Consider the following 144179-nt stretch of genomic DNA (forward strand, 5'->3'; position numbering starts at 1 on the left):
ATTAATTCATTTTTTGTGTCAGAACATTTGAGAAGTGTGAAAGCCAGTGGATAAATACATTTTGATTCATACATGAGTGTGGGAAGAGCAGATCAAGCAAATCTGTATCAAAATTCCCAAAGGTTGAATCCCCCAATATCCCTACTATGGAGACCAAATACAAATTCCTGGTCATGGTGAGTCATCTGTGTGACATTGGACCAGTCATACAGCGTTTTCTGATGGGGCAGATTTGCATTTCCCTACAGTCACTTTGACTCCTGCTTCTCTCCCATAATGAGCAGCTTTCTCTTTCTCCACATGGGGAAGAAAGAGGAAGCAAGTAGCGACCACATGGCCCATTGAGGGGGCATTTTTATAGTGCAGCTTCTCCTGCACACAGCAGGAAATGGCACCAATTATTGTCAGAGCCAAGAAGAAATGAATTTTCCGGGTCTTATTTTGGAGTGCGAAAAACAGAAGAAGAAGCAGGAGACGTACAAGAGGCTACAATGACCCACGAAGTCATTTATTGCAAGCGTGCAATAAAATGTTCATCTGAAGACACTCAGAATCTCTTGGCATAACCTATCTCACAAAGCTGTTGTGAGGATAAAATGAGGGGAGGGACATGTAAGATGACGAGAGCCCTTGGAGGAAGAGTAGCACGTAACAGCGATAAAGAGTAGGGGGGGGGGAATCCCTGTCCTGATATTGTTATGCTCATCTTTACAAATAATGTATGTCCATGAGACTATATGCCAATTTCACTATTGCTTTGTAAAGTTATTCTGAAAAATTTAATAGTCGACTGGAGGTAAAAAGGAAAAATAACAAAAACTTCCATGTCATTGTGAACAATTATGACAATGTACATGAGATGAGTATTTTATTTTATTTATTTATTTATTTATTACATTTTTATACCGCCCAATAGCCGAAGCTCTCTGGGCGGTTCACAAAAATTAAAACCACAGTAAAACACCCAACAGGTTAAAACACAGCATGCCTGCCAGCTTTTTATGGCTCATACTATTACCTATGATTTGTTCTTGCCACATTTATTTTTATTCAGTCTCTGATATAATTAATAGCATGTCATAGTAGAAAAGAACAGGCAGGGTGATCATAGTGAGCAATTGACTTCAGAAAATGGGTTAAGATTTACCTCAACTCACCTTCAGTGTTTATGATGATGTATCCTGCTCAACTCTTGCTTTTGCTTTAATAATAATAATACTTTTCAAGTGTTCAGTTAAACTCATATGCAAGACCTATCCTGTTGCTTTCTTGATGGGGGATACATATTTCTATATTTACATTCAAAACCTTCAGCAGCAATAGGCACTTGGGAGATACATGTCCCAGCAATAAACTGAGACTGCCTAGATTTGCTGCCTCGAGTTCTATAATAGAAGGAAGTCAGGATATATAATAAATAAATAAGTATAGTAATTCAATCACACCATATGTGTCTTCACCATATATTATGCTCCACTCCCAGGCCCTTTCAAAAGTTTGGGAAGATATATGGGGAAAGGGGTCACAAATCTACCCAATGACAGGGGAAGTCATAGTATTTGGTGAACCACAGGCCTGAAATGAAGTTGAAGAAGCAATGTCATATCCTCCAGAGATGAGGGGCCTTCTGCATCTCAGTTCAGCCCTGAAGAATTGAACAGAAGATCTGGTTTAGAAACCGCCTGGGACTCAGTTGAACTTCCCAGTCTGCAATAGTGTCTTTTTGGGTTCCTTGCAATAGTGCTTGAAACTGCTCAGGGACTCTGAGCCAAGATGGGGTTACCACGAGCATCTAGGAAAGGCTGCCCCACAAACGGATGAGAGGATTGCCCAATATAGATCTTTAAATAAAATGGGAGATTTTCATCTACCCAATTTACCGTTGCCCTTGTCTTTCTTATTGGGTCTGGAGGCCATCCCACAGACCCAGTGCAAAAGCAGAAACCATGTGTTGCCTTTACCCCTTCATGAGGACATGATGTGTGAAGAGACTGAATCTATGAATGATTTGGGTCCCATAAATGATTTGAGTCCCATAAATTATGGAGATATCTTCTCTAGCTCCAAAGCAAGTCCCTCCCGGAAGACCACATTGCAATTTCTGTTGTCAAACCATGCCATTGCTAAATGGTAATCTACTGTATTTGCTTAAACACTTTCCATGGTGTTTATATTTTGCCCAACCTATTTTCCATGAATCCCTCACATTATCTATGCACTTCTGATACCTAAGGGCTCAATATCAAAAAACCCCAAAGCCTTTACAATCTTTATTCTCAAAACTTGTAGTCAAGATCTTTTAACCAGCACCACTATCCCTGTCTCAAAAAAGACAATAACACTGAGCTAGCTTTAGCTATTGTCCTTACAAACTTTTCCTTTTTTGGATTTAAGATTAAGATGAATTTCTATCGTGTAACGTACTCCTGTAAATCAAAAACATGCATTTCCACCCTATCAAGTTAACATACCAAAGTTAATCACTTTTCAGTTCCACTCAGATGTAAGTATGTCCTCATCAGGTTGAAAGTACAATGCTTTGGTTAGATTATGCCCTAAGAAATGCATTTGCCTATTCCCCTTGACCCCAATATTCAGACAGAAATATCCAGGTGTTTGGACAGACATTCTATGGATGATTTCATTTTTAAAAACCTATTAGCAGAGATGAAAAAACTGAAATTACAATTTTGTACAGAACTGGCATCATCAGCCCTTATTATTACTATTATAAAATTTTATATTAAGATCATGAGGCATGCATTCCATAACAGATTATGTTTCCACTGTTTGCGAGATTCTGAAAAGGTTTAATAACATCTTCATTTTATAGTTAGTTATTTTTTTAAAATCACTAATAAAATGAAGCACAAAGTCCTCTATACTCAGGCTATGGTATGTAAATAAAGAGAAAAAGCCCAGAGACAAAATGGATTATTGGATTAAAAAAAAACTCATCAGGGTTGGAATTAATAACATATACTTCATTATGATAAAATTAATTTCACTTCTCTGTTCAAAACTCCTGGGTTACAATTTTTCTCCTTAGACAAAGGAACACAATGTTTTGAATGTGTACAGGCACAGATCCAGACATCTCTCTTTCCGGAAGTTACGAATAAGATGAAAGACAAGGGGTTGAAGATACTAAGGCCATAGCTAGACCCAAAGTTTATCCCTGGATCGTCCAGGCGTCAAACTTGTTCATCTAGGTGACACACAGGGGATCCAGTGCTCTGGCAGGGGCGAACCCTGGATGATCCCAGGATAAACCTTAGGTCTAGCTGTGGCCTAAGTAATAAAGAGAAATGTAAGAACTTCTTGTAGTTGGATTAAGCATTAGCTGGGTACATTGCTGCACTGGTGCAGCTAGGGCTGGACCATGGGACCAAAGTCCAAGTCCCTGCAGCCCCAGCCCCCAAATAGATTGTAAGCCTATGCGGCAGAGTCTTGCTATTTACTGTTTTACTCTGTACAGCACCATGTACATTGATGGTGCTATATAAATAAATAATAATAATAATAATAATAACTACCCAGAGAGCAGCAGGTGATGAGGGCAGCAGAACAAACTCCATTTTATTATGATACTTATGGTGATGCTGTGCTTTAAGTGAATTTAAAATGCAAAACTACATATGCTCAGAGTATTATTATTATTTTAAAACAGGGTTGCCAGTGGTGTTGTTTTAACATATCAGGAATGTTAGTTGTAAGGCATGGAATAGTGATTGTGGGAAGGGAAGAGGGCTGTAGGATTTGGAAGAAGTTCCCCTATGCTGGTGAAGTACCAGATATGCCAGCACAGCACTCTGTTGGCAGAAGTGTTTAGCTGGTAGAGATATGCTGCTGGGATGGCTGGAACAGAGTGGAGTTATGGACAGATTGTGAGTGGCACAGGGGAGTAAAACACTATACCATACTTTGTCCTATGTCCCTTCAATTCATAGTCATGCCTCCACTGACAGTGCAACATAACACTAGGCCTGGAACAGAACATTTCTTTCTCATTGACTTCAATGAGAGGGAAAACAATTAAAGCCTAGTCACCTCTGAATCAATGACTGACCTTGCTTCATCACCATGACAGAACACAGGATGCGATTTAACCACCACTATATAAATTCTGAACAGGGTGACCACAGGAGTGGCGTTATGATATTGCTTGGTTCTCACAAAATCCCACAGCAATGCAGCTGTGGGGTGGGAACAATAAATCCTGATGGCAGGAGGGAGCACAGGCTATCTGGCCGTCAAAGCTGCAGCGTCTGCAGCCATTTGGCTCATTGGGTCTGCCCCATGGCCTCAGCCTTCCCTTCCCACACTTACCCGGGCCTTGATCTGCCCCAGGAATGTTCACTGGCTCAACCCGAAGAAAGGCTACCACTCCCAGATGGAGGAAAGAACATGGTGACCTTGGAGCAATTTTTAAAATCGTGAGAAATTGATACTGCAAAAAAAGCGCAGTTTCGAGGGGAGAAGTCGGATGTGGCTACAAGCTGGCAGCTCCGTCATATAAACAATGCAGTGCCATTGCACAGCCAGAATGGGCTAAACAGGGCATATAGACAAGCTCCATAATTCAGATGACAAAGCGTGCAACATGGGGCGCTCTCTCTCTGCTCCCATGTCATACACAGTTAGAGCACACAAAGCGATACTTTGGTGATGCAAAACTATGGAAAAAGAGCACTTTGCTAGATACGAGGTTGGAATCCAGAACCACCAAGATAGCTTTCTCTGAAATGCTTCCTGTTCTAGACAGCCAAAGCTGAGCAGTCTCAGTGCTCAATAGTCTCATAACTATTCTCAAGTTGAAATCTCTATTGTGTTTGATGTATGAAAAAGTTGCATTCTGAAAACAGACAAACCATGACAGTTGTTCTTGAAAGATTTTTCTTCTTTTTCTGTGAAGTGACACTTCCTGCATACAAGTATTCATAAGGAAAAAGAAAGACCCTTGGCCCTAAACAGTTTGTGAAGACTTAACAAAACTTGGCAGCATTTCTCCTGGCTGGTTTCTTTAAAGAAAGCTTTGTAAGAGAATGAACTCTGAAAATTTGCCTTTGTAATCTTACCTTTATGCAATTTATTTTAAGAAGCCTTAAATTACTTACTTTTCTCATGAAAGGCATTGTTTAGTCATCATAAAAATACTTGAACTAAGCATGATTAAAAACGGTGTGTCCCCACCCCACCCCAAACACCATTATTATGTCTATAGCACACAGGGAAAATTGATCTGTACTGTATGAGCTCTTACATTTCATCTAATTGAAAGGAAAAGCAAACAAAAAAACAAAATGGTCCAATATTACATATGGACCACCTCCATGTGTAATATTTTCAACAAACTATGTCCGTTTAGTACTGAGGACAGGCATGTGGGGAATATATCCCATATATGGAAAATATGGGGACAGGAATAAAAAGACAAATGATAAAATTAAGATAGTAAAAACAAAGTGTTTTTAAAGCAACGGACATGCACAAATTGATTATTTTTAGGGTCTGACCAAGAATACAATCAAACCAAAGTTAAACAGTTCATGTATTCATGCATTGAGGGTTCTATAGGTATAGGCCCTAATGGAAATGTGAGATGTGCAGATGTTGGAGAAATGAGGTTGGGGATAGGAAAGAATCAGCAAAAAATGCCTTTACATAAGGAAACTCTTTCCACTAGCAGAAATCCACCACCGGATATCACCCAATCTCCCACTGTGCCTGGGATCAAAAATATGCAAAGGAAACTAAAAGTACTTAATTTGGGCTGCATTGTATCCTTAGTTTATTAGAGAGATGAAATCCATGCAAATTGCTTGCAAAGTATCTAAATGAAGTGCTTCCCATGAGCAATGCAACAGTGTTGCATTGGTTTACTACACATAAATGATACATGTCTCATAGAATCATAGACTAGCAGAGTTGGAAGGGGCCTACAAGGCCATCAAGTCCAACCCCCTGCTCAATGCAGGAATCCACCCTAAAGCATCCCTGACAGATGGTTGTCCAGCTGTCTCTTGAATGCCTCTAGTGTGGGAGAGCCCACAACCTTCCCTAGGTAACTGATTCCATTGTTGTACTGCTCTAACAGTCAGGAAGTTTTTCCTGATGTCCAGCCGGAATCTGGCTTCGTTTAACTTGAACCCATTATTCCATGTCCTACACTCTGGGAGGATCGAGAAGAGATCCTGGCTCTCCTCTGTGTGACAACCTTTTAAGTATTTGAAGAGTGCTATCATGTCTCCCCTCAATCTTCTCTTCTCCAGGCTAAACATGCCCAGTTCTTTCAGTCTCTCTTCATAGGGCTTTGTTTCCAGACCCCTGATCATCCTGGTTGCCCTCCTCTGAACATGCTCCAGCTTGTCTGCGTCCTTCTTGAATTGTGGAGCCCAGAACTGGACGCAATACTCTAGATGAGGCCTAACCAGGGCCGAATAGAGAGGAACCAGTACCTCACGTGATTTGGAAGCTATACATCTATTAATGTAGCCCAAAATAGCATTTGCCTTTCTTGCAGCCATATCGCACTGTTGGCTCATATTCAGCTTGCGATCTACAACAATTCCAAGATCCTTCTCGTTTGTAGTATTGCTGAGCCAAGTATTCCCCATCTTGTAACTGTGCATTTGGTTTCTATTTCCTAGATGTAGAACTTGGCATTTATCCCTATTAAATTTCATTCTGTTGTTTTCAGCCCAGCACTCCAGCCTATCAAGATCAAGATCTCAGAAGTTGCATCTGTCCATTCTCTTCACAGACATTAGTCAGGATGGTTACCACAAAGTAACATCACTCATTAAAAATAAACAAACCATATTCTTATTTTCGTTGCTCCTGAAGATATTTGGTTAAGCAACTGAAGGCCAAACAAGTTGTAGATACACAAGTGCCCATGAAAATGGCTGCCACACATCTAGTTTGCCCTTTCCCCCCCCCCTTTGTAAAATCTAGGAGAGTTTACCTTATGCTAAGAGGTCACAACATTCTGTATCCCTAGTTCCCCTAACCTCTTTTAAAGAACTAATTGGCCTAGTTCCAATAAATTTTGGGTAGCAACTCTGCTTATACAAGCCCTTTCAGCCCTTTGGGATAAACAAAGAAGGCCCTGTTCAAGATGTCAGTTATGCGCTGCACATATGTTGATCCTATCAACTGGCCCTAAGGTTATATGCACACTTGCCAGGAGTAAGCCCCCTTGAATGCAGTGGAATTTACTTCTGAGTAGAAAGATTATGCTGTAAGTGTATCTTGGAATAGAAGGTAGAATGATACACCAAACCTCCATGATTCGCAATGGAGGTGAATCATCATCTCCCCCATGCTCCTGCAGTGGCAAGTGGTGGTTAGACAAATGAAAAAGCTTGCTAAACTTTATAAAATTATAGCATTTTCAATCATTTTCAGCTCTGATATTTTGTGCAGAAAACATTTTTTAAAAACAAACAAACAAAAAAACTAGGAAACCCGACATTTTCTCAAGGCTGAAGAGTTATCTGTAAGTAATAAAAAATAACTGATATTCATTATTTAATTTTTAATTTGGAAATTTGGGGTGTGTGTGTGTGTGTGTATTGAATTTTCTAAGTCTGCACATAAAAATTATTGAGCTTGTACTCAAATTCATAGATATTTCAACTCAGTAGTTAATTCAACTGCAGTAAATGTACTCATTTCCAATTAAATTCCTATTCTTTGATGTGTCCTTTAACTCCAGAAAAAATGGAGAGGGAAAGAAATGAAATGTCAGATGTAGTCTCGGTTCAGTTTGTACCTTGCCTATAGGGCACCCCAAACCTGACCATTTGGAATGTTTTCCAAACAAACTCTAATGCTAAAACAATTAGATGTTGACTACCTGAAGGTGAACAAATGACAAGGTGGTGTTTCTGCTTTTTTTTCCTGTTTTTTTTGGTGTTTCTGCTTTTTTTTTTTTTTTTGGTGTTTCTGCTTTTAACATCATTTCATGCCCTCTTTCATTTACACTAGAAGGCATTTTCAGGTATGAGGCTTAGAAGTTCATTCTACCAGGCTGGGGCTCTTCCTGCAGTTTGTGTGATCCTAGTGTGAATATAATTGGGTCTTGAGGCTGGTGTATGGAATAAGGCAAATGCCCCATGATATCTCTGTTGCTCTGGCTGAGTGGATAAGAGCAGTTTCTGGAGAGTGGGTTCAAGTCTTGGTTGCGCCTTCAATTTTGCTATGCTCCCAACAGTGTTGTTGGCCATACGTGCAAAAAGTAAGTTGGGCCATTTCCTCTCATTTCCCTTTGATGGGGCTTGAACTCACACCTTCTGCTTCCAAGTCTGCAGTGCCTTACTGGTGGCGCTGTCAGTATATGGCTATGGCTTCCCTTCTTGTCCATCTTGGTTCCTCCCTTTCCTTGCTTGGCAAAACTCTTTTCCTGTCTCAGAAGATCTTGAACTCATGTCCTCAGAAGGATTCTGTGTCCTCTCTGCAGGCCTCCTGACAAGGAAGCTATTTGGGCAGTACGTTCTGTGTCCTACCCTTCCTTCCCTTCTGTGGATTGGCTCCCTCTATGTCTGTGTGGCATGGAGGTGTCATCGCTGGAACAGCCTGTGACTGGCAGGCAGTGGCAATATTACTATGGATGCTGGGAGCGTAACCGCCATTGATTCTCCAGTCTGTTTTCCCACTCCTCTTCTGCACTGGGTGAGTATAGGATTTGCTGCCCATTGCAGTGGTGTACTGGCAGCATATCTCTTTCTCCAGCAGTAAGCTACTGAACATAACAGAGCAGATTTAAGAGCAAGCTCCAACTAGTACTAGCATAAGTTAAGAGATGTAAAAACCTGCAGCGACTGTAAATACAATCGGATTATAATGATGTAAATGCTCAGTTATCTTAAATTTGCGCTTTAAAAATATATCAATCATTGCTACTCACATCAATAATATTTCCCCAAGGCTTTGTTTTTCAGCTACTGAGGGAGAAAATCGATAGCTTAAAACAAAAGGGGAAAGTGCCAACCAATTCTCACAAGTTTGTATGGGCACCAGTGTCCTTCTGTTGCCATTAGTGTTCAAACAGGTATGACAGCTTTTTTCAAGTTTGGCAAGCTAATGAGCAGGACTATGACAAACAGTAATTACACTGGGAGCATGCATGGCGGACTGATGCTAGAATAAAAGGATGACCCATTTCCCTTGCAATATTGCTGTCTCAAAGATGATTTTTCTTGTCCACTTCAACTTATGCATTCCCTCCATGATCATAGTGAAAAAATATTGATTCCCCCCTCATTTACATAAAGCTTGTGTGCAAAATTGAATATGACAGCCCAGACATCTATGTAATGGCCTTCCAGTAAATATAAAAGCTACAAAGAATAATCCATCTTACAGAGAATACTAATGTCAGCTTTGATGCCTCCAGCGATGGTGTATTCTGGGAGGCCAACTTCAGTCTGCCTGGTGTGTATTTAATGACTGCTAAAATGGGGAAAAATATTCCTGCCTTTATTGCATACAGCTCCAGTCTCCCCTGCCAGTGACAATGAACTGATCTGTCAGAATTTTGCTTTCTCAGACACAGACCTTCATCTCCTAATACAGAAGTGCAAAAATGGCTTGTTTTTCTAAGTTTCCAATAGGAGGGAAGAGTGAGTGGGTGGAAATGGGAGACTGAAAGGATATTTACTGAGATATCTTTTACATGAAGCACTTCGGGCATTTATGTAATGATCTCATCCATCCACAGCCATGTTTCTCTGCTATATCACAGTGTTGCCCAAGAAATACTTCTTGTTGTTGTTGTTTTTTAAGATGAGAGAGAGAGAGAGAGAGAGAGAGAGAGAGAGAGAGAGAGAGAGAGAGAGCACCAACTGATGGCATTTAATCTGCTTTTTACCCTAAGGATGAGTTGATGTTTAGTTGAAGTGACAGCTGTTGTACGATGGACAAAATCTTCCTACATAGCTTATCAGTATCCAGCACAAGACGTTGCATGTTTCTTTCAGTTTCTCATTTTACCAATGTTTATTTGAACTTTGCATGGAAATTTGTATTTTTGTGTGCATTTTCCTAATATATACATTTTTGTAAGCAATGTTGCCTAATATACGCATTTTTACATATATATATATATATATATATATATATATATATATATATATTAAACCAACCCTGTTTATTTTCAATTTTATACCAAAACATTAACGTTAAGTATTTACATCTGGGTTGGAGAACATGTGGGCTATGTGGCCTCCACCAGCCCCACATTCCTGATTTTTTTGGGGGGGGCAGGGGGATGGCATCCATAGCACTATGGCTTACCAAACAGGTCAAATTTGGCTCTGATCTTTTTGGCACACTGTTGTCAGGATTGGGCCCAGGCTCCATGTGCTTTCAGATGATTCCATTTCTGATTCTAGGAGAACAGTTAGTCTAGAAAGCAGGAGTGGAAATTCCCTGAGAGTTTTTAGAGCCAGATCTACACCGATATAACACTATGAAAGCAGTTTGAAAACAGTATATGGAATGTGTCATAGGCTCCAACAGTTGTCAGTGCACTTCAATACCGTTATAAAGCAGTAGTGTAGATCCTGTCCAGGAATCAGGAAATTATCTTCCCAAGGCCTTGACAAACAGTTGTGCCAGTTTCAGGCAGCATCTCCCGCTCTCAGGAGAAACCAAGTTCCCTCAGGGATGGTAGGAGGAGCAGCACAAATTGGTTGTTACAAGACCGCATCCTTTGAAGAGGGCAGAGCTCAGGAGGGATTTGAGACACTCTGGCCACAGCTAGACCTAAGATTTATCCTGGGATCATCCAGGGTTTGCCCCTGCCTGAGCACTGGATCCCCTGTGTGTCACCTAGATGAACAGGTTTGACCCCTGGATGATCCAGGGATAAACCTTAGGTCTAGCCATGGCCTCTGCCACATTAGCCAACCACCAGGGCCAATGTGGAAGGAAGCCAGCCTGAGCAGCCTTTCGGGTCTTATAATAGGTACTTATTGTTAATTTGGTAGCAGTAACTTTATCCTGCTAAACGTTCCATATAAGAGAGCTCAGGATTAGCCATTTAGGCCCTGGAGCACTCTTTGAGCTATACTTAGTCTGTACTGTGGAAAGGCTTGCCATAGCTTAATAAAGCAATATTAGGCTTGAAGTTTGGGTCTCTGTTTGCTGATTGCTTAGAAGCGTGGGCTACAATTCCAACAGATGTAGTGCTATAGATGCACATTTTTCCTTTTTAATCATTCATTTCTGGGTTGGCTGGCAGACTGTGAGGATGGTGCTTTTTGGGGGGGGAGGGGGAGGAAAGGCAAAATTTACCCATGTCTGATATACATGAATACAAACATATTAGTTCAAATGCCTATTCCACTAATATGGTGTATTAGCATGCACACTATGTGATAGATAGTGGATAAAAGTAATGGAGATGTATAATGCATTTTTAACGTCATAGAATCGTAGAATAGTAGAGTTGGAAGGGGCCTACAAGGCCATTGAGTCCAACCCCCCCACTCGATTTCTTTAATGTATGCATTTTCATGTCCACTTTCCCTTAATATATTCATATTTGTATGTCTTTTTGGATTGGAGAAAATTGCAAGATTCAGAGAAGTACAAATTAAGGGTTTACTGACATTGGTTCAAAAGTGTGAAATTAGGTAAGGTCACATTAAAATGCCAACCCACCAAATTTCTCCTCCATCACTAAAATCATGTAGACAAAGAATGCTATGGGTAGAAAACAAGATTAGAGGAGGAGGATGCAAAGGAGGGACCAGAGTGCAGATGCAGAATCATAGTTTAAGGGTATCATGTTTGTTTGTTTATTTATTTATTTATTTTATTACATTTATATACCGCCCCACAGCCGAAGCTCTCTGGGCGGTTTACAACAATTAAAAATAGTAAACATTAAAAGTATACAAAAATTTAAAAAACATAAAAACAGTATAAAAACAACATATATATATATATATATATATATATATATATATATATTATATTTGCTGCCCAAGGGTTCTAAGGGTTATTGTAGCTCAAAGCAAGGGATAGTGATGGGATGGTGGCTCCATTCTGGCCCTCTTTCGCATTTGCAGTCTTTCTTTTTTCCTTTTTTGGTCTGGCAAGAGCTGTCATTGCTGAGATTGGGGAGTAGGGTGTGTCAGGTTGATTTTAACCTAAGTTCTAGAAAAACAAAACCCAGGTCTATAGGAATCTTGTGACAACAAAAGGGAGAATAGGAAAAGAAAGAATTTGGGGGGACTTTCTTAAACATTGAGCTCTTCAGATGCTAAGAATATTGATTTGTGTGACGCAATAGTGGTATTAAAATATCCTTGAGTTTTGACATTTGGCTGTATTGATTTTACAAAAGTGCATCTGTGGGATTCAGACAGATAATCTGAAACCGAATGAAATTCTTCAATTGCAGTTTTACCCTTAGAGGAAATGTGCTGTGGGTTGTATTCTCCTGGCAGAAAATAGAAATCAGCTTCAATCATCATCAATCTTCTGTCCATACAGGCAAATATAATATAATTGTTTGGACTGACAAAGAAAAGCAGAGCCTTTTTTGAAGGGTGAATCAGGAGCAGGAAAAGAAATTACTGCATGAAAGTTTTACTGATAATGTAGCCTGGCAGGAAATTCTGTGGAAAACACAGAACACATTAAGTAGTTTGATAAGCATCTGAGAGGCTCCCCATTTCTTGGGTTTCTTTGATTGGGAGGATAGTGCCTCGTGGTTGTCATTCATCATCATTCATTTTAGTAATTTTTTCGACAAATTACAATTGCCCATTTCCCATTTTAATCAATTGAATGTAATCATCTTAATGTAATTGGGCCTTTCTGGTTAAATATATAAAAGACTCAGAATGACTGAAGAAACCATTCCACGTACAGAGTTAGGCTACTTTTGTTTGAATTTATATGGATTTGGATTTTATTTCTGTTTTTATTGTATGTTTCTCTGAGAGTTATTAGTGATAGAGTAAATAATACTACACAAACACACATACACTTAGATTTGGGGAAACTGGGTTCAAGTATGCAATGACCTTCAGATTCAGGTCTAGAAATATTTTAAGTAAATAAATATAATGTGCAAGCTGGGCAAATTCTTATCCTTATTTACACACCTGTAAACTAATGATGTTTGTGCTGTGAGAGCAAACACAACAATCATAATGATCTAACTATCATTGATATAATTACGTATAACAATAACAATACTTGGAGCCTGTAAGGGACAAGAAATGACGTTTGCCCCTCCTCTTCCAAGCTCCCTCCGCTGCCTTCTGCTCCCGCACCATTCACTTCCTTTTTTTGGTCCTATGTTTCCCTTTCTCCTTCCTCCCCTTATATACGGATGCCTGGGATGACAAATAGAGAGATACTTAGCATTTATATTATAAATGCTATATATGATAAATATATCCCCAACCTGGTGCTCTCCAGATATTTTGGACTAGAATTCCAGCATTCCTGACCATTGGCCATGCTCACTGGAGCTGATTGGAGTTGAAGTCTAAAACATCAGGAGGGTACCAGGTTGGGGAAGGCTCCTTCATAGTGCTGCATGTACATTATCTCAAATATCTTTACAACAGCTGAATACTAATGTTGTTTCCCACATCAATCCAAAGGGGTAAGCGGGTAAGAAATAAAATTATTATTATTATTATTATTATTATTATTATTATTATTATTATTATTATTTCGCAGATCCCTCAGCTGGCTCGACTCGGTGCATGCTATATCAGGCAAGATCGTGCTTTTCTGCTTGCGGTTTAACACTTTTGTGTGTGTGCAAATATGGCTTTGCACAAGCTAGGAGTATTTATGGAAATCACAAATTGCGCAAAACCGTGGCCATAAGTAGTGCAATTTGCACAAAACAGCAACCTAAATGGTCCTTTATGCTGCATTTTAATGTAATTTCCATAAATATAGCTATTTCCATAAATATTCCCAGCTGTAAATTTACACAAATTGCAGCTTGTGCATAAAATAAATTTTAAAAAGACACAAGCTCTTGCTGTGTGCCTACGGACAGACCGGGGTCAGCAAGCAGAGCACAAAATCCCTATTGTGCTAGCAGAATGGACTTCTAGTGCAACTCTGTTAGTATTAGCTGGTGCAACAGGATTCCCCAGAAAACCCCTTCACCAGCTAGCATTATTGGGATAATTTATAACATAATTTACATTAGCACTAGTGTCCAATTGAATACTACTACAGGATTCCAGGGAATGCTGGCTTATCGTTTATGAGCACCATGCTTTACACGCTGTCCAATAGCTTCTGCTTCAATCCTCCTCATGCAAGCAGAAGCAGTTAAACAAACTGCAGCCCCCTCTGCCCATGGGTTGTTTATCATGATGCTGTACTGGGAGCTCCACCTTTTCTCTCCCGGAACAAGCTAGAGCCATAAGCCCACAATAAACCACGGCTTATTTGGGAAAAGATATCCCCAAATCTCCAGTTAAGATGGCCCAATAAACAAACCACAAATGGTGGGTCCATGGAATGACTAGGTGCCATGCGCCAGCACAGTTGCTCATAAACACTAAGGCAGAATTGCAGAAACACTAAGGCGGGATTTGTTTAAGAAGCCAGGATCCCAATTGCGGTAAATCAAACACACCCCGATTGTTGATTTTTTTGCTCCCCTGCCTCCTGGTTGTTCTACTACTGAAACATTTTGTGTTAGTCGAGGACTACCAATGTTCCCTTGCCATTGGCTAGGTGCAGAAACAGAGTAGGGAACATGAATGCTCTCTTCCTCAGAGATCCTTAGCTGTTCTCAGCAAGCTGCTTAGCAAAAAAACACAGCCAAAAGCTTGTCTTTGTTAACTCTCTCCTCCCAGCCCTTCTGAACAATCTCCCTTCTTACTGTAGCCTCTCTTGAAATAAATACACATTTTTTCCAGTGCGAAAACTTTACTGGTGAGCAAGTAGAAGAACATCTGTGACATTACCCTACTCCAAATTTCTCTCAGCAAAATACTGGAGAATCTTTGAAGCATTTGGTGTGTGTTTATGGTGCATTTTTGCATTGTACCCTTAGTGCTGAAGGAGATGCTTTCAGTCCTTCAGCATCCCCTTAATAATACCATATTCCACTGCAGCAGAGTTTCCCTTTTGGGTTATAATTACCTCATACCTGGCACCATAACTCCCTGTTTCAAACAGAAGGACAAAGTGAGAACATAAGTTATTTCTCATAGCAGCCCTTGCATGGCAAACAGTTTATGTCCTTATGCTTGGCCTGGACTGCAATATTAAAGCAAGACGCATTAGAAGATTTGTGCTATGTGGATGATTTATCTCTGCAACAAAAAGTAAGGGAAATTTTAGAAGCTGGAATATGAACGGAGATAATATTTGTATTTTTAGCCCATATCACCACAGGGCTGTTGGACATACAAACAAAATCATGGAGCCAAACTTCACATTATATGGAGAGATACATGACTGGAGCTCCCAACTCTAAATCACACACACACACACACACACCCCTGAAATGCCGTCCTGAAAGGGCTGTACATTTGATTATAGCACACAAAGTCAAATGTCAATAAGGTCAATGTAAAATACAATCTTCAAAAGGAAAATGTTATGATTCCATGCTTTTGACTTAAGCCTCCCAACCCCATATCTTTAAAGGAAGCATTTCTGAAAGTTTGGAGTCAGTTCTCTTTTCAATTTTTCATTACTTCTTCTACAGCCCTGAAAATAATATGGCCCCACACAATTTGTACAGAGACTTTTATTAAAGAAGAAGAAAGAGAAGAGGAACTAACTCCCCCCCCCAACAAAAATAAATATATCATAATTCTTTGCCCCTTACCCCCACAAAATAAGTATTACCAGGAGATTTACCACCATGTAGAATTTCTCTGTCCTAAACTTGTAGGCTCTTTTTAATATTCCTTAATCAGAACTAATAAGATTTGTCCAGTCTGGCTTCAAGGATGAGTCAGCAAACTGTCTCAATTTATCTGTATGTTCCAAAGCCACTTTATCATCACAGAAGCTAATTACAAGATTGCGGGGATGTGAGAACATCAGGTAAGGAGCAAAGCAAAACTGCCAAGCAAAACGAAGTTTCATTTACATATATCGGGAATGGGGGGAGGGAGATGTAGGACTAGACAGAGGCCAAACACATGTTGAGATTAATGCTTTACCACAAGAACTGCCCCTTCTTGGCGACCAGTACTGAGAAATAGATAGCTAAACAGGATTGACACCACACTAATGCTGCATCTACAGAGCCTCCCTATTCAAGAGTAGACTGCCTACATCAGTGCCATAGTTTGAGGGCTTCAGTTTCTTGTATATGCATAAGCAGAGGGGCAGGAGTGAGGGGACAGTATTAAGAAAACAATTCCACCTTTTAACACAATCTAATGCAACCTCCCTGTAGAATGTTTTATCTTTGAGAAGCAGTAGATAGCTGAGACTAGCATTTTTCTTGCCGGTCTCAGTTACTTTTTGCTTGATCTTAGGCTTGGCTGAGCAGAAAAACAAGAACGCAGAATTGGGTTGCTAGTCTCCTTTTCCTTGAGTTAAAATTCCTGGAATATATTGGGAAGAAAGGAATTGAGTGTTTTGCATCTTACAGACAAAGTCATTGAATAGTGGAATATCAGTGAAAATGGTGTGCTTTATATGGCAATTTTTGTGACAAGTAAGTCTTATACTTAATGGTCAGTCTGCTTCTCCACTGTCAAGAACTACAGCATGGACAAAGGGAAGAAACACTGCTTACTCAAAATGGCATTTAAAATATAGGCATAATTACATAGCTGAGAACAAGAAACAGTTGTCCTATCCAATGGCTATGGTGGAAAAGCAGGAGTTCTAATGCACACAAGGGATTCTGGGTGAACAAGCGTTACTCAAATTCTTTTCTATAATATTGGAGACATTATTGTAGCCCTTGTTTGGTGGAGCTTTATTGTGTGCATTGGAACCCCACAAATTGTGGCCATTATCTGTATTGTTGTTTCATTTAACTTGTCATTTTATGATCTACCCAAAACACCTAGTGTTACGCTTTCAGTATTCCAATTATTTCTAATGAAATGTCAAGGTATTTGAGCCATCAATTCTCTTGTAACCCAGTAATAAAGATGCAGACATTTTCAAGAGTAATGATGATGAATCTTGCTGCCTAAAGGTTAAAAGACGTTGGAAACATGACAGCATTTCAGAGCAGTTCAAATAGCATACTTGATTCCTGGGTTCTATATACTCAATATAGAATATACTCAAAAGATACATGTGCAAACAGTGCCATCCTGAACTTAATGGTTGGTTGTGTTTTAATGGTGTCTTTTGTGGGAACTCTTAAGAAAACCTTTAAAATCAAATTTGGCTTGCCATGTTCATTCTCATTCTAGGCCTAGATATATTCAAGAAAAAGGAAAGGAACAATACAACACAATATGTGAACAATGTATTAAACTACCCTCAAACATTCCACAAAATCAATATTTACCCAGATAAAATATACTCAGTGTACATTATAAAATTAGATAAATGAAACACCAGGATATGAAAATAGAAGTGAAGTCTGAATAGAATAAAGGTTTCAGTACAAGCACTGGATCAGTATATTATATAAAATTACATAGTACATTGTATTGATAAAACATATCCATTTTAGAAGCGGATAGAAAAGGGAGCATATACTTAAGCAAACGCTCCACGTTAGGTTAAAGCACTTTTCTTTAAGTATTTGTTCCCATTTCAAGTCAAGCCTGACTTCAAATGGGGCTCACCCTTCATCTTCACTGCTACTGCCTTCAAAGTTAGCATTCCCTTCCACCACAAACAACAAGAACTTTTTTACATGAGGCATTTATTGTGCGTTTGTTATTCTCCACTCACAGTTGTTCATAGGTTCTTTAAGCAACATCATGAAACTCCAGTTTTGTTTCTGTGTCTAAAGAACACTTTTGGTAAGATTTTTTGGAGCAGGGAAAATGCGGTATTTATTTGTAAAACCAAAGAAAATGCTTTTTTTTCTTGTGTATTTGTGCTATTCTACTATGCCACAGTGCCACCTAGAGGTTATGTAGTGGAAAATCAGAAAAGCAAATGCTCTTTGTGTAGTCCTCACATCTTAATTCTGTGATGAAACTGAAAGTAAATACAGCAGATGAATAGCCTCATTTACAAAAACCCCAAGAAGTTGAGAAAGGGCTTAGAGATGGTGGATGTCTTCCAGATATAAAAGTCTTCTGAGACCCCTCCTTAGTTGGAAATGCAGCACAGAGCATGATTTCCTGCTAGGGAGACAGAGTAGGGATGGGGGAGAATTATGTATGGTTGGCTTTTTTAAGCAAAGCAACCTAAGTTACATTTCCTGGACTACTGTGGACAGCAATACAGTTTTCCTTTGAACCGCATAGTTCTCTGAATGTTGCACTGCAGTTCTCAGCTAAAAAATTTCAAACAAAAATGCACGTATTAAGAAAAGTTGCGTATACATATGTTTATATTGGGGTAAGCTACAAAACAATACATGCAAATTTTCATGGGTTTTTAAAAAATGTGGAAATTGGATGGAACGAACTTATGAATTAAGAAATGTGAAACCATTACAGATGGGATACAGACTTATTCATCTATTCCTAGTCATGAGATCTACATGATAGTATGAGATACTTTCATTTACAGCTAAGGAGAGTTGCAGGGGCTTTCCTGTCTATAAGGAAGTCCTCTGCTACTTCCTTCTCTTCCCCCAAACATGGTATTTTTGCCTAGGGAAAAGTGTGTGTGTGTGGGGGGGGGAATAGCACAGGAAACACCTTTCATGCATTTGACTAGAACACTAAAATCTTAATTAATTTAAAGACTCATAGTTCCCTACCAGCAATTGCTCAGAGCTAATAGAGACTCATATTTCCCTACTAGCAATTGCTCAATCTGCCTAGGAAAGCTTGCTCCAGACTTGTGTTCCTGGATTATTACAATATCAGAATTATAGAATATAAGTTTATAGTCCCATATAAATGGAAAATACCAAAGATTTTCACAGAGATAAGCCACTGGATGACACTAAAAAATCTCTATGAATTATAAAGCTATTTATCTACACCATAGTCTTAAACCTAAATATTCTAATTTTAAAAATAATAGGCAAGGATATCTAGCAGTTTTCACTTAACCTTTGCTTCCAAGCAAATCCACAAAGGAAGCTTCAAAGGGATTTCCCCGTATATTTGACCTATTTCTTTTCAAAGATGGCCAGTCTCCCATCAGATGAAAGCTAAATAGGATAGGAATAGATTTAGAAAGTAACTCAGCTGTTACCATTTGATTTTAACACTATCATCTTCCTTTTTACCCTTTATCTTAAATAATCCCCCATTTCAACCCTTTGATTAGTATCTGTATAAAATTGGAGCCATCTTCTACGAGATTTGATTTGATTTTGGGAGGAAGGCATTCCGCAGTTTCTCAGAATGCTATAAAACTGTCCGGGTCCATGCAATGAGATTCTTAAAACCATGTCACAGCTTGAGATGTATTCCTCTTGCTTTAAACTCTTCTCCTTCAGTTAATTCCCCATTAAATCCCTGAGACTTTTGCCAGGTGCGAATACCTCCTATAGGAAAATTTCCTGATCCCACTTCAGTGAGTATAAAAGGTGTCGAGGACCAGAGCAGATTTGTCCATATTACCAAAGCTTTTTAGTGACAAATATGTTCAATATACAAGTGTGTAACTATATTTAAAAGCTTATACCTGATTTAACACTTGTTGTAGGAAGGGATTCTCAAAAATGGTTATGCTGTTGGCAACTGAGGTGAAAAATGAAACAAAAAAACATTACAATACGTTTCTTTTGCTTGCATCTCTCCTGGCTCACTCCACCCATCTCTCAACATCTTCATTTATCAAACAGATCTTATTTTAATGTGCACATATGTCTGTATATTTGTGCAGAGGAACAGTTTTCGGATTACTGCGATTTGCTCTACATATGCAGTTGGGGATAATCTAGTTCCCCAAACATACAGTTTATGCTCATTATTGCCCCCTAGATATTGGCTTGCATGGACAAATGTAATGGGCAAAACAGGCCGGCATGGCATGGATATGATCAGTAGCGGTTTTCATTATCGTAGCTGTTGCTGTTGTAAGAACTGCTCTGCACATAAAGAGCCTTGCATGCTGCTGTGCAAACGTGTTTCACTTGTGGTCTCAATGCATTATGTGTTTCAAAGCCTTAAAATAGATAAAATCAGCTGTCCCCAACTTCATGCCCCTCAGAAGTTTTGAACTTCAACTCCCATCAGCCCAAGAAGGATGGCCAATAGTCAAGAATATTGGGAGTTGTAATCAAAACATCTAGAGGGCACCAGTTTAGGGAAGGCTGGATGCAATGGAAATTCTTGGTGATGTGCAGGAATTTGCTTGCAATAACGAAAAATAGTGCAATGAGGGTTAAAATACGATAATATAGATAATCTGACATACGTGCCATTTGCTGATACAGACATAATGACACACAAAAGTGGAGATCTAATAAGAATGCAGATGTTGTGAGAGTTCATAATACAAATTCATGTGTGCATGTCACATCAACATATTCATGAAAAGCACAGTGTTTTTTTGGAATAGGCACCAGAATCTTCTGATGAGGATGGAGATGCAAATAACCTGAAACAAAAGTTTCTTTTGCATACTGGCAGTGTGCCTATCCATTGGAGAGTCAGCTGACCGGGACTGCTCATGCCAACAAAAATATGTATTGGCTGAACTGGAGCTATGAAGCACGTTGATCAAATAGCAATTCATTTTCACATATATATCACACACACACACTCACACATATCTACATATGTGCCCTTCTTTTCAAATTTTGTTCCACCTTGTGTCCAGCTCATTAAATGAAAAGCAGCCCATAATGGGCATTTTCCAAACATTTCACATAAGAACATATGGAATAGTTTTCATTTGAAAAGTCTTTTTTATATCATGTCAATTTCTCCAATTGTGTGAGAGTCTGGTGCTAATACAAATGGGGGATTAAAAGCTTTAGCTGAAGCCAAGTATAGTGCAAAAGGCACCATACAGATTTCCCCAAATAACTCAAGCCACACATCCACATCCTGACAATTTTACTGTTCAGTTCTGCTAATCCTTGGTTTTACTGAACACAGTGTTGCTGATTTGGAAATGCTTTTAAAGGGACACTAGGAATTAGGTCAGTAGTATGAGGTTATATTGCATAGATTATTTCATATTTTTCCTCTATAACTCTTTCACTGAACTGTTCTTTATAGACACAAGTTGTTCATTAAACTTCGATATTCCAAGCTGCAATCTTGTAAAGATGGAACAAGATGAATTATTATCAAGGTTGTAGAAAAGCAAGTTATGGGAAGAAAAACGTGAAAGGCCCAGGCAATGCTTAGCCTGGAAAATATTTGGGATATAAAAAAGGGAAATGTTGATATTTCTCAAATAACTAAAATGTCAGAAATAATCACGAGAGAAAAACTATGTAACCGATCTACTGAAGACAGAAGCAGCAGAAGTTGGTTTAAATAGCAGATTGATATCTGTGAAATATAAAAGGAATCTTCCTACTTTTGTACATAATTCTGATGAATACAGAAGACTGTTCTCAGCATTCAGTGTCCTGCAATGGTTATATTCTTGATCCGGATTCTAATAGAAAAATTGACAGCAGTGGCAACATACACAATCCAAGGCCTGTGACTTCTTTTTCTGAGACCCTGTCAAAATGATATAAAAGATCTAGAATAAAGGTTGTCTCAGTTGCTTAAAAAACAACAAAGAGTCTTGTAAAGCCTTAAAGATTAACAAATGCATTATAGTATAGATAATACATTTGTATTATTTTTATAGCTCTGGATGAATCCAACAAGGTTATTTGAGCGCTTGACAACTGGACAGGGTAGAACATCTGAACAGTCCTTAAAAGATCACTGTCCAACTTGCGTTCAAACTGTATTATATAGTAGATATTGCCACATGCCCTTAAACATTAACAGCTATTGATGCAGGTGATGCAGACCTCACTTTTGCCTAAAAGTGTGTAGGATAGGGACAGGGCTGCACACAAAAGCCACATGGACATTTGTATGGTTAGAATGAAGCTCTAAAAATAATATTCAACCGGACATGCTTAGTAGCTCTCTTCAGACCCTCATATTCAATGTGTAAAGGTCTCAAGAGTAACCCACCTGATCAGGGGCATTGAGGGTGTTTTTAGCCCTCACACATTCAATCAAATGCCTGGACAGGGTTTCCGCCTTACTGGTGTATCATCATATTGTATGCTTGAGCTGGGTGAGGTATCAATATCCTGGCACATAATACACACTAGTGAGAAGCAAAGAATGGGCATGGTGAAAAATGTAGAAAACATGCAATCACTGTGTGGAACATTTCTTTGTTAGTTTCCAGGAAAGAGTGAGATAAAAATAACTATATCTCTGTCTATCTACAGTATCTATCTGTCTATCTATCTATCTATCTATCTATCTATCTATATTACTGTACAATTGTGAGCAACAGTCACATATAAGCATTAGAGATATAAAATTGCTGGAAATTTTGAGGCTATTGGGGGGGGAAATGGGTTTTCTGGGGGGGGGTGTAAAGAAAATAAATTTGGGGCAAAATGGAAAAATACAGCCTTTCTGTTGCTAAAGTTATTTTATGTATAACTTAGTTTGTTCCTAAAATTATTGTTATATTTTAAAACGTATAGAAGTAAATGAAGTAAATGTGCAATTATTAGAAATATTATAAGAATAGATTAGAACTATATTAAAAGGCCACTACAGCATCAGAATCATGGGACTCTATAGAACAAAAACCAAAATTTCAAGAATGCACATTTGCTGTCAAGAATGTACAATAGAATATACAATAGAATGTACATGTTGGAAACAGAGCATAAATGTCTATCAGAAAAATATACTTTAGATCAATAATTTTAATAAGAAATGAAAGGAATAACTATGCTGGGAATCTTACGGAGAGGATTAAAAACAGTTTTTCCCCATGGCTTCATTATTTCCAGACATTTTTCATCTCTAGTCTTTCTATAAAAGTGTTATTACATAGTTTTTAGAAATCATTTTGGGGAGAGTAAAGTCTGGGTAACAATATGAAAATACTTTGTCTTAAATTCTAAAAGAAAATATTCCCATTTTTGGAGGGAACAAACAGACAAAAACAGTCTGGGGGGAGGAAAGGGAAAATCCATTCCCCCCACTGTTTTTTCCCAGCCCTTCACATCTCTAAGAACCATAAAAAAGAGAGAGCACATGTAAGCATATTTTTCAAGTGTAACCATACACTTGGAAAACATGGCTACAGAAAGAACTCTGCGTCACAAAAATGAGATGGACTTCACACTGCATTCTGAATAATTCACAACACCTTCAGTTAGTTGCACAATCAGTGGTGCAGGTTGTTGCCGCTGTTGTGGCACGTTGTACCTAGCAGAAGACCAGAGTAGGTTTGAAGTTGTGATTCTTCTTGAAGGGGTCCTAAATAGCTACATACTTATGTATAAGAGGAATGGCCGTGGTTCTTCTCTTCTAAAGGTTTAATAATGTATATGAAATCTTAAAAGGAAATCTTCATCCATTTAATATTCAAATACCAAGGGTTTTTTCCTAGTTGGCAAATAATCTTTTAATGACAAGGCAAATATATGCACTCAAATACTTCATCCCAAGATGGGTTGTACATAAGATACTATGACCCTGTTCAGACGACACACTAAACCACGGTAGTTAAACATTTTGAACTAAACGTTATGGCTTAGCGTGTTGTGTGAACCATGACTTAGGCCTGGTTCAGACAACACGCTAAACCATGCTGCTTAACCACAAAATGGTTAACGTGGTTAAGCAGCATGGTTTAGTATGTTGTCTGAACCAGGCCACAGTGTATCATGAGAGCCATTCCTCACCATGGTTGCTCGATAACCACAGTTTAAACACGCTCACTAACCATTTGCTCAAAAGGGTTAGCGGCCTAACCATAGCTTAGCATGTCGCCTGAACAAGCCCTACAGCAATATGCAGCTGACTATAGTAAAGATGCCTAGCATAAAACTGTCACCTTCCAGTTAAATACAGCAACTGATTTGAACATTTAACATCAATTTAGGAGAGTCTGAAAACATCTAAGGAAATCTCTGAGCTTTAATAATTATATTTAAAATGTTTTTAAAAATAATTTCAACCTTTTATAAGCATGTTTCAGATATTGTTCCATGCTCAAAATACTTATGTAAAGTCATTTATATTTACTATATATGTGCTTTTATAATCGTGTGTGTGTGTGTGTGTGTGTGTGCAGCTGCAACCTCTGAATTTCAGTTCATTAGAATTTTACTTATTTATTTTTAGGCTACCATTTAGGAAATAAAACCCTCTCAGGACAGCTCACAAGATAATAACAATACAACAATTAACAGAATTAATGAAAGGCAATTACAAACATAAAACAAACATCCCACCCACCCCCCAAATACTAAATATTACCATCACTCCCACCAGCAAATTCAATTTAAACCATCAGCACTTCTGTAAAAACAAAAACTGGGAGAAGGGCATAGAAATTAAATGAATCTTGAGACCTCTCCTGATGGCATGTAGTGATGAGGTTTGACAGACACCACCAGTCTGTCATACTAGAGATGTGGGGCCAATGCAGAAAAGGCCCTTTTGCTCATCATTTTGTCAGAGATGTAGGCATGCATGATGAATTCATGTTCATATTTGATCAGGATTTACTGATCAAATTACTGATTACTCATGTCTACTGTATATCATGTCTACTGATATACAGTAGACATGAGATGGAACAAGCTTTGAAGAAGGCTTTGGAGAATGACAGCTCAGGTTTTGCTTGTATGCACATCCCTAAGAGGCATTTTTAAAGGCATCCACACAGAGATTATATTACAACTTGAATGAATTGAGAGGTTGTGGTAGCAGTATGGAGAACTTTTGCAGGCTGGTCTTGTCTTCCAGGCAGCTAGGTGCTTCTCCACACCCCTTTCCCAAGAAGCCCCCATTCTTCCTGTTTGTTTCTTATGCTTACCCCTCTATGCACTCTATACCAGTGAAATATTAGCAAAGTATTGCTAATGGTTATGGAGCAATGCGCTCTTTGGACGATCTGGTCCATAAACATCAACACAATCAAATGCTGTCAGAGATTTAATCATCCCTCAGTGTTCCATCTGCTTTGGGGAGGCAATCCATAATCCTGGAGCTGTGCAATGCAAACTATCCATACCATCTCTTTTCCCAACAATTGGGTCATTCCTTCCTTCAATTCCTCCCATTCCGTTTGTAGTGGTAATGCAGTTCCAGGATTCAAGCCTGACAGGAAGCCATATGTTGTGACCAGGAAATTCTGGGCCTTCTCTTAGATGTTTGATGTGATATTCAGTAGTCAATTGTGTCCACTGGTGCTGTAGTCTAAGGCACTTTTCTGATATTCAGAGCAACTTTTCACTTACACATTTTACTTAACAAACTAAAAGCTAGGGCTAGTTACCTCCTGTTTCTGAAAGAACTAAAATCTTTGAATTGCCTTGTTTGAAGTCTTTCGAAGAAACTTGAAACTTGCTTCAAGTATCCTATTTATACTACCACTTACAATAATTCTTCTGAAATTGCTTTTCAGCTGTTCATATAAATTGCTCAAGTTTTACTCTCTGGTGGAGACAAAGATTCAGTGTTGATCCTACAGGATTTATAAATAAGCTCCTAATGCTTCCAGATCCTTGGTATGGGATAGCTATGCAGTAGAACAACATGAAAAGCAAACTCAGCGGTGTGTTGTCTATATATGCTTTTTCTTGACAGTGTGAAGGCTTTACTCATCCTGCATTTGACATTTCAAGATCACTTTGTAATTTCAAACTCAAATCAGCTGACATTGTGCTTCCAGCAATATTAAAACAGATGCTTTATATTACATCTCCCCCCCCATTAGGCTGTCAAGAGACATGTTTTAGATTCCCCCCCAAAAAAATCACCCCACCCCTAACATTAAGCATGTAGACTTGAAAAACCAAAGTATATATGTTCAGACTCATGAAATAGCTCGGTGAATTCCAATAAGTCCCCATTATGCCCCCAGAAAAGTCATAAGCAGTGTGGCAAGTTCCACTTTCTCCCCCACCAGTGAACCTTCAACCACTCCTGCCTCGCAATTTAACTTTATTGCTATTGCTCTGGAAGTGGGAGGAAGGAAGTTCACTTTCACTCTCCTCTAGCACCTAGTATGCAGCTACAGTTGTAAACCAGGAGCACTGAGAAATATAATTTTACCAGAAGTAGACAGTTATCTCTCCTCAGGGCTGGCTCACAGCCATAGGAACTTAATATGTTTCAGAGGAGTGTGTGTGTGAGAGAGAGAGATGGGGGGGGGGTCCATCACACCAGCATTATAGCCCACTGTCAACATAGGTTGTGTGCAAAGGACTCAGATGATGTTGTCCATGTCCTGCTCTGACCTTGCTTCCCCCCCTCTTAGTGCTGTTTTTTGGCATGGGGAAAGTCTGGTTCTTCAGGTAAATCAAAAGGACAATGCACATGTATTTTTAACATGTATTTTCATCCGAAGTTCTGTGGGCATGTTTTTAAGGGGCGGAGAGGGCCGTGCCTTTTCTCCAGTGGGCGTTTTCACCTTAAAAGAAATGTGGAAAATGCACCCTCCTTGCCAGCAGCACCCTCATTTTTAAAGATAAAGAGATCAAAATTGGCACAGTGATAGCTCTTAAGGAGGGCTTTCAGCATGCCAAATTTGAATCAGATTGGGTCATCCCTTGATTTTTTTAAATGATTTTTTAAATTCCCCCTTAAACCCTTTTCCTGGTAGTTCACTAATGCAAAGGATCGATCTTCCATTCCTTTGATCATGCAAAGCTGTGCATCTTCAAGTTCATAAACTACAGATCTGCTGGTTCCCTTACTCAAAAGTAAATCCCATTGATTTCAACTGCATTTACATCCCACTCAGACTAATGCATGTTTACTTTTGAATAAACCCCATTGAATAGAGACTTACTTCTGAGTAAACACATATAGACCTGATTTTTAATAGTGTGGTCACTCAGAAGCTTTCTTTTTTTAAGTCTGAAAACAGCAAACTGGAGAGAAGTGCTCTGCAACTCCATGCTTACTTCTAAGGTCTTACTTCTGTTTACTCAGAAGTAAGTCTCTGTTCAATGGTGTTTACTCAAAGGTAAGCCTCCATCTGATTTTACTATGTTCACACTCCAAAGCTTCTAGGCAGGGTGAGGGGAATAACCACATAGGGAGGGAGGGCGTGGTGTCCAACTACCACCAATGAATGAACTGTAGGGGGAGGTACAAAGGCAATCTGGGGATGGGGATGTGCATCTCAACGGAAGAACAGCAATACGCTGGTGTGCACGAGAGGAGAGGTGTAAAGATGAATGAAATGTAAAAGCGCAAAGATGTAAGTTGATCAGGCTTTCACAAGCTATGGAAATGAGGGTGGATAATTCGAAGGTAAACCAGGGCAAGCGTGCAGGTGTGATGGATCTCAGAGAGAGAAGAGACAAGAGGAGAGTTCCCTTCTTCCTGCTGCTATTAACAAGGAAGGTTAACAGGAGTGGGTGGGTAAGAAGAAGGCGTAAGGGATAGGAGATGGGTAAATATCTCAGCCAGAGAAGAACTCTCAGGATTGTAATGTTCATTTTAGATTGGGAGAAGCTTTATGAGTACCTGAAATTCCTATTTCTGAGCTGGGAGCTGCTAATTAATATTCATAGAATGCTGCTTTAACCATGGGCATGTCTACACCAGGGGAGGGAGTGGGGAGGATCTCGCAATATTCTGCTCGCGAGATCCTCCCCTTTGTCCACACGTACGCATAACATCCCGGGAGAAAGGAGGGATGTCGCTCCCGCCGTTTTCTTTCTTTTTTAACAGAAAAGAGTGTACTTGTGCTCCAACAGAACTGTAAGTAAAAACAAACACACACGCTCCTGCTTCCCCCCACCCCTGATGGGCATGGAGCACCTGAAGAGCTCCGTGCCCCATGCCCGGTTCCCGCCTCCTTGTGTTTACTTGTGAGAAGCTGGGATGGGCACCCACACACCTCCCACGGTCTCTGGATGATCCTGAAACCGTAGGAAGAATCGGGCTAAAAGTGTTCCCAGGTATCCCCGGGAAATGGAGGGATCACGTAGACGCACAGAGACGATCCTGGGACGATCCCCCAGGATAAACACTGGTGTAGACATGCCCCATGTTTCAGTTAGTTGCTTTCTGAGTCAGAATGAAGAAGGTATAAAATAAGTCTACAAATCCCAAAGAATGACAGTTATACCATGAAAATTATATTTAAAACAGCTTTCCCCAGAAGTATTTTTATTTATTTATTTATTTATTTATTTATTTATTACATTTTTATACCACCCAATAGCCCAAGCTCTCTGGGTGGTTCACAAAAATTAAAACCATGAAGAACATAATAAAACAACCAACAATCTAAAGTTGGTTCCTGCATTTTCTATGGACATTATAATAAGTCACAAATAGAATACCTCCTGTTGAATATGGAAATTTATTTACATCTGTCAAGGTTAGCCAATAATTCTCCATGGATAGGGAAAACCTCTGGAAGGTTTACAAGACCAAATTCTATCCCTTACGCAGTATTATTATTATTATTTATTTATATAGCACCATCAATGTACATGGTGCTGGGTACAGTTTCTGTGGGTCTAAGACCTTAAACAACAATATGGATACCTTTATAAAATGAGAAAATAAATCTCTGAAGTGACTAGACCCTTAATATTTTGACAGTGTTTTCTAAATAAAAGTGTATTTCCTCTATGAGTTTGAAACTACTCATACTACTACTACTATTCTTATCAGGCAGGAAATCTGAGGAAGAGGACTGTGTAACTTGAGACTGTGTAATATACAAAGAGTTGGTACAAGATACTCACACAAGATTTTAGGTAAAACACTGTTATAATGCAGCTTCCAAGATAACAACCACTTCATACAATAAAATGTATTCCTGAGATTCAGTTTCTACCCACTGTGTATAAAAATATGTCTTACTTCCTAAGTTAACACTAGTAATCAGATTCCCACATATCTGCCATTGTAGGATTTTTTTTTCTCATGATTTAGAGAAAAAACTACAGCAATACCATAAATAGCATGATGGAGCTCTTTATAAAATGTGAAAATAAACCTCTGAAGTGACATTAGACTCTATTATTTTGTAATTAAATTCACATTAAAAAGTTCACTTATGTTTGATGCAGCTTCTAAATTTAGGAATGGATTTATTTGTATTTTAACTGATCTGGAACTCTTAGGTAAGGTGACACTGGGTTTTAATTGTATGATTTTATCGGGTGGGGCACAGGAAAAGAGTGTTTATTTTAAAGCATCATAGATCATGACTCCCTTGCTCTCTTTTGTTCTCAAAGCATGGCCAAGAATAACAAATGATACAATCAGTAGGACTTTCAGAGTTGCTCTGGGGTTGACAAATACATAATTGCCAATTCAGCAAACAAACCAATGACATCTCTAAAGTGATGAAATGGAAATGTCAAATATTAGTTGTAGTCAAATAAGACGTTGTAGAATTAAGGTCCTTGAACCAAAAGAATATCCTAATCATGGCTGGTGGGAGGGTAGGATACTCAGTACCTACATTTTAGCTCACATTACCTTAGTCCAATATCAGATAGTAGTTTCATTTTCTACTGTATTAAACATACAACCCTAAGATATTTGTGTCATGAACCAATTCGAGAGCTCTTTTATATGTTTAAGACCTTATATGGTACTGACTAGTGTTTACAATGTGGTGGAAGACGAATTGGACAAACAAGACAAAAGTTAATAGCCACTGGCGTAACCTTTAATTGTGAATCTAAAGATGGAATTACAAGATCTTGTCCTCATTAAAGTACACAACATCCAAGTGGTTTGGGTTTTTTTTGGACTATTACCTATTGCTCATTGCACTCATCAAGAACATTGGCAGTATCAAACTGTCTTAGGGCAAAACTAGGACAATTCAACCCATTTGGTCCTTTCTGTCTCCATTAATGTGCGTGTTTCCCCAACCTGTAATATCCCACTTTTCTTTTTCACATTGCTGGCATCATTCACAACATGGTGATAGAAAATCACACAATGGGACTGTTTGAATGATCATGAAGGGGGAAATAAGCCACCGTGGCTTATTTCCCCTGCATAATAATGCAAATGTGGTCAGTAAGTAGTTCTGTACATTACAGTCAGGGCAGTTGTCACTTATTTATTTTATTTATTTTATTTATTACATTTCTATACCGCCCAATAGCCAAAGCTCTCTGGGTGGTTCACAAAAATTAAAATCATAGTAAGACAACCAACAGGTTAAAAGCACAAATACACAATACAATATAAAAAGCACAACCAGAATAAAAACCACTTGTTATGGGGAAGCCATTTCTGCAGCATCTCCCTGTGGGTGTAACACATATAACATGTTCTCTGGTGGCCTTATTCACTTGATAAGAGATAGGAATACCTGGCACCAAAGTTACACAAAGGAACGTTATGAGAACATTAAGTACAATTACTATATTGTCCAAAATCATTCACTGTGGTACAGATGTTACGTTACTGTTACTTTTGACAGCCATCACTATTTGAAGCCTAACCCCATTTAAAATGGGTAAAGCATTTTCTCTATTACTAGACTAAATGTTTCCCTTTGTACGTGGTGTGGCAGTGCCCTGTTCTCTGTGTATTTCAGATGCAGGAAATGATTGCTTAGGGAACACACAATGCAAGCCGAGGAAGAGGAAAAGGCTTATTGTGGAAAGTGAGTGCAGAAAAAACAAGATTAATGGGACACATATATCTACCAAAGTGGCTATCCTCCGAGCCCCTCCCTACAGAATGCAGGAGAAAATATTCAGAGAGCCAAGGTACTCCAGACACCTGGATCTGACATTTCTGCCACTACTGCAATCACTGCTTCCTTCAGTATGGATCAGCTACTTTGCCAGTCTTGTCAAATACTTTATCCTCTAGCATCGAAACTAGAAAATTAAATGAAAAGTGTTCCTCTTTGTTTTGAGAATTAGACTTAGGTTTATATTCAGCCAGCATCCTTCTAGTACAGCTTCTAAGAAAAGCTAACACTATTGTTTTCATACCATAACTGGAAGTATTGAGCTTCTATGATACTTAGAGCTCCGTCATGCCTCCTCTTTTTTCTGGTATGCACCTGCGATTTTGACCGCCTTTTCTTTAGCATGGCAAGTGCTGGTCCTTTTCACGATCGTAGCTATACCGAGGAACTCTCTTTTCACTTGTTTGCTCTCCTGTTATTCCACCTGCCTTGCCCCTTCTCCTTCCCCCTCCACTTCATTGGTTCTTGCCAGGTGACAGACGTGGGAATCTCCCCCCCCCCGCTCTGACTTTGTAGTTTAGCATTTTACCGATTCAGCACTTAATCCACTGAGCACCTTTTTCTGCAGACAAGGAGGGTGGGGTTGGAGCAGCAAAAGCCCGTTTGACTGGCTCAGTTTGTTGGAAATGGTGTGCTGGAGGAGAAGTGCCCCACCCTCCTCTTTTGTCAGCCAGACCACATTCAAAGCACTTGCCCCTAACAAAAGAAAAAAAAAAGTGAGGACAGCAATGCATAGGGGTGGAAGGGTGCTTTAATTCTGCATGGAGGAAATAGACCAGACTTTCCCTGCTCCAAAATAAGACAGAAAAGGGAGGGGAAGGGGCAAGCTAAGTGCAGGACAATGACTATGTTATGTGAGTACCGCGTTGCAAAACTACAAACCAGGCATGATGAGAGTGTGATAATATGCTAGTCTGATGGAGCTCTTACTAAGCATGACAACATTTTCACGTTTATTTTTTAAAAAATTCGAAGTGTAATTAACATCCCACAACTGAGTTACTAGCACAATAAATCATTCTTTAAATAATCAACAAATAAATATTTGATAGTAAAAAACGTAAGAGCTGTTTGCATGTAACTGTGGAATTTGGTGGCAAATCCTGGGTTAATTAACCCATCATTTTCATTCATGTGCAACACATGCAAGCTGCTTCTGGTTTGCAGCAACAACCTACAAACTTCACATTGTTAGCATGACATCCTAACATGGACATTTTAGGTTATTCATGGGTTAAACAATCCAAAGTGAAGCCATGGTTTGTTCTTAGATTAACTTTGTGTTGTTTAAGCCATAAATAACCTGAAGTGTCTGGGTTTGAACCTCAAATTAACAACCTATGAATGGGATGTTTATATAGGCTGCTGCTGCAAATGGAAGCGGTGTGTGTCCTTGCAAATAATGGGTTAAATTAGCCATGAATGCAGCCATTATATATCCATACTATTTAAGAGGTGATATCTTGCCAAAATACATTTTGTTTTGTGTTTTTCCATTTCATGTCTAATTGGGATGGAACTGATGCTTTAGCACAGAATTCAAGTGGAGTTGACTTTTTTCTCATAAAAATATATATACAGTATTTGTGTGGACCCTATTGGGAGGTTGGCATTTCAATCCATTTAACACCTCTAGCCATTGAATACTAGAGCAACAACTCCAAGTAACAATTTTCAGCTGGCTGTATGACTATGCCTTCTGCAACTGGATACACATAGGGCAAAAAAACTAATGAAGAAGGAAAAGATGAAAATACAGCCAATCTATACTATGAAATGTGCATTATATGTTAGCTGTTACAATCCAACAAGCAAAACTCCAAAACAACTCTCTTATTTGTACTCTATTATGTTCCCACTATATACATTAGTTTGTCACCACCTGTTCTTCCACCTTTTTACTTTTCCCTTTATGGCTACACCCTCACATTGTGGGTCCTTGTATTTAATTTCGTTGTATCAAGTTATCTAGCCCTCTGTCTATCCTATGCCCTGCTGGCAAGAGCCAGGCAGGGAGGGTGGAGGATGGAGGTGATTCCACCTCCCACTCCTCTGTAAAAATAGGAATTGCAGCTAGATGAGCCTCTGAACCATCGGACTGACCTACCTTGATGGGGATGGGAACGGAGAAACCATAGGGCCCTCCTTTGACCTCTCTATGCATGTCTCAGGATAAATATAACTGCAATCATGAGAGCATTCTTTCCCTGGCTATATGATGGCATTGTAGTGAGGGTATGTACATCTGCTATGAGTTCAAAGAGCATTTAACATGTTACATTTTACTCTTGTAAGTCAGGGCAGTCAGCACTGGAAGCAGAGATCAAATGATCCTAAATAAATATGTGACCATAAGAATCTTTGGAATGCAAGATACTCTGGATGCTGACTCTATAAGGGAGGAAAAGGCAAGAGGCTAATAAAAACACTGCAGTCATTGAAGTACATATATGAGGAAGCCCATGAATTTGGCTAAATGGCTAAATATTGTAGGCTGATATGCTCCATGTACTGGTATAGGAAAATACATTATCTTTTTTTTCTCTAACCATAAGCTCCAATAATAATGTTCATTTATTATTATTATTATTATTATTATTATTATTATTATCTCCTCGCGCATGGCTATTATTATTATTATTATTATTATTATTATTATTATTATTACATTTGTATACCGCCCCGTAGCCAAAGCTCTCTGGGTGGTTTACATAAAATTTAGACACTCAAAACAATATACAAAAACTAAAAACCACAAAAAATACAATATACACATACATTTAAAACCACTATAACAACTTTACAAAACTATGAACTATAATCAGATGCAAATAAGAGTAAAATGTGACAGTTATTTTTTTTTAATATAAGCAATCTTTTAAAAAGCTGATGAATTTTTAATTTAAGCTACTTAGAAGAGGTTTACTTTTCATGATAATTAATCAAGCACAGAAGCTCTTCAACAGTAACTACAGAAGCTACATAATTCAATGACAGCACCTGCTTCCTTTGGTGTACAATATAAGATGCAGGAAAGAAAACATTCAGTAGGAAAAAACAGGGAAAATCACTGCTTGAATACAAATTTCCATTGCATTTGGCCAAACAAATGATAAAATAAGTATATTGAAGCTTCCTTTCCATTCTTTGAATCCAGTTGTTAGTCAAAAGAAATATGTTAACTGTCAAGAAAGAGATTTCTTATGTAAACCAGTGGACAGAGTTTTGCCAATATACAGTAGTAGCTAAGGCCTACGTTACAAAACTATAATTAAGTAAAGAAGATTACTAAAAACAGATAAAATCTAGAAACCTATTAGAAAAAATCTTTCACTGTACACGTTTCATGGAATGAATAAGTACATTCTGTAAATCATCCAGCCCCATGCATGAGATTTATAAAAAGGACTCTAAAAATATCTTATTTTTAAATATCCATTGCTGGAATATGGAAAATTCTATGCTATTTTGTTAGAGTAAAGTAATTAGGAGATAATTTGTAGGGAAAGCAAAAAGACAACTGTCAGAATAAGGAAAAGAGCAGAATCCTAACATGTCCACTAAGAAATAGCATTGGTCAAGAATTTAGTTCAGTCCTAATTTTCACTTCCTGGACATCTTTTTGGTGTTTGCATTTCTCCTTATTTTGAAATACAGCTGTCTACTGAAAAAATACCAATTCATGTATAAAATGAATGCTTTAGGTTAAAGTATGTACAAAATTCCATATTTTAAGGCATACCAAGAGGAACGAAATAATATATTCAATAGTATTGCCAATTTCTATGTAGTTTTTTTAAAAAACTGCAGATAGGCAGTCATGAATGAGTTCATGTGAAACTGACATGGACTAGAAATAGACTGATTAATCTGTCATTACTCAGAAGTAAGTTCTATTGTGTTCAAAGGGGTTTACTCTCAAGTAAATGGGTATATGATTGCATGCTAATGCTACAGTTATAGTGCCGCAAGAATAAATACAAAACTAAGAAGAAAGGAATATTGACATAACAGAATTACAGTGATTCCATCAAGGTCCCGCTAGAGATTAGAAATTACTTTGGAGATTTGTAAGTCACAGCCACTGATGTAATTACAGTTATCGTTCACATGGTTTTATAAAAATATTGTCATATTCAGACACCAAATTTAATATTGTATTCCTTTAGTGACATCAATGACCAATTGTGAAATAAGAAGGGGGAGGGAAAATACCATGATACGCTTACTAAAGATAAAGTATGGGGACATGGGTAAATCAACAGAAGTGAGAATTTTACCTAACATGTCTACTTTATTTTTTTCATTTTCTCTTGAAGATGAGGCAGCTCTATGCCCCTGCCATATTTTGCTAGCATTCACTGGCCCTGTTCAGACAACACACTAAACCATGCTGCTTAACCACAAAATTGTTAACGGAATCATTAATGCATTCCATTAACTATTTTGTGGTTAAGCAGCATGGTTTAGCATGTTGTCTGAACGGGGCCACAGTAGCACTTTGGCCACCTCCGCTGCAGTTGTCTCTCCCAACATATTCACTATCTGTCTAATAACATCTACATTTTTTTTTAAAAAAAGCTAATTACCAATAAATTGAAGCTTATTGAGGACAGGGCTTATAGCAGGGATCCCCAACCTTTTTGGAGCTGTAGGCACATTTGTGAATTTGAGAAACTGTTGTGGGCACCACAGCAAAATGCCTCATCAGTGGATTCGGTGCCATGGCTTTCACTGCCTCAGAGTCTCCTTTGTTATTGGATACACTTATTGAAGCTAATCAGGTATATCGAGCCATGATTAATGTTTATAAATTCTTATTATCAGAAGGAATGGAAGAGGGAGTTGGAATGTCCTGTTTTGTCTAATCAATAGACCACCATTTTGGCGTCGGTTGCATTTTAGTCAACAAAAACTTTTATTTTGGGTCTATTGGAGGCCACAATATCTCTTTAACAAAGGTTTGTCTAACTCAGCATAATTGTTGGAGATGTCACACAGTTAATATGTTTTGGAATGCCCAATAATTCCCTCCTTTTGGGAGGAAGTTATCAGATGGATAAAATTTATATTGGATAGCTCTTTAATATTTTCTGATGTACATGTTCTTTTAAATTACGTATCTGCTTCTTGGAATGTAACAAACAATCAGCATGAATGAATTTTTGATGCCCTCTTAGCTGCTAAAAGACATCGTACAATATTGGCAAGATAAAAGCTCCCCGCTTACAATGCAATGGATCAAAGATCTAACAACACTAGCACCATTTGAAAGAGTGGTATATAAGGACTTACCAAAGGACTTACAGTTGGATATTTGGTCTGTCTTTAATGAAGTTTATGTGTAATTTATTCCTTTTTCTAGAATGCTGTAATATTTGAAACTGAGGCCTTTAAAGTATGTAGTTACACTTGTGTTTTTTATTTTGTTTGTTGAAACTCATGATAAAAATTGATTAAAATAATGAACGGTGAATTGCTGTATTAGTGTCTACCTGTTCTGGATGGGGTTGCACTCCTTCTGAAAGATCAGGTTTGTAGTTTGAGGTACTCTTAGATCCATCTCTGTTGCTGGAGGCTCAAGTGGCCGCTGCAGCTCAGAGTGCCTTTTACCAGCTTCGGCTGGTTCACCAGCTATAGCCTCTCCTGGACAGGGACAGCTTGGCCACGGTAGTACAGGTATTAGTAACCTCAAGATTGGATTACTGCAGTGTGCTCTATGTGGGGCTGCCCTTGAAGCTGCTCCGGAAGCTGGAGCTAGTGCAGAACACAGCAACTCGGCTGTTGTTGGGAGCTATCCCTTTCCAGCATGTAACTCCTTTGCTGAGGGAACTGCACTGGTTGCCTATTCACTACTGGGCCAGGTTTAAGGTTCTTGTACTAGTGTACAAAGACCTAAAAAACTTGGGGCCAGGATACCTGAGAGAGCACCTTCTCCCCTATCAACCTGCCCAGTCACTGAGGTCATCCAAGTCAACCACACATCCTGGTGGTTCCACATAGACCTGTTGACTGGTTGCAGTCCATCTGGGAAAAGCCTACAGTGTGGTGGCCCCCTCCTATGGAATTCCCTGCCTTTGGAGGTCAGTGTTAGGTATAGGTACAAGGCCGGCCTTGTACGTAGGATTTATCAGGAAATAGTTTGAGAATGTTAGATGTCTCTGCAAGCTTATTTCTGTAAGATGTTCTCATGGGATCTAGTTTGCTTACTCTTTGTTGCAGCCTTGAAGCTGCTGGTTCTCTGGGAACTTGAGAGTGTTTGGAAAGGAGGGGGGCACTCTTAGAAGCTGTTGTGCTGTCTTGCCCTGTTGGCACATGGGCATGGCTTTCAGGTCAGAGGACCTGTCTGTCAAGTGGCTTTGAATAGGCCTTAAATGCTGGTGCAAAGCTGAAAAAGCTTTGCTAGGTTTCATCTCTTGACACAAGGCCTGACTTCTCTCTTGCTTAGAATTCTTATCTCCGATTGGGACTTCGAAAGCACTCTGCACATAGACACTTTGCTATTTGGACTTTAGATATCTAAGAACTGTGCCATGAAACGTAGTGAAGCTTTTCATAGACTTAGACTTGCATTTGCTGTAGATTGTGTGTGTGTGTGGACTCAGGTGGCAAGAGAGCTTCCCCAGAGCTAACATTTCGTGCAGGGAGTTCTTGGGCCTGAGATGTTACCTTCTCTGTGGTTATGGTAACTAGGGTCAGTTTAGTTGTGGCAGGCTGAGATTGACTGGTGTGTGACTTATCTTCTCTGCCCAGCTCTGGTAGCTCAGAGCATACTTCTCCTTGAGATTTTGTTTTAGGCTGTGGCTATGTCTCTTGAGATGCTAGTGCATCTGGAAAAGCTCAAATCAGATGGTGGCTAACCCTAAACACACACACACACCCCGAGTGACTGACTGCCTTAAAGATCATAACAGAAAAGGTGCTTAAAGCTTTCTAGCCATCGTGTGCTTTAAGTGTGTTTTAAGCTTTAAGTGTGTTTTAGAGACTGTGTAACGATGAGAGCCTGTTACCGTATGATTTCCTCAATAAAAGAAGTCTCACTGTTGTGAGTGTCTCGTGTCAGCTTGCCAGCATATGTGAATGCCAGAGGGAACAGGCAAGAACACGATAGCCAGGCAGGCACCAACTTTGTATTCCTTCTGGTGCCTCCTGAAAACATCTTTGTTCCAGGAAGCCTTCCCTTAATGACCAGCCATGGTTTTATTTCACCTTGCTTCTTTTAAATGTACTTTAAACATGTTTTTAATCTGTTTTTATTCTATTTTATTTTGTCCACCACTCCGAAATTCTGAACGGGGAGTGGTATACAAATGTTGTAAATAAATAAAAAATAAATACCTATCATGTCTATGGATATTAAGCCTTATCTTGTTGAGCAAAAACATTTGTTTCATTCTATTGGACACCACAACGTCTCTTTTATAAGTGATTGTCTAATTCAGCTAATTAGTGGTGGTGCAATACAGCTAATGTTTCTTTGCAATCTCCAGTCTTTTTTGGGGGGAGGGGGGAGGTTATAACACAGATAAATTTTGTATGGAACAATCTTTAATATTCACTGATGTACACACTCTCTGTTAAATTATTAACCTATTCATAGAAATTAACAAATGGTCAGCATAAATGGATTCTCTGTGCCCTTTTGACAGCCAGTGTGGTATAGTGGCTAAAGTGTTGGACTGGGAGTTGGGAGATCCAGGTTCTAGTCCCCACTCAGCCATGGAAACCCACTGGGTGATTTTGGGCCAGTCACGGACTCTCAGTCCTACCTACCTCACAGGGTTGTTGTTGTGAGGATAAAATGGAGAGGAGGATTATGTAAGCTGCCTTGGGTACCTTGGAGGAAAAAAGGAAGGATATAGATACAATTCAATAATAATAAAAGACTGACATTACAACATTGGAAGAGTAAACACCCACCTCCTATTATGTCTCTGCAATGAGGACATTACAATACTTTCAGTATTTGAATAAGTGGCATATAGATACCACCTTCAAATGGATAATTATTTGGATATTTGGTCTGCTTTTGTTGAAGCCTTTGTATGATTGCTAGAATGTTGAATACATTTCATACAAAACCACGTACATTTTAGAAAAGGATTTTTTAAAAGAAAAAGTTAAAAAGATTTAAGTGCCTACAGGCACCACGTTGGAGACACCTTTGCGGATGCCATTGGAGGTGTCCTCCAGTGTCATGGCACCCGTGGGCATCGCTTTGGGGACCTCCAGACTAGAAGATGCTTCACCAACTCAATACCTGCCCCAAAGGGCACACAGTTTATTTTTTCAAATTGATTTTTGCTTCACGAGTTCACAGACCTTTAATTTACCTGTCAGCTGTAGTAAAGGATGTCATGGAATCCCAGGGCAACCTTACTCACTTTGGGTAATATCACCACCCCAAATATTTGCAAACAGTACAGAAATTAATGCTTTTCAAAATCTCACTCTGATGGATGGATTCAACAAAATAGCTTACTTTTTCAAGGTGTACTTTAGCCTCTCGGGGGGGGGGAACTAGAAATGGTGCAGCACATAGTTTGAGATCGATGGAAAAGGTGGCCATTTACAAAAAAAAAAGTTCTTTTCCTTATTGCAGTAGTGGAATGTTCAGATGTAAAACTGCATTACATGAAACCAATGAGAATGTTTTGAAAGCAACACCTTACATAAGAAAAATGCATAGCTTGAATACATACCGGTTCTTTTCTTTAAGTAATTGCAAAATACTTCACTGCACTCATTCACGCTTCCTTAAACCTTTCATTGACAACACAATATGACCTTAAACTACTAAACGTTACCAGCAAGAGATCTCTTAACACTGCAATTAATGTCTCATAGTATCCTGAAGAGTATAAGACTGCCAAGCACTACAAAAACAATACATTTGTCATGGGGCGCAATCAGTTAAAACCAACATGTACTGTATAACAATATCTGTGATCCTCCATAATCTTGTTCTCCCGCAGCTGCTAGTCTGCTGTGACTGAAGACATGTTTGCCAGTCTGTTTGCCTCACTAGAGATCTTAACGACATTCACAGGCAGGAATGAACAGATATAGGTCCCTAGCTTTCAGCACGCAACATTTTTCATTCCAAAGCCATTCCATAACAACCCATTTAATACTTTCACCATTAGGGTAATGGAAATTTATCTGAAAGTATTATTATTATTTTCCATCTCTGTCCTACCACAGTTGCAAAGAACTCCAGGCCAAACACATTAAAATAAACTCCCCCCCCCCCGGCAAAGAAATCCAGTGTTGTTCAGACCAGATAGCAAAACAGACTTTTTCTAGTTCATATTTGTTCTTCTCTTTTCCCTTCTACCTTCTAAGGGATTTATTCTGATCAAATTTCATAGGATGGACACAGTGGAATGGCTTGCCAAAATAGTCATGAGTTGCAAGCATAGGGCAAATGCTTTGGATGCTGATACAAAGAAAGGCACAAAATAATTGGGTATTATCAACTGAGTTACTTTAAAAATTCACACAATTTTATAGATAGAATTGAATAGAGTTATTTTCAGTTATGTACAATTTGCCAGTTGGGATCTTAGCCACATGCAGTCACAAATAACAAAGAAGGTTTTCCTGCACATTTTTTTAATGCCATTTTCTGTTTTTAGAGAGAGGAAGGGGATTAAAAGGAGGGTAAAAATAAGTCTGGTGCATTTCAGTTATGTTCAGAGCAACAGCATCTGTTAGACTATCTTGTCTGTTCAAGATTACAGAATTAAATATTTCTAGTGGGGACACAAATTCCAGAAAGGAAAAATATTGACCACCTCTAATTTACATGTGTTGATCAATTAAATTATATGCACATTTTAAAGTTGCTCACTATCTAACCTTGCAGCTAAATTAAAGGTAAAGATGTTCAGATTCATTATGAAATAGTCAACTTGTAAACGTAAATGTTGAGGATTAAATACTACCATATCCAAATCCAAATAAATTTACAGGATTCTACCATACTACTGCAAAATCAAGAACGATTCATAATGGTCAGTTCTCTAAGTTCTCTAATTATGCGGCACAGTTACTTTTGAGTATTGACCATATCATGTATTGTTTATTTTTCAGACTTTATTGACTCTGCCAGACAACCACGACATTTGTTATTACCCAAGAAGAAATAATAGTCCAGTGATTAAAGGCATGAGCTTGGAAGCCTGGGCAACTTTATCACACAACTGCTTTTTTGGCATTGGAGAAGTTGGTTATATCTGTTTCCAAATCGATAACAACAGTATGCATTCATAAGGAGGAAAAACCACATGGCCATTAATTTAACAGCTAGTTTGTTTTATATTGAACAACGTTTAAAAAGCAAAACAAATAAATAAATAAATAAAAATGAAATGAAGACAAAACAAAGACATCTAGATCATGTCAAATGAAGTGCTTCACGAGTCAGACCAGTATGTTTATACAGACTGGCAGTGCTTTCAGTACCCCTAGTACTGAAGCATGATACTACATACCTAATTAAGTAAATGAATAGGGGAGGAGCCATAACTCTGTGATAGAACTTGGCATGTTTCATCCTTCTTCTCTTGGTACTTTATTCACTTAGGGCTCATGTTGGCATGATTCATCGTTCTGCCTCTAGTACAGAGCTAGACTCCCAAACAAAAGGCCAGGGCCATATGCTATGGATGAGCCAATTGATAACGGGGTAAAACAGTGGCCTATCATTTACTCCCTTTTCCCACAGCTATTTCTAGATTTTGAAACTGGATACCAAAGATAGTCTTCAATTCTGATACTGTCCATGTGAGAAGTGGCAACTCTATACGAAAGGGCAACAGTAAAGAGTAAGATGGGAGCTGTCAGAGGGTAGGCATTATCTGTGGCCATTGTTGCAAGCAGACTTATGCAACTGCCTTCAGAAGATCAAAATTAATTGTATTTCAGTTAACACCGTCTATTCCCTGACTTCCTTTGTCAGGGAACCTTTTATTGACCAACAAAAGGACAATATATTAAGCTTGAATATGTACAAGTAAAACTGCATTTTATTTTTGCTCTGAGCACTTATGTTTGATCCATTTCATTTGGAACTTTTAATCTGTTGTTTTATTATATTGCATTGCTGAGTTTTTATGTCATTGTGAGCCCTGGGCTGTGGATAAATGAAAGGCAGTATACAAATATTTTAAATAAGTAAATAAAATAAAATAATAAATAGATCTTGAAGGTTGTGAGGTTCGAAAAACTATTTGACTACAAATTTGACTACACTCTCACATATTCTATATTTCTCATTGAAAAGTAACAATATACAAACACCATTCTGGAAAATTTTGCCGAATAAATTAATGTAAATGTCATTAGACAGGATCATTATAATTGATCTATGATATGGTATGATGTTCCAAGGGAAGCACATTTAAAGACAATTCTGCAGCAGGATGAACAACTTTCCATATTTATTGAAAAACTTTGCCATTCTAGCTCTGGCAACTCTTGAGTTTTTGGGCGTACTGTATATTGTTAATAATCCTTCCAACTCTACCCTTCACCTGTTATACAGTATCTGCATTTCAGTTTGCAGGAATACTTAATTCATGATACAATGCTAAAGAAATGTCCCTGATTCTGTTAAAAGAACTAAGCAGATTAATTCAAAATAGAAAATTAAAATTTGCTGTTTACTAAAACATAAATCCTCGTGGTTCACCCACCCACCCACCAAGGTTAGCATAAAATGAAATTTGGTGATGATTTTAAAGATCAAAAAGGCATATGTACAAATTCCTCTGCCCCCCCCCCCCTCATTCCTCATTTCTCGGTATGGTTCCAGAAATGCCTACATCTCACACCAATCCATCTCTATTTTACTATATTCTTTGAATATGGGTGCAGAAATGTTATCTTTTAACAAATTTATTTCCATATTTTCAGTTGCCTTCAATGATCCTACCTTTGAGAATAAGCCTGGGTACTGTATTCAGTTGATCAAGCCTCCTGTATCCACCATAGGCCTCTGCACTTCTCTTCGACGGTGAGAGAAGTGTGGCAATTTATCCAAGTCAAGAACACCTCACGACACATTGTATACCATAGAAATGTACCACAGAACATGGCACAAATTTAGAGGAGTTCAAAAGAGTAGAAGAAGCAGGAGATTGGAGCAACTGGCGATGGTCCCAGACATTTTCTTCCAAGCCATGGATCATGTGGAGGATCTAGAGAAAAGAACAAAAAGAAAAGGGCGTTTTTTTTCAGGGATGAGAAAAACAGAGAAAAGAGAAAAAGCTATTTAAATACTTTTTTAAAAGTTCAAACCAGCTTTAATTGTAAAATTACTTGGATATCCTGAAACATGAAAGTCCAGCATAGTTCTCAACTGGCTCTATCTAGTGCAATACTGGACACACTTACTAAACTTTTAAAATCAATTGCAAGTCTTCAAAATGAATATTATGCTTCCTTGAGAAAGTTTTAACAAACAACTTTTTAGGAATTGGTTCATTTTTAAAAAATAAGAATTTTCCATAATAATAATAATAATAATAATAATAATAATAATAATAATAATAAGGCTTCAGAAACAGGGCAGAAAGAACTTGAGATTATTTTTAAAAATTGAACATGGAAGAGGGCAAAGTCCAAGCAAAGAGTTCTGACCCTTAGTTTTTTGAATCCCTATATGTTCAACCATGTTTGCAGTGCTGAATTTGGGTTGCTGCCTCTTTTTTTCTGACAGGCTCCTCATTGTTAACAGCTGCACGGGACACAGGTAAACATGGTCCTCTCCATGCTGTAAATCCCTATAGCTACTAAATCCGGCTGGTGCGGATGGGTGAAAATTTCATTTGGTTCATTTTTTTAATATGAACAAAATTTGCAAATTTCTCCATAAATATAAGGTGGCCATGCGAAAAGGAGGACAGGGCTCCTGTATCTTTAACAGCTGCATAGAAAAGGGAATTACAGCAGGTGTCACATGTGTGCATGCAGCACCTGGTGAAATTCCCTCTTCATCACAACAGTTAAAGCTGCAGGAGCCCTACCCTCTAATAACGATGGAACAACTGGTTTTCTGATAGATGCAGTTCTTCTTAAAATACAATTTATTTTTTGTTAAGTCAAATTATTTATAACTAAGGCCTTAGCTAGACCTAAGGTTTATCCCAGGATCGTCCCTGCCTGCTCCCGGGATACCCTGTGTGTCATTTACATGACCAGGGATGACCCCGGGACAATCCCGGGATAAACCTTAGGTCTAGCTAAGGCCTAAGTTTCTCCGGGTTCTAACAATGGTGCCTGTCTGCCAGTAGAATAGACACCACTGGTGGAATGGATTCCCCCTCCCCCAGGGTTCCCTATATTGTCCTCAAAACTTCGCTGGATGGTTGGGTGACCCTCCAGAGTAGATCTGAGGGATGCATGGAGCTGTAGGGGGATGAAAAGGGAAGTCCAGTTGCAGTAGGCACAACATTGGAACTCATTCTCTAGGATTTACTTCTTTTTTAAAGGGTCTTTACATCAACCAGAGTAATCACCAGTGCTCCTAATTCAATATACTTTTATATGGACTGCCATGTACAGATGTTTAACATCCCCCCTGCACCATGATTTCTTTGCACCTTAATGGATTTGTGAAAACAAAACTAACACTAATGTTACAGTAACGCTTTTGTAAAATAATGAAGCACAGGGTTTAGTGGCATTAGCTGTTCTAGAAACAGAATTGGGATATAATCAGCCATTCTATCTTGGAAAAATAATCAAGGAAACATGGGTGCATAAATATATACTAGTAGGCATACACACATTTCCAGGGTGGAACTATATATTATGTTCTGAATTATCACCCTTTACAATACTAGGCTTTCATTTCTGTTTGGCACATTTCCTTAGCAGAACAATGGCTTCTAGCAGGAAGAAAGATAAATAAATATGCACAGTATCACTCTCTCTTCTCACATACATTAACAATCAGTGCCCTTATGATTGTACCATTGGGAAAGATCTCTAACATCATTATTAATCTTTGCTGACATGTTCCAGCAATTTTTCAGCAGACAGGAGAGCAACTTCTAGTATATGTACATTTGGCCATTTTGAATTTGGGAGTGTTGAGATGGGAGACCATTCCCACTCCATCCCGCTAGATCCTTTCTCATATTTGAACATGTGTGTCTGCGGCTGTAGCTAGACCTAAGGTTTATCCCAGGATCATCCCGGTTCGTCTCTGCCTGAGCGCTGGATGCCCTGTGTGGCACTTAGATGAACAGGTTTGACCCCAGGACAATCCTGGGATGAACCTTAGGTCTAGCTACGGCCTGCGATTCACCTGACCAAGAGAGAAAACTGCAGCTATTCAGACAGACCCCATTCAACAACAGATGCACGAATCCCAGCTGAATGGTTTGGTCTTCCAGAATTAATTTATATGGGGCTATATATAATGGTTTATAACAGTAGTGACAACTGTTGAGGCCTAGGACACACTTCATATACAGTTTTCAAACTGTTTTCAAAGTGTCATATCTTGCTTGGTGTAGATCTGGCCTAGTGGTCACAGAAACACCTCTCAAGCTAAATAACCCAAAGTGGTACCACAAAATATATATTTGTTGCTTAAACAGTATTAGAGAATAACACAACTTTGAAATAAAACAAGCAAAACATATTACTACATACAATCCAATTAGGATGATTAGAAACATAATAAAAATCATGGGTAGCATATTTCTTAGTAAAATTAAAGTTCTATTTCTCTTAACCAGCAAAGCAATCATCATTAAGAACTTGTGGCAAGTGTTTTTGTGTCATTTCAAAGAATACTTTCCAGTACTCATAGTTACCTCACAACACTCACAAAACTAAACACATCTATTACTAATCACTTACAATTAGCATACATAGATTCTTATGAATAGAACTCCTATAAATTCAATTAATTCTTACTAACGATACACATTACATTCATATTTTGTGACAGTGTAAAAACATTTTTCACATAACACACTTTTATGAAGCCTTTTAGAGATAATTGTGGCACCAGAACAATGGAAATCAGAAAGTTTTAATCTTATTGAAAACAGATCCCTGTATATGTTTCAATGAAGATGGCTTGGGTGGAGTTAGTCACAAGGTTTTGAAAAAGCTTTCTTGCTTTTCTTCTACTTGGAAATACAATTAATAGGGATGGGCGAATCCATCAATTTCAGTTTTGTTCAGTTTTTATTTTTTCTGACCCTAAGTTTGGTTCAGCAAAATTCTGCATCTGTGCAAATCTGATTTTTTTAAATCCACATGAATATTTGTATATATTTTCATGTGCACTTCTAACACATGCATTTTTGTACACACCTGTACAAAACATGTATGCATTTGGTGCTCACATTTTGCTAATGTACCATTTTCTAAGCCATTTCCCCCTATAATAATGTGTTTCTCTCTATTACTTTCACTACTCTGCACATTTTTGCACACTTTTGTGCACATAACATATGGATTTGTGCACACTTTATCCTATGTGTGCATTCTTAGACACATTCATTTGAATGGAGAACTGTAATGCTAAATCTGGGGAAGTGTGAATTTTGGTGCACAGCTCTGTTCCGGTTTATTCACTGGTTCAGCAGGTGTGAATTTGGCAAATCTCCATAAGGACTTGGATTGAATGAATTTCTCATCCATGCCTAATCATATATGTCACATTTTAATCTATAATAGAGTTTGATGATAATTTCATTCATTCTCACAATATCCATGTAATCACTAGTATTTACAGGGATACGGGAGTGTCCCTGCAGTTAAGATCGGAGAATAAAAAAAGCATTCTACCATTATAAAGGGGTAATTGGGTTATTCTAACATTTATAAAATCTAAAATGTTTCACCAATCTTTCTGAAATTTACATGTGCCGGAAAGAAATGTTGGTTTTACATACCCTGAAAATTTCAAGAAGATTGGTGAAAGATTGAGGAAAGGAGGGCAATTTAAAGTACAAAAAAAAATCTCTCTGAATCAAAATGGTTCTGATAATTTTGACTGGCGAGGATTTATGTCCATGTTTCCTGGTGAAATTAGCATTTACTTAATTAATCCAGTGGTGGTGTCTTCTCCCTCCTTCATTGTAGTTGGTTGAATGGCTTTTCTTTTTTATTATTATATTATGTTTCATCCAGAGACATGTGGTGCTGTCCAACATTGCATGAGTAATCGTCCTCCCTAGTGCAGCGCCCCGTATTGCCTGAAAAGCTTTGCTATATGTTTGGGAGAACCTACCTAACATTGTGGTAGTGGGTGGTAGACCTGCCCAAAATCAGTTGGAGAAACCTTGCACTGCATTCGCAAGAGAACCAATTTAATCCATTCTCCTCTCTTACTGCAGCCTCATAACACCCAGCCCGTAATGTTGACTAGGGCCAGATCTACAACAAGCAGGATATGACTGTAAGGAAGGGGTTAAGTGTACAAAGAATTGCTGTTTTTAAGAATTTTATGCATTGTCTATTGTCTGTTATAGAATTGCAGAAGTACCGCTTATCTCTCCACCTGGCCGTGGGCATGAGGCCATCTCCTGGCTCCGTCAAGGCGAGAGAAGTGAACGTGGGGCAATTTGCATCTGTGAAGGGAAAAATGGCCCATTCAGAGGGAGGGGGGAGTAGAATAGCTGAGTGGCCATAAAAGTCTATCAAACATGGGGCCTGGCGCCTGAGCTGAAGGACACCTGGCTGGGGAAGTATATTCTGTAACAATGTATTAGTTTTGCTGGTATTGGGGTTCAGGGTGTTATTTCTGTATCAATTTTAGTAGCTAATCTGATGTGTTGCTTGCCTCTTACCCTTCCAATTGCAATAAAGGATTGGGCCTAACCCTTTCAATTTGAGAGCTGTGTGCTTTATTCCAAGATCTGTGCAAAATCCAGTGGACAGCCGGTTTGGCTGAGTGTGGTTTCCTTTACATGGTGGGCAGCGCTGGGATTCGACACAGATCTGGAGGAATAAATGCTGGCAAGACAAGGAGAGCAGGAGATGGAACTGAACCCTAAACCAGCAAAAGGTAGTCCAGCCAGGATGTTGCAGGGGATGCCCCTGGGAGAAGAAGAATTAGCTCAGATTCAGGGAGCGGAAGCTCCAGGCGTAGAGGATGGAGAAAACCCTCGGGAAGAAGCCAGGGGGGAGTCCAGTGCAGCCACCTTAGGGTGGGGATTGCAGGAGACACCCGGCTTCGAGGGGACAGTTCAGAGACATTCGGCAGCACGGTGGTGGATGCCACAGGCGACGGACAAGGTGTGGTACGAATGCGAACTGGGAACGTCCATGCCGGCGGAGTTGTTGGCCGAGGAAGTCAAGGAAGGGCCCAGTTCGTGGCGGGCCACGGCGTCATGGGAGCCCGAAGGACCGGAGGAGAATGGTCGGAAAATGTGGGTCCCGCAGCGGCAGGAGAACCGGCCACCCCTGCTCCCTCGCTCTCCAGGAAGGATGAACAGGAATGGCGGGGAAACCGAGGAGCAGAGGATGCGAAGAATGTATGCGGATTGCATGGAAATGATGGCTCGGCAACTGCAGCTGATGGAGAGGGGAGGAAACCCCGGCCCACGGATCGATAGAAGGGCATTCCCCGTGTTCCAGAAGGGGGACGATGTGGGAGCGTTTCTGGCCCTGTTTGAGGATACGTGTGACGAGATGGGGGTGCCAGTAGCCCAGAGAATGAGCTTGCTGAGGCCGCAGATTACGGGAACTTTGCGAGAAATGGTGGCTACCATCCCGCGGGAGCTGCGTAATAGCTACCTATATTTCAAAAGCTTGGCCAAGGAACAATTTGCGTTAACAGCAGAGCACTGCCGGCAAAAGTTTCACCGGCTGACCAAGAGTCCGAAAGAACCTTTTTCCGCCTTTGCCACCAGGATGGTGACAGCCATGGATGCCTGGATGGAAGCGGAGGGGGTGCGAGACTTGAGAGGGGGGAAAAAATTGGTGGCTAAAGAACAACTGTATCGGCAGTTCCCAGAGAAGTTCGATGCATGGGTCGGAGAGAAGAATCCGAGAACTGTGATGGAGGCGGCCAAGATGGCGGACAGGCTGCAGGCGTTTGAGCGGAAGGGAGCTGGCGGGGCGCCGAGGCTGCCGGAGGGGCGGGCTGGAGTGGGCCCTGCGGAGAAGAAGCCTGTGTGGCCAGCCAAGGAGCGGCAAGAGAAGGGCGGAGCAGCAGCAGCCGGCGGAACACCGAGCGGCGGGTGTTTCTACTGCAAGGAGCTGGGGCATATGAAGAGGGAATGCCCCAAGCTAGCCGCTAAGTCACCAGCCGTAGGGGCAAAACCATCACCCGGGGTGCGAGCGGCGGTGCCACCGATGGTGCCACCCTCACCTGGGTCCAACTGGAGTGATGATAGTGGTGGCGAGGCGACCGACTTGGAGTGGGAGCATATGCGAGCAGAGTCAGCAGGAGTGGCCCAGGCTGCCGCGGCATCTGAGAGTCCCAAGCCAGCAAATGCAATTTCCATGCGGCTGGTGACTCCGGTGCAGCTCCGGTGGAGTCGTCGCAAATTCTGTGAGTGCGTGGTGGTCAATGGGAAGACAATTCGGGCTCAGAGGGATACCGGTGCGGATTTAAGTTTGGCCCATGTAGGACTGTTGAAACCTGGACAAAGTTTTGGTGGGCCGAACCATAAAAGTGACCCCGTATGGAGCACCTCCCTTTGAGGCGCCGCTGGCCCAAGTGAAATTGGAGTATCAGGGATGGAAGGGGGAGCTAATTATCCTTATGCATCAGGAAGGGCCAGCTTTCCTTCTGGGCAACGACTTGTGTTTTAAAGTAACCCAGCTAGCGGTCACGACCCGGGGAAAAGCAGCCCGGGAGCGGAAGGATTCCCCGGGAAAGGAGGGAGTCCCTGCTACCCAGGGAGAACCGGCGTAGGAAGGTGGGGGGAAAGGGGAGGAGGTAACCCCAGAGTTCCTCAAAGAAGTGTGACAGGACCCCTCTCTGCAAGAGTGTCGGGATGCCGCAGAAGGTCCCGGGGGAGAGAGAGGAAAAATGGGAAAAGCCACATTTGTGTGGGAACAGGGCAGGCTATACCGCAGGTTTTCGCCGAAAGGAGGAGGGGGAGCGGAACGAAAACAGCTGGTGGTGCCCAAGTCAGAGCGGGGGAAGGTGCTGGAAATGGCCCATGAGCGGTTGTGGGGGGCCCATTTGGGAATCCGCCGCACACTGGAGCGGGTGAGTTGGGACTTTTACTGGCCAGGGGTGGCTCAGGAGGTAAAAGATTTTTGTAACTCCTGTGAAGTTTGCCAACGGGTGGGCTTTCCTCGGGATCACCCGAAAGCCCCACTACACCTGTCCTTGATTATGGAAGTACCCTTCGAAAAGGTGGGGGTGGATATTTTAGGTCCCTTTAATCCAGCCACCCGAGGGGGAAAGAAATATATTTTAACCATGGTAGATTACACCATGCGATATGCGGAGGCAGTGCCGCTCGCAGTTATTTCAGCCCCCCAGGTGGCCAAAGCCCTGATGTCTATATTTACCAGGGTGGGGGTCCCTAAAACATTGGTGCATGACCAGGGAGGAAATTTTATGTCAGCCCTGCTAAAAGAGCTGTGGCGGTTGGCGGGGGTGCAACAGTGTGTGGCGGCGGCGTATCATCATGAAGGGAATGGGTTGGTGGAACGGTTTAATCAGACCCTGGGGAAAATGTTAAAGGCCTACACGGTGAAGCACGCAGCCGACTGGGATCAGGCACTGCCCTACCTTCTCTTTGCCGCTCGGGACTCGAAAAGCGTTAGCCTAGGGTTCTCGGTGAATGAATTGGTGTTTGGGAGGGAGTTGCAAGGACCTTTGAAGCTGTTGCGGGAGAAGTGGGAGGTCGGTGCCTCCCCGGCCCCGGTGTCGGTAGTGGAGTATATGCAAAAGCTGCAGAATTTATTGAAGGAGGTAGGGGAAGCCGCACAGGAGAATTTGGAGCAGGCCCAGCAGACTCAGAAACGGTGGTATGATCGGCAGGCCAGGCGGCGAGTGTTCCAAGTGGGAGAAAAGGTGTTGGTGTTGAAACCTGTAAAGCCCGAGAAATTGGCGGTGCATTGGGAGGGGCCCTTAGTAGTGGAGAAGTTGAACGAAGTGAACTATTTGTTGCGGGATGTAGATAAACAACGGCGGGCGAAAGTCTTTCATGTAAACATGATGAAGCCGTTTTGGGAGCGCGGGGTGCACCTTGGTCAAGTGGGCAGTGAGGAAGAAGGGGGAGATGGAGCTGGGCTGGACGTATTGGCCCGTTGGCGGCGAATGGAGGGGGTAGAAGAAATTCAAGTTTCCGGGGAGCTGAGTGCCCTACAAGGGAAGCAGTTGCGGCAGCGGCTTGGAGAGTTTAGGGAGTTGTTCTCGGGATTGCCCGGGCAAACATCATTGACTAGACACTCCATTAATACTGGGAAACACCCCCTGATCCACACGCCACCTCACCGGTTAAACGGAAGACAGTTGGAGGTGGTGAATAAGGAAGTTGAGGAAATGTTAGCTATGGGGGTGATTGAGAAGAGTCAGAGCCCTTGGTCCTCTCCCCTCGTGCTCGTGGCAAAAAAGGACGGATCTGTCCGTTTTTGCATGGATTTTAGAAAATTAAACAGCGTGACGACCATGGAGGCTTATCCTATGCCCTGCACTGATGATTTGATTGAAACTTTGGGGAAAGCGAAGTTTATCTCGACGTTAGACTTAACTAAGGGATATTGGCAAGTGCCGCTGGATGAGGATGCGGCCGCCAAATCCGCCTTCTCGACTCCGCGGGGGCACTTCCAATTTAAGGTTCTCCCTTTCGGGCTCTCGTCTGCACCGGCTTGCTTCCAAAGGCTAATGGATCGGGTCCTAGATGGCTTGGGAGCGTTTGCGTGTGTTTATCTGGATGACGTGGCCGTATTTAGCGACACGTGGGAACAACATCTAGAACATCTAGGGCAGGTGCTGGGACGATTGCGAGAGGCAGGGTTGACTGTGAAGGCTTCCAAATGCCAATTTGGGCGAGGAGAGGTGTCCTACCTAGGACATAAGGTGGGGCGGGGGGCGCTGAAACCGATGGCTGCCAAAGTGGAGGCCATCAGGCAGTGGCCGCGTCCCCAGACTAAGAGGCAGGTACAGTCTTTCCTTGGGCTAGCCGGGTACTACCGGAGGTTTGTGCCAAATTTTAGCCAGCTGGCTGCTCCTTTGACGGAGCTGTGCCGAAAGAGGCAGCCGCTGCAAGTCCGCTGGATGGAGGCTTGCCAGAGGGCGTTTGAGAAGTTGAAGGATCGGTTGCAATGTGCCCCGGTCTTAAAAGCCCCCGATTTTGACCAGCCGTTTGTGGTTCAGACGGACGCCTCAGAAGCGGGCCTGGAGGCGGTGTTGCTGCAGAAAGGAGACGGAGGGCTGCAGCAACCGGTGGCGTTTCTCAGTAAAAAGCTGTTGCTGAGAGAAAGGGCTTTGGCGACCATTGAAAAGGAATGTTTGGCCATCGTTTGGGCATTAGAAAGCTGAGGCTGTACTTGTGGGGAAGACCTTTCACGATCCAAACCGACCATTCCCCCTTGTGCTGGTTAGCCAGGGTGAAGAATACCAATCAAAAACTGCTACGATGGAGCCTGGCCTTACAGGACTTTGAATTTACAATCTCCCACATCAAAGGCAGAGAGAATGTGGTGGCTGATGGGCTGTCCCGGAGCTTCAACCGACGGGAAGGGGAGGGAGTGAATAAAAATTAAAGATTTTTACTGAGAAGCTGGCTTTTTCTAGAAAAGCCATCTTGAGGGGGAAGGTGTAAGGAAGGGGTTACGTGTACAAAGAATTGCTGTTTTTAAGAATTTTATTCATTGTCTATTGTCTGTTATAGAATTGCAGAAGTACCGCTTATCTCTCCACCTGGCCATGGGCGGGAGGCCATCTCCTGGCTCCGTCAAGGCGAGAGAAGTGGCCTTGGGCAATTTGCATCTGTGAAGGGAAAAATGGCCCATTCGGAGGGAGTGGGGAGTAGAATAGCTGAGTGGCCATAAAAGTCTATCCAACGTGGGGGGCCTGACGCCTGAGCTGAAGGACACCTGGCTGGGGAAGTATATTCTGTAACAATGTATTAGTTTTGCTGGTATTGGGGTTCAGGGTGTTATTTCTGTATCAATTTTAGTAGCTAATCTGATGTGTTGCTTGCCTCTTACCCTTCCAATTTCAATAAAGGATTGGGCCTAACCCTTTCAATTTGAAAGCTGTGTGCTTTATTCCAAGATCTGTGCAAAATCCAGTGGACAGCCGGTTTGGCTGAGTGTGGTTTCCTTTACAATGACATTTGAAAATGGTTTGAAAACTGTACGTGGGGTGTGTCCTGGGCCCCAACAGTTGTCACTACTGTTATAAACCAGTTTAAAGCAGTAGTGTAGATCTTGCCTAGGTCTCCACAACCCTCTAGAGAGGCTTTTTCAGGAGAACAGGGAGCTAAAAGACAAGGAGGGAAAGGGAAACTTTGTTTTGCATGAGTTACCTTCCACTTGTGTAATGTTGACTATCAATCATTTCTTGATCAAAGGCATAAAGTTAGGTGTGCCAAGGTACTTCTGTTCATTATTCTATAACAGCAGCAATACATAATACTGAGATGTTAGACATGGTGGGTTTATCAAGTGATACAATGCACAATACATTTTCTCTAGAGAAGCATCTGATAAATGCTCATCCTATGACAGTGTATTAAAAAGAAGGAATCACACTTGATGGCCTCTTAGCGAATTCACAACATCAAAAGTATTAAGATACTTTGCCCTAAGGGAAGAATTAAAGAGAGGAAGGAATAGGTGCTTGAACACCTATTTATTCTGATTGCTGAAATATTTGCTTGTTAGATCATCATGGGAATTAGGGGTGTGGACGGACACACACACCCCGATCTGCTTCTCTTCCAGATTTGCAACTTCCGGATCGGCTCCGCTCCGCCTATGGTCTGCTCTGCTTCACTGCAGAGCTCCGGATTGGAGCTCCGCTTTCCCCCCATAGACTTGCATTGAAATCCAAAAACGCCTACAACTTTTTTTCTGTTAATGTTAGAAGCCTCAAACTTGGCACCATGATAGCTTATCCATGTATACACATGCATGCCAAGCCTCAAGCAAATCCAAGCATCCCCTGATTTTGGGGGGATTTTTGAAAATCTGACACCCCATTTTCAGAAATGGGATTTACTCCGACATTTTTACAGATAAAAACTTTGAAGTGGGCACCCTCACAGATGCCATCTAGATCCACATTCATGGCAAGTTTCAAGCAAATCCCATCATCCCCCGATTTTTTGGCAGGGTTTTTCCCTTTTAACTCACCCCAATTCAAGTCCAATGCTAGAACTCCATCAATTTTCAAGTTAGAAACCTCAAATTAGGCACCATGACAGCTGATCCATGTATACACATGCATGCCAAGCCTCAAGCAAATCCAAGCATCCCCTGATTTTTGGGGATTTTTGAAAATCTGACACCCAGTATCTCAGGGATTTTTAAAGCTGCAGACAGCTCAATGGGCTTTCTTTATTTATGGCCTTTTCAAAGGAAATCCCTACATGCCATGAATTGGGGAGTAGATAAACCTAAATACTTGAAAAATTTATTTGGAACTTCAAAAAGTCTAATTGAGCGCAGGAAGGACTTATCCCCTGAGTCAAAGCAACACACACACAAACCATCCCTGCAAGGCGGGCACAGAGGAGGACAGGCAGCACTGGGAGCGAGCATGCCAGAGTCTTGTGGGGTTGAACCACAAAGCCCATCATGTAGTACAGCTCCCAGGCACCAGGTGGGCAGAGAGGCAGGCAGAGATATGCCATAGATCTATGGGGAAGTCAGTCCCAGCAGATACCCCAAAAGAACAGCACCCAGGCAGAGGCGGGAAGGCAGGCTTGGAGGAGACATTTCTGGGGGCAAAACGAAGTGAGCCAAGGATTGTTTCAAAGCAAGTAATGCAAACCATCCCTGTGAGGCGGGAGCAGCACAGAGAGATGCCTTTTCTTTTGCATCCCATAACTAGGAGGCTAGGAGGATAAGAGTAAAGCTTTGTGATCCTTGCTTCAGAGTTGATTGACTGCATTGTGATCACAGCCATTATTAAACAATAACAAAATAATAACGTTAATAATAGAAGTAATAATTAATATTAATAGCAATAATAATAACAACTACAACAATAAGGAGTTGAACCACAATGAAAGCCTGCCTTACTTCACTGAAGAGGAAAAGCCAAGAGAGCTTGGCTATGGGGTGTATAAAATGTAATAAATAAATAAATAAAGGAGGGGTGGAATTAAAAGCAGCAGTGTGGCTGAATAAACAACAACAACAAGAATTTTTTTAAAAGGCTATGTTAGTCTTTTACCAGTAAGAGGAAAGTGGACGTGCTCAGGGGGAGGGGGAACTATGCCAATTTGACTGGCCCTATGTAAGTACCAGCCTTTAAGAAGCTACCTGACACTTCAACTTATGACAGACATAGCTTCTCCACTGGTTAATCTTTGGAGGGTTCTGATGACCCTCCAAGGACAGGAGTGTGTGCACTGGGCACGTCCACATGCCCTAGGGGACCTCATCCCCTTGCACCACATCTATTCAGTTGTTCACCAAGGTTAGGGTGGGTAGCAGTGCTGTGTTTCCTATCTGTTATTTATTTGCTTAGTATATGATTTCAGATTGTGTTTGTGCATTTGGTGGGGCTACTGTTTCAAAAAACACTGGGAAAAGTCCATTCAGAGACTAAGAAAAGTTTCCCAGTATCCCAAGTTACTAAATATCCCATTTTGCTTATCCCCCCCTCCAACTTTGGGATTGGAGGATGCTTCATCAGGTGATCATGATTAGGAGTTGAATCTGCCTCTCAGCACTTCAAAAAGGTACCTTTCCCGCTTTTTTTACCCTATTTTTAAAAAATTATAGCAAGCAAACTGCAGCACACGAAGTGCTGAAAATAGGCTCAAAATGACCCCCACCCATGACTCTCTAAGCACAGCAAATTTCAAATAGATAGCTTGAAAAATAAAAAAGTTATCCACTAATCTTTTCCACAATGCTATCCTATGGGCGGAACAATCCAAAATGGCGGGCGGAGTGCTCTGCTAAAAGAGGAGCGATCCACTTATGGTTGCTTCTCTTCGCCATGCTTCTCCAGCCCCCCGATCTGCTTCTCCTCTACCTGTAGAGGAGACGAATCACCCTGATCCGCTTCTGTTTCTCCGATCCGAGGAGAAGAGGATCACACCCCTAATGGGAATAGTGCTTTCTCTATTTTCCCCAGGATTAAGTGACTGATTACTATATATTTAGAAATCAAGGGAAAGATAACTTTATATTGCTTCACAGAACATGACTCTTCCTGCAATGAAATTGGAGGATGTACCTCCGTACATAAAGACTGATCAGTATTGAAGTAAACAATACGGTTTGCTTGTGTTCATATGAATACACATGAATTAATTTTTTTAAAGATCCATGACGTAATTATTATTTTCATGGTTGTGCTGACAAAAATTAGAACATGGCAGTCCTATCACTTAGAACTGAATGCAGAAGTTCAAACACATAGGGCAAATCTGGCAGACTAGATTCCCTAGATGGCCGCACCTTCTTCCCAGGACACTCCACCCTTTCTCCCAACCACTGATCATTTGGTGGTTTTTGAGCTTTTGTGTAGACGCTGCCACCGCCACCACACACACACATTCGAAAAGGTTGAAATGCCTCTCCTAAGATCTAGCTACTGGCAGTAAGACTTTAAGCATAGTGGTATTTTTATATTTTGGTCACACCCCTTTTGCCTTTGACCCATCCACCACTGGAATGTGAGCTCCAAGAGCTTCTCCAAATTGTAAGACTGAAAGAGACCCACTGCCTCCAACTTAGGAGATGGTGGATGTTTACTACAAGGTTATGTTTGTTTTTTGTTTTTAACATTTCGGTCTTTAATGCCAGTCTACTATTAAGTCTACTACTTTATACAACTTATACTAAGTAAAACTAATTTGCATTACATGCCTTAGTTTTCTGAATTTAGGAGCAGTATTTCAAAATACTGATGATTTGATTTGCAACATGCCTTTCTTACAAGAAAAATAGCAATCAAGGCCATGGTGTGATAGAAACATGATGCTATTATATGCATCTAGCATGAAGTTATTGTTATCATTTATATCTGATCTTTCGCATATTGCAGAAATGCTAACTCAAAAAGAAAACAGAAGTAGAATTATCAAGTAACCTAGTACTGTTATTTCTGGATAAAGAGCCCAAAAGTTCAAAGAAATACATTTTTAAAAAACTGTATTGAAAAAACAGTATATCACATGCTACAAACAAATTTATTATATAGATTATAACTTGGAAATTGTATTTTAAGAAAGCCCCCAATGAAAATTCATGTATCTGTGTGGTCAAAACATAAGCTAGGAAACGTAGGTTCAAGTCTTTATGCACTTATGAACTAGATTGTATTTTTTTCAACTCATCTGTAAAATGTTATTATGAATGACAATATCATACAGAATCATTGTGCAACTGAATAATAAAACAGCTGTAAAACACATTGGACTAAATCCAGACTTTGTGTCCTGTGAACGAAAGAATTCTTTCTGTCCATGGAAGGTTTCCAATCCAGCAAATGAACCATGTTGGTGGAATGAGGAAGGAGGCAATTTCCATTGATTCTGCCCTCTTCTTGCATCTTCCTACACTTCCCCCCACCCAAAGTCTGCTCCAGATGTCTGGTGAACTCTATAGAACACTCTGGGAAGTGGTGCTTAGCAGAAGGGCAGGGGGAAATTGACAATCATCCCTCCACTTTCTGCAATCAGGATTATTTTGGGTGGAACTCTTCTCAGGGTTGGCTACTAGCAGTGGCAGAAGCAAACTCTGGACCCACACCATTGCAAGAATTCAGTGCTAGTACTGCTATAAAAAAAGACAGAAAAAAATACTGGTCAGCCCTCACCATCAGGGGAAATACAAATAAAATAGGAAAGGAAGTAGGGAGTCAGGATACTCGGGAGGAAGATAATCTCTTCTGGGGTGGAACATAGCAGGAAGCTCATGATCCTTATTGCTATCTCTGGAAATGAGGCCTGAGACTGAGCAGAGGTAGCCCCAAGGAGAAATTATCTCATGACCCTCTCTCAACTAGAGAATGGGTGAGATGCATCAAGCATATAGTTTGCAGGATATGCCTTAGAATTAATTATGCAGCTGGTTAGTCCCTGAAAGATCCACTTTGATAGCATTGGTTGGGAATGGAAAGGAATGGACACTGGCTGTGTAACTTAAGGCATGTCTACACCAGCCCTACATCCTGGTATCACCCCAGAATCGTTCCTGCGCATCCAAATGCCAAACGGGATCCCGGGAGCAGGCAGGGACGATCCCTCCATTTTCCGGGATAACCCTTAGGTATAGAAAGGGCCTTAGATGCCCAACACTCATGCTCCTCAATAAAGTGGTGACCTTTTAAAATCTTAGTGTCTTCTGTTTGACTCTTCATTCAATTGGCAATGTATGTTGTTTTGACACTTACTGATCCACAGAGATGGAGCCAAAGATTAGTTTAATTTAAAAAGCACATACCTTCAATTCTCTCTATACTTAGTTCAAAGCCTATTATAAGTAGTGAGGAAAAGCACAAAAGCCCTTAAAAATTAACTGAAAACCTTTTAAACATTCAACGATACCAAAAAAGGTCAAAATGAGTACATGATTTCAACAGCTTAATTGGAATGGAATGGGTTTCTGGAATTTAATTTTTGAAGATGCTATATATTTCTTTGTTCATTATTTCAGAAATAAAAATGAGCCAAACACAGTTAATGTCCCAGATCTATTGAAGTGAATGAGAATTTCAATATGCCCCAGGTTACTGAGAAATAAATTTATTTTTACTTAAAATAAATTAGTTTCAGCTCATGTAGCATTGCACCTTAATGACGGTTGTCTAAATTTGTTGTACTATTGAAATGTTTTATTTAGAGAGGTCTGTTGTTCTGTAAGACAGATGAAATGACACTTATTATTAAGTCAACCTAGAAATGGAACTGTCAAACATGATCACCACTCAAGCAATTAACCACTGTAGGTTAAGGTGCATAGAACTTCTGCCTATGAGTTGAAAATTACAAGACAGCGGTTTCACTGACTGAAAATGCAGTACATTAGACCCCACAGTTAAGCATGTACAACCTTTGTACTGCAGAGAAAATGTTCAAAATCAGTTTATTTTATTAAGAATAAGCAAGAATTATTGACTTTTGAAATTGCATGAGTTTGTCTGCTAAGGTAAAATAATTGGAGAGGGGGAATTTTGACAGTACATTATTCTGATTTCACCTCAAGGGTGCTGTGTCTATTGTCTCCAAGCACTACACAGTGGGATTTGAAAATACCTTCCAAGAGGATCAATATCAGATGGTATGCACCCAAAGTTAATTTATTTTGGAAAGTATCATAGGAGGACAGAAGATAAATTATCTACAACACCAACAGCCAACTTCTTCATGAAGGAGGGCCAGACTTAATGCGATGAGCTGGGACCCAGAAACAGCTTGTGGCAAAGTTATCCTTCCTCCTGTACCTTGACTGGAGAGAGAGAAATAAATCTTTGCTAAAGTTTATTAGTTATTTGGAAACAATTTCCTATTCACCGCTTGAAATGAACAGAAACATGCTTTCCTATGAATCAAGGAAGTGAGTCAGCTAATATCCAGAAAAACATGTTCACACTGTTCCCTTTCAAACCTAAAGGAAGTAGCAAATGTTCACCTTAAAATCCATTTGGACATTTTTCACTGTTCCTGTTGACTGCTTGAAAAGACTCAGGGTGGCGTCAGGTTTAAGCATGCTACAGAAACCCAAATGGGGAGACCTCCTTTTCCTGCCAGACCCTCTGAATGCAGGATGTATCAAAAATTAGAAATTCCATGATATCTACTAGAAAATGATAGTACTTGGCCTGCTTATGAGCTACTTCCCCCCCCCCCTCAAAAATATAAATCACAAGAACTCTCCCATTTGGAGATACTATTTATCTTTGGCTATTCCTACCCTTTCCACCTTCACAAAGGTAAAGGTTTGTCTTGTTTTGAGGGTGAAACTGGCAGGGAAGGAGTAGTTAGACCCAAATTCAAAGAGCTTTGAGCCAGACCCAAACTCAAAAGGCTTTGGGCCAGGCCTGAAATGGGCCAACACTTTTTGAATGTGGGAATGTTCATTCTAAACCACCATTCAAAGTTCTCTCCCATCTCTATAAAAGGAGGTAGCCAATTTAGGGTGACCATATGGAAAGGCGGGCAGGGCTCATGTATCTTTAACAGTTGTATAGAAAAGGGAATTTCAGCAGGTGTCATTTCTATGCATGCAGCACCTGGTGATCAGATACAAAAGAGGGCAGGGCTCCTGCAGCTTTAACTGTTGTGATGGAAAGGGGATTTCACCCAGTGCTGCACACATACAAATGACACCTGCTGAAGTTCCTTTTTCTATACAACTGTTAAAGATACAGGAGCTCTGTCCTCCTTTCCATATGGTCACCCTAAACAAATTGGCCTTATGATAAACTCAAATGCAGGCCTTCCTTTAGATGGTGGATGGTGGTGGCAAATGGAGCACAAAATATGGGCAGCTACACAGTTAATTGTTATAGGTACACATGTTTTTCCCCAAGTCCTCTCAGTGGGAAATAGTTAGAGGAAAAGAGCACATGCTTTGCTTGCAGAAGGTCCCAGGTTCGATCCTTGGCTTATCCAGATTGGGCGAGGAAAAACTCTCACCTGAAACCCTGGAGAGCTGTTGCTGCCAGTCAGTGTCGACAATACTGGGCTAGACGGACCAATGGTCTGACTTAGTATAAGGCAGCTTCCTATATCCCTATGTAACATTTGCTTCAGGTGGCAGCAAAGCTAAGACCAACCCTGTGTAGATCTTCAAAAGAAAAGAGATCTTAAGACGAATTTGCTATTTATTTTCCCTTGTACCCACTTTAGCTGTCTTCTTTCTAAACATGGTTATGTTCACTTTATGTATCTAGCTTGAATCTGTTTCTTTATTTGTAAGTAAGTACAGAAAAGATAAAGAGCCTTGAAAAGAGAAGGGTCATTTTGTAATTTTGAAATTAGTAGTTAATCATGGAAAGGCATGTAATTCTACCTCTCCTTTCATCTTAAACAACACTGTGATTGCAGCCAAGGAAAACAAACAACAATAACAAATGATTGAGTGTTTTCATATCTGACATACTCTTGCGAAGTTAATTAAATGTTTTCAGAATGTGAAATACTATCCGGGCAATCATATGCAGGCGGGCCTTGGATTACTTTATTGAGGACATGACAGAGCCGCTTTTAAAAGACTGCGTTTATGTAATCCAATAAAACTATTTTGATCTTTAATTATGCAAACAAGTTCAGTTACATTGTTAGAGCTCTTCTGACAAATGACTGAGTATTTCTGGCAACTGTGCTACAAGTAAAGTCTAAATGTATGAGATGGCACTACTCTAATACACAGTGCAGTGCACACCCATCTCCCTCTCACACTCCTGGTGCTTTGATATGGTTTTACTTTCACTCAAGTGGGCCAAGGAGTTGGCAAGGATGTACCATGAAAGAGGCAAGGAAGAGAGCAGGCTTTAATTTAGGTGATAACTAAGGAATGACGCTTCCTGGTTCCGTCCGGTTGTGCCACAGATTACTACTTCCAGGGCCTCTTGTGATACATGGTCCAAGGTTTAGTCCCCAAGACATATAACTGCAATGCCTGATTTGTTTACAGCCCTCACATGTAACATCCCAATCCTATTGATCCAGAATAGATGCTTTGACATCCTAATCCCAGCAAGAGCTGCAGAGTCAACAAACACTACCTCATCACCCACCATCCTTTAAAGTTAACATGGACTGGCAAAATCTACAGATCTCACAGGCTTGAAACACTATTATTATTATTATTATTATTATTATTATTATTTATTTATTTATATAGCACCAACAATGTACTTGGTGCTGTACAAAATATACAATTAAAACAGTGATACCCTGCCTAGAGGCTTACAACCTAAAATCACATTAAAACGTACGAAGGGGGAAAGGGGTTCACAAAACAGAAATAAGAGAATAATCATAGTAATAAGAAAAGTAAATCAAGCTAAAATACCAAAAGCTATTGAAAACAAATGAGTTTTCAAACGCGTTTTAAAATCTACAATGGAACTCGTGGTACGTAGTTGCTCTGGAAGAGCATTCCAAGCAAACGGGGCAGCCAGAGAGAATGGGCGAAGCTGGGCAAGAGAGACAGAGACTCTTGGGTGGGAGATCAACATGACATTTGAAGAACGGAGGGTACGAGGGGGATGGTAGAGTGAAATGAGAGAGGAAAGATAAGAAGGTGCAAGACCATGACATGCTTTGAGTGTCAGCAAAAGAAGCTTATACTGAATTCTATATGGGATCGGAAGCCAATGAAGAAATTTCATCAAAGGAGAAAGAAACATGGTCAAAACGATGAGCCAAGAAAATAATCTTGACTGCAGAATGGTGATGAGAGACCAAAGAGGAGAGATGAGCATAAGGAAGACCAGTCAAAAGAAGATTACAAAAGTCCAAACAGGAGATAACCAAAGCATGGACAAGGGTCTTAGCAGAAGATTCGGATAAGAAAGGACGGATCCTAGCAATGTTATATAGGAAAAAATGGCAGGACTTGGCTACAGCCTCAATATGTGAGGAGAAAGAAAGTGAAGAATCAAATATGAAGCCAAGACTACGAGCTTCTTCCACTGGATAAAGTGTGACATTATTAACAGTAACAAAGAATGAAGAGCGAGGGGACAGTTTGGGAGGGAAGACAAGCAAAACTGTTTTCGCCATGTTTAGTTTTAAGAGACGCTGAGATCTCAGACAAACTGGCTGAGATCCTAGCCTGAACGTCAGAAGAAAGTTCGGGAGAAGAGAGATACAATTGTGTATCATCTGCATACAGGTGATATTGGAGGCCGTGAGAATGAATAAGATTACCTAACGATAACATGTATAAAGAGAACAACAAAGGGCCAAGTACTGAGCCCTGTGGCACCCCAATTTGAAGGGGAAAAGAAGAAGACAAGTGGCCATTAGCACACACGCTAAATGAGCGGCCTGCGAGATAGGAGGCAAACCAGTCATAGACAGATTCGCGGAATCCAAGGTCACGTAGGGTAGCCAATAGGAGGTCATGATCAACCGTATCAAAGGCTGCAGTAAGATCCAAAAGAATAAGAACTGAAAACAGGCCTTTAGATTTGGCAATAAGAAGATCATTGGTAATCTTAGTAAGAGCTGTCTCAGTAGAATGCAGAGGACGGAAGCCAGACTGAAAAGGATCCAAGGCCGAGGAACTAGAAAGAAAATGAAGACACCGGGAATAAACCACTCATTCCAAGACTTTTGACACGAATGGCAGCAGAGAAATAGGGCAATAATTGGCAAGAGAAAACATATTGAGAGAGGATACCATGTAAGGACGTGGCAGGTGGCATTCACCTCTTCCTCCTCCTAGCACTTCTTTGTAATGGTGTTTGTGTGGTATTGTCTAGCACTTGTACCCAGACCATCAATCTGGTATCTCTTTATATTCAAGTCTATTATACTAATATGATGTGACTTTCTTCACAACAAAAGGTACCTCTTTAAAGAGGACCAAGATAGTGCAAACCAACACCAACATAGCTTCTGACAGCATCACAAATTACATCCCCAACTGTATCAAAGTGGATACATATCTGGCATTTAATAGAACTATTTATTTATTTATTGCATTTATATACCGCCCCATAGCCAAAGCTCTCTGGGCGGTTTACAAAAGTTAAAAACTGTTACATAGGCCATCTGAAATACTTATACCCCTGAGTTCTATTTAAAAGGATGTATACATAAATACGATTATGTTTTATTCAATTGTTTTTGGTAAAACATATTGCAATACTACCATCATTGCAAAGAATATCATATTAGGAACTCAGATTTTTTCCAAGGTTTTAAAGTTGATGCTGGATACCCACAATATAGGATTAGAACATCAGTTCTAATCAGTTCTAACACCATATATTTCTAGTGCAGACAGATACTAAGATCTAACAGCCTGTGCATGTTTATTCAGATTATCACCTCACTCTATCACAAAAGCTTACATATGAATGACCGTAATTTTATCTATTATCTTTCTGATGTACCAAACAGCATGCTAACATGCTCTCCTTTCCTCCTCCTTGACAACCAGTGAAAGGCAGTCCAAATAAAAGGTTAATTGCAAAACACATACTAAGAAGGAGAAGTCATCCTGAAAATAATTGCTTGAATTGCCTGCATTGTCTTATTTCTATAATATTAGCTAAAGCATCAGGTGTACATATGAACATCTTTACTGTATTATTATTATTATTATTATTATTATTATTATTATTATTATTATTATTATTATTATTATTTCCACCTTATGAAAATAAACTGCTTTAATCTGCCCTGTAACTGTCAGACCTTACCTTCACCTAAGTGTGATGGACATTTCATTTTTCTTTGCCATGTTCTTTGTGGGGGGTGGGTGGGGGTCAGCCAAGGCAGAGTGAAACAGAAGAAGAGAAGGCAGGATTGTGCAGTGCACCCATCCCTATATTAATACACTTAACCTCACAAACTTATATGGCTGCAAGTCATAAGACTGAGGCTATATAGGGATATTTTAAAGACATTCTTATCTTGTGGACCTGCAGATACACTGCCTGTTCCTTTAAAACAGCATCCTCCAATGCCCATGCTAGCTGAGGATGATGGGAGCTGTAGTTCATCAGCACATCTGGGCAGCACCAGGCTGGGGAGTTCTCTAGACCAAGTGTTCCATTTCTTCAAGGCTGAGACAGCACATTTCATTTGGAATCCAAAAGGCAAAGCTTGGATGTTAAAAACAACAGTCTAGCAGGAAATAGCCCCTCTTCTCACCTCTTCCCTAACACTGGAAGAGTGATAATTGCCCGAAGCACCCATCTGCAAAGGTTTTCCTGCATATCTGACCTTCCTCATGTTGGGCAGGGCCACTTTCCCTTTGGTTGGGCTTCCACATCCACCCTCCAGCCATCTTAGATTTAGGCGATGAGATTTTTACGAGTCTTCTTTGTTTTCTTCTTCACTGGTATGCAGGTGTAAAACCTTTGAGCTTGCTAAAATTCAGGCCTATCTAGATGTTATGTTTATGTTTTATTTTATTCTGTATTCTGCTTACATCCCTCTTACTATTTTTACCTTGTTTTTTTTAATAAATATTTTAATTTTGCAATACTGGAAGTTGCCACATTACTTTAGAATACCCTATGATTGATTTCCAATGAGCCTTGCAGTGCTGTCTGGATGTCCCAGGTTTAGTGCTTTGAAAGTTTTCAAAGTCTTAAAATATTAGCCCAAGGCAGGGGTGGAAAAACTTGTGAACCTCCAGATTTTTGGCCTACAATTCCCCTCAGCCCTCACCAACACAGGCAAAGGAGGGGGATGATGGGAGTTGAAGGCCAAAACAACATTATTATTATTATTATTATTATTATTATTATTATTATTATTATTATTATTATTATTATTTCATTTCTATACCACCCAATAGCTGAAGCTCTCTGGGTACAACCATTTATAAGATAAAATACAGCATAAAAACACGGCATAGGATACAGCATAAAAAATTAAACATACAAAATTTAAAACAATTTAGACAGCTAAGAACAGTTGCAATAAAATACTAGACTTGTTCAGACAACTGGCATAAATGTCCCATCATATGTCCTTAAATGCCTGGGCGTAGAGGGCAGTCTTAACCTAGCGCTGAAAAGATGGCAGTGTTTGCACCAGGCGGGGTGCAGTGGGGTAGTCATGGAGTTGTAAGCCACAAGTTGCCCATCCGTGGCCTAAGAGCTGTGGATTTTCCTGTTATCCACCAATCAACAGGCCTATAGGCAAGGTGGTGGCAGTTAGAGCCATGTGTGGCACTTCACTAACCTCTCAGGGTCAACATCCACAGTAGGTTCTCTTACAATTCCCTCTATCGGTAGAAAAGGAAACCATGTCAAATATATGCAGTGTAACAAAGACATGAAAGACCTGGTAGTAACAATGAAACAGTATAAATAATACTCTATTCGGTTGTAAATTGACATGGTTGAGGAGTCAGATTTGTACAATTGTTTAGAAAATATATGAAATAGTATCGAGGCGAAGCTTCACTTAAATAATTCATTTAAATCAATCTACCATTGTTGTGAGTATATAAACTAGAATACATCAGTTGGCCAGCAGGAAAAACCAATGTGAACTGAAAATGGTAGCAAACTGTGCATATGCCAACCAAACTCTGAAGATCAAAACCGGAAGATTACTGACATAACAATTCCTATGTGGAAAGAAAATCAAGCAAGTTGGAATCCCAAAGTTCAGGAAGAATTTTAGATGGGAAGAATTTTAATTTTTAGATGGGCAGCATTCAGAACAACCAGTAAATTAAACAATCATCTACACTAACAGTAGGGTTTTCAGACTAAAAGTAATTCCTTATTGTAAGGAATTGAAGAATGCTTTATTTATTTAATTATTTCATTTATATCCCACCCTTTTTCCTTCAAGGAACCCAAGGCGGAGTACATAATCCTCCTCCTCTCCATTTCATCCTCACAACAACAACCTTGTGAGGTAGGTTGGGCTGAGAGTCTGTGACTGGTCCAAAGTCACCCAGTGGGTTTCCATGGCCGAGTGAGGACTGGAACACAGATCTCCTGAGTCACAGTCCAACACTTTAGCCACTACACCACATTGGCCCTCACTTTGCATGGATACCAATTGTATGGAGAAAGATATGCACTCTCTTCAGACGTTCTAATAAGTATATGTAGTAAGGGAATCCCAGGATAGAGTGTATGAAAAGGACTCTTACATTATAGATGAGGAGCCAAGAGTAAGACATAATGGCTTGCCTAAAGCTACCTAGAGAGCTCTTGCAGAGGTGATATTTTGTGGCTCCCACAGTTCAATTAGGTTAAAACCAAGATACAGGGCTAGAATTATTGAAATCATTATAAAATATTATAAGGTGCATTCCAAATTTAAAGCACTGTAGGAACGTATGGAGAAAGATAATGGCTTCATTCAGACAATCCTCCAAATCAGGTATCGCCACATAAAGCCATAGTTTGATCCTGATTTGCAGGCATGCAGGGGGTTCAGAAAGTGATAATTTGTCACATTGGTCCTGTTCAGAAGACACCTTAAACCATGGCTTTAACCACAGTGGTTAAGCCAGAAAGCCAGGCTGTGTTCAGAAGACACCCTAAACCAGGGCTTTAACCATGGTTTAAGATGTCTTCTGAACACGTCCTGGCTTTCTGGCTTAACCACCATGGTTAAAGCCATGGTTTAAAGTGTCTTCTGAATGGAGCCATTGGGAAAGTATGGCAAGCTATGGTTTTTCTTCATCTTGAAGTGGGCACTTCTAATCTCTAAAAACATGTGGGGAAGGGGAGGCGGGAATCTGTGAGCCTGAGACTTACTACTGTTTATTCCTGATCCTCCAAAATATGGTTTAGGGGAGAGTCTGAATATTGTCATTGTCTAAAACAGAGAGCAGCACTTTTAGCACTTTACATCAAATGTGTGGAAGGGGAGTGGAATGCCTCCACATATTTAACTTAATCCATGCGCATATATCATAATTGAGAACAATTGTAAGAAAAACACTGGAGAGGATGTGTTTGCCCTTTTCCACTTGTTCAGTGTGGTATGTGAGACGTTCAGATTGATCACACCTAATGAGAATTTAAACGTTTAGTTCCTGCTGTGGTGCTGTTCTCTGACATGATTATACCATACTAGATGGTCCAAAGTAAGCTATCATCCATTTGAAATCTGATGCAGTATATTACTGTGAGGGCTATACTGCAGCAAGAACTGAACATTTAAACGAGCCCTAACCGGTTTTCTATTTTAATGCGGTTGACCTTGCAGAATAAACCAAGGCATTCTACTATCACTTATATGCAATAGCCAATTGTGTATGTTTGTTAAATAAATTAGATTGCCACAGTATAGATATTTCGGAATGCCTCCAAAGGAACACATTTCTTTTCCGACTACCATAATATAAATCATGCTTTCCACTGTTCCAGTTACTGTTGAAACATTCGCATATTGCCAAATTATAAAGAACACTTGTGAGAAAGCTGAAATCACATAATGGACCTGAAAATTAAGAACTCCCTTTGACTGTTGATTCAGAGTCAACCTGACTTCCTTTTCTGTAACTTTTACCCATTTCACTAAATCATTTCAGTACAAATGACATTATGTAATGCACTGCATAATGTTGATAATCCAGAAGCTGTTCTGAGGCAGCTTCCACCAGAACCTGTTGCCTAGGCTTTAACAAAAGGTAACTAAGATGAGGGGAAAACTGTGATCCTTGGATCCTACCCCAGCTTCCCATCCCCCACCGAAGGCTTGGTAGGAAATCTTCATAAAAACAGAAATAAGGGGAAAGAGTCCCCTGACATTGACTCAGAAGCAACATATTTTTAAAGCAGCATATTTTGATATTTACGAGACTTGAAATATGAGAACTATAAGGCGAAGCTAAAATAAACATCACTTTTAAAAAGCAAGATGAAACAAAACAAAGAATACGCAGCTACAGAAAATCGATGAATTGCGCTAGAATATCCCACACCTGGAATGAATATTACCCTGGCTCTGGGGTTGCAGTTCTGTGCAACACAACCTACATAAGTCCAGTTTAGGAAAACAAAGGTTAAAATCACAGCTGTATCAGGCAGTGGGTGGAGTTGTTCAACTCTACCTGTTCCCCAACTGGAAAATATGTATACAGTACAGGAGAATTGGAAGATAAGGAAATTTTGTTACTTGTCTAAAAAAAATCATTGAATTATAAATGGGTGTACTTTGAGTTAAAAGGAAACAAAATGTTTATTCAAATTAAACAAATGTGTGTATATAACTAATTTTGGATAATTTGGCTAATCATGGAAAGGTGGGAAAGTGCTACGTAGGGTACTGAACACTTGCCTAATGACCACTGTACCTCCTGTTCAGCTGCCTGTGTTCCAGCTTCCAATAATTTACAAGGTTAAGAACCTAACAACATAAGAAAGACATGCTGGATCAGACCAAGTCCAGCACTCTGTTCACGCATTTGCCAACCAGCTGTTGACTAGGAACCCATAAGCAGGACACAGATACAACAGCATCCTCCCCACCCATGTTCCCCAGCAACAGCACCCTTCCTGCCCATGTTCATATAGACTTACTGCGTCTGATACTGGAGGTTGCACTTAGCCACCATGACTAATAACCATTGATAGCATTCTCCTCTAGGAATTTACCTACCCCCCTTTTTAAAGCCATCCAAATTGGTGGCCATCACTATATCTTGTGGTAGTGAATCCATTGTTTGGCTATGTGCTGTGTGAAGAAGTACTTCCTTTTATCTGTCCTGAATCTCCCACCAATCAGCTTCATGGGATGACTCAGGGTTGAAAGATGGAGAAAAATGTCTCCCTATCCACATTCTCCACACCATGAATAATTTTGTACACCTCTATTATGTCTCCCCTTACTCTTCTTTTTTCCAAGCTAAACAATCCCAGCTGTTGCAACGTTCCCTCATAGGGGAAATGCTCCACCCCCTTGATCATTTTAGTTGCCCTTTTCTTTCACAAGGTTTAAATGAACATGAGATATTGAAGATTCTGAACGCAGCTGGCCAAATAAATTTTGCTGCCTAAGACAAAAGACAAGATGCCGCCCGTTTCCCAGTCTATGTGCAGAATTGGCAATTGTATCTTAATTCAGCACTGGTAATGGGATAGCGTCCTCCATCACAGAGTACATTTAAGGGGTTCATGACAGATTGTCTCTCATACACCACTCTGTCCTCCCACAGACAGGAAAAACCAGAGCTGGGGACAGCCTCCCATAGATGGAGACATGGGAACAGCCAGTGTGCTGTAGTTGCTGGCCCCTGCATCTGCCGCCTGATGCAATTGCTTCACTTTGCCTAATAAAAGGGCCAGCCCTGATTCAATATTCCATAACCAACACATTTTCTGCTCGTGGAACTGCTAAAATTGCACAGCTTTGGATAAGAGGACTAGGTTCATGCAAAAGTTTTCTGCTCACATGCAGCAGTGTTTGGAATAAGCCTAGAATAAGAACATAAGTAAAGACATGCTCAGTCAACCAAATGCTTATCTAGTTCAGCATCTGGTTGACACAGTGGCCAACCAGATGCCAATAGGAAGCTCACAAGCAGGACATGAGTGCCATAGCACTCACCTGCCCATGTTCCCCAGCAACTGCTATACAAAGGAATACCACCTCTGATACTGGAGATAGCATATAGCTATCATAGCCACTGATAGCCTTATGATCTGTGAATTTGTCTAATACCTTTTTAAAGCATTCCAAATTAGTGGCTATAGATTGCAAATTAGTGGCTATTCCATAGATTGTGCTGTATGAAGAAGTACTTCCTTATATATGTCCTGAATCTCCCACAATTCAGCTTCATGCAATAACTAGTTCTAGTATTATAACAGAGGGACAAAAACTTCTCCCTATCCACTTTCTTCCCATACTTGCTTCCCCACCATCCCAACAAAACAGTCTTAGATGGTGTAACTTATAGGGGAGTTGCTCCAGCCCCTTGATCACTTTGGTTTCCCCTTTTTGCACCCAGAATGAAGTATTAGAAAATCCTAACTCTCAAAACATACTGAGATATCCCCTAAATGGTTAACGTTCAACACATCTCATCACACCAACAGGGCATGAATGCATTTGTTTGGGAAGGTAGGTATGAGGAACATCTTTACTTTGAATAAACACTAGGAATAATTTAGAACAGACCGAATAAGACCACTGGGGATCAATAGCAGGGCAATGACTGTACTAGACAAGCCAGCTAGTTAGCCCCAACCATAGCCTGTAACTAGAAAGGATTCCATGAAATAGCTTTTTGAATTATGCCAGCTGAGAACCATATGGTCTGTTTTGATCAGTAATATTCAGTCTGGTTTTGTTTATGGAAGGATATTTTAAAAAGACAATAATTTCACAGGATGAAAATGATACTTTAATCATGTTCAATCCCACAAGCATGCTGTCTTAATTAAACTGCATTTGCTTTATTGAATTGTATTCTTTTGGAGCGATTCCGCGCCAGTATGACTAATACTGCATTGTAACAATATACAAAGTAAGGTTGTAAAGCTTGATTGCTCACATTTTGGAAATACGAGTTGTATATATTAAAAACGGAACAAAACAAATGTTTGGGGGGGGGGAATGGTTATTTGCACATTTGCAAATCATGTTATTTGCTGTGTGTATTTTGATTTTTAAACGTAAGGGGAGTTCGCTCACACAAATAGGTAGAGAATCATTTTTCTTTTTACTTTCGAATAAATCTGCACACAGGAAGCAAAAGGCATTTCAAACCATCCTTGAAACCCATATAGCCCAGAAATGCTATAATTAAAGTCAGGTGGGTATATTTACTTACCACTGACCTAATGTACACCTAACTTTTAAACAGTCTTTTCGATATCAATATAGTGTATGAATTGAACCTATTAACTCCAAATGGCAACCAACCAAAAAAATCCTTTGAGTCAGCCTTGTAAAAAAAATCATGAAATTGAATTGAAAATTATTATTACATTTGTAAAAGCAAACAAATAAAACATGTAATACATTTTGGCTGAATAATAGGTTTGAACTTCCTATTACTATCCTCTGAGTGTTAGACTTTTTAAGTTATCACACACACACACAAAAGGTAAATATCTAACAAGTACGGCTTTAGTTTTTGTCCATATGGAGAAATACATGCATAAGAACAAGAGTATATTCTGCAATGTTACTATAGAAAGGTGGGATGCAGACATAGTCATACTTATAGCAGACCTGTTGAAACCAATGATTTCAATGGAACTACTCTAAGTATTACTAAGTCTGAATCTGACTGGCAGTATAGTGCAAAACGTTTCTTCTAATAAAGATGCACAGGAAACCAAATCCATGCAGCAGCTATATTTTCTGTATACTCAGATAAATCATAAATTTACCACAAGGACTAACTACAATCTGTGGGGCAGCATTCCCGCCACAGTGTTTGCAAGAACTGTGTAAAACAGTTTTTTTAAAAAACAAAAAAAAACAAAAAACAAATTGCTATTAAAAGTTTTTTTTGCCATTTTCTTTAAAAACATGCAAGATACTTGAGAGTACAAAACTAGCTCCCTCTACATACATACACTCAAATATGCTCAGACATCCCCTCTTTTGTGCCTGTAAATATTCAGCCAGAGGATGACTGAAAGATATCCTTCTATCTCTTCTATGTCACCATGCCAGACAAACAGAATCAGTTATCCAATAAGAACACCATTTCAAGCAAAGCAGAGCTTCTCCTTAAGGGAACGTGAAACTGTTTTGTGACTAGGAGAAGTGAATAAGAACAAAACCAAGGTAAAAAGAAGAAGAAGAAAAATGGACAAAGACAACAATTCTGATTAATAACAATCTGCTGAAATCCCTCTCAGGCTTATTGACTTGTACAGAGGATTATCTACTCCTAATCCAACACTAACTATCCTAAGAAAAACACAGTGACCTGTTTCAGTGATTATATATATATATATATATATATATATATATATATATATTTAAAGGTTGCAGTTGTAAAGCAAAACTTACTGCATTTTGCATGTATATTAAGTGTCTTTTAACACAATGTTTAATGTTTGGATACCTATGCTATTGCATTATCAAAATAAATCTGTGACAGAATCTCACACTTTTCCTAATAGGCAAAGGGAAGAGAATAAGACAGCAACAACTTTGATATACCAGAAACAGGACCCTGTAACACCCGCTGCTTTTAACGGCCTCGTTGTTTCAGCATAATTTAGCAAAAATAAAATTTTAAAAGACCAACAGACCTTGGTCTATCATCTTACTATCTTTTTGTTTAAAACACAAATACTATGGGTATTTCTCTTACCTTTAACAGGCACACTCACATTCAAGGGCATTTTTCAGGATACTGATGCTACAATAATCCTTCACTTACACAGGTCAGCTGCCACAGTACAGTACTAAAATTGTCAGATGAAATGGTCAGAATTACCCAGTGGCTTGATAAAAAATCAGCTTACTTCGTCTAATCTGGCAACAGTGTGCAGACAGCTCTGCATGACCCAAACTGCAAATATTGCAGAACAAGAAGTAGAAAAGAATTGCTTTGAGCCACAATCCACAAACAGGAAATACTTATTAATGCTATTACTGTTATTAAAAAGGGAAGACAATTGTAGTGCAATGTTACAGTAAAGACGTTGGAGGGAGTGCCAAAGCTTCTGACAATCTAATCTAGTTCGAACAGTTTCTTTAAGCAACTTCAGGAGATTTTCAGGATTTGAAGAGGCTCATTTCTTTTCAGATCCATATGCAGTATCTTTTAGGCCTCTCTTCCTCTGATTCACAATAGATTTATTATTTATCACAAATCTACGCACTACAAGATTATTAATCACACCCACCATCTACATATCCACCATTTACATTCATCTGAATTTCACATGAATTCATAATGATAATTTTTGCCTTAGAAAAATTAGGTCACTCTAGGAAGATGATGAAGATAGCAACAATAATAATAATAATAATAATAATAGTAATAATAGTAATAATAGTAATAATAATAATAATAATATCCACAGATCCACCCATGAAAGGGGATAGGTGGAAACTGGCTTTCTGACCCCTTCCTCTCCCCATCACCCTTAGGACCACTCCCCTCTGAGTGTTGGGAACCCTGCTGAGTGGAGTGGACTGTGACACAGGGGCTTAGGGGAAGAAAATTGGACGTAGGCACCTGCTCAACTCCCAGAAAATGCTTCTGCCTGATTTTGTATGATCTCCTCCTTTCTTCTCAGCCCCCATGTCCCAGCCCACACGATTCATCAGGATCCTTGACTCTGGTGACAGCGTTTTGCAGTCCTCTGGGGGCTGGTGGGGAGAGGAGTGAGTGAGAAATTCAGCTTCATCTGTATCCTTCCATGGGTGGGTCTCCGGACCCAACATCGTCATCATCATCGATATATCATGCAGAGGACAGCAGCTCCGGACAGATCCTCAGCTCATCAGATTTATTTATTTACTTATTTTGTCTTTTAAAAATTGAATTCCAGCTGCCTGATCCTCCTCGTTCCCCTCGTACAGAATGCCACTCAGTCCCATGTGGGCTCAGAACATTCACCAGAGGAGTGGAAGAAGGCACAGCAACTGCAGTCTTGCTCTGCTTCTTTTCATCCAGCCTGCTAAAACTATGCTAGCCCTGATTGAATGTGATATTATATTCCCATAACATCAGGGCTGGGGTAGCTTTGCTGTGGGGGACACTTGCATTTGTAATTGGTTATTTTTTTAAAAAAAATATCAGGGCAGATGCTACGCAGTGTAGACAAAGCGCTACTGTTAAAATGTTGTACATTTGGATGCTCATCCCTATCCCCATTCTTTCCCAAACCATTGTGTACAGCTCTGTGTGAGTCTAGAGTTCATTTGGGCTAAAGTCTTGCAGAGTGGCTCTGGCAGCAATGAAACTCCCAGCATAGTAAGCAAGAGGACCATGAGCCTCAACTAGATGGCTTGGGGGAAAGGGTGTGTTTTCTCTCTCCCCTCACCATCATTCACAATGAGCGAAATAAGGGGGTTTCATTTGCCTTCAGTTATGCCATCACATAGGACTTAGCTAGACAGGGCTTTATCCCAGGGCGAACCCCAGGATTGTCCCTATGCGTCCACATGACGCACAGGGGATCCCGGGATCAGGGAGCCCTACACTTTGGGCCCGATTCCTCACACAGAGCTGCAAGCTGTGCATGGGGTGTGGCGCTCCTCAGGAGCACTGAGCCCATCAGGGGTAGGGTGGGGGGAGCAGGGAAATTAAAGTATTTTTAAAAAACACTTACCTTTTGGCGCTCGAGTGCTCGTGCGCTCCTGTCACTTTAAAAAAATTAATTCATGTGTATTCATATGAACACAAGCAAACCGTATTGTTTACTTCAATACTGATCAGTCTTTATGTACGGAGGTACATAGTCCAATTTCATTGCAGGATGGGTCATGTTCTGTGAAGCAATATAATGTTATCTCTCCCTTGATTTCTAAATATATAGTAATCAGTCACTTAATCCTGGGGAAAATAGAGAAAGCACTATTCCCATGATGATCTCACAAGCAAATATTTCAGCAATCAGAATAAATAGGTGTTCAAGCACCTATTCCTTCCTCTCTTTTATTCTTCCCTTAGGGCAAAGTATCTTAATACTTTTGATGTTGTGAATTCGCTAAGAGGCCATCAAGTGTGAGCATTTGGGTGAGCATTTTATCAGATGCTTCTCTAGAGAAAATGTATTGTGCATTGTATCACTTGATAAACCCACCATGTCTAACATCTCAGTATTATGTATTGCTGCTGGCATAGAATAATGAACAGAAGTACCTTGGCACACCTAACTTTATGCCCTTGATCAAGAAGATATGAGTGATAGTCAACATTACACAAGTGGAAAGTAACTCATGCAAAACAAAGTTTCCCTTCCCCTCCTTGTCCTTGTAGCTCCCTGTTCTCCTGAAAAAGCCTCTCTAGAGGGTTGTGGAGACCTAGGCAGGATCTACACTACTGCTTTAAACTGGTTTATAACAGTAGTGAAAACTGTTGGGGCCCAGGACACACTCCATATATAATTTTCAAACCATTTTCATAGTGTCATATCCTGCTTGGTGTAGATCTGGCCTAGATCTTACAAAGCAAAGAACTAGAAAACAAATTAAATTTTAAATCCGTTAGTCTTCGTAATAGTTTGGTGCTCTTCAGTAAAATAAATGTCTTCATCGTTAGAATACAAGTTAATACAACCTGCTAGAATTAGCATGGAAGTATCATTTGATAACTATAACCTCCTCTGACATCCTCCCACCCAAACCTTGATAAATATAGAAGTTATTATTTTTGTAAAAAGAAAAAATCTTTTTGTAAATAACTGACCTGTTACTTCCTAGGGGAATAAAATGGTAGGCATAAAGAAAAAAATGCTCATGGTTCATGCCAAGAAATCCAGTGAAAATACAGTCTTGAATGTATCTAAGCATATTAAGATGTTAATCTTCCTTTTAAAGAAAGGTGCCAATGACATGTTGATTTGGCATTGAGAGCTTTATTGAATGAAAAATGAAGATAATTCTTTTTCCCACAGACGTCATACATGCAAGTCAAGCTTCCAGGGTGAACCAAGAGATTGGAGGATTAAAAACATTCCAAAAAGCATAAGAATGGCTTGGATAAGAATTCAAAAGCCAAATGCTGGCACTAATGTTTTGCTCTGGATCATTAAAGCTTAAATATGAAAACCACTTTAGGAAGGGGTGGCTTCAGTAAACGCCTAATTAACCAAGCCTTCAAAAATAAAAGGACATTTTGCAAGGCAACAAATAATATGTTTTCAACTACTGAAACTACACCAAAATAGCCAGTTTTGAACAACTTCTTAAACTAAGGCCATAGCTAGAGGTAAGGTTTATCCCTGGATCGTCCAGGGGTCAAACCTGTTCATCTAGGTGGCAGGGGCGAACCCTGGATGATCCCAGGATAAACCTTAGGTCTAGCTGTGGCCTAAGTTTCCAGACTATCTGATCAATGAGCCAGTATTGCTTTAGAACTTGAACTATGTTATGCAATACTGGCTCAGTGATTGGTCTAGCAGTTATCCTAGGTACCATGGCTGAAAGGGTACAATGGAGCCAGTTGCTGGTGACCCTAATTCTTGCTAAATCCTCCACTCATCACATTTCAGGTGTAGGAAGGGCAGGAACAGTGCAGTCCTGGAGAGGATGAGGGAAAATGGGTATCTAAGTTCAGGGTCCTGAAGACTTACAGGTCTTAGGGTCAGTTTGATCCAAGCACATTATTTGTGGCAAAACAGTATGGGAAAGGCTCTTGCACTTATGATGCAATAAGGAAAGATGATCAAACCTGTGGATTCTAGTTCTGAAACTGCTTTGTGAAAAAGAAGTATGCTATTGAGTCAGCATTTAAGCAAAAGGAAAAAAAGAAAAGAAAAAAAAAAGAATCATAATCCACATTTCATATGAGCAGCAATAAGGTACCCACTTGAAACTCATTGACATGGCAGCTGTTCAGCCTGACAAGTTTTTCATATGAAGCAACTATCATGCCATGTGCAGTGCGCAATTACATTTTGGGTGGCTATTAACCAGACCAGTATTTACATGAGTGAATTGGACTTCAACCAATGGATACACCCACTGACAAGTAAGGAATGAAGACACTGGCTTGGAGATAGAGACACCCTACCTTATTTATATGACTCTTCAGCTCATCGAAGCAGGGAAGGTCTCTGATTTTTATCTATTTTCCACCAATGCAACCCACATGCCATACTGGGGAACATCAGACCTGGGGCAAAATCCAGTCCTCCTGGAGTCCTTTCCAAGGGTTCCCCAGATCACCATGGCTCTTCACCACATTTTCCCTGACCATTGATCATTTGGTGGTTTCCTGGATTTTGTGTGCAACCCCTCCCCCCCACATTCTAAAAGGTTAAAATGCTTCTCCTAATGCTTAGGCGTAAGACCTTTAAACTACTATATGCTGTTTGTTTGGTTTTTTGGCCTACGGCGCCACCCACCGCAGGAATGTGGCCCTGACAGCTTCTCCGAAACCTAATTCACCACTTCTGGCCTATAATGTTGACCACTGTCCCCCAACCTTCAATGAGATTTTGCATAGCTCAAGGAGCTGCACTGGGAAGGAAGCTGGAAAGTACCACTGCACCAGAACTCCACTTGCAGTTTATTTATTTATTTATTTATTAATTAATTACATTTCTATACCGCCCAATAGCCGGAGCTCTCTGGGCGGTTCACAAAAATTAAAAACATTCAAAGTATAAAACAACAGTATAAAACCATAATATAAAATACAATATATAAATTCAGTTCTCTGAATTTTGTTGGTTGACCTAAATCTATGAAAGTATTTTTACTTTCAGCATCAAATTTGGCCTGTGAGATAGGAAATATGTCACTTCAGTTTCAGCAGATTTCAGGCTTTGCACTATTTCAAGTTTTTCCAGGATTTCAGCTCAACTTTTTATTTCATACTTCTTCTTTCTTTGTAAATTTAAAGACATTTTAATAAGAAGATAAAGGGGGTGGGAATCACTATTTTATCGAACAAAGTCCAATTTAGAAAAAAGAAATGCAAGAAGTGAAAAAGTGAGAGGGTATCAAAGAAGAAAAACTAATATTGTGCTTCCCAAAAGCAATCAGGAAAAATGTTTTTTTTTTTCTGAACACCTGGGAATATAAGTAATCTTGTAAATTTATTAATAACTTGGAACTAGGTTGTAGTTATTAAATCCAAGCTTGGTACAAACTTTTCTTCATAATAATGGGTTATTAAAAGACAACAGAAAATTCAATAAGCTCTTTTGTTTGACAGCATGCTTTTTAGTTCATAGGGGTGCCCCAAAGCAATTTTTAAAAATGAAGTACACACTGATGGTCCTTTATCTATACTTTAGCAAGTTGTTTCTAACAATGATACCTTCCTTACAGACTGGACATTTTAAAGCTGTTAAAAAAAAAAAAAGCTCAATACAGAACAAATATTTACTTCACATGTAAATAAAAGTTATATTTCATTAATTCAAATGCATCAACACTAAACATAAGCTTATTACATTGGAAAAAGCTGCAAGCAAGGGATAATAAATACCTGGAGAAGCAGAATTGTGGAGATCACAAGTAAAAGAAAATCATTCAACTGGGAAAATGATTCCAGGTACGAAGATGATTTATATAAAAGCATATAAGTACTCTAATTAAACATTTCAAAAACAACTAGTCTTAGATTAATCAGACTGTTATAATGGTCCAAGATGAGGAGAACAAAAAATGAGCACACACTAACTCAGGAGTAAGTTGAATGATGAATCAGATTTACCTTTGAGCAAAGAGGCCCGGCTTGCCTGGGCATGGTGAGGCAATTGCAGGGGAGGGGAGAGAGGCGAGTGGAGGCTCGCCATAGGTGTCCTCCATTTGGTGCCACTGATGCATGGAGGGGACTGGGAACTCTGTTTATAGACCGCTTCCCCTCCCCATCCTTCTCAGCATTTTTTGCAGTTCCCTCCCTCCCTCCCTCCCTCTAGACAGTGTGGGTTCGCCAGTTGCCCCTAGGGAGGCCAAGTAGGAATTTTTTGCTCTCAATCATTTATTTTGGGAGGGTTTTTTTGCCTACTTCATGCTGTAAGACAGCAGGGGAGTATTAACTAGGCTAATTGGTTGAATTTGGTCACATTTTGACTGGGGGCAGGCGTGCAGGCATTGGGAGCAAAGATAAGGTTGGTGAGCATTCTTAGGCACCATTGTGGTGATTGGTAAACACCTGAGGCCCTCAGCTGGGAGTCCTACAGCACCAAATGACGGGATAAGAGTTACCTCTTAGGCCAATCTTACTCACTCACTCAGAGTTTTGCAACCTGAGGGGGAGTTACATCAGAAGGCCTGCCTACTCCAAAAGGGGAATCCTGATGGGTGGTGATAGACACTCGTCTCAGGTTGGGATATGAATGGATCGCCCAATCCCAATTATGGCCAAGACGTTGGCCAAGATAGGATGCCCGCCTAGGCCTCCATCTTCCTTTGCAAGTATTCATAAATAAATGTGGCCCTATTTTAAACCCAACTTCTTGTCTCGTCTCGTTATTTCACCTTCTATCCACAAAGGACTGCAGCAAGGTTTTTAACTATTCCATTGCTCATTGCATGTAAGCATGGATTATAAAGCTTTTCTAGCAGCTCTATATTTCTTTATTTTCTAAAATTTTATTTCTAATAAAAATCAAGTTACTTTAAACTGTCACTATGACAGGTTGATTTTGTGTCCTTGCCTGGATGGGGATAGTCTAGCATAAGTGGTCTATGATCTGGTAACCTCCAGGTTAGATTACTGCGATGATATATATATACATACACACACACACACACACACACACACACACACACACACACACATACATTGGGCTCCCTTTGAAGACAGTTCAGAAACTGCAGCTAGTACAGAATTTCGCAGCCAAGTAGTTGAGCGGGAATAGATGATGTGAACATATAAGCCAAGTTTTGTCTCATTTGCACTGGTTGCCAATTTGTTTCTGGGCCAAATTCAAAGTGCTGGTTTTAACCTATAGACTCACATGGCTCTGGTCCCCCGCACCTCAAGTCCTGCTTCTACCCTTATGAACATAACCAGTTCCTAAGGTCAGCTTCAAAGGCCCTTTTCTGTGTGCCCCCTTCAAAGAGAACCTCGGGGAGGGGGTTTAGTTCTAGGATAGACCTTTGTTAATGGATGCTCTCCCCAAGGAAACTCATCTGATGCTGACAGTGCCATCTTTTCAGTACCAGGCAGAGACAAGCATTTGGACATTAGTTATGTCCCACTTGTTTTGGACTGCTTTTCTGATGGTCATTATAGGCTGAGAGTGGGGGTAGATTTTGTGCATTTGTGGATAATATTGTGTTTGTGGATGAGATTATATTGTTTCAGATTATGTTTTAATTATATTTATGTGTATTTGTAGTATTGTGCTGTTATTGATTCCTTCCCTTCCATTATATTAATTATGGGTTTCTGTATTGTGTGTGCAAGACTGCTTTTTGCAGTAGGAGGAGACAAATTTAAAATAATAATAATAATAATAATAATAATAATAATAATAATAATTATTATTATTATTATTATTGACTAACATCCTTCTCAGCTTCCCCCCCCTTCCAGAACTTTAATACAGTGGAGGAACAATATAATTACAGAGAGGATCTTTTTCTGTGTGCGATTTTAACTTTTACTGGCATCCTTTGAACCATGAAGGAACTTTTTTTTCACATAGCATATACAGTTTCTCCTGCTTATGCGTTTTTAGTAGTATGTTGGGTTTTTGCTTCTTCAAAAGGATTTTTTGGAGGTTTACAGGATGGCTTAACTTCTTTATTCAATTTAAGTTATACTTTTGTGAATGCCCCCTCTTTTTCTGCAGTTTCAGTTTGACCATATGCATGTGTGATCAAAAGAAAGCATTCTGGGGATGTGTAAGTGAAATTTGTAAAGGATTTATCAGAGCAGTTAATGGGAAAGGTGGATTATAAAGGTCTGTAGCAAATGTGGGGATGGGAGTCATGTGTTCATATTTTGAGTTTTGAAGATGTGGGAAAGTTGTGGCTGAAAGGCATACTCTGGGAGATGTGTTCACAGTTTTATTAAAGATGCCCAAGAGGTAAAACTGAAAACTCTGTCAGGGCAAGGTTGTGGGGAGTCTGTAGTACAAATAGGAAAGCTTGGGTCTCTTCAAAACCTTCAAAGAGAACAGTTACTGTAATCGGTATCTGTCTGTAAATGTACCAGCTTTGCTGATAGTTGCCACACAGTAACAGATAATTCCAAACCATAACTGAATTCTCAAATTCCCCTTTTTCAGTTAGCGATGAAACAAAGTCACAATTAAAGCATCTTAATCTTCAGGGCAAAATGTGACAGGGCCACATTTATTTATTTTTTACCCTAAAACTGGACCTTTTCTGCTTTCTGGTGTTCAGAGAAAAATAAAGAAAAAGTCTGAAAGGAAGTAGACTCCTAGATCCAATGCTAGAATAGTTGGTAGTGGATTACAACAACCACCTTAGAGTTATGCATATGCATACTTAATTTGACAAATTTTACACTTCCAACTATAGCACTTGTCCAGCCAAAAAATTAACGTACCTTGAATTGTGGGGTATTCGTCCACCTTAGATTTATCTGAGCAAATCCTCCCCATCTGCCTACAACATGAATGGTGTCCTGCCTCATTTTGTTGTTGTTGTTACATACTACAAAAAGTGATCTTAAGATCTCTTGTTTTACAACAAAGGCATTTTTTGTGTTAGGCATGTGACATATTCCCTTAAGGGAATCTCCTTTCTCAATTATTTAATTTTTCTGAAAATGAGAGGCAGAATGACAAGCTGACCTCCATCCACTGGAAGCTCACAATTTCATAAACACAATCTCTAATCTGTCACAGCAGTCTTGCGTTCTGTGCATGATGTTGCTGCCAATGCTGTCAAGATCAAGCTTCATATATAAACATATGGATTTTGCTTTTACCTTTCTTCAGCTGTTGAACTTTCTTCCAAATGGAACATCCTCAAAATCCAGGCAGATAAAATAAGATTGCTTCGTCTGATCTCACAGATTCAGTCATGAATTTATGAGAAGTCAGTCACCATTTCACCTTAAGTCTTCACAAATGGGCTGTGAAATTGACTTACAGAGGATGAAAAGCTGGTGAAATAACTATATCGAGCTCTTCTAGAGTTATGGGAGTAAAAGATCAAAATGTGTGTAGAACCTAGCAACAGTCTCTTTTTAAATGTTTTTTTATGTTTCTGATGGTTCTTAAATTTCTTATAAATGAAGTACATTAGAAACAAAATAAGGGGAAGCAAGAATGGAAACAAACGGAGAAGCTCCCCTCCCCCCATTAAGAAAATACAGTTATCTAGAACTATTGCCAAGTAGATAAAGGATATGACACATCTGCAAAGGAGTTATTACCTCCCTAGTGGACACTGGTAATGTTTTCCAAGAGTAAGAATGATAACACCTAAGGCACTTCTGAAGTGCAAAGCAATAAAAAGAAAGGAAGGAAGGAAATCTAAAGGAAGTATAAGGGAGAATAGAATGCAGAGGCTGACTATGAGATCTTGAGAGTGCAGGACAAACTGTACTTTTACTGGAAATAATTTCTTTTTAAAAGCTTGGGTTAGGTGACGTGTTTTCCCCTAGGATCAAAAGAGGGTGTCCAGGGTTCTAGTGGGCTTACCACATAGATGGTGAGTACAAAAGTGCAGAGTGTAAAAGGGAAGGTCCATGTGTGTACATTCTGGGTGCAGGCCCCTATCCTTAATAGAAGCTGCTGAGTGTGGCACTGCCTTAATGTGAGTCTTTCTGTTGTGATTCCAAGCCCTCCTGCTGAGATGCGAGACAATAAAGAGGTCTACCATGTAATCCACAAAGCTTTCTTCGGCAAATAAACATCTCGTCACACCTGAAGGAAGTGAGAATGCTAGTCTAAGCTTAATTAGGCTAACTAAGCTAGCCAGGTGCCCTTTCAACTAAAAAGGAAAGTTTCCCACATAGTCAAAGAGCCATTTTAGCTTGGGGTGGGGTGTCTTTCTCAAGAAGACCTTCAAGTAGCTAGCCTGGTAGGCTTCTCACTTGCTCTCAACTCTGCCTCCTTGACCCTGCGGTGGACTCTGAGATCTCTTAACTCTGAAGTCCGGTCCCCTGCCAACAGTGACTGAATCCCCAGGGACCATGGGAGGATGGGCTCTGAAGTTAGCATTCTCTCTGATAAACTCCCTCCCCTGCTTCCTGTCTTACCTAGTCCATTTCTAGTCCTGCTTTTTCTTTTTTCTTTTCCTGATTCTGATTAAGCTCCTAAAACCCCTTCCCCCACACTAGGGAGATCAAGCCTGATCCTAACACTTTCCCTCTTTAGGGTTATGGATGCCCAGTCAGGGGTGTTCTCCAGATGGTTTGACTGGGTTAGGGACTGAGGAGCAGGAAGGCCTCTGCATATTCCAGAGATTCCACTCATTGCATTGGGCTGGAAACTAGAGATGGACAAATCTGTCAATTTTGTTTCCTGTCATTCCCCCCCCCCAAATGTTATGTTTGATTTGTCCTGAATTTAGAGAATTTTTCCAATCTTAAATTTGGTTCCTCTTGAATGTTGAGAGGGTGCTCAACCCGTTCTGGATAGAGTTGCACCCCTTGAGGGAGAAGGTTCATATCTTGGGGGTTCTCCTGAAACCATCCTTGACACTTGAGGCTGAGGTGGTCTCAGTGGCATGGAGTGCCTTCTACAAATTCTATAACATCGCAGTGCTGTTGGGAGGATTATAACGCACTTTAGAAATCTATTACATAAAGATAATTTTAGATTTCTTTCAAATTTTAGTTTAAGAACGTAGTACTTTCTTGTGATTTTTTAAAAAGTTATGCATTAGATTCAAAAGATTATAATTACTAATACAATGTATTTTTTGTAGCATTAGCATGTTTATGACATTTTTATATCAACCAAATCCTCTGGATGTTCACAATACTTGTAAAACAATAACATGCAAAATAAAATCGTAGTTGTAATGTTTCGGGCTATATTATTTATTAGTGACAGTGAAGCCTTGCCACTAGCAGCACATGTCAAAGAGAAAGGGGCTGAATTATGGTGGCCTAAAGTAAGACATGTAAGACCCATTTGGCCTTTGTACAATCCTTCCCTCCTTGCAGTAGCAGCACTTATTGTATCCTTCCTTTGCGTCTGCTGGCAGGGTAAAAAGAGCAGAGAAAAAGGTAGCTGGCATTCCTGGTCCAAGCAGAGCTCAGGGTGAGAAAAAATGTTGCCTTCAAACCACTCTCACTTGCCTAAGACTCAGATCCTAGAAAGACTCCAGAAGAGTGAGCACACCTCTCTTCCTTGGGTTGCTTCTCCTCCTTTTTCAAACCTTTTAAATGCGGGCAGGTGAGCTGCTGTTGCCATCACAGAAATCTAGGAAGATTAGGAGAGAGTGCACACAGCCATTCTCCTGCCATTTCCACTCCCTGCCCCTCCTACCAGGAGGAGCAGGGAGCAGCTGGCTGCTTCTTTCGAAAGGTGACAAGTATCACAACAGCCTTACCCCCTCTCCAATTTCTAAGGATTTTGTCCGTACTTCCTCAGACCCCCCACACAATACAGGCTTAAGTGAAGTCTAAGGCTTGAAAGAAAGCGGGACTAAAACATGACTTTTCAGCGAGCAAAAAAGTAGGCCTGAAGAAAGGCAAAACCAAGGCCAAGAAAAACCAAGGCAAAGGAGTAGTTCTGTTCTGCATCAAGAGGACACTTTGAGGAAAACTTTAAGGCTTGGAATCATAAGCCAAAGAACTCCAAGAGACAGCCAGGAGCCAGAGAGGACTGAATTTCACATATTGTGCAGAACACACGACCCAGATCTTTAGCTGTAGGATTCTAGTTATTTTACTTGTTAATGAACAGATGATTAGATATTTTAATTGTGAATGTCTGATCAGTGATCCAAGTTGTTTTATTTGAAAGATTCCAGGCTGATCCAAAAAAAAAAAACCCACTAAAAACATTATACAGGTATTTGATATATTTGGAACTGAAAGCTGTGCTATTATTTTTGCCTCAAGCATTTTAAGCCCAAAAGGACTGAATGGAAAGGAGCTAGGAACAAATCAGGAATGGTTTGCATTCCTCAGAAAATACCTTGCTAGCAATTCTTTAGCTCCTAGAAAATGTATTTGTAAGCATATAGTCAGTAGATGAAGAGTTCTTTAAAGCAATAACTAGAGAGGCTTAAAAATAAGAGGTAAGCTTTAAGATGCAATCATAAAGTCTGGGGTACTAGACTTTGTGGAAGCACAGACTTAAAAGTAGAAATCACCAATGAATATTTTCATCACAGTGAGGTAAACTAAGCTCAACAGTGGCTTAGTATTGCAGGTTCTCATATAAAGTCAGTGATAATTTTTCTTTCAAACTTGAGGTCATGCCTGGCATATATAAGCATCCATTTTAATTTTTTCCTATTACTTTAGTAAGTCTTGCTTTCTTCCTGTGAAAGCCTGATTGTCTCTTGACATCTTCCTGTGATGTCTGGACTAGGAAAATGATCCAGCAACAAACATAAGGCTTATTCATGAGTCCCATTGTTACAGAATTTACAAAATTGTATAAAAAGTGTAAAGTACACTCCTTTAATTTGTGATTACCTCTTAGATGAGATGGCCACAGTATATTGGGTGGGAGAAACCAAATGTTCGTTTATCAGATATGTTAAGGTTTCCAGGGTTAATTATGCTCTGGATCAATATTATGGAACCGTTTTCTTATTCATAGGGATGGGGGAACCACTAATCATATCCTTCCCTCCAACACCACAAACTCAGGCGTCCTTTATTTTGAATCATTCACTTTCCATTAACCCTGTCTTAAAGGGCATATTGGAGGGACACTGCATATTTGCTCTGTGACTGATAGGTAGTATTGGTCAATGTAACCATGCATAATTCCCGCTTCACGGCAATGTACAGGCCTTTCAAGCCTTACTTGTAACCTCCATTTAAACTAATTGCTGCTGGCTAAGTTAGTGGATATCGGAATGAAAGAAACAAAGCAGCATGAAAATGACAAATGCATATCTGCTCTATCAGAACTGGTTGATTTCTTCTGTGCTGTTTGTTGCGTGACAAACAACCGATTAGATGAAAGAATCCTGTTCATTGTGTTTTCCCACCCTCTACTGTCTTGTCGTTCCTGTTTATGACACAACTTTCAGAGCCAGGGCCCGCTTTTAAACCAAACTTGCAACATGGGGCTCAGGGTTGTTGTTAATAATAATAATAATAATAATAATAATAATAATAATAATAAGCTTTGCGATGTATATTTAGATCTGTCCTTTTCTCTTCTCTATCTTGCATACTTGGTATGGGAACCCTAGGGTCCTTCAGATGTTTATTAGAATTCCTCAATTAAAATATTAATGATGCACAAGCTTCCATGAAATGCAGATTGTCCACAACTTCTGATCTTCCCCTGCAATATAGAGCCACAGGGGAGTGTAGAGTGTTAACTGTTTTGATTTACTATATTTACTGTTTTTATAAATTTAAATGTGGATTGTATGTTGCCTTGGGTACCTCTGGGCAAACAGTGTGATTTGTTCATTAATTCTTAAGTAGATGTTGCTCTCATTAATTTCTAAGCAGATGTTGCTCATGACACACATATAAAAGCAGCAGCACTGGGTCAGACCGAAGGCCTATCTAGACCAGAATTGTGTTTGCACCATGGCCAACCACATGCCTTTGGGAAGCCCACAACAGCACCCTCCCACAACAGGTGTTGAGAGGAATACTGCCTCTGATCCTGGAATTAAAATATAGCTAATGATAGCCTTATCATCCATGAATTTCTCTAATCCTCTTTTAAAGTCATTCAAGTTGGTTGGTCATTACTACACCTCAGCCATAGCTAGATGGGGCAAAATCCTGGGGTGATCCCCAGGTTCATCCCTGTGCATTCACATGACACACAGGGAACAGGGATGGATGATCCCTCCCTTGCCCTGGGATCTCGTCCTACCCTTTGAGCTCAGTTTTTCCACGGTCTCAGGCTGAGCCTGGGACTGCGGAATGTGTGTCCGGGCGTCGCAGATTGTCCTGGTTCCTCGCGGTAACTTGCAAGGAGCTGGGACCCGCACATGGGGGAGGGGTGGAGGTGGGAGCAGGGAAAATACTTTTTTAGAAAAAACAAAAACCTTACCTTTTGCGCATGAATGCTTGTGCACATCTTCCGCTTTAAGAAAAAAATGGCGGACACAACGCCTCTCCCTCTGTGTAATGTGTAAACAGAGCCATGTGTAAACAGAGGGCAGATCTCGTGATAAAAACATTGTGAGATCTTCACCGCTCCATCATGCAATAACAGGTAGGTCTAGCATTGCTTGTGATCTCAAGCAATGCTTCCTCATAAACTAACCCTTTGGAATTTCCTTTCTCAGGAAAGTCCCATGGCCTCATTGTTCCCAGTCTTCAATGCATCCTTAGAGAAATGTTTATTTCATTCTGTGTTTTGCAAATATTAATGTGCTGTGGTTTTAAAATATTTTATTGCCACTGCTTATAAATTAGTGGGGTTGATGGAGTATTACGATGATGTGCGTTTTAACTTTTTGTAAACTGCCTTGTAAGGGCAGTGTTTCCAGAAAGGCAGATTAGAAATCTCCTATAAATATTTTAAATAAATAAATAAAATAAACAAATAAACCCAGGGGTCTCCCTTCCCTTTTTACACATGAGGCACACAGATTACACCTTCATCATCTGGATCCTCATGAAGGAGTCTTTGTATAAATTCAACCCGGACAATCTCCATTCTACCATTAACTTGAACATATCTTCCGTCACACAAGTTCTTTTTCACTACCAGAGCGATAATACAGCTAACTGCTGTTCTTATCCATATTACTCCATCTAATACCACAACATACCACAGGATATACTATTTATAGAGAAACCCAACAATGCAACATTTGTTCCTGTCCCTCAGACTGACATCCGAAAGATTTACACAAAGTGTGACCATAGGAAGGTGTCTTATAATGAGTTAGACCATTCGTTCAACTGGTCCGGTATTATCAACATTGACTAGCAGAGGGTCTCTAGAGTTTAAGGCAGAGTTTGTCCTGCCCTACCTGGAGATGCTGAGAACCAAACGTGGGACCTTCTGTATGCAAAGCATGTGCTCTACCAGAACTATGGGCCCTCCCAAACCCAAATCCTCAAACCTATATTACCAGCCAAAGAGAGTGGCAAATAGGGTTGCCCAACTGGGTCCAGGAGTTCAGTGGACTCCCCCATGCCTGCCCCTCTCCCAGACCCAGCTTGCTGGACTGCAGCATGTTCATGGGCCCGCTCTTTGAGCATTCCATGGCTTGGTGACCGCCCAGCAGATATTGCAGGAAAAATGACTTCTTGTGGCTTTATTCTGTCATACATGGGCAGTGTTTAAGTAGACACAGGGCCTTACTAGACGGCAAGTTAGCCCGGTGCGAGGCCCAGGCTCATCCCTGTGCATCTAGACGACGCACTGGGGATCCCGGGCTCAGGCAGGGGTCAAACCTCCCTGGGCCCGGGGTAACCTGCACCACTTCTTGCCCGGTTTTTCCCACTGTCTCAGGTTGAGCTCAAGACCACAGGCGTGTAGCCCGTTCCGCCGCTTTTCCCAGCTACCGCAGTTACTCCCGAGTGCTGCAGCCATCAGGGCTAGGGTTGGGACATCAGGGGGGTGGGAATCGGAGGCCAGGGGACATTGGGGGGTGGGAATCGTGGCCCAGGGGAGATTGGGTGGGAATCAGAGGCCAGGGGAGATCTGGAGGGAAACGGAGCAAGAGGGGGGAGTGGGGAACCCTTTTTTTAAAAAAATACACCTCACCTTAATTGTTGGTGCGCTCCTGCGCACATGGCCCTTTAAATCTTTTTTAAAAATGGTGGGCGCAACGGCTCTCCTCCAGAGCTCGTCACGCCTCATGTGTGAATGAGGGCGAGATCCCGCGATAGTTGCCTCACGGGATCTCCCCTCCTCTAGCCTGGATTTACAGGTAGGTCAAGCTAAGGCCGCAGTATCTTTGATAATGCTGTTAGTGAATAGCATTTATAGGTTATGAGATTTTCTGAACATGTCTCCTTTCTAAAGCCTGCTTGAAATATCATAGTTTAGTATTGGCTATAGGTCATTAATCTATGTAGGAAAGCTTTTAGCCAGGGTCTGCTATTTTATTGTCATTTTTTTCCAGAATAAAACCGCAGTTTATTCTGCATGCAAAGCAGTTTGAATAGGCCAGAGTATTTTGGTCTCACTCTAAAGAAGAAATGTCTTTGCCTTAGATACCCATCAGTGTTATGACTAGCCTTTAAAGACACAGAAAACATTCAGTATATGTTTCTTTTAAAAGATATAGGCCCTTTCTACACCTAAGGGTTATCTCAGGAAAATGGAGGGATCATTCCTGCCTGCTCCTGGGATCTCCTGTGTGTCATTTGCATGCACAGGAACGATCCCAGGATAAAGGGCTGGTGTAGACATGCCCATAAATGTTCAAATTGCTACATCCAACAATGGGATATGTAACACCCATGTCAGTCTGCTGAAGTACTTTTAAAAAATTATTTAACCTTCAGTTTCTTAACATTGGGGAAAGCTTTGGGCAGATGAATTAGAATGGTATTATTCTATATTTAATAACCAATAAGCTGGAGATGGTCTTTGCTAATAGGTGGTCCCCTCATAAGTGAACCTGTAAGGGTAATAAGATCGAGCAAGTGTGGTGGTTTAAATTGCGTTTCATTATAATCAGTCATGGTCCTGCCACTGCCATGCAGTGGACAATGTGGCTAAACTTTCAGCATCGGCAATTTCAAGGTTTTATTACTCCCAGGGTAACAGCTATGTACCAGCAGCCATCATGGTTTATAAAGCTAAGGTGGTTACTCAAGCCCTGTATGGTCCAGGGACCAGCCTTGGAACGTGTTCAATCGGTCTTTCTACGGAAGATCCTAGGCATGCCGTGCTGTGTTCCGTATGCTGCTCTGTGCCTTGAAACTGGACTTGTAAGGCTAAACACGCAGGCCTGGTTGAGGATTGCGAAATATTGGATTGGCATCCTCTATAAAGCGGAAAGTGGTAGCCTGATTTTTCAACTCCTCTCTGACTCGGTTATGTGTTCAGGGATGTTAGACTTCTATGCCAAATTAAACTCACTCAGTCTAGACCTTTTAAATCTGGGTATGTTAACCCAAACTGAAGTTTTCAGGGTCATTAGAGAAAGAACTTTAGATGTCGAGTATCAGGAACTCAATAGTGAAGCAAATACCTCATGCTCCCCACTATATTTCCATCTGCCTGTTAAGCCTGGTAAAATGGCACCATACTTACAGCTGCTGTACAATCCACAATTGAGAAGAGCGTTTATGTTAGCTAGGTGCAATGCCCTTCCCTCTGCATTACTAACGGGGAGGTTCAGAGGTATACCATCTTCAGCCAGGTTATGTTTATGTAGTGGGGGTTGCGTTGAGGCTCATGAACATATATTTTTACACTGCCCCCTCCATGTAACCCAACGGCAGAGATATCTGGAAAAGATCTTATTAAATTGTCAAGGATCCGCGGGGGCAGACACTCTAAAGACCCTATTATCTGCGGAAGGGAGGGGGAAATGCTTGAAAATGTTGCATTATTTGCCCATTATGTAATGACCTATCAAAGACCAGGAGCTATGCCCAGAGGCATGGTGGAATAGTCAGCAGGGAGATTAGCACTGTCTGCTATACTAGCTAGCTGAATTGCACAAAGTAAGAGTACTAGTTTGTCTGGAGGATGTCATGATGTTATGTATGGTTTGTGGTTGTTTTATGCCAATAAAGGTACATTGATTGATTGATTGGTATTATTCTACCTGATTTTTGCCTTACCAGGCTTATGAATTGCATTTACTCCTTTCGCAGAAATGCTCCAAAACTAGCTCCAAATATATTGATGGTTTTGCTGTTAATGTGATGGAGAAATGAGTGGAATGAATCACACAGAGAAATCTGTGAATTTTACATGACACGGCTTGAATTATTTCTTTGCTTCCTTTGGTGTCAGTTCTTTTAACAAAATTTCTTTGCAATCTGTATTAAAATGCTTCTACTGATAAGGGGCAAAACACAGGTCATAAACACTGAGTGTATTCCATAAAAATAATTTCCTCACTATCAACAAGAACAGCTTCAAAAGCCACAGTTTTGTTCTTTCGTAGGGCCTTTAGGGTAAAACTAATTATGATATCAAGAAACAGAAATAAGATTGCCTAAACTCTTCCCTTACACATAGAATATAAAAACAGGCTATTGCTGGAATGTAAATTAGTAGGGATTATGTGATCAATTCAGGTGTTATGGAAGCAAACACACTACAGAGAAGTACAACATCACAGCACAAAACATGCAAGAAAATTCAGAAAGTGTTTTTGTCAGGGTGAAAGAAGAAGCACTTATCATTGGACCAATATGGTCTCCGTTAAAGTCAGCAAAAGGTGCCTTGTCCATTTTGAGGGGCCGGGGAAGGGTGATGTACTTCCCATAGGATTTTATGAAGCTGCCCACTAAGCATAGCACTACGCTCTTTCCTAAATTTCCATAAGAAAAAAGAAAAAAAGTCTTAATTAAAAAATTAAGACAATTTATCCTTTGAAGACTGGGGGGGGGGAGTTATTCTAAACTAGTGGCAAGCTGATCCTATGCATACTTACTTGGAAGTAAGGGCCTTGCTAGACCATGGGTTAGCGCGGTGTGAGGCCCGTGCTCGTCCCTGTACGTCCAAATGACGCACGGGGGATCCCGGCCTCAGCCAGGGCTCGAGCCGCCCTGGCACCCCACTAACCAAAACCGCCTGTAGCGCGGTTCTTCCTGCGGTACTGGGCGGGACCACACTTACGCCCCCCATGTTCCCAGCCTCCGTTTCCCGCCCCCCATGTCCCCAGCCTGTGATGGCCTCTGCCGCAGAGTCCCCAGCCTGTCAGACATCGTGGGGGGCGGGGGGGAAGGAGAACAGGCCGGGGAGGGGAGAAGGAGACTTTTTTTTAAAAAAAAAACTTACCTGTTCTGGCTCCTGCGCTGCTGCTGCCTCTTTAAAAATTTAAAAAAATGGCGGCCACGACGGCTCTCCTCCAGAGCTCATCGTGGCTCCCATCTGAATAAGGGCGAGATCTCGCATTATTCCTAACACGAGATCTCCCTTCCTCTCCTCCGGATTATCACACAGGTCTAGCAAGGCCCTTAGTCCCACTGTGTTCAGTGAGGCTTACTCCTAGGGAAATACGCATAGGGTTGCAGCCTTAACATCTCATCCAATCCCACCAAATGCATTCACATATAAACCTTGTAGGCCAATACAGATGAGCAGAGTGCTTTTTTCTAATTATTTTGTTACTCTAAAACCTTCCATCTTTACCTCCCTGTGTTTCTTTCTAATAACATTATACAGATTTCTCCCCCTCTCTCATTTCTGCTGCAAGCTGCTAGAAATGACCTTCCCTTGTGTCTGGCTTGCCTGGCCATGGGGAGGCTATTGTGGGTAGGTGGGGGAGAAAGAGACGGGCCCAGTTGCTGTTGGAGCGATCAGGTCAGACCAGGGATGGGGTGGCTGGCTCTATAGAATCCAGCTGTACCCCAACCCTCAGCCTCTTGTCCTCGCAGGTCCCTCCCTGTATGCTGTGTGGGTTTATCTGGTCCTCCTATTGATGGCAGAGTAGGACTTTTTGGCTCATAGCCAGATTGGCAGGGGCTATGTGTCTTTTTGCCACATATTTTTATTTTGTGATAATGAGAATAGGGGCAACTAAAATATAATGGGCAGTGTCCAACTATATAACTCTGTTAGCCAAAATTATGTTCTGCCAGTGGAACATAAGTCCTGAACTATGCACAAGAGAAGAATCCAACTAATGTTACACTTGTGCAAGCGCAGTTGCGAATTATGCTTGTGCAGCCCAGTGTGCAGAATGTCAGCATTAGATACTGCCCACAGAAATATATTAATATATTAATCTGGACTTCCATTCTGCCTAAGCAGCCTGTGGAAGAGAAAGGGAGTGAACACTATTTACTTATTTATTTATATCTATTTATTTACTGCATTTCTATGCTGCCCAATATTTCGTGTAAATTTTTGCAGAGTGTATTATCTTTTATTACAAATACTCTAGGTCAAGTTAATCAGATGGGGTAAAAAGCCTGTATTTTTAAATAATATATTTACAAATACTTCTATAAATACTCACTGTTATGCATTAAACAGAATTAAAATATTACATTCTTTCCTTTAGGCAAAAAATGAACAAATAAAAATATGTGTGAAAGGTATTTTGAATAAGTTGATATAAACACTCCCATACATTCCCTTCCCACCCACCCCAAATCTGACTTCCAGCTGTTCTATGTGCAAAAATCATCCAGTTTAGCATTGTAATTATTCTATGATTGCTTTGGGTAATAAATTCATATCTAAAGAACTTGTCAACAGATCTTTCTATTGATATAATAGCTTGTTTAGAAAAAAGCCAAAGACTTTTTTTAAAGCAAGAAATCACATAGGTACTTGAGGAGGTTGACTTTTCAATTTTCAGCCACTCCAGAAGGAGTCTGACATGTCAAAATAATTCTTCTAGTCTCGTATTTCATGCAATGAGAGCTGATGAGGTGGCAAATTTTTGAACCACACATGATGCATCAAGAGCAAGAAATGAAACATATATTATAATTTTATATTTTTATGTAACTAGTTCAACAGTATGCATATAAGAAATATAGTTTAACTTAGCATTATTTTAAAACAATAGTATGAATATATATTTCAAGATGAACATTGGGTATTTTCTTTCCGTAAGATTTACTGATGCAAGGGTGGAAGCATATTCTTTTAAGTTGCAATGTTGAGCTCACTAAGACCAACTCGTTCCTAGCAGTATCTAGCAATGGCATGGAGACTTTGCCCTGGAGTGATTCATGTGATAAGTAGCGTGCAAATATTATGGACTCCATGCGGAGAAACTGCCATACGGTTTATTGTTTTATACTGTATGCTTTTATCTGTACGCCGCTCTGAGATCTTAAGGATATAGGGCGGGATATAAATGTTATAAATAAATAAATACGGATCCTCACAACTTCCAGCAACATCCTAGATGTAGGTCATAATGTGACAATCAGTCATTACTTGAAAAATCTTAACATTAGTAGAACATGCTTACAAATAAATGGCAGTATCTCCTGCTAGTTCCGTTGTGTCAGTGAGACACACCTCTTGGGCAACAGGAAGCTACCACTTCAAAAAGCAAACTTAGAAAAAAGCAGAAATGCTTGTTTCCACATAAGGGCATTCTTGAAACAAGGGTTTCCACTCATTTTGACTTGCTTTTATAACCACGAGTTCCCCTTTGCCCCAGCGGTGGGCCCTGCTGGTGTGCAGGCAGGCTGGGATGTTGCCCAATGTATTTAGGATAGGGTGAAGCTGAAATTTCTTTGAAATCATTTTTATGAGAAGATTCTTGAGATTGGTCTTTTCGATCCATGTTGCAGAATTTTCTTTGCATATTGCCCACCACATTTTGTGACAGCTGCCAGCTTAGAATGAAGCCACGTCTGGGGAATGAAAAATGGTAGCCCTGCTGCCAATATAGTTGTTGCAGCTACCATTGCAAAAGAAACCCCAATAGCAACATGAAAAACAAAGAAAGGAGCAGGGCTACTGACATTGCTAATGCTGAGCCCCACCTCTGAGAAACTGTTGGAGAATTTCTCCTGCTGCTGGAGAAATTCAGTGAAATAATCCCTTGTTTCTCTGCTCATAAATATGGCGGGGAATTTAGAGAGTCCACTTGCACACAGTTCTAGTTTTGGACCACATTTCCTATAGGAGTTGCATTTTATTTTTTCATGCACAAAATGTGTTATTGTATAAGAATTACACTGCACTTTTTGTATTTTCCCTCCCTATATCCTATAGTTATTATATTTTACTTTTGTATGTACAAAATGTTTTACTGTATAAGAATTACACTATATTCTCTTTTCCCTCCTATAGTTAAGTAACCAAGATTAAAGATGACGTTCACCAGCATTTTTGTAAATTAAACATGAAGTTCTTTAATAAATCAAGAACACAATCTTTTAGGCTACTTCAGTTTACTTCACATAACTCCATCTCAGTGGGTGAAAATCGCATATTGAGAACATGGCATATGCAAACAATAGCTGAAGCCCTGGTGAAAAATACATTTGATCAGCTTTGGGTTCTGAACATGAGAAACTTGCTTAAACAGGAAACTTGGATAATTATGAAGGCACCTCGAAATTACATGAGGAGCAATATAAAAATGTAATTTATATATTAAAGTGTAATTTGATGGAGAATGTTGTTCATTGCTTTTTACAGGTGGTAATGAAGAGACAATGCCCCCAAATAAGATGAGCAAATGTCAACTACAGTGAATCTGTGGTAAGAAAGAGGCAATTGAATGCACAAAAGGCTCCTGTTCTGCTGTCTTTACCTTCACACTGCAGCCACTCAATAATGAACGTTCTCTGGGAGGCTTACAATGAAATCAACAATGTTGTATAAAGACAGAGAAAGTTAAAATATACTGCCAATTAAGCATCTCAACATCCAATATAAATATAACATCCAATATCCATATGCCACCTTTAGAAATAAAACTTGGCAGAATTTTAAATCATTTGTACTGGAATGTAATACTGGTTGTAGAATAATTATATATTAATTAAATTCATTTAAGCAAATGAGACTTATTGATGCAGTACTTTGAATATTAAAGTACCTTGATCAAGTTTTCGTCCTCAGGTTATAATGATGTGGCTCTCCTGATGCAAAGTAATATACAGCATATGTCTTAATGCATGCAGTATATGTTGTATTTTGTGCTAACTACCTCTCTTTTGCATTACATGAAATTAGTATTACATGTACAATGGCAACTTTTATTCTGTTTCATTGTGTGTGCACATGTGTGTGCATACACATGTATAATTAAACATGCTGTAGTTTTGTTGTGTACCATCCAGGGCAAGTGCCATCTGGGGCAACTTCAGTCTTGTCAGTGTGTGTCATAGAATTGCTGGAGCATATTTTGCATCGGGATAGACTGTTATAGCAGAGTGATGTTCCATTGCACCACAGACAATGCTGTGAAAGATCAGGGCAACTAACACACATCAAATGCCACCACAAACAACCCAACAGCTTTGGGAGGGAAACACTCTGTGTGCTTGGCTGGCTGACTGCTCCACTTGGTCGAAGAAGGAAGCATGCATTTTCAATAAGTATCTCGTAAGCCAGAAAGCTCCTAACCATTTGATCCCATCAAGAGACCCTTCTGGGCTAATAATCTATGTAACAGAGAAATGGTGGATTGCTGATCAGCAACATACCAGCACGGGGACGGGACCTAAGTGTTCATACTCAAATGCACATCCTCATCATGAACTCCAGAAAATCTCATCAGAAAACGGGCAAAAAGCTGCCACATTTGGTTCCGCAAGTGGTGAAAGGCAGATCAGAACAGCAGTTTCTGTAGAAAAATTCAACAGAAGAGAAATTCAGGAGATTCCCTGAGCTTTCTGCTCTGCATTTCCCATCTGCTACCTCTCTGTGGATTGCTTGTCTACAATGCCAGCTTAATCCAGGCAGGACATGTACATCTGACAACGCAGAGTATTTATAACCTTTTAGGGCTCTTCTGAGAAGGGCTTGTGTTTGTCCCACCACCAAGGCCAAGGCAGCCAGAACCACCACTGATAACAGCCAATGGAGTGGAGCCCCTTTGAGGATTCTAACTGCTGTCAAGCCAGCTGGATGTAGGAAGATCTATGTGGCAGAAGCAACCCTGACTGTCTGACTTGGATATTGTCATTAGCTCCACTCCTGGAATTTTTAAGGGAGCAGGGCTTCTGGAAGGCTTGCTCTGTAGCCAACTATCAAGATAACAAGAACATGAAGGCCAAACATGATTCTAAACATGTCACTGTAAGTTTTGTGTAACTTTTTTTTACTTAAAATTTAAGCTCAGGATCATGGCATTCAGAGTAGATCTGAGTGAATATTTTCAGTCCAGCTTTATTCAGCGACTAGTGCAAATCCCATGATGCCAAGAGAGCTGGGAGTCCGAGAATGATTGGATAAAAATACATTTGCCTATTTCCTTGTGACTAGAACAACCTTATACTTTTAAAATAAATGTACTACAAGTAAACGGCAAAGGTGAAAACAAAGGAAAACATGTTCTTTTTTAAAAAGATCATTGACAATTTCTTGAAGCTTGCAGTTGAAAACACATGATGAAAGTTTTTTCCTCTTTCTTCTCCCTCTGGTGTCCTTTCAGCTCTTTCTCCTCAGCTTCTCTTACTCCTCCTCTAACTATCACCAATTCACTTTTCTTCAACTGCTTTCCCAACATTCTGTGCCTGTCCTTTCATTCGCTCAGCATTCTAAGAGCTCACTGGAGTAAGCATTATTATACATGCATACACACACAGTGTGTTACATTACATGCACAGTGTGGAGCACATGAATTAACTTGCCCTTTTTCTAACTGCTCCCCCTTCCTTAGCTGCCCAAAGCTCAAGCTTTGAACATTTTTGGAGTTTCAAAATTTTCTGCACATCTATACTGCTCAAGCTTCTGTTTAAAACAAAAATGAGCAAAATCAGTCTGGTAGATCTTGAGCATTAAGCGCTTAAGAACATAAGAAGAGCCATGCTGGATCAGACCATGGGTCCATCTAGTCCAGCACTCTGTTCACGCAGCTGGCTAATCAGCTGTCAATCAGTGACCCACAAGCAGGACATGGTGGAACAGCACCCTCCCACCCATGTTCCCCAGCAACTGCCTTTACTATTGTATTCTTATATAAGATTTATTTATGCAGGTGTCTGTGAAAAATACTACCCCTGAAGATTGGAGCAGGGGCAGGTGAAGTTCACTGAAGATTTTCGGGGAGGGGATTGCTTACTTCACTTTAGAAGATCAATTTCCTGATGGTTTTATTCTCCTCATATAGCCACCATGATAAGGCTCTCTGCTTCACAGCCTCCATTGCTTCATGATCCAATGCAAAGGGAACATGCATAGACCTCGAAGCTGAAGACAGGAAAGCTTTCACAGTTGCTGCATTATTATTATTATTATTTATTTATATAGCACCATCAATGTACATGGTGCTGTACAGAGTAAAACAGTAAATAACAAGACCCTGCTGCATAGGCTTACATTCTAATAAAATCATAATAAAACAATAAGGAGGGGAAGAGAATGCAAACAGGCACTGGGTAGGGTAAACAGGCACTGGGTAGGGTAAACAGTAGGGGTGTGATCCGCTCTGATTAGGAGCGTAGAAGCAGTAGCGGATTGGCCTGCTCTGCCTTACCCAGAGGCGGAGTAGGAGCGGACCGCAGACCCCCTAGAAGCAAGGCGAAGAGAAGCGGCCATTTTTCGGAGCTCCTAGTTCAGGCGGAGCGCTCCGGTCGCCATCTTGAAAACATTTCACCATAGGATTGCATTGCGGCAAATAATCGCGCATAACTACGTTGTTTTTGAAGCTATCGTTCTAGAAATTCTTGTGCTCGGAGAGTCGTGGATGGGGGTCATTTTGAGACCACTCTCACCTCTCTGCGTTGTCTGGGTCGCGTGCTATATTTTTGTGAAAATCGGGTCAACCGCGCGGCTCAAACGGCGTTTTCGGCTTTTCGCCCATAGGATTGCATTGAGGGAAAGACTCGGGCATAACTGGGTTGGTTTTTAAGCTATCGTTCTGAAAATTCTTGTGCACAGAGAGTCGTGGATGGGGGTCATTTTGAGACCACTCTCACCTCTCTGCGTTGTCTGGGTCGCGTGCTATATTTTTGTGAAAATCGGGTCAACCGCGCGGCTCAAACGGCGTTTTCGGCTTTTCGCCCATAGGATTGCATTGAGGGAAAGACTCGGGCATAACTGGGTTGGTTTTTAAGCTATCGTTCTGAAAATTCTTGTGCACAGAGAGTCGTGGATGCGGGTCATTTTGAGACTACTCTCAACTTTCTGCGTTGTCCGGGTCGCGCGCTAGAAGTTTTTAAAAAATTGGCGGGAAAAATACCTTTTTCAAAGGGCTGAGGGGCAGAGTCAGCTCCCGGTCATGATGATCCCAAAGTTAGAGGAGGGCATAGGCAAAACAGGTAACTTGGGATTCTGGGAAACTTCTCTTTCTTCATCTGAACGGGCTTTTCCCCGTGTTTTTTAACACAGTAGCCCCACCAAATGCACAAACACAACCTGAAATCATATACTAAGCCAAGAATAAGAGATAGAAACACAGCACTGCTCCCCACCCTAACTTTGGGGAACAACTGAAAAGATGTGGTGCAAGGGGATGAGCTCCCCTAGGGCATCTCATTGTGGACGTGCCCCCACTCTCTCCTGCACTGGAAGGCCATTAGAGCCTTCCAAAGAGAGTAAAACGGTGGAGCAATGCCTATCATGAGTTGAAGTGAATGTTCACTTTTTAGTGGTGGAGCGATGCCTGTTATGAGTTGAAGTGAGCGTTTACTTCTTAATCTCAGAGCTGTTGATGGCTGTCTTGAGTTGAACTGGCAGCTGCTTCCCCCTCCCCCGGGCACGTCCCCCTATTGCTGGTAAAAGACAGATATAGCCTTTTTTAAAAAAATCTTCTTGCTGTTTATTGAGCAACACTGCTGCTTTTAATTCCACCCCTCCTTTGTTTATTTATTGATTTATTCCATTTTATATGCATTACTGGCTTATCCTTGGCTCACTTCCTTATGCCCCCAGAAATGCCAGCTGCATGCCTGCCTGCCTTCCCTCCCTACTCCCCTGCCCACCTCGCAGGGATGTTGTGTGTGGGGTGCCCGATTTTCAAAAATTCGCCAAAAATCAGGGGATGATGGGATTGCTTTGAAGCTTGGCGTGCGTGTGTATATCCCCATGAGGTGTCATGGTGCCAAACATGAGGTTTCTAACTTGAACAGAAAAAAAGTTGTATAATTTTTTAGCTTTCAATGCAAGCCTATGGGGGGGGGGGAAACGGAGCTCCGGATCCGGATCCGGAGCTCCGGGCAGAGCGGAGCGGAAGTGGGCGGAGCGGGGACGGGGCGGAGCGGCCCGATCCAGAAAATGGCGGATCTGCAAGTGAAGCGGAGCGGGGGGTCCGTGCACACCCCTAGTAAACAGGCACAGGGTAGGGTAAACAGGCACTGGGTAGGGTAAAACTAACTAAACTGCATGAATAGTCACAATGAATGAAGCTTCTTTAAAAGGGAAAAAGGACCTCCCATCCCTAAAGTTAGGCAATCAACACTCCCTTGAAATACTTGGTGGAATTCTCCCACTCCAGTAAAAACAGCTAAAAATCCTGCACCCCCACTTTCATGGGGAACAAATGGTCCCCATGAAAATGGAAAGGGAGATTTTGGCCATCTTTGCAGAGGGAGGAGGTTTAACACTTTTCTCTTCTGCTGTGGAATTGATAAAAAGCCAAGTTACTATTTGGCTAGGGAGGAAAGCTCTAATTGGTGCTTAATGGAAATTCCCCATCCAAATAGTAGCTTGGGCGGGTGGTGGTGGTGGTGATTTTCATTGGGGTTGTGGTATGGGAAGAAAGGGTTAACCTTCCCATGTGCTGCATTCCCTATCCTATTGCAGGGTAGTGGGTGGTGGAAGCAGTGGCTAGAATTTAAAATGTAAATTAAATAACTTCAAAATGATGTACCAATCTAATGAGGTTGCCCTTGAGAAAAGCCTTCACCCTCTTTAGATTTCACCAAGCACATTATGCACTATTTGGCATATTGCATTTCTTCCCCTGTAATTTGAGGATTGTAAATATATGAAAACAAAAAACAAGAAGGGGTTAAACCTCAACTTGTCGCCTTCACTTTGATGGTAGCAAACTATCATACGAATGGATTAGGAGGAGGCATTTGCCTATCTAACTAGGGCAGGGGAAGGAGGGGGAAAACTATATGCATTTACTTAATGAACAGAGGTGAGTGTACACATCTGCCCACACTAGGGTGACCAACTGTCAGGATTTCCCCGGATTTGTCCTGGTTTTTGTTCTTTCCATGGTGTCAGGGGGGATTTTCTATAATTTTCAATAATGTCCTGGAATGACACACCTTCCCCTTTAAGGCTGCCATTAGCATGGCAGGAGGGAATGACATGCTTTCTTGAGGCACATCATTCCCCCACCCCGAGCTCCAATTGAGGTCTTAAAGGGGAAAGTGGGTCATTCGTGGACATTATAGAAAAGGCCCCAATTGGAGTGGATGGTGGTGGTGCAGAATGAAATCCTTTCCCCTCCTCCACTCCAATCGGGTTCTTTAAGGTGGTGGGGGAGTAATGTACTTTCTGCAGGACTCAGAAAGCTGCTTTCCCCCCCCCCCCCACACACACACTAGGTGTCCTCTTTTTTGGTTTCCCAAATATGGTCACCCTAGCCCACACCCCTTAGAAGAACACATTGTCTTGAGAACACAAACAATGGTTTTGCTACTAAAAGCAGAACTGAAAAATAACCCACCTGGTGTGGCCGATAGACACCCAACTTTAGCTAGTAACCTAAAACAACAGCAATTTAGGGATGCCAGCTGTGCTTCTCAACGCAAGCTTCTGTGGCCTAGTTCCAGTGTGTGGAAGCAGGGGGTAAAGCCTCATTGCAGGATTCATTTGAGCAGCTTAGCACTGGTGTCGGAAGCACGAGTTTAGCTCATGCTCCGACAAAATGTGTTCCATGTGTGGTTTTGCTCTAGTGCTTTTGTTAATTTATTTCCAGTTACTGGAATCTCAAAACACATTTCACAGTCTGCTCAGCAAGGTTCTGCCAGGGTTCTCATACTTCATAAGAGCAATATAAGGACACATTAAAAATGAACAATGCCATTTTCTCCAAGTTGCACGGATGCACTTAGATCCTTAACTGTTCTGTGTTCTTATCATTATACTTGTCCCATATGGTGATGTCAGGAGTGTTAGAAGAGAAGTCTCCACAAAGTAATCAATCAACCGACACGTCTGATGTGCAGCTTATTCAAAAGATTCCAACCCTTTTTCCATCTGTATTATTCTGGAATAGCCCTTAATTATGTCAAAGGTATTAGGCACACACACGTGGGGGTTCCAGACAGACGGTTCCTTGCACTACTAATCAAAAGACATTGTGCAGCTATTCTGTCTTTTCCTCCTTAACAGATTTTGTGTGTGTGTGTGTGTGTGTGGAGAGAAAAAAGACCGAAGAAGCTGAGGAAAACACAGGAGGGTTAGGAGAGGAAGATGACAACTTCTGGAAAATTCTGTAAATGAGGCAAATCTATTGCAAATAAAAGTCCCATCTGAAGCACTCTCACCTTTGCCCATTTCTAAACCTACCCACTCCCCCCCCCCCCCAGGAAAGTACAGATACAGTATCTCTGTTTTCACCAGAAAGGTAGGATAGATATGCTTATTTTTTCACATGATATAAAATATGTACTGGTTTAATTCATTAGCCATAATCAGGGCCTGAAAATACTTGTGTCGCCACATGGGGGCACATATTAGCCACAAGAAGAATTAGTACAACACTCTATTTGCTTAATATTGTACAGTTTTAAAGCCCTGATGATTCTTCTGAACCTCTCAATGCCGTTTGATACCATTGGATGCTTCAGCACTACTTGGACCAGATGTACACCTTCTGTCAAATCATTACAATCCCATCATGGTAACGCTATATTCCTCTTGTGCATTTATACAGCAGGTGAGTGAGTGAGAGGGGGTTGTTCTTCAGTTTTGCTTACAATCTGAAGTGAAGAAGAACTCTTTGGTTATAATAATCACCTCAAATTGGAGTCAAGCATTACGAATCACCAAGGTTCATATTCCAAATCAGGGAATGACAGTGACATCACTCTAGGGGCATGTCTACACCAGGGACATTTTCTGGGGTCATCCCTGGATCGTCCCTGTGCATCCAAATCCCGGGGGCAGGCAGGGATGATCCCTCCATTTTCCTGGGATAACTGGTTGCCCAGTTATCCTGATTTTCCTCATGGTCCCGGGACAATCCCGAGGGCTGCAACTGGCATGCTGCGTGCCCCCAGGCCTGAAACAGGCATGGAGCTGCATGGGGTGGCTCCGTGCCCATGGGGGAAGCAATTTTGTCATCTCAGGGATGGCATGGGGTTGTTTAGGCACTTAAAAAAACCTATTTTTTGCCCCACATGCGTGCACAGCCCCTTGAAGGAAAAAAAAGGCAGCTGTGACATCCCTCTGGGATGTTGTGCTGCTGTTTGGACAATCACGGAAGCAGGTAAGTCTGCAATCGTTCCCCTCCCTCCTCCCCTCCCTCTACACCCTTAGGTGTAGACATGCCCTAGGAAGCTGAACTTCCCCATAGAAACTCTCCTGCAGTATCCCAAATGGCCAGATCTACACCAAGCAGGATATGACACTTTGAAAACGGTTTGAAAACTCTACATGGAGTGTGACCTGGGCCCCAACAGTTGTCACTACTGTTATAAACCATTTTAAAGTATATCCTGCCCTTGTCTTCCTTGTTTTCTGACAATGACATGAAAAAACTGGATGAGGCTCTTTGAGAGTACGGAGCTTGAGGCTTGGAGTACATTGAGTCAGTTTTAATTTGCCTCCTCTTGTCTAATAGGAAATTCTCACCAGAAGCACACCATTACATTTTGTTGCAGGGCCACCGGTGTATATATAAAGTTATTTTACTTACTTGGTCCAGTTGGTAATACCAAAGGGAGTTGCATCAGGTACTACAAGTTCTGTGAGCCCTCCCTTTTTGACATAAAGCTGGAATTGTATTTGTGTGAAGGCTGAAAACAAAAAGCAAATGAAGATGAGTATGAGCTGAATTGGGGCTGAAAATTGGGGCTGAAAAAATCAGAAGAGAAATGGTCACTCCCCAACTATCTTTACATTTCAAGTCCCATATAAAGTATTAGAAAATAATTAGCACTCACTTCAATACTACCACTGACTCTAGCATGATCTGAAGAAACTGATTTTTTGTGTGAGGTAAAGGCTTAATTGTTACATTATGTTTCATTATGGTTAGTATGGAACTGAGATCTGGGTTCTAGTCCCCACTCAGCCATGAAGCTCACTGGGTGACTTTGGGGGCAGTCACTGACTCTCAGCCTAACCTATCTCACAGGGTTGTAAAAGTAAATGAAGTGATTACATTTTAAAAATAGCTTCTTTGGTCATCTTACTTCCTCTAAATCATTACACTTGGATTAATTTGTCTGTTGCAATTTATCTTGCAATCAAAATTTAAAAATCTTAAATTCTTTCAATCTTAAATATGTTGAGATTTTCAAATTTTGGTAAATCCTTATAAAAAAATTTGCAATGGCCAACTTCAAAAGGTACATGGAGAGAATCATGTTTACCTGCTTGCCATATAGCTATTAAAGATGAGGAACCCATCAGAAAAAAGAAGTGACAACCTTAATTCAGTACCACAAACATGATTAAATGAACAGGTATTCAAATCCAAACTTTTAAGAGCTAAGTACTTAAAACCCTGGACGTAGTTGGATGAATTTCACGATTTTGGTTTTTCCTTTAATTTATTTTTCAATCGCGAACATGAAGGAATTTGCAAAGTTTTGAAAATTCTTCTTAAAACCGAACTAAAACAAATTTCTCACTCATTCCTATGAATCCTGCTTACCCTTGAACTGTTAGGAAACCTGGATGAAAATAGACATATTGTACACAGGAAAGCTGATGCAAAACAATACTTTTGAAACAGAACAGTACTCCATTTAGTCATGCTGTACTTGTAAGGGAAAAAGCTAAAAAAAATCTCCTATATAATCCATAAAACAAAATTGACAGAAACAAAGCACTGAGTTAATGAGAAACAACAGAAGGGATACCAACTGGCTGCCACCTTCCATTTCTTATGTGCGTTTAAAAGAAAATGAGAAGAAGCGTAATCGTTTCCACATATATTAGACAACGTTGCTGTCACAGATTTTCTGTAGCCCCAACCTTTTCACAGAAGTATGACTTTAATCGCACAGATGTGCCCAGCACTTTGGTTGGCTTGCTGCTTCATTCTCACGTCTCTGGTCAAGTAAATGACGGTTATTAGAATTGCAGCAATGAGGGGGCAGGCACCAAAGTTATCATTGAATTTATGGGACAATAATCTTCTAACGGGAGATTTACTGATGGATTTTGACAAAATGAAATAGCCACCACTTTCTCCTCTTTTGTGGCAGAAAATATCATATCTCTTTACATTGCACTGCTAATTTCCATCATAGTAGCCTGGAATGATAAAACAAGGCTATTGTTCTTTCTGTGAAGGACAGAGAGCAGTAGAGATGTCATTAAATATAAGGAACAAAAATACATAATTTGGAATTGGTAAATTGATTGGGATTTATGAGAAGTATGGAAGACATGGTAGTTCTTTATCCTAGTTCAGGAGATTGGGAAACCAAGCTCCTAACTATGGAGTTTTGTTTAAGCAAGTGGTCACACCTCAAGCAAATGTGTCAGTTCTCAGGAAGAAGGTCTTTGGCCAATCCTCCTCCTCCTCCTCCTCCTCCAATATGTCAAAATGTAGGAACTATGGCAAAATAAAAAAAATAAAAATATAATGGTGGACAGCAGTACCCAATCACAGACACTAGTAGGCAGAGATCAAGGGCATTAGCATCAGTGCTTTGAACTATTTCAACCACTGTTCATTTATAGATATCTTGCTTGTTCCAAAAGCTCAGTTGGGATGTTATCTCTGCCTGCTGATTTATTTCTCAATGGTTCATCTAAGTCCATCAAATTCCAACCTAAAAGTGCACAGTACTATTCTAAAATTTCCACCTCTTTTTCTGTTTACATTACACCATCTGAATGATCTTCTTTGGTTATATCTTCTATACATACTTTGATCAAGTGATCTTTTCCTTTAATTTTTTCAGTCAGTTTCTCAATTTGCTTATATATTTCTGTTTCCTCTTAGTAGTCCATAACCATTATATATAGTTGAATTATATCTATGGATGTGCTTCTAGTATAACCATATGAAAAGAAATGCTGTAGTTTTACACATTTGTTTATATTTTTGATGTTTCAAATTTGGAAAACACAAGAATGGCCATCAGACTGGAAAAAATCAACTTATATCCCCATACCAAAAAAGGGAAACACTAAAGAATGTTCAAACTATCGGACAGTGGCACTTATTTCACATGCCAGCAAGGTAATGCTCAAGATCCTGCAAGGTAGACTCCAGCAATTCATGGAGCGAGAATTGTCAGATGTACAAGCTGGGTTTAGAAAAGGCAGAGGAACTAGAGACCAAATTGCCAATATCCACTGGATAATGGAGAAAGCCAGGGAGTTCCAGAAAAACATCTATTTCTGTTTTATTGACTACACTAAAGCCTTTGACTGTGTGGATCATAACAAACTGTGGCAAGTTCTTGGTGGTATGGGGATACCAAGTCATCTTGTCTGCCTCCTGAGGAATCTGTATAACGAACAGACCACGGAACAACGGACTGGTTTAAGATTGGGAAAGGAGTACGGCAGGGTTGTATACTCTCACCTCACCTATTCAACTTGTATGCAGAACACATCACGCGACATGCTGGGCTTGACGAATCCAAGGCTGGAGTTAAAATCGCAGGAAGAAACATTAACAATCTCAGATATGCAGATGACACCACATTGATGGCTGAAAGCGAGGAGGAGCTGAGGAGCCTTATGACAAAGGTGAAAGAAGAAAGTGCAAAAGCTGGGTTGCAGTTAAACCTAAAAAAAACACCAAGATTATGGCAACCAGCTTGTTTGATAACTGGCAAATAGAGGGAGAAAACATGGAGGCAGTGACAGACTTTGTATTTCTGGGCGCAAAGATTGCTGCAGACGCTGACTGCAGCCAGGAAATCAGAAGACGTTTACTTCTTGGGAGGAGAGCAATGACAAATCTTGATAAAATAGTTAAGAGCAGAGACACCACACTGACAACAAAGGTCCGCATAGTTAAAGCAATGGTATTCCTCGTAGTAACCTATGGCTGCGAGAGCTGGACCATAAGGAAGGCTGAGCGAAGGAAGATAGATGCTTTTGAACTGTGGTGTTGGAGGAAAATTCTGAGAGTGCCATGGACTGCAAGAAGATCAAACCAGTCCATACTCCAGGAAATAAAGCCAGACTGCTCACTTGAGGGAATGGTATTAAAGGCAAAACTGAAGTACTTTGGCCACATAATGAGAAGACAGGATACCCTGGAGAAGAGGCTGATGCTAGGGAAAGTGGAAGGCAAAAGGAAGAGGGGCCGACCAAGTGCAAGATGGATGGATGATATTCTGGAGGTGACAGACTTGACCTTGGGGGAGCTAGGGGTGGCAACGGCCGACAGAAAGCTCTGGCATGGGCTGGTCCATGAAGTCACGAAGAGTCAGAAACGACTGAACGAATCAACAATAACATTCTTTGAATGACCTCTAAGTTGGAATATAATGTATCTGATATAATGAATATAATGTCTGGCTTTGCTATGATATATTAGGCATAAAACAGTAGTGGCTACTTGCTTATGGTTGCTATGGAAGGAAGGCTTCAAGCTCACAGTCTGAAAATGTCTAGGGGAACAAACTACATTGGTTTATACAGGCAGATAGTAAAATACAATTTGGACTAGTCAACAAATTGGATTGGTAGCTAGAAAGCTCATAAAGAACATGACTGGTCAGAGGCTTTTCCCAAGAATTAAATAAATGGTCAGTTTATGGCAATTCATTAAACAATAACTGTGAGAAGCCTTGTCACTTCCATTTCTAAACCCAGTGCCTCTTCCAGAAAGCTGAAATCCATATATTTTATTTATATTTATTTATTTATTTATTTATTTTTATGCCGCCATTCAGCCAAAAAAGGCTCTCATGGCGGCTTACAAAAGTATTTCTTGACAGTCCCTGCCCACAGGCTTACAATCTAAAAGACATGACACAAAAGGAAAGGGGATTGGGAGGGAGGAGGAGGAGGGGGAAAAGGAAAGCAAATTCAGGCACTATAATCTTAGTTGGAAAGTTCAGCAGTTACAGGGGACAGCAGGAGGGAGGGGGCTCTCAGCTGGAGCTGGACCCAGGCATGGTGGAGAGGTGCCTGGCTGCTGCTTCCTCCCTCACTTGTGGCCTCTGCAGAGACAGTTGGTAGCAGGAGGGAGGGGGCTCTGAGCTGGAGCTGGACCCAGGCACGGTGGAGAAATGCCTGGCTGCTGCTTCCTCCCTCATGGTGGCCTCTGCAGTGACAGTTGGTAGCAGGAGGGAGGAGGCTCTGAGCTGGAGCTGGACCCAGGCACGGTGGAGAAATGCCTGGCTGCTGCTTCCTCCCTCATGGTGGCCTCTGCAGAGACAGTTGGTAGCAGGAGGGAGGGGGCTCTCAGCTGGAGCTGGACCCAGGCACGGTGGAGAAATGCCTGGCTGCTGCTTCCTCCCTCATGGTGGCCTCTGCAGAGACAGTTGGTAGCAGGAGGGAGGAGGCTCTGAGCTGGAGCTGGACCCAGGCACGGTGGAGAAATGCCTGGCTGCTGCTTCCTCCCTCATGGTGGCCTCTGCAGAGACAGTTGGTAGCAGGAGGGAGGAGGCTCTGAGCTGGAGCTGGACCCAGGCACGGTGGAGAAATGCCTGGCTGCTGCTTCCTCCCTCATGGTGGCCTCTGCAGAGACAGTTGGTAGCAGGAGGGAGGAGGCTCTGAGCTGGAGCTGGACCCAGGCACGGTGGAGAAATGCCTGGCTGCTGCTTCCTCCCTCATGGTGGCCTCTGCAGTGACAGTTGGTAGCAGGAGGGAGGAGGCTCTGAGCTGGAGCTGGACCCAGGCACGGTGGAGAAATGCCTGGCTGCTGCTTCCTCCCTCATGGTGGCCTCTGCAGAGACAGTTGGTAGCAGGAGGGAGGAGGCTCTGAGCTGGAGCTGGACCCAGGCACGGTGGAGAAATGCCTGGCTGCTGCTTCCTCCCTCATGGTGGCCTCTGCAGTGACAGTTGGTAGCAGGAGGGAGGGGGCTCTCAGCTGGAGCTGGACCCAGGCACGGTGGAGAAATGCCTGGCTGCTGCTTCCTCCCTCATGGTGGCCTCTGCAGTGACAGTTGGTAGCAGGAGGGAGGGGGCTCTGAGCTGGAGCTGGACCCAGCCACGGTGGAGAAATGCCTGGCTGCTGCTTCCTCCCTCATGGTGGCCTCTGCAGTATGTATGTATGTATGTATATGTATATATATATGTACAATAATTCTTGTAGACCTTGGAATATTTTATGTAGTCATTTGCAGTGGCATTCTTTATTGCTGTATTGAGATCACATTGTCATTTTATCCTACTTGATTTTAAGCAGAATCTCCCAATAGGGAAATACAAACGCAAACAGCTCAGAACAATACACATTATTATTAAAACACGCTTCAAAAATGCTAGAAAAATAATTTAAAAACAGGATTGGAACAAAAGTAAATGAACAATTAATTGAAGGTCAATTTGGTTTAAGAAACAAAGAAGAAATGAGAAAGCCATCCTCACAAGCCAAATGTAGATAGAACATTAGAAATTGAAGGACACTTATGCTGACCTAGAAAAAGCCTTTGACAGCCTTGGTTGGAACAAATAGTTCAGTATGCTGCAGAAGACAGGAATAGATGATGAGGACAGAATAATCGTATGTAATGTATACAAAACCCCAAAAGCTTATAATTAGAGTAAATGTTACTGAACAAAAATTTAAAAATGTGTAAAAGAGTTGTATCAAAGATGCTCACTGTTCCCTGTATCATAACTTTATAGAGGATGTAATTAATAATATAAAACAAGTAGCAGACTTGTGCATTAGATTTATGGAAAAGGAATGTATTGGCCTCACTTTACTGATGATATAATGGCAATGGCAGGGTGCAGAACACAAGAGCAGCTGTGCTGGATCAAACCAAAGATGTGTATAGTTCTGTTCCTGCATTGACCAACGAAATGCCTATGGAAATCCCACATGCAGGGCATAAGTGCAGTAGAACACAATGAGCTAGATCCAGACATGCCCCTTCATGAACAGGAGGACTCTGCAGAGGGAACTGGGAACCAGTGGAAGCTTCCACTTGAAGAAGGGGTGGGGCAGTTATTTTTGCAGATCCTTCTTCCCCCTGTAGCCCCCAAGACCATTTCCTATGCTCTTCTGATGATGATGATGATGATGATGATAATAATAATAATAATAATAATAATAATAATAATAATTTATTACCCGCCTCTCCCTTTGAATCTAGGCGGGGAACAACATTAGTACAACAAATCAACACATCTTAAAAATCCCACCCGCCCCCCACTTTCTGCGGTTGCTTTTTAGGGGAACAGGAGGCTGTACCAGGAAGAATTGGTGGGAATCATCAACCACCTCTTTCCTGCTGTGTCAAGGAACGCCACTTAGGACAAATCTGGATTCAACCCACTGAACTTGGTTTTTCAGAATTACAGTCTAAAAATAAATGAGAACAAATCATTACTGACAAGTAAGAAACTCACTGTTGCAGTGCATGTGCGTGTACAAGAATTTAAATAGCTGGGAAGGAAGAGGAAGTCCTATACATAGAAGAGAGTGAAGATTGGCTGAGGGCTTATCAACAAATTAAACAAATTAAAGAAAGGTTGGAATGCAAATAGCAAGAACTTCCATTTCCTTGAAACACTGTTAGAATTTGTAATGACTGAAAGCCTGAACATCTAGCTTATACTGTATTCTAAGCCATATCAGTATTACTCTGGGTCAGCAATTTGGATCGATGAACACTGTGCTCTCCAGTTGAGAGTAGGATAGGTCTCTAATAGGTAAAAAGAAATGGGGCCTGTAACAAAATGTTGATTTATATCCTCACCTCCTAGTAGGAACACTCCTGTTCAGAGTTCCAGCTCCAAGCCTGTCAGTATTCAACTACCTGAGTTCACTGTTGGATGGAATAATGCCACATTCTCCAATACTGAGATCCAGCATCTGTCGTACTAATCATGTTGGGACCAGGACCAATGACACCCAGAGCCTTTCTACACAAGGCTTTTATTGTGCGCTTGCTGTGATGGCTCACAGGAGTATGCGAGTCCTTTACATGATGGCACTATCCTCCAGGCCTCTCCTGTGCTTTTAAGCCATTATCCCCTTTTTCCCTTAATGGGAAATGTCTGGCATTATTTTCTCAACTTTTTTATTTATTTTTATTTATTTATTACATTTATATCGCCCCATATCCGAAGCTCTCTGGGCAGTTTACAATGGCCTTTATAATGCCATAGAAATCTTGTGTAATTGCACAATTCCGCTATACCACAGGACCACCTACTGGTTGAATAATAAAACGTATAGAAAGGCAGAGAAATAAAAACTTGCGGGGGGGGGGCATGTAAAGAGGAAAATCTTAATCCTGCAAAAAAATTAAAAAATAAAAATAAAAATCTGGAAGCAGAAGCCTGGGTAAAGTGGTGGGTTAAAAGCTTAATGTAGAAAAGCCCCAGATTCAAATCTCCACTTGGCTATGAAACTCACTGGGTGACCTGGAATCAGTAATTGCATCTCAACTTAACCTGTCACAAAGGTTAATATGAGGTAGAACCACATGTGCCAACCTGAAGTGCTTAGTGGAAAGGCATGATATACATGTAATTGGTTTCGATTTGACAAGGGAACTTGCTCTTCAAGAATCCTAATTCATAGTCTCCTTGTATGTGCAGAACTAGTAGCATGGGTCTAAAACCCAGTTATAACAAGGCAGTGAGATTAAAACATTGAGATGATCACTTTCTGTCTTGCTTGATGTCACAACTAAGGGTCAAACTACAAGGGGATAGCCACTTGTAGCAAAACTAAAGAACGTACTGTGGTACTTTAAAATAAATAAATTAAAAAAAACAAAATTTCAACGGCATAAGCTTTCATGGGCTACACTCCTCTTCATGCATTTATTAAATTTTCAGGTGCTAAAGGACAATGAAAAGCACACTGATAGAAACAATAACAAAGTATGAAGCAATGGGTTTAACTGGCAAGAAAGCTAATCTGGATAATTTGCACAATTGGGAAATCTGAAAAAACGTATCACAGTGAAACTCTTTAAAAACTCAAGAATGCAAATAATGAAGTGATACTGTGCAGAGAAATACACCATTTACCCTACAATTCATTAATCAAATAGTCCTGAATTAAAACATTAACCTTTTTATTTTTGAAATCAAATTATCTTCATAATTGATTTGTTCTTTAAAGAATGAACTTTATCATATTAAAATTCTAAATTAAAAATGAAAGAAATTAGAAATCTAAGACGCCTGCATAGATAAAATTGCCTCATTTTCAAAATCACACACACACACACACACTGTTTTCTAGTGCATTATAATGGTTTAAAGTAAAAATATATGTGAAAAAGTCAGAAATATGTGTTTAAACCTTGTGGCAAATCACCTTTAGACAGCAGCAAGAAAATATTTCTGGAGTCTTATTTCTCTACGACTGAGGATATTAAAAATAAAATAATTTACAACTTACATAAGCCCTCAAAGAATCTGATTACACCACAAAATGCATGTGGAACATTTTGAATATTTGAAAGTGCTATACCAATGTTAGGTATTATTATTATTATTATTATTATTATTATTATTATTATTATTATTATTATTATTATTATTATTTCATGTGATAATCACTTACTATAAGATGTTAATACTCTAATCATCAAGTGCTTAAAAGTCTACAGTTTGAGATTCAGATAATCGTACTTACACCATAGTACATTATTATGAAGCACATAGATAGGACTGTGTTTGTAGTTACCCAAACATAGTAAAAGTTATGTGGTAATAAAAGACCTGGGGCAGAGGGGATACATAAATAAATTCTTACAATTCCTTCTTGAGGAGCAAAAATTTCCTGCTGTCAGGACCTTTTTCATAGTTCAAGGTTTTGCAGTGTTGCCTTGAGGAAAAATACTTAAAATAAGTAAACAGTTCTATGCTGTCAGCCTCAGAAATAAAGCGATTTTATAATGACACAAGGTAAAGGAATGTACCAAGGAGAGAACAAATAGGTTGGGAGTGGGATCCTAATTATAACTGGCTTACTTGTTCCATGTTCCTTGAACATAACAAAGCTGAACAGCTTCATTCCATGCATGGAATAGTGCTGGTAAATAATACTTAGCAAGAGCAGCAAGTTTATCATTATATATTACAATTTAAAACAACAATAACTTACATGACTGTGATGTAATATATTCAGTCAATATAAAGTTTAAATGGGCCTTTTTGGAAGAAACAATTCCAGCTTCATCTCAGATAAAAGCCATAGCTAGACAGGGCGATATCCCGGGAATTGCCCTGGGATCGTCCCTGTGCATTCACATGACGCACAGGGGATATCGCCCTACACTTCTAGCCTGCTTTTTCCACGGTCTCAGGATGATCCCGAGACCGCAGAACATGTGGGTGGCCGTTGTGGTTTGTCCTGGCTCCTCGCAAGTAACTAGGAGGAGCCATTTGCACCCGTGCGCTCCTTCTCCTTTAACAAAAAAAAATAAAAATAAAAATGGCGGCCGCAATGTCATGTGCCACGTGTAAACCAGGGTGGCAGTCTTGCAATCATAAAATTGTGAGATCTCCTCCCTCTGACCCCCTCATTTAGCTGAGGCCAAACTATGCTTTAGTTTAACAATTTGGGGCTCCCTAACTCCTTCCTTCTCCTCACCATCTGCTTTACATGGTAGTTTCTGGGCTTCAATCCTGATCTATTTAAGCCACAAGTCACTGTTACACTTGAAATGGAGATCTCTGCTTTAATAAGTATGTCAGTTGACTGCCCAGGATCTTGAAGCAGGTACAAATTGTGGCACATTGTGTCAATGTTAATCCAAAATTTGCTGCTTTGAATGTAACAGGGGACTGAAATGTGAAAAGACCATGATTGAAGAGCTGAAGCTGGTGGTGTATGAAGTGAGGATGCGAGGGTAGAGGCATGTGGGCCTGATGCTTATTCCCAAACCAAAGTTGATGGACCTAGATTTTTGGTTTGCACATAGTGCTCTTTCATACTTTGGGCTCATGTGCTCTTCCCTCCCCTCTCCTGTTCTAGCAAGATGAGGTCAACAACTCAGAACAATTAATCAAGAATCGGCTTCTTTCAATAACCATAGTTAATTCTATCTGCAGGTGGTTGAAAACTGAAGTGACACTTCTGCTGTCCTTCTCACAGACATTCCTGAGGAGGAAAGGGGAGTGGGCACCCACAAGCCCAAGGCTCATGCACATAACACTAAGTGCTTAACATCTATTCCCTTGTCACGGCTCAATAACTTTCTGATGTTTAGAATCTCAGCAGCCAATCCCCTCTGCAAAGGTGGAGAGACCTATTCAAATGGTCCACCCTCAGAGGCTAATGGATTCTGATGGATTCCAGAGAGCCCTGGACAATGTTCCTACTGGTATGGATGGCACTCTGGAATGCAAAGAGGACTAGGGCAGTTGACGTGATTGTTCCCAAGCACCGACTCCCTTTGAGCAGAGCCCAGGTTAGCTTCCTGCTATGCACCTGAGTTGAGGAGAATGAAGCAAGGGGGAAGATGGGTTGAACACAAGTGAAGGAAGGCGTATGCTGAGTCTGATCAAACACAGGTTAGAGACATTATCAAGCCCACTCTGCAGCAGTGTGGGTAGCAAAGAGGAAGTGCCATCCAGTGGAGCTTTCCTTTCATGGCCTTTTGCAATCTGGACCAGGGAGAGAGATGGTGCAAACCTTGGTAGAACACTGTGATGAGATTGCACGATTCATTGAAGATAAAATCACTCACATTTGTCATGACTTGGACATCACAATTAATGCAGCTCTATTAGTAGAGATGCTCACAGTACCAGCCGGTTCAGTTTTATCGGATGACTTTTGGTTGTTGAAGCCTGGGGATACAATCATGGTGCTTGTTGACAGGAAGCCCTCAAGTAGGACATGAGTGCAACAGCACCCTCCTGCCCATGTTCCCAGCAGCTGGGGTACATTGGCATACTGCCTCTGATACTGCAGGGAGACTTTTACTCCAGGAATTTGTCTAACCTCCCCTTAAAAAGCCATCCAAATTGGTGGCCATCACTACATCTCGTGATAGCAAATTCCATAGTATAACTATGCTCTGCATGAAGAAGTACTTCCTTTTATCTCTCCTGAATCTCCCACCAGTCAGGTTCATGAGATGACTCTGGGTTCATGTATTATGAGAGATGGAGAAAAATGGCTCCCTATCTACATTCTCCCCACCTTGCATAATTTTGGATACCTGTATCATGTTTCCACAAAATACTGCAGTTCAAAATCCCAAACCTGAAAAGATAACAGAAACAAAGCACTTACTATCACAAAGTTAAAAGTACCACCACTATTTTACTCAATGTTACAATTTAAGTTTTATACACTGTGAAAATTTCAATATTACACTGCATACTTGTTCAAATAGTTATGTATGTTAAGTACTGCTATGCTACTACAGTAATAGTCCTATTAGGCTACAATCCAATACACAATTACTTGAAACCAAGTTGGATTGAATTCAGTGGGTTGTACCTCTGAATAGACAGATGTAGCTGTTATTCCATTACACTGGTGCCATTCTCTGGGGTTCATTGTTATTAATTCCTGGAACTCTATTAGTTTTACTGTGAAAGCCTTTACATTGCTGAAAAGAAAATTACTAATACAATTCATAGCTACTATAATCAAAAGGAAGTGTAGACTAGGGCAGGATCTACACTACTGCTTTGTTTATAATAGTTTATAACAGTATTGACAACTGTTGGGGTCCAGGACTCGTTCCATATACCATTTTCAAACCACTTTCAGAGTGTTATATCCTGCTTGGTGTAGAACTGGCCTTATGGATAGGATGTAAATACACCAATCCTGCAAGTTAATAATACAAAATTTATTAATATCCTCCCCCACTTTTCTCCATTTAAATCCTGTTATTTACCTAAGATTATGACGTGGTAAGTATAGTAATGCACTTTTTAGAGCTAGTGCAGAATGCAACTCACACTAGCAGAGTTTTTCAGGAAGTCCAGCGTCAAGACAAAGAAGCTGATCTCAAGATGAAAGACCACACAGACAAAGATCCGTGGTGCTCAACTTAGTCCTTTACTGTGCAGTATTATACAGCGTGGCAGTGCAGCAGTAGCCATTTACATCAATGTACACAATGACTTTTCACTCTAAACCTTCTTCTCCACACTGTCCATATTCTTCTTTATAGTCCTTTGAGCCAACCAGTTAGTGGCATTCTTACCATGTGGTATTATTACATCAGCTTTACCACACTCTTTGTGAGTCGGCAAACCATTCCAGCTGCTCCTAATTAGTCACCTAACTGTAGGTGCAATAATCACTTTGGCCTTGAAAATACCACCAGCTAATCTGGATTTCTCCTTATGTGTCATAATGGCAGAAAAACCTCTAGTCACTTTTTTGGCTCACTCACCCAGAAACCTGACAGATTATTTTGTTCTAATAGTCAATATTAAGACCTAACAATTATGATTAATCAATCTAAATCTTATAACCAGAGATTGTGCAAAACCTGCTAAGCACAACCAGTATTTTATAGACAAGACAGGATTCCTTAGTACATTGTTTTATATTCTTTATCAAGTGTTGGGAGAAAACCAATTATCACTAAATCAGGGCCGAGCACCTCTTTCCGCCTGAGGGCTGAATTCAATTTCCCAGAAGCTTGGGGGGGCACTTTCTGGTGGTCTGCTGAAGACAAATGGGGGCAGCACCAAAGGCAAAAGCGGTGGAGCCAAAATGTGTCAACACAAAGAAGCTTAAAGCTCTTATTAAGAGTATCAAAGCCTTTGGAGAGGTATGACAACCTTTTAGAATGAGGAAAATACTGCACAAAAGCCAGGAAACCATTAAACGGTTGGGGAAAATGAGAAAGGAGCATGGCTATCTGAGGAATCCCTGAAGATCATACTAGGAAGTAATCTATGCTCTGGTAATCTTCAAGATAGATGACTGCAATGCACTCTAAGTGGGGCTGCCCTTGAAGACTGTTCAGAAGCTGTATCTCTTGCAAAATGCAGCAGCCATATTAATAAATGGAAGTGGGCCAGAAGAACAATTCTGGCCCACTTACATTGGCTGTCTATATGCTTCTGCACCCAATTCAGGGTGTTGGTTTTAACCTATAAGCCTTATGGCTCAGGACTGTATTACCTGATGGAACACCTCTCCTGACCTGTACATACCCAGACACTACAGTCAATATCTGGTGGGGGGAGAGTGCCCCCTCTGAGGGAGGCTCAGCAGGTAGCCACAAGAGAGAGAGTCTGTTGGCCCCCCAACTATGGCATGAGCTCCCCACTTAGGCCCGCCTAGCACCACCACTGACATCTTTTTGGCACCAGGTTAAGTCTGTCTTCTACTCCAAAGCATTTAACAGCATATGATGGGCAGTAATACTAGGCATCTAAATAAATCAGTATTCTATTGAAACTCTTTTTAGTTGTTAGTTGTCTAAACTGATTTAAATTTTGTATATTTATATTTTTACACTGTATTTTATGCTGTATTTTGAACTGTTGTATACCGGTCAGAGAGCTTCAGCTATTGGGCAGTATAGAAATGAAATAAATAAAATAAAGTAAACCCTAGGGGACATGGATTTAGCCCCCCAGGTCTGAAGTACCACACCCGTGCACTAAATGAAGATTTTCTAAATCTTATGCCCATATTTTTGGAATTCATATATTTCTGCAATATTAAATTTGTCTTAAGCCAAAAGACTTATACTATCACATTGGAAGGACAAATCCACACCTCTCATAATGCAATGGATCGAGGACTTAATAACATTATCAACTTTTGAATGGGTGTTATATAGATGCAACTCGCAAGTGGATATCTGGCCTGCTTTTCTTGAAACTTTTGTATAACTCTCTCCCCCTTTTTTTTTTTAATGAACAGTACACAAGATGGAAATCAACAATAACCCTACATACGTAATGTATGTTTTTCCCATTTTCACAATGTATTTTCTGTTCTATTTTGCTAATATTCATAATAAAAAAATTGTCTTCATACTATACTACTTGGTTTTTTCATATTCTTAAGGCTTAAAAAATAAAAGCAAAGAAGAGGAAAGAAAGCATCATATTTCAAACCAACTACTGTTCTCTTGCTGCTAGAGAGAATGCTCTTGATAGAGTAATGTATATGGAAAGCTTAAACAGTCCCCTGGATGAACTCAGAAAACAATTGTAGTGATGGCCTTATGTTAAACATTAAAACCATATATCTGGACTGGCTAGGAATGTCTTAGAACTGTTTTGCAGTCATAGTTTTACATGTTCTCTTTGGTGCAACAAAAAGGAAAAGCAAGATGCAAACAGAAATTCTGACAGCATTTGGTCAGTAAGTTCATACTTAAGATATTACACAAAAGGTTCTTAGAGAGCAGGATTTATTTCCTTTAAAAAAAGAAAGAAAAAGAAACCTGTTTTAAAAAACCCTTTCTCAGAGAAGAAATAAAGTTCTGCAGATGACCGTGGTGTTTTAAAGAACCTACCATCTGAGCTCTATCAGCTCCATACAGAAGCTGAACTTCAAAACACGAAACTCAACAGTTCAAAAGAAACTCAACAAGGGAATCCATTAAGATTTCACAAATATTTCCAAGCTATTTCCCCCCCACACACACACACTTTTTAACCTTCCTCTGTTCCCTTGACTCAGTTTTCAGACAAACTACTTCCACCACATGGCTGTGTTTATAAAACTCCTTGCTCTGACCCACAATATTTTCAACCCATTCAAAACAAAACATGCAGCATCACTAGAAAAGTACTACATGCCTCAGACGGTCAAATCTCTTAGACCCAGCCCTTTGTCAGCACCTTTGGGAAGTCCATGCAGGACAGAAGGGTTGGAAGAAAGTGAGGAGAACGTCTTAACCAAGCCACAGGTTTGCTGTCTATGGTGCAGCCTGGGGCCACATCTGTGTAAATGGTACTGTCAAAATGTAAAATACACATTCATTTGTTCCAATCTAGTGGCTTTAGCTGGGCCAGAGTTGTTGAAGCTCTATGTGAGCAGGGTATTCATTTTCCTTATCAGTGAAGATGAATGGATCTGCGGGAGTTTCATATCCACAGTGTTGGTCTGGACCAATATCTATTGCATATCTATTATCAATAAAAGCAATTGCATATGCAAGCGGGGGGTGGGGGAGGAATTATACAAGAAATATTGTAACCTTTCAGAAATTCCTGTGCATAACTTAACAATGAGGAAATACTAATATGACAGGAATCCAATGAAAAATATAGTAAGAATAGAATTTGAAAGGGGCTTAGCACTGGGGTACAGATTTTCATACTTGTTTTGAGCCAAGATTATTCACCTCTTTGGAAGTTTGGATCTAATTTGTACGCCTGCCAGCATCCAGAACATGCTTTAGAAAATGAGTTACTGGCCTTGGCAGGTTTAATAGAAAGCATCCATGCCATATCAATTGTATGTATTGTGACAAAGAAGATGTGAGTGGAAGCCACCCTTAAAAATGACCTTTAAGTTAATTTTTTAAGGTCACGTATCACTACATGGAATGGGTTAGGCTACTTTTAGGAAAACTATGGCAGCTCTGAAAATAATAAATCGATTTGGATACACTATGCGCCAAAATTAAGGGAGGAAGCTGTGCTACCAAGCATTAAAGAAGTGCTACAAGGTCTGAAGCATCAAAACCCAGAAATTATGGCAAAAACATTGCTTTGGACTGCTGTGATGTTTTAACCATCCCACACAGCTCTTTCATGTCTATTGAACTTTGATAGCCAACTCATTTCCTATAATTTGAGGCATGGAATGTCCAAATTGGATTGTTATTTACAAAACCGATGACTAAATATGAGACACCGCCATACTGCTTAATAACAGGCCAGTCACAGTGTCATTTTGTAATTTTATAAGCATCAGGGTTTAAAAGCCAGCACCACATCAATTGTACAGACCATGAAAGAGAAGATATGGGGATGCAACCATCAAAAATGACCCAAAGGACAATTCCAAGGTCATCTGATTATTATTTTATTTGTGAATTTCATACTTTTGCCTGAAACAACCCCAAAATGTTGTACTTCTATTAACAAAAGCTGAACTACTGTATATTTTCTGTTTTGCATATGAGATAAAGAGCCAGATGTTCTATCATGATACAATACAGTTCTGTGGAATGTGCACAGGAAGAAAGATCAGCATGTTACTTGGAGCACAATGTCCATTATATAAGAGACCGGCCACTCACTTGTGGAAGATGCAGCATTCTCAGTCTTGGATTATTTCATTTTATCCTTAGCATTTGCTTTTGTTCCCCTTCAAATGCATCAGATTTACTGTGTTATTCATGTTCATGGAATAATTCTCCATGCAGTTAATGATTTCTCTCTTTCTAACCGTGGTGCCAGGCATGTATCCTACTGAGGTCTGCTGATATGGTGGAATTGTACTCTTACTGCAACGTTAATCGTAACTTCACCTGCAGCAAGAATGGATTTGGTTCCCACTCTAGGGAATTGACAGATGAAGGACATTGAATGAATTGGAGTGAATGCTGCTGGTTCCTCCTGCAAATATAAGCTAAATTTCTTTCAAAGATGTTGAAGTATGGTTAAGTGTGCCTAACTATATTAATTGCTTTTGGAAACTGTGCTTCCCTCTATCTAAAAATATTCTCTGTGAGATGAATTTCCACTAGCAAAACATATTGGAAACCTCGGAAGGGAAATGGGGGGGGGGGAACTCACATTGATTCTCTCTTACCCTCTGTTATCAATGAAGAAGAGTTTAAAAAGTTTGCCTCTGGCATAAAAGATGCCAGGGAAGACTGTATGAATTTTGAAGAAAGAGAAGGAACAAGAAATGCTTCGAAGAAGAAATTCGTCTCTGTGGAGGGATGAAGGAGAGGCAAATGAAGCCCTTGGGTGAATAGAGGCTGCAATTCCAAGTATAGTGGGCACAGTCCTGTGTATGTTTAGACTGGCTGGAAAATGCTGGGAGTTGTAGGACTTTTTTCCTGTCTAATTAAAGCCATAATATAACAACAAATGAAAACAAATTTCTAAAAATTAGCAGAGTAAGAGATTAAAAGCTGCTAGTAAAACCAATTTTTAAAGACTGCTTCCCACAAGTTAAAGGTGATTCATGAAGGGCACAACTCTATACATATTTAAACAGAAAAAAAAAGTCCCAGGATTCCTCCAACCAAGTTTGCTGCCTGGGGCATGCTGGAAATTGTGGAGAGAAATTTTCTGTCTAAACATGTATAGGATTGCACCCTAAAAGGGCTAAAACAACACTGTGGGCCTATTCAGATGACACTTAAGGCTCCGTGGTTAGCAAACTTGTGGATCTCCAGGATTAGCACTAACCACAAGCCGTGCTGTCAGACACAACACTTTAAGCCATGGTTAGAGCCGCTAACCCTGCTGTAGACAGTCCAACTGTGGTTAATGAGTGAGCAGGGTTTAGCAAAACGCTTCACACAAGACACCTTAAACCCTGCTGCTTAACCAAAAGCCTTAACCAGCAGGGTTTAAGATGTCTTCTGAACAGGCCTTTTAAAAATATAATTCAAGATGCATCAAGGAGATGCATCTCCCTTGGGAGGGAGTTCCTGAGCCTGGCCTCAGCCACTGAGCATAATCCTCAGTTAATATAGTGGGACCTACATTTAAGTAAACATACACTGGATTGCACTGCAGTTCTGCTATTTGTGAAGGCAGGTACCGTGTCACAGGTCTTTTTGTTTAAAATTAAATGAAAAATTGAAAATGGGACTTCCCTGTCCTCCCTTTCTCCCTACAGCCTGCCATGTACCCCAAATTTGCTTCAGACTCCCCCCCAAGCAAAATCCAGAGCAGATTTGGGGTGGAGAGTGGGAGTGGGGAATGGAAATCCCTTCTGCCAGGAGTTTCCATTTTACGCTGGCAGCAGGAAACCACTGGATTCAAGCCAATCAATCTTGAAAACAGTTAACGGCTTCCTAAGATTTTTGGATAAGATTTACAACTTGCATGCAATGTGCAGCTGCGGCATCAGCTTAAGGATTGAGTGGACTCATCAGTTTTTAGATTCACATTCTTGGCTGCCATTATAAATTCCTCAATCCCAAATCAAAGAATGTGTATCAAAAGTCATGTGTCTGTCAGGTATCTGTACTGAAAAACTTTAATAAAATTGAAAAACCCTGATGAGCAAGTCAGGCAAACCCAAACATCTGTATGAAGAGATAACAGTTAAAGTTGCAGGGTGACCATATGGAAAGGAGGACAGGGCTCCTGCAACTTTCTGTTGTGATGAAGAGGGAATTTCACCAGGTGCTGCATGCATACAAACCTGCTGAAATTCTCTTTACTTTACAACTGTTAAAGGTACAGGAACCCTGTCCTCCTTTCCATATGGTCACCCTACTGAAACATCTGAATCATCCTAACAACAAGAGTTAGAGGCAGACAAAGACTGGTATAGATCATCTGGTTTATGAAAGAAGTTCCCTATGAAGCTACCACAATGGTGATTGAAAGAAAACGTTCTAGGGGCATTCACATTGGGATGGTTGGGGAGGGTTCCCACCAAAAATTCTTTACTTATAGAAGTCTGTGTCAGTGCAGGGCCCTTTTAAAAGAACCAAGCACATTTAATTTAAGAACCTTTATACAATCTTATCCTATTATTTAAAGAATGTCATTCTATCCCCTTTTTCAAACAATTCAATTTTGTTCATTCTGAAAGTTTATCTCTAGTGGTAGTATCAATCCCATGCCTATACCATAGGAAAATGAGTCAGACAGATTAAATCAATCAGCTACTTGTTAGAAAGTAAAGAATTTGGGATGATCAAACCTGATTGTTCCTATAATTGAAATGAAGAATCTAATCTCACTAAACCTCTGCTTTTTCTATTTTATAGTTCTTTGACCCTTTTCACATTGCATTGGCTGTTAATTATGGTTGGACAAAGTCCTTACTCCCCCATGTTAGAAAGAAAAGTACAATGAAAATGCATGACTAATCAGCAAGATGAAACATAAACCAATACTTTATTTTTGTAATTTCACTCTGTAGAAAACATCAGTTTATGTGGCTTAAGGAATTATTACTCTCTTGGTGCCAGCATTTGAAATAAATTTGTTGGTATAGAGACATGAAGCATAAAGAGAGACTACAATCTTTATACACTACAGCTTTCTTTTGAGTTGCACTCCATTTCCAAATATGGTGAATATTTCTACTTAGTTGTCACTCACAGATACATTCAGTTCATGCACAGCTTCTGAATTTCAGCTCTAGCCATTTCTTACTGAAGAGGTGGTTGATACCATATGTGGCACTGATGTGGTGTGGTCAATGGATCTCAACCTAGTTGAGTGCGGACAGTGGTAACTTGAAAGCATCACATACCACAGCCAAGGAACATTCCATTCCATGGATACAGCTTACAACAAGTAACTGAAAACAGAACTCTCTATCTGCATAGTCTATTTTTAATTCTTACTTTCATTAAATTCCACTTATCAAGGTTGCAATCCAGAAAGCTTCCTTAGATGAAAGTAATGTCTTACCCACATTTTTATTTCTAACTTAATCCTGCCCCAAAGAACTTCTTCTGCTACTTTAGATACTGCACTTGAAGCTCCTTCCTTCCCCCAAGTTTCAAAAGCAGGTGATCTGACAGTGTGCATCACTGGTTATTGACGAGGGTTGGGCAATGAGATGGGGGAAAGAATAACGCAGAATTTGGTTTTCAAACAGACTTCTTTTGGTTCCCATCTGAATTATGGGGCTCATATAATGGGTTAGATCCAGGTTAAATTCCCATTAAAATAAGTAGGGTTTAAGTTAGATATGACTTGTCTCCATTGATTTGAATGGAACTAAACCATGGCCATAGCTAGACCTAAGGTTTATCCCAGGATTGTCCTGGGGTCAAACCTGTTCATCTAAGTGCCACACTTAGTGCTCAGGCAGGGACGAACCCGGGATGATCCTGGGTTAAACCTTAGGTCTAGCTACAGCCCATGACTAACTTAGCCTAGATCTAACACACTGCCTCTCTCTCTTCCCCTTTCTGTTTCAGATAAACTCTGGTTTCTGCCATGTTTAAAATAAACATAAATCTCAATATTATTTAGAACTGGGAAGCATGGCACAGTTATAAATATGTATTTACTTATATATTAATTATTTTGACAGGAAATTATATGAGTGACTCATATTTAATCTTCTTCAGTTCAGTGTTCATAGGCTTTTAACACTTTTAAACATATTATAAAATATATTGGGTTGTGTCCAGATGTCTAACCATGGAAAGAGGCAAAAGGAAGTGGACATTCCTACCCCCTCTTCTCACCATGAGCCCCCAGAGTCCCCCAAAAATCTTCCCAGTAAGAAGAGTCTTGTTGCATGAGGAGCTGAAGGAGGAGTTTAAAGAAAATCAGACAGAAACAGCTTCTGCCCCATCCACAGAAAACATTGCCCAATTTCCCACAACCTCCCTCCTCAGCTCCTCACACCAGAGCCCACCCTACTCAGCAGGGACACCCTGATTTTGGAGAGCATTAATTGGCTGCGCTCTGGGAAATGGTGGAAAGAGGAGGGAGCATAAAAGTCACATTCTGCCTTCCTCCTTCAAGGAGCAGATACTTGGATCCAAACAATACATAGACAATTTAATTTCTCACCTCAGCTATAATTTAGCTTTCGCCGTGGTAAAAACTGGATGAATACCTTTTCTAATCTTTACATTTTCCTTTCCTCATCTTTCTCTTTTTATCTGAACAAACAGGGAAAATGAATTCCATTCTCTATTTCCTGCCATAAAGCATACATAGGTTAATGGGATTCTGCAGAGCTCTTTCCAGTTTTAAGCCTGTCTCTGCTCTTAACTACAGCGTGTTAGAAACTGAATGAAAGTCTAGGGGCCTTGCTAGACCTGCCGGGATAAGCCGGCAGGGAGGCGAGGCGACGGCGCGCTAACATTAGCGCGCGCCACCTCGCCTCCTAGACGGCCGATGCGCAGGGACTGCGGAAGCCCTGCAGCGTTGGCCATTTTTTTTTGGTTGTTAAAGGGGCCACGTGTGGCCTGAAGACCCCGGAGAAGGTAAGCTGTTTTTTTTACTTAAACCCCCCCATCCGGTCCTGATCCCTTCCCATGCCTCCTGCCCACTCTTTCCCCTCCCTCCCTCTCCCTCCGTGTGTCCCGTGTCGCCCGTCCTCCCTCTCCCTCCGTGTGTCCCATGTCGCCCGTCCTCCCTCTCCCTCCTTGTGTCCCATGTCGCCCGTCCTCCCTCTCCCTCCGTGTGTCCCGTATCGCCCGTCCTCCCTCTCCCCCCGGGATCCCCCCAGCCCAATGGGCACAGCGCTGAGCGTTGTGCCCAGTCTGTGGCTTTTTGCGGCTACTCGTAAGCGAGTAGCCGCAAAAAGCCACGGCCCTTGCTAGACGTTCCGCAGTCCCGGCCTCAGGCCGGGGCTACGGAAAAGGCGCGCCATAAGCGACTTCACTTATGGCACGTTAGAGGAGGCTTCGGTGCAGCCTGGGCCCGGATTCCCCTGTGCTGGACGCACAGCAGGGAAACCGGGTCTCAAAGCGTGCTAAGGCCTCATCTAGCAACGCCCTTAGAGGCTTTGCAATAATTCACAAACGTTTTATGCCTATATTTAGTAAGCGTAGATTACGCTAGCCAAGCCTTCCTCAACCTGGTGGAATCCTGATGTGTTGGACTGCAACTCCCATCATCTCTAGCCAGCCTAGTCAGGTTGTGGAAGGCTAATCTAGAGAATTTAGGATGCAACCCTAAACACACTTACTTGAGGGCAAGTCTTATTGAACTGAAAGGGTCTTAATTCTGAGAAAGAATGCATACAGTAGGATCAGGCAGTTGGGCTGCAAGTTAAGGGGGGAAAGCCCCATTGAACTCAAAGGGACTTACTAAGAGTAGACATGTACAGGATTGTACTGTTACATTCTGTTTTGTTTACAAGGATCAAGAGACATCTAGAAGCTGGGTCCAGCTGTATTATCTAATTGCATTCAGATTCAGCCTGTCAAGTTAATAGAGCTGTCTTGGCTGGGACCACAGTTACAATTTGCTGTGTTCTGTTTTACTGAACAGCTTTCTGGAAAGTAAATTTGGCATGAAGGAACTAGAAAACTATTTGGGAAGCTGAAAATAGCATATAGTACATATCCTTACTCCTCCTTGCCTAAATAAAATATCGGCATATATATGCAGCATGTATCTGCAGGTAATGGGTGGATATATGGTATCATAACTTTTAGGTTTCAGGTATGGCACCTTATATTTCCAATGTGGTCCCTAGGGCTCAACAAATGGTATGGTTCACTTAATCCAACTCCTCAAAAGCCCTTTCTACACCTAAGGGTCATCCCAGGAAAATGGAGGGATCATCCTTGCCTGCTCATGGGATCCCCTGTGTGGCATTTGGATGCACAGGAACAATCCTGGGATGATCCCGGGATATAGGGCTGGTGTAGACATGCCCTAAGCCATGTTTAGGTTGCTAACCTTTATGCAGCAAATGGTTAGTGAGCATGTTTAAACTGTGGTTATGTAGCACCATGGTTATTTATTTATTTATTTATTACATTTCTATACCGCCCAATAGCTGGAGCTCTCTGGGCGGTTCACAAAAATTAGGAATGGTTCATATGTCCCACTAAGTCATGGTTCACAGAACATGCTAAGCCACAATGTTTAGCTCAAAATGCTTAATCACTAAGCTTAATCACTTAGAGTGTCATCTGAACAGGGTCATAGTCTTCAAACAAGCAAAAAGGTGACTGAGGGACAAAGATATTTGATCTGAAGCCACCAGGTTTAAACATGTGTGTGTGTAAACATTGGGAAAGGATTCTAATTTTTTTTTTCATGGGAGTACCTATGAAGAAATTCAGCAAGAGCAAAGATTCACACCCTGCAATCAAAGGTAGCCAGGAGGATAATAAATTTAAATATTCAATGAACCAAGCTTTGCCAAGACTGTTAGCTATTTATCTTAGGAAAGGTGTGCTTACAGGATACAACATCCTGGTAAACTAGAATATATGGTAGTTCTCAGGGTGTGCCACACTTCTAAGAGGAAGTGATTTCAAGGACTGAGTTATTAATGCAAATCATTACCATAATCTTGAAATTTCTATTGCTACTCAAAAATGTAATATAAAACAGCCATAAACAATTATTTCAAGGAAGAAGGAAATCAGTTCTTTATCTCTTTACCTACCACATGGAGATGTATATGTATTTATTTACCTCAATTTTCCACCCCATCTGAACAGTACAGGGCAGGTAGCACAAACTTTAAAATAAAACGTGTTATAAAATTAAATACTCAACCCAGAAAACTGATTAATCCTGACTACTGAATGGTAGCCCCTAGAGGGAAGTTGTACAGCACATCCAGAAAGTATACAGACTCAGACTTTGAACAATCTCAGGAGGAAAGAAGTTCCACAACTGTTGGGCTGCAATTGAGAGTGCCCCTCAATGTGCACATGGGCAGTACATGGACAGTACATGGCTGCCCAGGTGCCAGGGAGATATTGAGAAAATACTGCTCTAACTTTAGCAGACATAAAATTGTTCAGAAGCTGGAGCTCGTGCAAAATGTGGCAACCAGGGACAAGAAGTTCTGAACATATAACACCAAATCTGGCTGACTTGTACTGCCTGCCTGTATTTTTACGATCCTGGTTCAAGGTGCTGTTTTTCACCTATAATGCCTCACACAGCTTGGGACCTCAATATGCTGGAGTGCCTCTCCCAGCATAAAGCTACCTGTACTCTACTTTCATCATATAAGACCGTCCTCTATGTGTCTCTTCTGAGAAAGGTTAGGAAGATCCGAGAGAGAGGGCCTCCTCAGTGGTGGCCCCCAATTAAGGAAAAATCTTCCCAACAAGGTTCCAATAGTGATATGTTTTCATAGCCTGGTTAAATTTTTCCTATTCTCTCAGTTTATGGTGAGGTTCCAATTAGGTCCTGGATTTTTCTTATTGTTGATTGTTAAAAAATGTTTGGATATATGTATGTCTGTTTGCATGTTTGTATGCTTTTTAAACATGTCCAATGTATAGTATAAAAGCATAAAGAGCTTCAGCTATTGTACAGTATAGAAATGTAATAAATGAAATGAAAAGTAGGGAACTTTATTAGGCAATTTATGATAACTTCTCACTATCTTCCCTTTACTAAAAGAATTCTCAGTTGAAGAAGGTAATCTAATCCACAATATCTACCGTATAGTATGGTATACAGGCAGGCCAACAGCTGATAGCACACAATCCTGCTAAGAAAAGTTTGATCTATTCCTGAGCAAAAGGCATTGCCTTGGAGAATTGGATGTGAGTTGAAGAAAAGCAACATTTTGAAAACAACCCATCTGTAAGATATTGAGCATTCCTAGAGGATAGTTGGACCTATTTTTAGGACAACTTTGCACATTCCTGTAGCAGCACTCTCACCCATTTAAAGGCACATGTGGGCAAAATTCATTACCACCTGTTATCATTGTGTCTGCTTCTCACAGCAGTGGTATGCAGATAGGGCTATTTTGTACTGTACTATGTACATATGCCTCTGCACATGGCGTGAAGAATTTTTGCATCCAAGACCTCTTTCCATTGCCATGACACTATGCATAATGTGTTCTGATCTAAAACACAGGAGAGCTATACTTGTTCTTTATTGCATCAAAATTCTTCAAGCTCAGGCCATTTAGAGAAAACGACCCATATACATAGTTTTAAAATTTCTTCATATTAAGTTCTTAATTTCTTCCTTTCCTATTGAATTCAGCCATAAGGACACCTACTTTTAATTCAACAAATAAACATCATGCAAAATGCAGAAGTTGTTTAACTTTTTAAAGTCTTGTTGCACAGTGCTATACTATAAATTCTCTTAATTGCTTCATTTCTGCCAGATGAATAACTGATATCCTGTTAATATCCTTGTAGGTTTTTCTCTCTAGTAAGGAAAATAATCACTTTTAGTAAAGATACAGTGTCAGACAACACAAACTTTCCCTGACTTATCCTTTTGTATTCTCTGAATATTCTGATAAAATTCTCAGCTTAAGAGAGTGTAAATGTACCTCTGTATATCCATTTTTGAAAAGAAAATACATTCGGAAATATGTATTTTAAGAAGAAATGTTTTAAAATAATATGTAAATAAGTATTTAAGTGTGTGTGGGGGGTTGTCCATTTTTTAAAAAATTCACAGATTAATGTGGAAACAGAATACAGACAACACGCTAAGCCATGCTGCTTAACCACAAAATGGTTAATGGAATGCATGCATTCCATTAACCATTTTGTGGTTAAGCAGCATGGTTTAGCGTGTTGTCTGAAAGGAGTGAATGAGTTCTGTAGATGAACTAACTCTGTCACAATTTGTAATTTGCTCACTGCATTACAAATTCTGATCAATGAGGCCTATCTGAATAAGATATCATAGAGATAGAAAAGATGCATAAAAGTGCAATTAAAATTATCAAGGTGCAGGAACTCCCCTTCTCTATGAGGAAAGGCTGTACTACAGATCAGAAGTAAAATGACTTAGTAGGGAAATGATAGAGGGTTTTTAAAAATAAGCATAAATATTTCCCCCTCACTAGAATTTGCAGTGGCTTAAAGAAATGGCATTTGTAGTAGGCCAGAAGGAAACAGGACAGACAAAAGAAACTTTCTTTCACACAACACATAGTTTATGTCATTTACTGCCTTAAACTGTAGCAAAGGCCAATAGCTTAGATGGCTTTAAAAGGGCATTAGACAAATTCATGAGGACGAATTGGAAACATTAACTGCCTGGAACTACCTAGAGTGTTTTCCCCACTTTTTTTTTTAACTGATCGTGTTCAGTACTTTGATACTGTTGTTGCAAGATGAAGATCTGTTGCCCTTGGGGTGACGGTGACATATAACAAAAAGTGTATAAAACGTGATGTCTATAAACAGCTTTGGTAGAGTATGCTTTTGAGACACCTATTCCTACAGGGTTCTGTAGTGTCCTATTAAACCCAGACAATTAAAGGGTAAATTCTTGCTGTTATGTTAATAAGAGCTTCATTTTCCTGAAACAGGGCATGTCAATGAGAACTACAATCACCATTGCACAAGAAAACCAAACTCCTGCAAACTGATCTCATTATTTCTAGATTAATAACATTTGCTTACAAACCTCTTTAGATCTACAGAACTCAGAACACCTTTCCAGCCTGCAAAGTGGGGCGAAATAAGAGACAATGACTTGCTTAAGGTCACAGGCCAGCTCTACACCATGCAAGATATGACACTTTGAAAAAGTTGTAGCATTTTAAGAAGGCATGAGTTAAACTTCACAGAATGTCCACTGAACTGGATTAATACTGCTGCTTGAGTATGGCGGCCAAACACTAGTTCTGAAAATGGGAAGTCTGGCTCCCAGCCCAGCACTGTCTTTATTGTATTATAAATTAAGTGTGTATGAACTGGAGTTCATTAGAACTGATTATTTCAGTCTTTGGATACACATTTCTGACTCCTTTAAGGTCTACAGATCTGGTTCAAAGCATGTATAAACAGAAATAGCTTGTTTGATACTTTCCTTATTAGATGATGATGATGATGATTGCTTGATTGCCTATAAGCTGAACTACATTTTTATTTTTTATATTTCAGAAAGTCCTGGACCAGCACACTGAAAGCATCTCATTAAAAGTGAATCAGACCTTTTCCTACGTCTATCTATCCATCCATCCATCCTGCTCTTCAACTAACACATTGCCAACACAGCTTATATAGGAGTCTGTTTACTTTCTGGCTACGGCTGGGAATTTGATACAGATGAGCTAGTTAAAGTTGAATTCAGACATGATGGATCAGAATGTTGGCAGGCATTTTGCGTTAGAGGGGGTTTAACTATAACTGACTGGTTCAGAATTTCTGGTTTTCTAACTTTGGGCTTCTATCGCATCACCTTCAGACTAATTGTAATCGTTAGGATTTATTTTCATGTGTTAAAGCTTGAGTATCAACAAGAAGATCATATCTTTTTGTATGCCTGATTATGAACAATATATAATAGTATTCTCAGACAGCATATGTAGGATTAATGTAAATGTGACTCACCCACAGTAGAAATATATAAAAATGTTCGTTTATCTTTCACTTCAAATGTGAGTTTTTGTTGTTGAGTGCTAAGTACCCCAATTGTGTTCTAGGAGTACTCTTCACCAGGCACAGTTTTTCAGTCTAGATTCAGACCTTGCAACTGTCTCTTTATGCTCTAGGCCTTACAAATGATAAAACACATAAACACAATACAAATTCATGTAATCAACAATAAAAACAACCATAGAGTTCCAAGAAGTAAAACCACCAGTAAAACTGGCATTGGGGAATAAAAGGTATTGGTATCTAAATGATAGTAAAGATGGCACCAGACAACATCTTCTAGAAAGGGAATTCCACAACTCGGGCACCACCCCTCAAAAAGTCAATCTTCTTGTAGTTATCTTCCTCATTGCAGCATGCAGCATGCGGGGGCACCTTTACGAGGCCATCCTCAGCTGATCCTAATACTCAGGAGATACGGTCCTCCACACTATTTGGACCCAAGCAGGCTTTATAACTAAAACCAATACTTTGAACTGGGCCCAGAAATGGACTGGGATCCGATCTAATTGTTTTAAAAATGGTATAATATGTGCTAACCTTCCTATTCTATTCAGCACACTTGCAACCACATTTTGTACTAAATGAAGCTTCTGAACCATCTTCAAAGGTAGCCCAACATTGCAGTAATCTAGTCCAGAGGTTGCTAGTGAATGAATAGCTGAAGCCAGGTTCTCATCATCCAAATAAAGATGCTGTTGGCAAACCAGCCAAAGCTAATAAATGGTGCTCCTATTCACAAGGATTATTTGCACCTCTAATGATAATTTTAGATCAAGGAGCATCCCCAAACTGTGCACCTGTCTCTTCCAGAGGAAGGCAAACAAATCTAAAACAGGGGAAACCACTATTCTGGTCCTGTGAGGTACATATCCAGAGCACCTATGGCTTGTCTACATTGAGTTTCAATTTATTAACCCAATCCACTGATGCATGGTCAGACCATGAATCAAAACTTCCACTGGACCCCAACTGAAGTAGTCAAAAATGAAGATTGCCTCCCGCCCCCATTCTCCTGCCAGGATTGAGCTAGCAGGTAAAAGGAGTTTCAATGAACTCATCCTCTCCCCACAGTTTGTAGACAGCCCTCATGCTCCACTCCCTTCACTTTTGCAGTCCAACTCAGTGTTTCCCTGTTTCTACCAGAAGGAACACTATAAAGACCCCAAAACAGATATCAGGTTTCACACCATCCATTGCCTCTCCTTCTACTGAGATCCAGCAATATCAAGATGTTCTTCTGTGCCTTCTGTTCACTACTAGTCCACCACCTAGGATCACTAGAGATGGGAATGGGGAAAGAGAAGGTTCCTCAGTGGCCCCCATTTTTCACCCAAATAAGAATTGCAAACTTTTCACCTTCAAAAATCCTGCAGTGTCAAAGCAAGAATTTTATGGCCTAAAGTAGACTGATAAAAAAAGAGGCATGCGATACAGAGGAAGGGTCCAGTCTAGATGGAGGAAAAGAGCTCCCATCTTTCAGCCACATAAAAGACTACAACTTTTTCATCTTAAAGGCCAACAGATTTATTTATTTATTTATTGCATTTTTATACCGCCCAATAGCCAAAGCTCCTTGAGCAGTTTACAGATAATGAGCTATCAAGAAGGCTGAGAGAGAGAGAAGAGATAGTGAAAATCCAGTTTAACGGTTGTAGATGTTTTCAGTAGGGATGTGCATCAGATTTAGTCAAAGCTCAAGCTGAATCGGGCCCTGTTAGACTATGGGGTGAAGCAGGCTTCCTTCCCTCCAAAGCACCCAAAACATGTGTCAGAATATATAAAATAAAAACACATTTGTAAAACTTAAAAAATGTGATTTTATAATGGTATACTAATCTAAAAGGACACGTGACAATATGTAAAAAACACAAAACTAAAATAAAAACCTAAAAAACTATGAATGGGCCAAACACATTTTTACTTTTCATCTTCGTCATAGCCGAACTACAAAGTAAAACATAACAAATCAACAATTGCTCTGCTAGTCTCAACAAAATAATTACATTTTAAAAAGCCAACCAATACCCAGCACTACTATGGCTTGAGCTCTAATTAAACATTCTTTCATTGGAGGAATGAATGTGTATTCATAAATCTTTGGCAGACATTCATTCTAGGTCCACTGGCAATTGGCAAACATGAATTAAAAGGATGCTTATTGTCATATGTGTCCTTTAATATTAGTATAACATTTTAACATCACAGTTTTTAGGTTTTACAATTATGTTTTTATTTTATATAATGTCACACATATGTTTTGGATTCAATGTTTTTACTATTTGCACTTTTAAAACTCAAATCAGTTTAATTGTTTATATTTTGTACCTTAACTTTGGCTTTTGTCAATTGTATATCTCGTTAAAGACTATTGGTACTTTGTTGTCATCACCTTCCCTCCAAAGCAAGTGGAACAAAGCTTAGTCTGCAATTTGGGCTTCCTGGAAGCAGACCAGTCTGTCTCCAAAAAATAGCAGCTTTTGATTTTATTTCTGTGTAAATTCTGTTAGTGATAACGTGAAAATCCACCAGGGTCCACAAGGGCTGTGGACACCCCTGTGGACGGCCTTCATGCTCCTGATGAATGTGACTGGTGGATTTTTGCCCCATTGCTGCCAAAGGACAAACGGGGTGCAGGCCATTAGCTTATCTGGGGGGACTGCACTTTCCGGAGGCCCCAGAAAATGTGCTTTGCTTCCCCCCACGCCTGTGCCAACTTTGGCCTTAAAAGTAGGGCTGTGCAGGGACCCCCCCCCGATCTGCTCCACACCCAATCCGCAAATTGTGGATTGGGCCTGCTCCACCCCGCCTCAATCCGCTCCACTCCACTGCGGAGAGCTTCGCAGCAGTGGGGGCGGCACCAGGTAAGGCCCCCTCCCTCCTCCTCCCTTACCTGCGTCCATCCCAGCCCATCGCCAACTTCACTAGAGCCCACGGCTCAACCCGGAATTGTAGGCCCCAGCAACTACAGTTCCGGGTTGAGCTGTGGGCTCTAGTGAAGCCGCCAACAAGCCTCGATGGACCAGGTAAGTCCATGTCCCCTTACCTGGCTCTGACGCCGTTATCACACGGGCAGCGGCAGCAGCGGCAGGGCCAAGTAAACCCCCTTACCTTTTTTGCAGAGCTCCGGATCGAGGCGAAGGATCCGCCTTCATCTCGATCCGCTCCGCGACACTCCGCTGCTCCCCTGATCCTCTTCGCCTCCGCCTTAAGGGGAGGCAAAGCACCCCGATCCGCTTCTGCTTCTCCGATCTGAGGAGAAGTGGAGCACAGCTCTACTTAAAAGCTCTCTTAAACCAAGGTTAATCTAAGATTTTAAGATGGGGACGAGAAGTGCAATTAGGGGTGGATAAATAAAATTACATTTTTTTGAAAATTGTGAAATAACAACAGTTCATATTCTTCTGCCTATTGAGTAGGAAATTGAAGCAACCGTGAGACTGACACTGAGATCTGACAGTTAGGAACAGTCCCTGTTCCGTTCAGGTACAGTGGTGCTCCTACCAGATTATCCCAGGAATATAATGGTGTGAAAGATTGTATATATGCACTGGGCATTGCATCATAGCCCTCTGCTATTTAAATATAAAAGCTTTACGTTACACATATTTTGTTAAATGTGAAAAGCTATGAAGAAAGAAAACCATGCGTGACAACACATTGCAGCCCCTCTACTCCCCACTCTATTTTTTTAATGCTCTATTATTCTTGCATGATTTGCTGCCTTTCTTCATAACTTAGACAGTCCTCTGTTTTTTAAACTTCACTTTTCTTCATCGTTTTCCCAAGCATAAGCCATGTTCTTTAATTTCTCTATAAGTTTTGCCAAGCATTTCTCCATATTTTTTCTTAACCAAGCACATCTTCTCGCTCAGCCCTACATTAACTCCTACCTTCTCTCACACTCTCAGGTTTCCTTTCCCTACCCATAGCACTCCCTCCACCCACCCACAGTACTAGATGTAAAGCTATTTCTAGCTTGTGATCAATCTGAGGTTTAAGACTTTTTTTCATCCTCACATTTTATGTATTTATTTATTTATTTATTTATTACATTTATATTCTGCCCCATAGCCGAAGTTCTCTGGACGGTTTACAAAAGTTAAAAACAGTGAACATTAAAAAGTATACAAAATTTAAAACCATCAAAAACATAAAAACAACGGTATCCATTTAAAAACAACAGTTCTGGTCTGTTGCAAATTTAAATTTATATTTAACAGATTTCATAAAAGATTTTATTCACATGCATATGTTCCCTTTGCTTTAGGTTATTTCTTCAACTCAGTTACATTGTACAATGTAGCCTGCATTTATCCAAAGCCCTTTTGCTCCAAATTCCTTTTTATTCAAGATGACCCTGTGGTTTAGACCATAATTTAAATACATGTACATAAACACCCATGCTGAAATTATGCAAACAGCATTCATTTCAAATGTTCTTGAAGTGGACAGATAACTTTTAGGTACTCTCTTATATCAGGGGTAGACAAGCTGCTGCCTTCCAGATATTTCGGCTATAATTCACATCAGCCCTAGCCAAAACAGCCAGTCGCCAATGATTATGGGGATTGTAGCCTAAAACATCTGGAGGGCATGGAGTCATCTATTTTACATTAGAAAAAAATATCTTCCACTTTTCTGTATTTATAAACTCAAAAGTCATATCAATCCATAACAGTTCAGCAGCAATAACAAGGTGAGATTTGAAGAAAATGCTGTGATTATGTTTCTACTAACTCTTTAAAACCGTATAAAAAATTAAATCACATTGTCTCCCAACAATGAATAAAGACATATTTTGGTAGGCTTATAAAGGCCGGGGTGGGGTGGGGGGTGGGGGGATGGGACTATTTGCAGTAAAGATGGTCTTGCACCATTCTTAAGAACATAGCCATGTGGGATCAGACCAAGGCTCCATCTAGTTCAACATTCTGTTCACACAGTGTGGCCAACCAGCTGTCTGTGAGAAACTCACAAGAAGGACAGGAGTGCACCAGCACCCTCCTGCACGTGTTCCCCAGTAGAATCATAGAATAGTAGAGTTGGAAGGGGCCTCTAAGGCCATCGAGTCCAACCCCCTGCTCAATGCAGGAATCCACCTTAAAGCATCCCTGACAGTTGGTTGTCCAGCTGCCTCCTGAATGCCTCTAGTGTGGGAGAGCCCATGACCTCCCTAGGTCATTGGTTCCATTGTCGTACTGCTCTAACAGTCAGGAAATTTTTGCTGTACTTCAGCTGCAAGTTCATTTGTCCAGTAGAAGCCAACTACTGATAAGAGCCACCTCCTACAGTCTTAATTAGCAGAAGACATCATATAGAAAGAGAAGTACAGAAGGTCGCTTAAGGCTATATAAGTAAGCAACACCACCACCTTGAATTGGCTTCCCCTAGGCAAGTAGTGCTGCCAAAATAAAACAGGCCATTTAAGCTCTTAGTTCTTTTCAGGAAGTGAGCACACCATTGTCCACCAGCAGCATCTTTTGAAAACATTTCAACAGCTCACAAAAGTTCATTTCAGTAGTTTGGAATTGAGGATACAAAAGCATAAATGATGGCTGCCAGATACTCATTGTTTACAAAGAAGTTGCAACTGGTAAACAAGTCATAAATAATAAGATCTACACAGCTGCCACCTGGAATTCCAGGAACAAAGCCAGTTCCAGGGATACATTTAAGAACTAAGGGCCAAATTACATGTTCTGCTAATTTTATTTATTTATTTATTTATTTATTTATTTTATTACATTTATATACCGCCCCACAGCCGAAGCTCTCTGGGCGGTTTACAACAATTTAAAATAGTAAACATTAAAAGTATACAAAAATTTAAAAACATAAAAACAGTATAAAAACAACAGTATCCATTTTAAAACACATACGTATAATCACATACGTGTAGCTGAGCCTGATATTTTTCTTTATTATAATGTAACTGTGTGCAACCCCAATTCAGATTAGGACTATTACACTTGGGAAGGGAAGGATTAAAACTCCCCTGCCCCAAATTCAATCCCCCCCATGTGTGAAAGACTTTTAGAGACTTTTTACCTGCCCGTGTGTGTGTGTGTGTGTGTGTGTGTGTGTGTGTGTGTGTGTGTGTAATTTCAGGCTGGAAATTGGGGGTGGTCAGGAAGGTTTAATCTTTCCTCCCTGAGCATGCTGGTCCCAATCTGCATCAGGACTGCATGCAGTTACACTAGAATAAAGACTACGTAATCTACGTAATTAGCAGAACATGTAGTTTGGCCCCAAGATTCCCCATTTTATTAGCAAAAGTTGAGCAAAGTTCATCAACAGAGTCACCCCCCCAATTTGGTTTCTCATGCCATTCCAATAATAGTAAGTTTTAGCTATAATAGTGCAACACAACCTGCATTGTTAAGTTACATACCTCACTAGTCAGCAGCAGACACATTTTACATTCCTTTCAAGTTTTCTTCCATCATAACATATATTGAATATTTTCACTCACTTAGGTTTCATACAGCACTCACTCCTTCCTTAGCTCTCTCAAGACAACTTGCCTAAAAATGTCGACCTTTATTTAGCAAACACTTATTCGAATCAAGGGTGTATACTCGAATAAATCTGAATGTTTTTCTGAGCCTTTGAGCTGGCTCCTACATTAGAAAGAAATGAGATGCAAGTGACTCACACTTCTTTCCTTTCTTCATCTGTTATTATTGATATAGGTTGTGGAACTCATGAGTCAACTGTGGCAAAATCTATGGACCTATGTCTATACCTTTAGACTCCTATACAAAACACACACTAAGCCCGAGTGAACACATGCTTCATTTCTTCACAAATACTTTGAAACATTCTCATGTATCCCATTATAGGGGTGCCATTTGTATGCAGATCCTGCAGTTTGGTAGCTACAGAAGTGCCCTCTGGTGGGTGCAATTGGGAAATAATGAGTTCACATATTTATGATTTTTTCCTACAATAATAAAGGCGTTAGATATTGCAAACAAATCTGAGTTTCACATAATTATGAGCTTTCAGTAGACTGAGCAGACTAATTTTGCATGCCCTTGCAAATAAGACTTCTTTGAAAGAGATTACACTTCAGTATGTGGTAGACTTTCTTCAAAGATAACTACATTAAGTTAAATAAATTAAAGCAAATTGAGTTGTCTGAAAGACACCAGGCCACTTTTCATGGTATGGTCCTCTTACGGGACCCAAGGACAGCCAATTAAAATTCCATTTCAGCTCACTACGTAATTATACATTATTGTACGCATATGCTACTGGATTTTCTTTTGGCAAAATACACATATTCTTCCCCAATAGTATTTTCTGTTGCAATGCCATTCCATTCCAGGACAACAGCAGGGGTACAGTTTTTGATGTGTATCTGGAAATGTAGAGTATTATGAAAAAGCACCATACCACTTCTAAAAATTTTTTTTAGCTTCTTTGATGTACTTTCACATATCCATTTTTATTTGAAAACATCTTTCCCATAGGTAAAGCCCTTTCCATCTCCCTGGTCACAGCAATAGCTTCCACTTTACGCTTTGATAAATCAACACAAAGGAAAATGGAAATAAACAACAGAACATTAAAGCCAACTTTTTCTCCTTTGAGTGAAACAGTGCCAGAATATATTTTTTTTAAAAAAAGAGGAAGCAAATTTCGATACCACATAGATGTGCATCAGTAGCAAATTCTCCAATAATCAAGTTAGTTCATTTTGACATTGTGTTAAACAAAATAAAAATCAAGCTTTTGTTTTATTCAATTGTGTATCTGTTAGATGGATTTGCATAGTAATTGCACTTTTAACCCCAGTGTAAAAAGACAAGATGTAAGTTTGTTGAGGTTAAAGGAGCAACCATATTATGAAACTCATTTCATTTAAGCGATCTGCAATGGATAAATAGCCTAACGTAAAAAGTTATCTTCCTACAACAATGTTTTAGACTACAGCTCCCATAATCTTAATCTTTGGTCATGCTGGCAGTGATTTATGGGAACTGTAGTCCAAAACAGTGGAGAGCAGCAGATTGCCTACCCTTGTACTAGAGAGTATGTGCCAATGAACTCACTTACTCAGGATTGTGCTGCACAGTTGAATTCTACGGACACTTACCTGAGAGTCAAGCACATTAGATTCAATGGAACATACTTCAATTAAACATATTTAGGATAATTAGAAAATTTATTTAGGATGTAATTGTTCCCAAATATTCTACTAAACTGGCCATCATTTTTTTAATTGTTCAGGACCTTTCCTTTGTTTTATTTATTTTTCAGATCTATATCTCACCATGCAACTCAATGGTCCGCAAAGCAGATTCACACATGGTTGTTTCATCTGAAGACCTATGGAACACCCATGTATTACTTTGGCATTTGGCATTATATCCAACATCCACAATTAATAGCCAGGCAATTATATCTAGAAGTCAACTGTAATCTACTGGAAGTTTATAAACAGTATCCAGTTGAATATTGTAGATTTTTAATTACTCTTATTTTATTGTATTTTTTTTAAAAAAAGGAAAAAAGAGGAAGAAAAAGAAGAAGAGATATACCTGTATTTGCTACATAAATCTGCTTGATTTTTGTTGTTAGCCAAACTGTGTCCATCGGTTATGATTTTCTTTATTTGCACTAAGCTCAGAGATGATGGGGTCTAGACAAATAGTTGGAGATAGATTCAAACCATCTAACAATCATTCTGTCACTTTTCTTAGATAAAACTCTCTTGATTCAGTATGAAAGCATCCCCTGGAGGTAAGAACAGATTGTGATTATCCAACTATCTCATCGAGGCTTACGGTTAGATTTATCCACATTTTAATTTCAATTCCTGCTGGATAGGAAAAGTAGGGATGGACTAATCTGACAATTTCATCCCCCCTCCCCCAATTTCTAAGATGATTCATGTTTGTATGGACTTTTCTCTGTAAAATGGATTTTTGTAAGCATTTTTATTCAGAGAATTGCATTCACAAAATTCTAAAAACATTCAAATGCTGAGAGATAATTGTGTTCTGGTTTGTATATTGATTTGGGAAGTACAAACTTGGTAAGTTCTTAATGAATTGTGAACTGAATGACATTTTCTCCCATCCACAGGGAAAAAATATGCTTTTGACTAGGGCTGTGCACCAGCCCGCCGAACTGCTTCTTGGCCTGATCCAGAACTTTCGGATTGGACCCGAACCGGTTCAGGCCAATACAACCCTCCCTCGACCAGCTCTGGATCACATCCAAAGGGTCAGATCGAGATTCTCTCACCATTTTGCCCCCTTCCCCACTTACTTGCCTCCATGGCGGAAGCAGGTAAGTGGGGAAGGGGGGACAAAATGGGGGGGTGAATAAGTCCCCCTCCCCCCTTACCTGGCTCCGCTGCCCACCACCGCATGGACTGTGGTAGTGGCAGAGCCAGGTAAGGCCTCCCTCCCCACCACTTATCTGCCTTTGTCGCAGTCCTGCGCTGGCTTCAACTGAGGGCCAGGCCTCAAACCAGAAGAGCAGGCTATGGCCTGCTCTTTCGGCTTCAGGCCTGGCCCTCAGTTGAAGCCGGCGCTGGACCGCAACGGAGGCAGGTAAGCCCCCCTCCCTCCTGCCCCCTTACCTGGCTCCGCCGCCATCGCTGTACGGACTGTGGCACTGGCACCAGGTAAGCCCCCCTCCCCCCACACTTATCTGTGTTCAGAGCTCCAGATCGAGGTGAAGCAATTCGCTTCGTCTAGATCCACAGCTCCCCAAACCCGATTTCGCTCTGCCTTTGGTGGAGGCGAATCGGGCCGCTCCGCTCCTGCTTCTATGACCCGAAATAGAGTGGAGTACAGCCCTACTTTTGACTGGCTGCATTGGCTCAAAGAATTATCTTTTCTTTATAGGGATGGAGCCCCCAACACATCTTGTTTGTCGTTGCATTTTCACTTGCTAGAGCAGTGAAGATGCAATTTCCTCATTATTTCCTTATTTTTCCTCAATACACTTGCTAACAAGATAATTTTGCCATAGGGATTCAAGGCATCCTCATATTTGACCTTACAGTTGTTTTCTAGATGTCACCTTTGGAATTGAAAACTCACAGCACACAAGTTGAAGGATTTCATTTGGTCCTCATTTTTAAGTGAACTAACCTAATTATCACACTGTAAGAATTCTCACTATTAAGTGAACTAACCTAATTATTACACTGTAAGAATTCTCACTAATATGCAGATCAGAACACAATTATCCATTAGATTATGCACTTCTCCCAATATTGTGATGGAGTTCTTGGTTCAAAGATTACATATAAAACACATATATTACAGAATTCTGCACACAAAAATGTGTATATCAGGGGAAATTATGTAGAAAAACTTAATGTGAATTTATTTATTTTAAAGAAAGTTTGCAGAAAGTTGTGGAAAATGGTCATAATGGACTTATAACTGAATACATGCAAAACAGACATGGACCAGAAACAGATTGATTTGTCTATCATCTACATACAATAATATCTCAGCTTGGGGGGTTGTATACTGAACATATCTGTCATGATCACAAATTAAAAGTGCTGAAACTAGATATTGATAAGCATAACTTCAAGATTGAAGTAGAAAATCGAAACAGAAATTTAGGGTGTGTGAATCAATGTGTCAGAGAGAGAGCGGGGAGAGAGAGAGACAGAGAAGGAAATCAGTTTGTGAGAATGAGTTTTCTTTCCTAATTTCTATCTTTAAACTAAAATGATTTGTGGATTATAAACTGCTGAACTTTTTCTAAAGATTTGCCAAGAAAGTATATTCTATGTGCTAAATAAAACCTAGCCTTTGTATGGACAGCTTCTCAACTGAAATAATCATTAACTGAACAAAGGAAAGATGAGCACTGCATATAGAAGTTGCTAATGAGCACATGGATAAAATAGACTTGAATTTGCATAGTTCAGAAACAATGAAAATTAATATCAAAACAATTATACCCAACTAAACTGAACAAAAATATGAAGAAAAATGTATTTCAGTACTAGCAATATTTATTTTTCCATAAATCCTGCATAAATAAGAGGAAAACAAAGAGAAACTAACAATAAGATTTAAATTCTATTAACTCTTTTACTTTGCTTTGTTTCCCTTTGTTCTATAAAAATTCTAAGAGAGAGAAAATGAATGATAATACATGGCACTATTATTATATATGAAAGAACAAATATTCATCAGTAACTAGAATAAATAGCAAGAACCTTTGGAGTTGTGTAGTCATCTTCCCTGAAAAAAATTAAATATAGATGGCAATTCTAGTCTTTATAATCTATCAATTTCTTTGAACTAGTTTCCCCAATATTTTTCCCATCATACGGGACAATATAAAGAGTATGATCTGGATCCTAAGAACCATAAGCAGAAGCAAGCTCGTAGGAAAGGGCTTTTTTGTACCTTACACTCCCTGCAGCCCTCTTGTGTCTCCAGAATTCCAGTCTGGAGAATCAACTCCCCCCTCCAAACAGTGTACAGGGAGGGTCCTCTTTGGGCAATTTTCCCCTCCCACTGTATCCCCTATTGCACCATTCCATGTCATTTCCATATATTTTTCTTAAGAACCAAATCAATGAAATGAAATAAGTTTATCTCCTAAAAAAGGCACTCTTTTAAATATTCGTAAGCAAGTCAATACATTTAATTTGACACAGCTTAATGGTGTTCCAAGTTTTCAGTCACCACTTCTGACACGAATCATTGTATGACTTTTCTTTCCGCTCCCTTATCATTTATCTATTCTCTTATACAACAGTTTTAGAAAAGTAAAAGCTCTCCCTCTATCACTAAAATAGAGTGTTCTCTGGCTGCATTTGTCACAGGCAAATGGAACTGTGGTGTTTTTTTTACGGGTTTAGATTTATTTCTTTTTGAAATGAATATCCTTCCCAACATTGGCTTTAAAAAGCCCTCGGAGCTATTTACAAAACATATTACATAAGTCAAATCAATAAAGTGTAATATATTAAAAACAGAAACACTATTATCATGATGATAAAATCCAAAGCAGCCATTTACTTTCCCCAGTAAAATCAGAAAAGTCCTAGACTACAGTTACTTTCCATGGCTTCCTAGTATAAAATAGGCCATCTGGTCCAACCCTCTGCTACATGTAGGAGATCCAGATTTAAAGCATCCCCAACAAATGGCTGCCCTGCTTTTGCTTGGAGACCTACCCCACCCCACGCCAGCCCTACCAATAAGTAATTGGTTCCATTGCCGAACAGGTCTTGCCATTAAGATGTGTATGCTAATGGTCAACTAAAATCTACCCTTCTGCAACTTAAGCCCATTATATCTAATCTTCTCTTCTCAGTCTTCGTTACTCCAGGCTAAACATGCCCCAGATCAAGAATTCCAGCATTATATCACACTTTCTCACAAAGTTCCCACTACATAAACTACATTAATAAACTCTTACCTACTGGTTAGAATCAAGCCAAGGAGAGCACATCCCCTTGGTCCTTCATCTACTTCCTGAAAGAGGACGTTGTCAGCGAGACATGCTTTTTTCAGAAAGCACATCCTCTTTGTGGCACAACTGTCTATAGTAGA

The sequence above is a fragment of the Elgaria multicarinata genome, chromosome 4, assembly GCF_023053635.1.
Source record: "Elgaria multicarinata webbii isolate HBS135686 ecotype San Diego chromosome 4, rElgMul1.1.pri, whole genome shotgun sequence".
In the NCBI taxonomy this organism is placed as follows: Eukaryota; Metazoa; Chordata; class Lepidosauria; order Squamata; family Anguidae; genus Elgaria; species Elgaria multicarinata.